Below are 144,179 nucleotides of genomic sequence, written 5' to 3'. Positions count from 1 at the left end.
AGAACCCTATGGAAAAATTACACTTTTCAGAAATGATCCCAAATCTGGTTTCGAGACAGTTTACAATCAGAGAGGTAGAGGAGACTATAAAACAGCCGTCAATCCTACCATTTACTGCGTCATTTACGTAGAGTACCAAAACTACCGAACCGTAGTTTTAGTAGAGCTTAATTCTGCTGAAACGTTATACTACGCCGGAGAATTCTTTCATCCCTTCCAGTACTGTATCGTTCCCAACTCATTGTTCACCTTCTAACTTGTCTTCAAACAATTTGTCTTCGAAAATTCCTGACGGTTTAAAACTATGTGCGGGACCGAGACGCCAACTCGGGACGTTTGCCTTTGTTTTGTTCATCTTCTAACATTCTGCGTGGTGTCTGTTGTTCTATATCGTGTCTCCCTACCACTTTCGCGCAACGACGCTCTGAGGGTGTTTTTTAGGGAATTGACTAGTTTGAACCTGGGACCTGTTGCTGGTAAGGAGAAGCAAGACCACACATGACATGTGGAGTTCAGAAGAGTTCAGTGAGACTAACGATGATATAACCAAATACTTAATGATTTCAGCGTCAGCTCCACTGCACTCCCTGGAAAAGAATCTTAATACTAACTAAATTTAGTGGAAGGGGTTCAAGGCTTTCCTATTTTTAGTTAGCTGGTAAAATAACGTCGAAAAAGCAGTTAAGTTTACCAATGGAAATTTTATTCTACTCACAAAACATTGTTTGTAAGTTGCACTATTGATAAAAGGAAATATTTTAATACAGGATGATAAAAACCAACAGCGTTCAACAAAAATGTGAACGAATATTCCCTGAGTGGGTTTCCAAGTTCTACGATGGATCAAAGGATGACCTATGCCATATCACATCTATAATCTAGGTTTAAATTAAGTTTCACAAAAGAGAAAACTATCAAAATGGTCTACAGTGACCCTCAATTATCTTTAATTACTTATCTAACTTGTCGTAAATTACAGTGGCTGATGTGGCTTCTCAATAATTATATAACAGAAAAATCATGGCGTTACAGATTTTAAATTACGTAGCAAATGTGAATACCATGAGATTTAATTGACGATCGACACTAGTATTACGTAAAAAGGGGATGTAACAGATGAGACTTCTGCAGTTCTGAGTGAAGCCTTATGCGCTCAAAAATGCGGCATCGCGTGCGTTCATTACCTTGTCGGTGTTCGTCAGGGGGCGGCAGCCGGCGCAGCTCCATACAGCTCGCCGTCTCGGAAGCAACTCTCTCCTAACGTCTCCTTACTACAATTTACCGAAGTTGGTTTAAAAAAAAAGAACTATCAGGCTGTGTTTTCATCTGACCAATCAGAGTCTCAATGTTAACCTTCAGCTCCGCCTACAAAAATTATGTCTATCCAATGAGAAACGTTATACTTTTCGTGGTGGGGCAATGTTTTTAACGTTTGCAACGCAACAGAGACGCGAAAAAGTCTCACGCTAAAACTTGCAGCTGGTGTGGCCCTTTTAGTGTTATCGTAAGATCTATACTGTTCTTCTGGAGGGCTCCATCTTTTAACATGGGCTGGGGGGTGGTCCTGGTGGTTACTTTTCGTGGTGGGGCAATGTTTTTAACGTTTGCAACGTAAGAGAGACGCGAAAAAGTCTCACGCTAAAACTTGCGGCTGGTGTGGCTCTTTTAGTGTTATTGTAAGATCTATACTGTTCTTCTGGAGGGCTCTAGCTTTTAACATGGGCTGCTGGGTGGTCCTGGTGGTTAGCTGGCGACGTGGGTGTCCGTCCCTTACCGTAGGGCCTTCTGGCTTAACATGGTTCTGCTCTCGGCTTCTGTTCTCGTTTCTCCCCGCGGAACTGCGTCTGTCTCACGGTGGGAAGGTATGACATGCATTTAGGCATTCTTGTGTTAGTCTGTGGTATTCCATTTGCTCACTCGTTACTCGTATTACTTTGGTTAATTTAATGTCACGATTTATTCGGAGCTATGTGACATACTACTGGATTTGCTTATCATGTCAGGGTTTTCATGGAAGGTGTTGGATTTGCCTGACACCTTACAATCTTTAAGCCATATTCTGTACAAAGTATGATGTCCATTCGTTTCAACATGTTTTCAAAGTTTCACCTACGTCCAAAAAGTAGGAATATGTCGTCATGTCGTCTGCCACCAACAGCACGTCGGTTCCCCTTGCACCTGATTCCGAAATCAGACACAGTATTATTTGAACACTGGAACAAATAATACATCTCTAAAGTAAATAATACACTATCAAAAAAACTTAGTGCACCCTTTTAGAGGTATACAACTCACTCAAGAATTATTGCTACAACAGTGCATGTGGAGGACGTGAAATGATTACATTAACAGATCAGTAGCACGAGCGTTTCCGAGGTACCAGGTATTCACTTATGCTGAAATGCTCCTATTAATAAGTAGTGTAGCCTCCAAAGGTGGCAGTGCAGGTACTGAATCTGGCGTCCAGTTGATCCCACAGATGGCTCGCATTCGGGAGGACGACGGTTCAATCCCGTCTCCGGCCATCCTGATTTGGGTTTTCCGTGATTTCCCTAAATCGCTTCAGGCAAATGTCGGGATGGTTCCTTTGAAAGGGCACGGTCGATTTCCTTCCCCACCCTTCCCTCACTCGAGCTTGCGTTCCGTCTCTAATGACCTCGTTGTCGACGGGACGTTAAACACTAATCTCCTCCACCTCCTCCCACAGATGGTTGGTTCAAATGGCTCTGAGCACTATGGGACTTAACATCAGTGGTCATCAGTCCCCTAGAACTTAGAAATACTTAAACCTAACTAACCTAAGGACATCACACACACCCATGCCCGTGGCAGGATTCGAACCTGCGACCGTAGCGGTCACGCAGCCCACCGATGGCGAATACTGTCTTCGGATACGTTATGCCATGCCTGCTCGAGTTGTTTACATAGTTATGTTAGAGCTGCAGGTTTATGAGTTTCACTAGTGACGATTTCGAACCATCATATCCCATTCTTGCTCAATTGGAGCCAAATCCAGAGATCGTGCTGCATGTCCTGTAGAGCATTTTGACCTGCAAGAACAGCATCCCCTCCAGAAACACCAAAGGTGAAGGAGAGTTGTGGGTTATATTATCCCAGCCCATAAGACCTGCGTTGAGGCCAGTGTGTCTTGGACAGATGCATTCTACGAGACAGGTCTCATCAGGTCTACATCGTACTCGCAAATGGCCATCACTAGCGTGCAAGCAGAATCTGCTTTCATCGCTAAAGACCACAGCTCGTCATTCCATCATCAAACTGATCCTCTGAGAGCAGCAGTCGAGACGTGCACATTGATGCTGTAGCGTGAACGGATACGGGCTGGAGATGTGCGTGCCCTTAGTCCCACCGCTGATAACTGGTTTGGAACAGTTCTTGTTGACATGTCTGGGTTCACAAGCACTCTTATCTGTGCTGTGGTAGGTGTATGGTCTGCCACTGCTGCCCTTACAATAAGATGATGCTGGCTGGCATCTGTGACACGTGCATGTCCAGAATCTCGTCTACAGGTGTGAGAATGTTCACGTGATCACTGATACCAGCATCATTGCACAAATGATACCGCACGTCCAAGTTGTGTGGCCATTCTGTGAGAGGGCCAACCGGTAACTCGGAAGGCCACAATTTGACCTCTTTCAAACTCGCTCATTTGGTTGTTAGAGACACGAGTTTGCCTCTGTGGCATGCCTACCTGCTTGCTCCATACATCTGCACCACGCTGAGCCATTTGGCTGTGAGCATCCCCCGTTAAAGGGTAGTCGCAGATGGCGCTCTGGTAGCTATGCCACTACACTATCTGTTAGTGGACGATGTAGAAACCATTATCAATACATCTACTATTCCACAGGTTGCATATACCGCCATTGGATGAACATCGATGTCGTCTTTCCAGATGTACTAATTTCTTATCTGACAGTGTATTTTTCATAACAAATAAATTGGCAGCTGACAACCCTAGTTCTGTCGACTAGTAGTTGTCCTTCCTTCTGTCTCCTGGATTTCTACCTTACCATTTATGGTCGCCCCGTTAACCTCACCCCCACCCTCAAGTACCTTGGCATCACCCTCGACAGCCGCCTTTCCTGGACCCCCCCCCCCCCCAATCTCTGGACAGTCCAAGCCAAGGCATGAACCCGTCACTGTCTTCTCAAACTCGTCTCCGGCCGAACATGGGGTCTGGACCCCTCCACAATCCTCCACACTTATACATCCTTCATCTGCCCCATCCTTTGTTATTCCCACCCCACCTGGATATCCGCCCCTCCCACTTGCTAGAAGTCCCTCCAAATGCACTCTGCCTCGCCTATCGCATCTGTCTCACTGGCCAGAGTGGTCGTGCGGTTCTGGGCACTACAGTCTGGAACCGAGCAACCGCTATGGTCGCAGCTTCGAATCCTGCCTTGGGCATGGATGTGTGTGATGTCCTTAGGTTAGTTAGGTTCAATTCATTCTAAGTTATAGGTGACTCATGACCTCAGACATTATGTCACATAGTGCTCAGAGCCATTTTTGAGCATCTGTCTCCCATCCCTCACGTGGATTCTTTATGACTTGATCCATTTCCCACACTTTCTCCTTTTCCTCAAACAGATACGGATCCGCTACACTTCCTGCTAGCTCGATCCTCCCCACCTACTTGTATCTCCCATCCTCTCCCACCCCATCCTACTGGCGCACCTATACTCTTGCGTCCCACCTGCTCTCCATCTTCACCACACACTTGCCCAAGATGGCTTCTGCCAACTCCCCTTTCCTGAAGATATACTCGTTCCATCCATATACACCTCCTATCAGCTCTAATCCTCCCCTTTCTTTCCTACCTTCCCCCTTTTCCTACGGGGCTCCCTCTCTCCTTCCCACCTTCCTTTCTCTCTCCCCCCTACTTTCTTCCAGTTCTCCCACTTCCTCCGCCCCTACCCGGTGTTCTACACCTGACCCTGCCCTATCCCTTCCCCTCACCCTTCCTTTCTCCCATTGGCTTCTTCACCTCCTCCTTCCCCCCCCCCCTGCCCGTCTCCTGCACCCAGTGTCAGTCCCCCCCCTCCCCCCCCCCCCCCATCTCCACAGCGTGTTCAGTGCGCTGAATATCATCACCAATGTGCTACAGTGTTCTCTTTGTCAGTGCGTCAGCGTTTTTCTTCAGTGTGCTCCTTCGTTCGTGTGAAACTGTTTGTCTACATTTGTGTGCACTGCTGAACTTATTGTATAACCAGTGCCTTCCTCGAACGCCTTCATGTCATTTCTTATGTATGTCACCTGTTTTTACCATTCATGTATGACTGTGTTTCTGTCTCCATGTTTACCGTCTGTTTTCCTGTGGCCGAAGAACGGCGTAGATAGGCCGGTACCGGCTTACCTTTTGTAAGGTACTAAAAGAAAAATAAAGAAAAAAACTATTAGTTTTATAGTGCCACCGGTATTTGTGGATCTAGAGAAGAGGTTTGTCTTTCCCGTAACGAGCTGTCGCGCCGGCGTCACTTTAGGAAAAGCGGCGACGGCTCTCGGTGCTTTGCCGTGGGGTTCGCGCGCAGTTAACTACGGCCATCGGGGAAGTGCACCGTGGCGTGCCGCGATGAGCGCTTATGATACACGCTTGTTAACACGTCCTTAATTAGATTAAAACGGCGAGAGGGCCCCGCCAGCCAGCGCTCGCCGGCCCCGGGGTCCTGAGCGCGCATGCGCGAGCCGGAATTACGGCGCACCTTATCTGCGCAGCCGGCGCTTAATTTCTAGCACGTTCTGCCGGTCGCGGGACGCGCCGGCTCCGTTATTAAACGCGTCCGCGGCTCGGCAAAACAACAACGGCACGAATAAACAGTAATTACTGGCGGCGGGCAATTTTCTGCCCTTTAATTGCTAGCTAGGGTTTCCTGCGGACCTGCCTAATTGCCTTCATTAACGCCGTATCGTTAGAGATAAGGCCGGCCGGTGGGAGGAGCCGACCATCCTCGTAATTTTTAAGTGCGTTAACAAACAAAGGAGCGAACCAAGCAGACGTGTCGAATCGCACCGCCAGCCGAATAGAAATGTGGGAGCCCCGGCCTGGGGCCGGCTTTTGGTTGGTTGGTTGGTTGTCGGCTGGCCTCTGCCGGATGCGCCCACGCCGTTACTGCCGGCACTCTACGGCGTTGTTGGCGATACCTGTTGCTCCCAACAACGCCGCATTACGGCTCCTAATGAGCCACCAGTCGGATCGGAAGTGCTTCAGACCGGTGATTACGTGTGCGAGGCGTCACGAATGTTAGCTTAATATGAGGTTGTGGAGCAGTCTCTAGCTTTGTGGAGGCCGTCTGCATCCTCCTCCAAAGGCCGCCAATATTCTGTATTTCCGGCCTGATTCTATTTGTCCGTCGCGCACGATGTGTGAACTTCAGCTCACATTGTCCTAATTATAGCAAAATATTAATAAAACATTTTTGTTTTACAAAGTAATTTTTTTTTAATACGGCAAAAGTATATAGATGGTGATTCAAAAGCCATGCCCCTTAGAAGGTAGTATTCATTAGTGATTTATTTATCTTGGCACAAAGGACGTAGCTGTATTCAGACATATGACAGGAACGACCATTCCAAGCAAATCGGTGTGGTAAACCTGGGCTCGGAAACGCATACCTTAAGAGCTATGAGCACTTCTTCATCTTCGAAACTGTGAAACAAATCTCTTCTACTACAAACTCTTTAGTTTTCATGTTTTGAGAAGTGATAATATGGATCAAAACAAGAAAATGTCCAGTAAACATGGGCTTGAAAGTGAACGCCTTAAAAGCTATGAGCGCTTATCCATGTTTGAAACACATCTCTTCTAGCGAAAAAGTGCTTGTACGTCTTAACGTGTCCATTTTAGAGTCCATGTTTGCCAGACAATTTCATATTACTGTAGTTAAAATCATCTGAGTTATTCGCGTCATGTTTCTTCTAAAGTGATCGATGTTTCGACCGCTCTGCTGGGATCTTCCTCAGGATCTTCTGGTGTCCACTACTGCTATAACACTACAATGTTCTAGCAGTAGTGGACACCAGAAGATCCTGAGGAAGATCCCAGCAGAGGGGTCGAAACGTCGATCACTTTAGAAGAAACATGACGTGGTCTAATAACCCAGAGGTTTTTAACTTCAATGACAACGGCCACTAAAGCCTGCAGACTCACATAATTTTAGATTAGTCAGACAGTGCGTTCGTTTCCGCATAGTGTTGCAGGCCTGAGGTACTTGAATTCTGTATGTTGTGAGTTCAAAAGGTTCAAATGGCTGTGAGCACTATGAGACTTAACTTCTGAGGTCATCAGTACCCTAGAACTTAGAACTACTTAAACCTAACTAACCTAAGGACATCACACACATCCATGCCCGAGGCAGGATTCGAACCTGCGACCGTAGCAGCCGTGTGGTTCCAGAATGTAGCGCCTAGAACCGCTCGGCCACCCCGCCCGGCTATTGTGAGTAATGGAAATAATTACAACGAATGGAAAGCCATGTCTTCTCAAGGATGGTTATCGCTGGCGCGTGCACAGAAATTCGATGAGTATACGCACTCGTTGTGCGGAAATTCCAAAAGGAGTAAGTGCTGAAACATTTTAAAATACGCAAATGGCTGAGTCATGGCTCAGCTGACGAATCAGATGTACAGATTAAGAAAAAAATGCACAACGGCAGGAAAAGAATCCGTAAAGAAAAGACAGTGCCTGCTTTCCAAATTTTTAAAGAGGAATTTTAAAGACGAATTTAAAGAGATGAATTTTTAGGGATGTACAAAATTTTAAAGCTCAGGGTTTAATTTTCATCGTAAATATGCCACATTATGAAAATCCAAGAGTGCATTGTGCAAGAACTGTTGCTATTGGGATTGTGGTGTCACCGCCAGACACCACACATGCTAGGTGGTAGCCTTTAAATCGGCCGCGGCCCGTTAGTATGCGTCGGACCCGCGTGTCGCCACTAGCAGTGATCGCAGACCGAACGCCGGCACGCGGCAGGTCTAGTCTAGAGAGACTCCCTAGCACTCGCCCCAGTTGTACAGCCGACTTTGCTAGCGATGGTTCACTGTCTACATGCGCTCTCATTTGCAGAGACGACAGTTTAGCATAGCCTTCAGCTACGTCATTTGCTACGACTTAGCAAGGCGCCATATTCAGTTACTATAATCTGAACAGATAATATTGTGAATCATGTACCGTCAAGAGCGACGTTCCTCATTAATGGATTAAAGTTAAGTATCAAACTAATTATGTCCGCTTTCTGAATTCCCATTCCTTGTCATGTTCCAGACCTCACGCCAGTACAGTTCTGCCCTCCTCACGCCAGCCTGCGTGAGCTAAAACGCGTGCATTTCGGCCTCCAGTTGTAACACGGTGTTGGCTCTTCCACCAACACAACAGGGATGACACAGAATCATGGCACTAATTCGAATTTTTAACTGAGTGAAGACATTTCAAAATTAATTGAAGGGAAAATCTTTTTGAAAATTGACGTTGCGACTTTTGGTGTCAAAAGAATTCTTGTGTTCGATTGTGAAGAAGTGGTAAAAAAAGGAAATGGTCTTATGTGCGGGATATTTGTCAGTTGTCCGAAACAATTCAAATAACTATACACCAAGCACGCTGAAAACGAAAGCAGTGAAGGTATTTCTTGTTTTATTTCCTTTGCTGCCATACAGATGTCAAAGTACGTATGAAAGACTTTCACCGCTCTGAAAAAGGAGTACTCTGGATGGTCACCGAAAACTGCAGTGCTATACCTTGAAATGCCTACAGTTAAAACTACGGTAATAGTAGTTCTAGAAATATCCATTTCCGGTCGCAATTTTTAGTCACTGTGGAAGAAAAGACAAGAACTGGGATTGACGGAGGAAGAAAGGGCCACAGAAGAAGTCCGACTCTTTTGCCGTATGTGCCCCACAGCGACACATCTTCTACGAAACAGAGTTGATGAAGCATGATGCGTAATAATAGAGGAAATGTCCAGTGGAGAAATGGTCATGAAATTTGCAGACTATATTGTCAATCAACGGATACTAAATCCTAGTACACCAATTGAAATACAGAATTTTTTTAACAAGTAGCACGCGAACGCTTTCGAAGGTTGCCATAAGGAACTGAACTCCTCAATAGATCAAAAACATTCGAATGTATACTTTCCGATAGATCTTCTGAAAGAGGAAGCAGTAAATGCTATATCTGAAATTAAAACAGGTTTCTTTGGCGCGCCTCTCCAAAAAGGAAAGAACGGTACATCGACCTTGACAAAAGGTTAAAAAAATAAGAATTTAAATCGACTAGGTGGGTTTAAGAAGATGTTTAAAATCTCTAGCCTTCATACAAAAAAATGACTAAGAAATCTATAAAATAAAACAAGAAATTTATTCATTCGTAGCAGAAATATTGTAGAAACAAAAGCAGGTAAGAATTAAAAAAATACAAATGAAATGGTTAAATAAAAAACTAAAAATGGACATTCAAAAATGCCTGTGCGCTATGTACGAGGGTGAGTCAAATGAAAAACTTAAATTTGAAATAACAAATCGAAATTTCGCGCCGTTATCCTGTAAGTTGGTAAGCGTGCTACGAACAGCGTGCAGAATGACCTGTAGGTGGCAGCATAGTGCAGATGCACACATACCGTCGCTGTATCAGTATAAAGATGGCCGCCCCATTTGCGACTTGCACCAGGGAAGAACAGCGTTCTGTTATTCGGTTTTTGGGTAGTGAAGGTGTGAAATCTATTGAAATGCATCGACGAATGAAGGTCCAGTACGGTGATGCATGTTTGTCAAAGCATCAAGTCTACGATTGGAGTAGGAAGTTCGCAAATGGTGTGACTTCAGTGGAAGATGCTCCTCGTCCAGGTCAGGCACAACGAGTTGTGACTCCACAGAACACTGCAGCAGTTGAAGCCACAGTGCAGGAAAACCGCCAAGTGGCACTGAATTACATTGCAGCATGTTTGCAGATTAGTCAAGGGTCAACACACCACATTGTGCGTGATGTGCTCCAGTTTCATAAAGTATCTGCAAGATGGGTGCCACAGCAGCTGACTCCTGAAATGAGAGAACGACGTGTTGATGCCTGTGAAGAACTTCTTCGGCGCTTTGAACGAGAAGATGATGGCTTACTTGCAAGAATCGTTACTGGGGACGAAACCTGGGATCACTTCCACCAACTGGAAGCGAAGAGAGCGAGCAAGGAATGGCGCCGTTCCTCATCACCAAGTGATTTCCATGTGTTTGGACGACTCAAAGACGCAATGGGAGGAAAGAAGTTCCGTTCTGATGAAGAGGTACGCCACGCGGTGCGTAAGTGGTTGCGCGGACTACCAAAATAATTTTTTTCTAAAGGAATTTATGTACTTTGTAAGCGCTGGAAGACTTGTATTGAGTGTGGGTGGATTATGTTGAAAAGTGATACAGCTTTGTACCACTTCTGCATCATAAATAATATTTAAAAAAATTATTTAAGGTTTTCATTTGACTCACCCTCGTAGGTAGCCAATCGTAAGTCTCGATAAAATGTGAAGTGGAGTTCTTATTAAAGAATGCTCGGGAGAGGCTCCCCCACTGGCGTTGCTTCGTTTCAAGGTCGGAAGGCTAAAATATTCATGGTTGGAAATACACTCCTGGAAATTGAAATAAGAACACCGTGAATTCATTGTCCCAGGAAGGGGAAACTTTATTGACACATTCCTGGGGTCAGATACATCACATGATCACACTGACAGAACCACAGGCACATAGACACAGGCAACAGAGCATGCACAATGTCGGCACTAGTACAGTGTATATCCACCTTTCGCAGCAATGCAGGCTGCTATTCTCCCATGGAGACGATCGTAGAGATGCTGGATGTAGTCCTGTGGAACGGCTTGCCATGCCATTTCCACCTGGCGCCTCAGTTGGACCAGCGTTCGTTCTGGACGTGCAGACCGCGTGAGACGACGCTTCATCCAGTCCCAAACATGCTCAATGGGGGACAGATCCGGAGATCTTGCTGGCCAGGGTAGTTGACTTACACCTTCTAGAGCACGTTGGGTGGCACGGGATACATGCGGACGTGCATTGTCCTGTTGGAACAGCAAGTTCCCTTGCCGGTCTAGGAATGGTAGAACGATGGGTTCGATGACGGTTTGGATGTACCGTGCACTATTCAGTGTCCCCTCGACGATCACCAGTGGTGTACGGCCAGTGTAGGAGATCGCTCCCCACACCATGATGCCGGGTGTTGGCCCTGTGTGCCTCGGTCGTATGCAGTCCTGATTGTGGCGCTCACCTGCACGGCGCCAAACACGCATACGACCATCATTGGCACCAAGGCAGAAGCGACTCTCATCGCTGAAGACGACACGTCTCCATTCGTCCCTCCATTCACGCCTGTCGCGACACCACTGGAGGCGGGCTGCACGATGTTGGGGCGTGAGCGGAAGACGGCCTAACGGTGTGCGGGACCGTAGCCCAGCTTCATGGAGACGGTTGCGAATGGTCCTCGCCGATACCCCAGGAGCAACAGTGTCCTTAATTTGCTGGGAAGTGGCGGTGCGGTCCCCTACGGCACTGCGTAGGATCCTACGGTCTTGGCGTGCATCCGTGCGTCGCTGCGGTCCGGTCCCAGGTCGACGGGCACGTGCACCTTCCGCCGACCACTGGCGACAACATCGATGTACTGTGGAGACCTCACGCCCCACGTGTTGAGCAATTCGGCGGTACGTCCACCCGGCCTCCCGCATGCCCACTATACGCCCTCGCTCAAAGTCCGTCAACTGCACATACGGTTCACGTCCACGCTGTCGCGGCATGCTACCAGTGTTAAAGACTGCGATGGAGCTCCGTATGCCACGGCAAACTGGCTGACACTGACGGCGGCGGTGCACAAATGCTGCGCAGCTAGCGCCATTCGACGGCCAACACCGCGGTTCCTGGTGTGTCCGCTGTGCCGCGCGTGTGATCATTGCTTGTACAGCCCTCTCGCAGTGTCCGGAGCAAGTATGGTGGGTCTGACACACCGGTGTCAATGTGTTCTTTTTTCCATTTCCAGGAGTGTACCACGTCGACGTCACGTCACGCGCTGCATAGGTCCGTGGAAAAGTACATGATGCCTCTGGGACGCAAAATGCGGGCCTCGTCTGGGCCGAGTGATTTCGACAGGGTCGCCCATATTTACCAATACACTTTCGTAATGAGTCTTCGGAATGTCGTGGAAGCAGCAACACCTTACAGCTAGCACCATGAGTGTTGGTAGGGAATAGCCAACTCAATACCTACATGCTGCTGCATAAGCTGACTGGCCGAAAGCCCTGAATGTAACATTAGTTTCATGAAATGGTTTTTGACATCGCAAAATCGGGCAAGACAGTGATTCTGTTTGATTTATGAAAGAAATTATAGTTTCAACACCTACATGCTGCTGCATAAGCTGACTGGCCGAAAGGCCTGAATGTAACATTACTTTCATGAAATGGTTTTTGACATCGCAAAATCGGGCAAGACAGTGATTCTGTTTGATTTATGAAAGAAATTATAGTTTCAATACCTACATGCTGCTGCATAAGCTGACTGGCCGAAAGGCCTGAATGTAACATTAGTTTCATGAAATGGTTTTTGACATCGCAAAATCGGGCAGGACAGTGATTCTGTCTGATTTATGAAAGAAATTACAGGCGAGTGAGATTAAAGATTAGTTTGACGCTATGTTCTGACTGATGGTGGTGCACGTTTTGCAATCCAGTGGTAGGATCTGTGAGTTTGTTTGAAGGTAGTTGGATTGCTGCAGACCACTGATTAGTAATACGAGGGGCGTTTGAAAAGTCAGTGCAAAAATAAAAACTACTTACATGTTTGGGGTAAACATTTTTTATTTTCGACATAGTCTCCTTTCAGACTTGTACACTTCGTCCAACGCTGTTCTAATTTGTTGATCCCTTCCGAATAATAGGAATTGTGCAAATCTGAAAAATAGTTATTAGTTGCTGCAATCACCTCCTCGTTTGAATAAAAACTTTGCGCCGCAGCCATTTCTTCAAATTGGGGAACAAATAGTAGTTCGAGGGAGCCAAGTCTGGAGAATAGGGGGGACGTGAAACGAGTTGGAATCCTATTTCCATTAATTTTGCGAACACAACTGATGAGGTGTGTGCTGGTGCATTGTCGTGATAGAAAAAGGACATTTTTGCGGTTCAATCGCCGGTGTTTTTCTTGCAAACCGGTTTTTAAACGGTCCAGTAACGATGAATAATATGCACCTGTAATTGTTTTACCCTTTTCCAGATAGTCGATGAGGATTATCCCTTGCGAATCCCAAAATACAGTCGCCATAACCTTTCCGGCCGAAGGAATGGCCTTCGCCTTTTTTGGTGCAGATTCTCCCTTGGTAACCCATTGTTTAGATAGTTGTTTGGTCTCAGGAGTATAGTATTGTATCCATGTTTCATCCACAGTGACGAAACGACGCTTAAAGTTCTGCGGATTCTTCCTGAACAGCTGCAAACCATTCTTGCCACCCTTCACACGGTTCCGTTTTTGGTCACTCGGAACCCATTTTGCGGATAGCTTTCGCATGTCCAAATATTTATGCAATATATTATGTACCCGTTCATTCGAGATGCCCACAGCACTAGCAATCTCACGCACCTTTACTCTTCTGTCATCTATCACCATATCATTTTATCAATGATTTCTGGATTCGTAACCTCCACAGGGCGTCCAGACCGTTCAGCATCACTTGTGCCCGTATGGCCACTCCGAAAATTTTGAAACTTCGTATAAACTGTTATCATCGAAGGTGCAGAGTCGTCGTAATGCTTATAAAGCTTCTCTTTAGTCTCCTGAGGCGTTCTGCCTTTCATAAAGTAATGTTTAATCACCACACGAAATTCTTTTTCGTCCATTTTTTAACAGTCACTCGACTTCCTTGATTCACACGAATGTCAAACACAAAGAAACAGACCAATATGGCTGAAACTTGGTATGCGTTCTTTCCAAAGATGCTAGTAACAAAAACAGGACCTCGATACGCGCCGGTGGTGCCATCTCTCGGACTTCGCACGGACTTTTCAAACGCCCCTTGTATAATAGTAGCGTCATATCTAATCCTATCTCACGGATACAAAGCGTGACTGGCAACCCTTATTTACACTGATGGTATTTGTGTAGCACTGCAGAAAATTAAACCGAGTCTGCCAACACACGTTTTGGGAGAGAGTCTACGAAGCAAGCACCGTTACGTGATTTGCCTTCCGCGCGGCGCGGCGCCATAGTACGTTGATTCTGGCTTCAGCCGCAAGAGTCATTTCGCGCGAAGCGACGGGAACTGCGATGGCTGACGAGGACGAATTTTTCAAGTCTGCTGTTTAAAATATGCCATTATAAACGACTAGCACATTGTGCTAAGTGATTACAGGAACTTTTACGCTAATGTGGCTGTTAGTAAAACTTTATCAGTAATGTTCACAGGAACTTAAAATTAACCAGAAGGCGGGATCAACAGGTTGACCGTTACGCTAGTACAAAATCACGAAGGACGAATGGCTGCGTATCGCCATGAGAAGGCGATATTTTCAAAGTAGCCATCTATTAAACTGAGATGAATCCGTGATTGTTTGAAGAAAGCACAGCAGGTTATCCGAGTAGTATACAGGGTGGTCCATTGATAGTGAACGGGCAAAACATGTCACGAAATAAGCATCAAACGAAAAAACTACAAAGAACGAAACTCGTCTAGCTTGAAGGGGGAAACCAGATGGCGCTATGGTTGGCCCGCTAGATGGCGCTGCCATAGGTCAAACGGATAGGAACTGCGTTTCTTTAAATAGGAACCCCCATTTTTTATTACATATTCGTGTAGTACGTAAAAAAATATGAATGTTTGCGTTGGACCACTTTTTTCTCTTTGTGACAGATGGGGCTGTAATAGTCACAAACGTATAAGTAAGTGGTATTACGTAACATTCCTCCAGTGCGGACGGTATTTGCTTCGTGATACATTACCCGTGTTAAAATGAACCGTTTACGAATTGCGGAAAAGGTGGATATCGTGTTGATGTATGGCTATTGTGATCAAAATGTCAAAGTGGCGTGTGCTATGTATGCTGCTCGGTATCGTGGACGACATCATCCAAGTGTCCGGACCGTTCGCCGCATAGTTACGTTATTTAAGGAAACAGGAAGTGTTCAGCCACATGTGAAACGTCAACCACTACCTGCAACAAATGTTGATTACCAAGTAGGTTTTTTAGCTGCTGTCGCGGCTAATCCGCACATCAGTAGCAGACAAATTGCGCGAGAACTGGGAATCTCAAAAACGTCGGTGTTGAGAATGCTACATCAATATCGATTGCATCCGTGTGCCATATTTCTATGCACCTGGAATTGCATGGCGACGACTTTGAACGTCGTGTACAGTTCTGCCACTGGGCACAAGACAAATTACGGGACGATGACAGATTTTTTCCACGCGTTCTATTTAGCGATGAAGCGTCAGTCACCAATAGCGGTAACGTAAACCGACATAATATGCACTATTGGGCAACGGAAAATCCACGACGGCTGCGACAAGTGGAACATCAGCGACCTTGGCGGGTTATGTATGGTGCGGCATTATGGGAGGAAGGATAATTGGCCCCCATTTTATCGATGGCAATCTAAATGGTGCAATGTACTCTGATTTCCTACGTAACGTTCTACCGATGTTTCTACAAGATGTTTCACTGCATGACAGAATGGCGATGTACTTCCAACATGATGGATGTCCGGCACATAGCTCGCGTGCTATTGAAGCGGTATTGAATAGCATATTTCATGACAGGTGGGTTGGTCATCGAAGCACCATACCATGGCTCGTACGTTCACCGGATCTGACGTCCCAGGATTTCTTTCTGTGGGGAAAGTTGAAGGATGTTTGCTATCGTGATCTACCGGCAACGCCTGACAACATGCGTCAGCGCATTGTCAATCCATGTGCGAACATTACGCATGGCGAACTACTCGCTGTTGAGAGGAATGTCGTTACACGTACTTCCAAATGCATTGAGGATGACGGACGTCATTTTGAGCATGTATTACATTAATGTGGTATTTACAGGTAATCACGCTGTAAGAGCATGCGTTCTCAGAAATGATAAGTTCACAATGGTACATGTATCACACTGGAACAACCGAAATAAAATGTTCAAACGTCTGTATTTTGATTTAAGAAACCTACCTGTTACCAACTGCCGGCCGAAATGGCCGAGCGGTTCTAGGCGCTACAGTCTGGAACCGCGCGGCCGCTACGGTCGCAGGTTCGAATCCTGCCTCGACATGGATGTGTGTGATGTCCTTAGGTTAGTTAGGTTTAAGTAGTTCTAAGTTCTAGGGGACTGATGACCTTAGAAGTTAAGTCCCATAGTGCTCAGAGCCATTTAAACCATTTTTTTGTTATCAACTGTTCGTCTAAAATTGTGAGCCATAGGTTTGTGACTATTACAGCGCCAGCTATCACAAAGCTAAAACAGTGGTCCAACTAAAACATTCATATTTCTTTACGCATTACACGAATATGTAAAAATATTGGGGGTTCCTATTTAAAGACACGCAGTTGATATCCGTTTCACCTATGGCAGCGCCTTCTAGCGGGCCAACCATAGCGCGATCTGGTTTCCCCCTTCAAGCTAGACGACTTTCGTTCTTTGTAGTTTTTTCGTTTGACACTTATTTCGTGAGATATTTGGCCCGGTCACGGTAAATGGACCATCCTGTATATAAGGAATAGAAGAAGTAAAAGAATAAAAGAAACGCTGATGATGGCGATTTTTCGCTGAAACTACAGGTCGCTAACACACGTCTGTGGGGCGGTGCTCGTCTCGGATGTAGCCAGATAGAATGCTGATGGTGTCGACAGCTTTCTGTGCAGTCCTAAAGCATCGACTACACACCGACCAGCGCAGCGCCGCGAAACGGCATCAGGAAGGCGCTGACCCGCGCGCCATTGCAAAGAGCGGGCACCGCCACACCTCCAGGAAGACAGAGTTCAGCGCCCCCTGTCGGCGGTGATTTAACAACCCGCCCATCGCTGGTCGGCCCCAGTTCGGTCGCAGACTTCGAGAGAATCAGTACCGAAGCTGATACTTAGCCTACGTTCTGCGAGCAGTAATAGTGACAAGTACTTCTAAGTATGAGACACAGGATGCACGACAATAAGACAACTTAAGTTTCTCTTCTTTTCATAAATAAAATTCTCTATTAAACAGAAAGTGCTTTGTACATGATTTTGAATTTCTGCCAGCGGCCATCGCCACTTCTCTCCTTCTTTGTTTGTGTCAGTCCTGACTGCCACGGTAGCCGACACAACATTTTCACCTTCAGTGTATGATCGACAGGAGCAGGATAGGTGTCGACCGACATTCTGCTGTTACATAACCTCTTGTTGACTCGTTCCACTGGCGTAATGTTTTCGAATATCTCCTAACCTTCTGTATTCTGAGAGGCGGGCAACAGGAACCATCCATAAAATTGCATAAATTGTTATGTGTACAGAGAAAAAAATTTTTGAGACATTATTCATTATCTATACGAATGTTTTTGGATGGGGTCCGCCTTTAGCAAAACACAGTTTTTTTTTTAATGCGAACATGTTTCACTACAGTTGCAGCATCTTCAGTGGGCTTTTTATTTTTCATCTGTTAAAGATAAGGAATGTTCTTTACTGTTTGTATACATATAACTATTAGTTTTTAAATCGTAATGACAGATATTTGAAAAACGCATGAATTCATACCTTTACCACATGGTGTGGTTTTTCTGTTGTGTTGTGTTTCTACACTGACTGTTTTGTTCCACAGTTTGTCATCTACAGCCACTTTCCCCTTAAAGTAGATAAATTGTTTAAGCCATAATTACGATTTGAAATTGTTATTTCTATACACGAAATTAATTAATTCTGTGTGTGTGTGTGTGTGTGTGTGTGTGTGTGTGTGTTTGTGTGCGTGTCTATTTACATAATGTTTCACGTTTTCTATTTCCTCATCTTCATCACTGTCAAACACTATATACTGGGTTGCCACTGTCACTGTTTCACTGTTTACCAGCTCTACAAACAAACATGGACGGCAGTGGAACAGTTGAAGGTGTAAAAACAAGATGGCTGACAGTGGAATAGTTGAAGGTGTTCCTGGCGGTTGTTCTGAATCGTTCAGCGGTGTCTGTGAATTTTGTGTGTGTGTGTGTGGGGAGGGGGGGGGGGGAGCTGGGGTGGTAGGAGGGATGTGAGAGTTCTATAGGTTGGTCTTGCCTAACAATTAAAAAAACAAAATTATATTTTATAAAGCCAGACCCAATCCAAAAACACACATATTGTTAAAGCAAACACGGAAAAAAGAGCTTCAACCCCAAGATTATTATACATTATCTACTAACAGTGTAAAAGATGTAAGTATATGAATGATTTCATGCTTTGCATTTCTTTGACCGGACCTCGGTCGTTAGTAATATTCCCTATCTGAGACAATTTGTCTTTCTAGTTCTTCCTCCGCTTTCTTTCTTCTTGTAGCCTCCCCATCCTGTGCTCTTTAGGGTTCCACACCACGCTAAGGCGGGCCTGGTGTTAGTGTGCGTACCTCCTGAAACCTGTATGTAGGGGTAAGTTCCTACGGGACCAAACTGCTAAGGTCATCGTTCCCTAGCCTTACACACTACTTAATCTAATTCACACTAACTCACGCTAAGGACAAAAAACACACCCACGCCTAAGGGAGGGCTCGAACCTCCGACGGGGGAGCGCACCGTTGCAAGGCGCCTGAGACCGCACGGCTACCCAGCGCGGCTGAAACCTGTCGGGATCAAGTGCTTGCTCGTCTCCTTCGTGCTGGACCCTGTACGGCACATCGCGTCATCACGTCGTTCACGTCATCTAAATCGGTAGTGGCCTTGTTGAAGAAACCATTAGACAAGGCAAGAACGCTGAAAATATAAATCATTATGGCCTGACAGGAATTTTGACAACGGCCTTGCCGCAGTAGCACGGGTTCCCGTCAGGTCACCGTAGTTAAACGCTGTTCGAGCTTGTCTAGCACTTGGGCGGGTGACCGTCCGAACTGCCGAGTGGTGTTGGCAAGAGATGTGCACTAAGAGGCCAAATGAGGAGCTACTTTATTGAGAAGTAGCGGCTCCGTTCTCGTTAACTGACAGCGGCCGGGAGAGCAGTGTGTCCCTCCATATCCGCATCCGGTGATGCCTATTGGCTGAGGATGACACGGCGGTCGGTCGGAACCGTTGGGTATTCAAGGCCTTTTCGGTTTAGTTCTTTTGATGCGAATTTTAACAGTACTGCTGAATACTACTGCGGCTACGACTGCGCTGATTCGCTTTTGTAGGTGTCTCTCTCTTCGGGCCACAGTTTAACACATATCAAACTTTTTGAATTACAGTTATGAACAGGGATTTTCATAAAATTTTCCCATTTTTGGAAGCAGTGCTGGAAGTCTACTGGCTGAATAGCTATCAAAAGTAGTTTGAATCCAATACAAAGCAAGAACAGCATGCAGGCAATCCGTGGTTTGATTCCCTTTGGGTCTCATGTATGGAGTCAAAATGCCATTTTTCCAACAACAACTTCAGTTTTGGTAAGACAAAGAAACAGAAAAACCAGGCGATCAGGGTGGGAGGACGACAGCTGTCATGTTCTTTTGCCAGTATTTTCGTCACAATGAACGAGGCGAGTGCAGACGCATTGTCATATTGCAGTTACCAGTCCTTTTTCTCCCATTCTCCCGCCGTAAGCGACTAACATGACGCACATGTATACAGCGCAGCTGCCCATAAGTTGGTGAAACATGGTTAAACTAACGAACCTCACAGATATACAGGGTGTTTCAGAGGCTTTGCATGAAATGTCTGGTGGTGACAGATCACGTCGTGACAGGCAATTTTTGCTACAGCAGAATGTTCGCTGATGCTTCCTGGCGACCAGGTGTCGTTTGGTATTCGCTGGCCTTGAGATAATGAGATTTCACTGAACTAGGTCTACTAGCGAGGTGCGTTGCGTACGACCTACCCAGTGAGACGAGAGGGGGATGTTCAACAAGAAAACCTTAAGACTGAGTATCTCTAAGCAAATAGAGAACCGAATCAGGAGCTTTAATTTTGCTGGGCCTGCCCCCTTTCAATACGGAGCAGATGACCGAATAATCGGCAACACACGTGGCTTATCCTGTATGAACACTGCAGAGTGCTCACGCACTGCCCCCTTTCAGGGGCATAACTGATACAAAAGGACACCTAGCGTCTCCCAGAAAGTATAAGAGAAAATTTTGTCTCTAAGAAAGTTTGTTCCACTTGATGTCATCTGTCACCCCTAGACGTCTGTAGCAAAGACTTTGAAACGCCCAGTTTAGCACACAGGCCTTTATCACTACCTTCAAATTGGTTCAAATGGCTCTGAGCACTATGGGACTTAACATCTGAGGTCATCAGTCCCCTAGAACGTAGAACTACTTAAACCTAACTAACCTAAGAACATCACACACATCCATGCCCGAGACAGGATTCGAACCTGCGACCGTAGCAGTCGCGCGGTTCCAGACTGTAGCATCTAGAACCGCTCGGCCACTCAGGCCGGCTATCACTATCTTTCGTCGTCGACATTTTGTCTTAGTTGTTGCAATATTAGCAATGCTGCACTCAACAATTGGAAGTGTAAATGTTTGTAGAAGTTACTTTTTCGTGTCAAAACAGATGATACTTTTAGTTTCGGTGAGTGTGAAGGTACGCTGATCTACATCTACATAGATATTTCGAGCGCTTACCGTACGGTGCGTGACGGAGGGTTTCCTGTGCCACCACTACTCATTTCCTTTTCTCTTCCACCCACAGATAAGGCGAGGGAAAAACGACTGTCTATATGCTTGTAAGAGCCCTAACTTCTCGTATCTTATGTTTGTGGTATTTAAGTGTGTTGGCGGCAACAGAATCGTTCGGCTGTTAGCTTCAAATGCCGGATCTCTAAATTTTCTCAATAGTGTTTCTCGAAAATAACGTCGCCTTCCCTCTAGGGATTTCCATTTGAGTTCCTGAAGTACCTCGGTGACACTGTGATCAAAAGTATCCTGACACCCCTAAAAACAAACGTGTTTCATGTTAGGTGCATTGTGCTCCTACCTACTGCCAGGTATGCCATATCAGTGACCTCAGTCGTCATTAGACATAGTGAGAGAACAGAATGGGGCGCTCCGCGCAACTCACGGACTTCGAACATGGTCAGGTGATTGGGGTCACTTCAGTCATACGTCTGTACGTGAGATTTCCACACTTCTAAACATCCCTACGTCCACTGTTTCCGATATGATAGTGAAGTACAGCACAAAAGCGTACAGACCGACCTCGTCTGTTGACTGACAGAGACCGCCGACAGTTGAAGAGGGTCGTAATGTGTAATAGGCAGACATCTATCGAGAACATCACACAGGAATTCAAAAGTGTATCAGGATCCGCTGGAAATACTATGACAGTTAGACGGGAGGTGAGAAAACTTGGATTTCATGGTCGAACGGCTGCTCATAAGCCACACATCACGCCGGTAAATGGCAACCGACTCCTCGCTTTGTGTAAGGAGAGTAAACCTTGGACGACTGAACAGTGGAAAAACGTTTTGTGGAGTGACGAATCACGGTACACAACGTGGCGATCCGATGGCAGGGTGTGGTTATGGCGAGTGCCCGGTGAACGTCATCTGCCAGCGTGTGTAGTGCCAACAGTAAAATTCTGAGGCGGTTGTATTATGGTGCGGTCTGTTTTTCATGGAGGGGGCTTGCACCCCTTGTTTTGCGTGGCACTATCCCGATAATGGCGTACATTGATGTTTTAAGCACCTTCTTGCTTTCCACTGTTGAAGAGCAGTTCGGGGATGGCGACTGCATCTTTCAACACGACCGAGCACCTGTTCATAATGCACGGCCTGTGGCGGAGTGGTTACACGACAACAACATCCCTGTAATGGATTGGCCTGCGCAGAGTCCTGACCTGAATCCTATAGAACACCTTTGCGATGTTTTGGACGCCAACTTCGTGCCAAGCCTCGCCCAGCTACATCGATACCTCAGTGCAGCACTCCGTGAAGTATGGGCTGCCATTCCCCAAGAAACTTTCCAGCACCTGCTTCAACGTATGTCTGGGAGAGTGGAAGCTGTCATCAAGGCTAAGGATGGACCAACACTATACTGAATTCCAGCATTACCGATGGAGGGCGCCACGAACTTTTAAGTCATTTTCCGGTAGGTGTCCGGATACTTTTGATCACATAGTGTACGTGTTGTTTTAACCCACCGGTAACATATCTTGCAGCCCGCCTCTGAATTGATTCGATGTCTTCCTTCAATCCGATCTGGTACGGATCCCAAACACTGGAGCAGTACTCAAGAACAGGTCGACCCAGCGTCCTACACTGACGCGCCGAAGAAACTGGTATAGGCATGTGTATTCAAATAAAGAGATATGCAAACAGGCATAATACGGCGTTACTGTCGGCAACACCTATATAAGATAACAAGTGTCTGGGGCAGGTGTTAGATCGGTTACTGCTGCTAGAATTGCAGGTTATCAGGATTTAAGTGAGTTTCAACGTGGTGTTATGGTCGGCGCACGAGCGATGGGACACAGCATCTCCGAGGTAGCGATGAAGTGGGAATTTCCCGTACGACCATTTCACGAGTGTAACGTGAATATCATAAATCCGGTGAAATATCAAATCTCCAACATTGGAGCAGCCAGAAACAGATCCTGCAAGAACGGGACCAACAACGACTGAAGAGAATCGTTGAACGTGACAGAAGTGCAACCCTCCCGCAGATTGCTGCAGATTTCAATGCTGGGCCATCAACAAGTGTCAGTGTGGGAACCATTCAACGAAACATCATCGATATGGACTTTCGGAGTCGAAGGCCCTCTCGTGTACCCTTGATGACTGCACGATACAAAGCCTTATGTAAGCCTCGCCTGGGCCTGTCAACACCGACATTGGACTGTTGATTACTGGAAACATGTTGCCTGTTCGGACGAGTTTCGTTTCAGAGCGGATGGACGTGTACGGGTATGGACACAACCTCATGAATCCATGGACCCTGCATGTGAGCAGGTTACTGTTGAAGCTCTTGGAGGCTCTGCAATGGTGTGGGGTGTGTGCGGTTAGAGCGATATGGGACCCCTGATACATCTAGATACGAATCTGTCAGGTGACACGTACGTAAGCATCCTGTCTGATCACCTGCATCCATTCATGTACGTTGTGCATTCCGACGGACTTGGGAAATTCCAGCAGGACAATGCGACACCCCACACGTCCAGATCTTCTACAGTGTGTCTCCAGGAACACTCGTCTGAGTTTAAACACTTCCGCTGGCCACCAAATTCGCCAGGATTGAAGATTATTGAGCATATCTGGGATGCCTTCAAACGTGCTTTTCAGAGGAGATCTCCACCCCCTCGTACACTTACGGATTTCCGGACAGCCCTGCAGGATTCATGGTGTCAGTTTCCTCCATCACTACTTCAGACATTATCGGAGTCCATGCACGTCGTGTTGCCGCACTTCTGCGTGCTCGCTGGAGCTCTACACGGTTATTATGCAGATGTACCAGTTTCTTAGGCTCTTTAGTATATAGCCGGCCGTTGTGACCGAGCGGTTCCAGGCGCTTTAGTCTGGAACCGCGTGACCGCTACGGTCGCAGGTTCGAATCCGGCCTCGTGCATGGATGTGTGTGATGTCCTTAGGTTAGTTAGGTTTAATTAGTTCTAAGTTCTAGGGGACTGATGACCTCAGAAGTTAAGTCCCATAGTGCTCAGAGCCATTTGAGCCATTTGAACTATGGGACTTAACTTCTGAGGTCATCAGTCCCCTAGAACTTAGAACTACTTAAACCTAACTAACCTAAGGACATCACACACATCCATGCCCGAGGCAGGATTCGAACCTGCGATCGCAGCGGTCGCGCGGTTCCAGACTGCAGCGCCTAGAACCACTCGGCCACTCTGGCCGGCTGTAACGTTACTCCCAGATATTTTAACGATGTGTCTGTGTTAAGCAGGACGCTAGTAATACTACATCAGAACATTACAGGTTTGATCTTCCTACAGATCCACATCAACTTACATTTTTTCACATGCCCCTTTGAGAGTTTGTACATCCCCGTTTAGTTTTTTGACTAGTATTTGTCACAAACTATTCGCTGAGGGAAAAATTTAAACATTTAGGACTAATGAAGGATAGTCGAAATTTATAGGTAAGGAGACTAGAGTAAATGACGAGGACCTCTTTGGTTTTGGATGGAATGAGTTTCGACACTACTACGTGTTCATTTTGATAATACACACACTTTTGTATTGACATCCTTGTTAGCCTTTCTCTAGTTAATCGGTTTTGCATCTGAATACATAGCGGAAAAGAGATTCCGCTAACAGTGCTTGCCTTTTACTGATTTTAACAACTCAGCTTTCCCAGAAGTTGCGCGTAAACGGCAAAGGAATAAACAGTTTCAAAACGATTCCAGCGGTATCAGCCCGCTCCGGCAAGCCGTGTTTCCACTCTTATTTAATGACGTCGACGCCAGCGGATCGAAGCACCGCACGGAGATCCGCCTCGATAAAGCCGCAAAAGGCGTCGACGCTAATACGCTCCGGGTGGTATGTAAACGGCAGCAGTGGCCGCCGGAGCGGAACGCTCGTCAAGATTGCCGCTGCTAGTTACGGCGAAACAGTTGACTGCCTCGTTGCCGGCGTCTCGCGCCGACAATACGTACCTCACTCAGCTTGCGCCACCGAACAACAGTGCTTTCCAGGACGCGGCCGATCCGTTTGTACGAGTCGGCGAGCTTATCAGCAGCTCGTGTGGCTCGGCGCTAATTTGGTTAGCAGCGGAGCGTTGCTAATACGCGGATCGTGGGGCTTATCGGGCAGAATGCCACCCGGCGGCCGAAATCGGCACCGCTCTCCGGTAATTGTCTTCCTGGTAGTTCTCGGCGCGCACAAACAGGTGAATAATGCAGGCGGGCCGCGGCCGCGTAATGAGCCAGCTGACCGGCGGGATTAGAAGGCCGCCGTCTTACGCGCCGCGCTCACGCACCCCTAATGGCGGGCAAATTACTCACAAATTGATAAGTGAGCCGGCGCGAGTGCGGGCGCCACTTGATTTATTCAGCGGTTTTAGTTAGAGGGCCTCGCCCTGGCCGCCTATTAAAGTTGCAAACCGGCGCCCGACATGCGACCGGCCGCGCTCCGGGCTAATCGCTCTGTTTGCGCTCGCTGCCCCCCCGCTGCGCCGGATGGAGACCCTGGCAGGGTCGCCAACGCCGCCCACGCATCCGCGACGGGCCCGTGCGGGGGCGTCCGTGGGACGGGAGAACAGCTGCGGATTCCCACGCTGGTGTTCAGTGTGGCTGCACAACCTGAGAAGCGTCAGCTGAAAATTGAAGAAAAGAAGGAAAGTTTTGCGTAAATTATACCGTGCCCTAACAAACAGTATACGAATGACTCTGTCTCATTGCTATCCCGATTACTCAAAATACGTCAGAGTCGAGATTGAATGTTGTATCACTTCAGAACCGAAACCACTACAGTTGGCTTCTGCACGATACGCCACTCAGTAACGCATACCAGATTATATTCCTGGCTTGATCAGTCTGGGAGCGATCTGCAGTGTATGATAACTGAAGAAAACTTCACGAGCCAAGATCGCTTTGTTATTGGGTTTTATGCTTTTGAATTTTTACAACATTTTGTCCATGAGTGGTAAAAGTCACTTCACACTATCATGAAGATCACTTCGCATCGGCATGTGGAGCTTTCAGTTGGCAGTGAACATGAACACTTGCATTCTCTGCATTGTACACTGAAGAGCTAAAGAAAATGACACAATGCCCTAATATCGTGTAGGGCCCACTCGAGCATGCATTAGTGCCACAACACGACGTGGTATGGACTCCAATAATCTCTGAAATAGTGCTGGAAGCAACTGACACCATGAATGCTGCAGGACTGTCCATAAATCCGTAAGAATACGATGGGGTGGAGATATCTTCTGAACAGGACGTTGCAAGGCATCCCAGACATGCTCAATGAAGTTCATGTCTGGGGAGTTTGGTGGCATGCGGGAGTATTTAAACTCAGAAGAGTGTTCCTGGAGCCACTCTGTAGCAATCATGGACATGTGAGATGTCGCATTGTCCTGCTGGAATTACCCAAGTCCGTCGAAATGCACAGTAGTCATGAATGGATGCAGGTGATCAGACAGGATGCTTACGTACGTGTCACCTGTCAGAGTCGTATCTAGACATATCAGCAGTTCCATATCACTCCAACTCCACACTCCCCTCACCATTACAGAGCCGCCACCAACTTGAACATTCCCCTGCTGACATGCAGGGTCCATAGATTCACGAAGTTGTTTCCATATCCGTACACGTCCATCCGCTCGATACAATTTGAAACGAGACTCGTCCGACCAGGCAACATGTTTCCAGTCATCAACAGTCCAATGTCGGTGTTGATGGTCCCAGACTAGGCGTAAAACTTTGTGTCGTGCAGGAGCGGGCCTTCGGCTCCGAAAGCCCATATCGATGATGTTTCGTTGAATGATTCGCACGCTGATTCTTGTTGATGGCCCAGCATTGAAATCTACAGCAATTTGGGTAAGGTTTGCACTTCTGTCACGATTCTCTACAGTCGTCGTTGGTCTCTTTCCTGCAGGATCTCTTTCCGGAGTTTTGATGTTTCACCGGATTCCTTATATTCACGGTGCACTCGTGAAATGATCGCACGGCGAAATCCCCACTTCATCGCTACCTCGGGGATGCTTTGTCCCAACGCTCGTGCGCCGACTATAGCATCACGTTCAAACTCAATGATATCTTGATAATCTGCCATTGTAGCAGCAGTAAGTTATGTAACAACTGCGCCAAACACTTATTGTCTTATATAAGCGTTGCCGACCGCAGCGCCGTATTCTGCCTCTTTACATATCTCTGTATTTGAATATGCATGCTTATATCAATTTTTTGGCGCGTCAATGTAGTTTATGTTTGTACATAATACTTTTACATCTGACATGCCGATGTGTAGTGATTGTCATGGTAGTTGGGTGTAACTACGCAATGTGAAGCGACTTGTAATACAGATGGATAATATGTTACAAAAATTCAAAAGCATAAGATCCGATGATGACAGCATCGCCCTTTCGAAGCCGTTGATCCAATAAAATATTGTTTTTAGGGATCTTGGCTTGTGAAGTTTTCTTCAATTAGAATACCAGATTATAGTCACCTCATTAACGTCTAATTCATATCTTCATTTACGCTTTTACCCTGCAAGCCACTGTACAGGGTTATTACAAATGATTGAAGCGATTGCATAGCTCTACAATAACTTTATTATTTGAGATATTTTCACAATGCTTTGCACACACACACAAAAACTCAAAAAGATTTTTTAGGCATTCACAAATGTTCGATATGTGCCCCTTTAGTGATTCGGCAGACATCAAGCCGATAATCAAGTTCTTCCCACACTCGGCGCAGCATGTCCCCATCAATGAGTTCGAAAGCATCGTTGATGCGAGCTCGCAGTTCTGGCACGTTTCTTGGTAGAGGAGGTTTACACACTGAATCTTTCACATAACCCCACAGAAAGAAATCGCATGGGGTTAATTCGGGAGAGCGTGGAGGCCATGACATGAATTGCTGATCATGATCTCCACCACGACCGATCCATCGGTTTTCCAATCTCCTGTTTAAGAAATGCCGAACATCGTGATGGAGGTGCGGTGGAGCACCATTCTGTTGAAAGATGAAGTCGGCGCTGTCGGTCTCCAGTTGTGCCATGAGCCAATTTTCCAGCATGTCCAGATACAGCTGTCCTGTAACGTTTTTTTCGCAGAAGAAAAAGGGTCCGTAAACTTTAAACCGTGAGATTGCATAAAACACGTTAACTTTTGGTGAATTGTGAATTTGCTGCACGAATGCGTGAGGATTCTCTACCGCCCAGATTCGCACATTGTGTCTGTTCACTTCACCATTAAGAAAAAATGTTGCTTCATCACTGAAAACAAGTTTCGCACTGAATGCATCCTCTTCCATGAGCTGTTGCAACCGCGCCGAAAATTCAAAGCGTTTGACTTTGTCATCGGGTGTCAGGGCTTGTAGCAATTGTAAACGGTAAGGCTTCTGCTTTAGCCTTTTCCGTAAGATTTTCCAAACCGTCGGCTGTGGTACGTTTAGCTCCCTGCTTGCTTTATTCGTCGACTTCCGCGGGGTACGCGTGGAACTTGCCCGCACGCGTTCAACCGTTTCTTCGCTCACTGCAGGCCGACCCGTTGATTTCCCCTTACAGAGGCATCCAGAAATTTTAAACTGCGCATACCATCGCCGAATGGAGTTAGCAGTTGGTGGATCTTTGTTGAACTTCGTCCTGAAGTGTCGTTGCACTGTTATGACTGACTGATGTGAGTGCATTTCAAGCACGACATACGCTTTCTCGGCTCCTGTCGCCATTTTGTCTCACTGCGTTCTCGAGCGCTCTGGCGGCAGAAACCTGAAGTGCGGCTTCAGCCGAACAAAACTTTATGAGTTTTTCTACGTATCTGTAGTGTGTCGTGACCATATGTCAATGAATGGAGCTACAGTGAATTTACGAAATCGCTTCAATCATTTGTAATAGCCCTGTATAGAGCCTGACATACGGTATGTCATGCAGGTGTTTCCGATTTTCTAAGTTCCATTCGCCTATTGAGCGACGGAAATAGACTGCATACTTCTTATCAGTTCTAATGATCTCTACGTGAGATAACGTGAGGTATACAATGGAGGCAGCGTAATGCTCACATAGTCTTCTTCGAATATAGGTTCTCTCAATTTGCGAAACAGGCTGCTGCTTGTCGTTATTCGTGTAAAGAGGCTAAACATCTAAGACCATCAGTCTCCTATTCAAACCCAGACGACGGAATAAGTGTTCCACATCTGTCTGCATGTAGAATAAATTCTATATCGAAGTGTGAGATAGTTTTCAAAAAGTTCGTGTTCATACACTCCTGGAAATGGAAAAAAGAACACATTGACACCGGTGTGTCAGACCCACCATACTTGCTCCGGACACTGCGAGAGGGCTGTACAAGCAATGATCACACGCACGGCACAGCGGACACACCAGGAACCGCGGTGTTGGCCGTCGAATGGCGCTAGCTGCGCAGCATTTGTGCACCGCCACCGTCAGTGTCAGCCAGTTTGCCGTGGCATACGGAGCTCCATCGCAGTCTTTAACACTGGTAGCATGCCGCGACAGCGTGGACGTGAACCGTATGTGCAGTTGACGGACTTTGAGCGAGGGCGTATAGTGGGTATGCGGGAGGCCGGGTGGACGTACCGCCGAATTGCTCAACACGTGGGGCGTGAGGTCTCCACAGTACATCGATGTTGTCGCCAGTGGTCGGCGGAAGGTGCACGTGCCCGTCGACCTGGGACCGGACCGCAGCGACGCACGGATGCACGCCAAGACCGTAGGATCCTACGCAGTGCTGTAGGGGACCGCACCGCCACTTCCCAGCAAATTAGGGGCACTGTTGCTCCTGGGGTATCGGCGAGGACCATTCGCAACCGTCTCCATGAAGCTGGGCTACGGTCCCGCACACCGTTAGGCCGTCTTCCGCTCACGCCCCAACATCGTGCAGCCCGCCTCCAGTGGTGTCGCGACAGGCGTGAATGGAGGGACGAATGGAGTCGCTTCTGCCTTGGTGCCAATGATGGTCGTATGCGTGTTTGGCGCCGTGCAGGTGAGCGCCACAATCAGGACTGCATACGACCGAGGCACACAGGGCCAACACCCGGCATCATGGTGTGGGGAGCGATCTCCTACACTGGCCGTACACCACTGGTGATCGTCGAGGGGACACTGAATAGTGCACGGTACATCCAAACCGTCATCGAACCCATCGTTCTACCATTCCTAGACCGGCAAGGGAACTTGCTGTTCCAACAGGACAATGCACGTCCGCATGTATCCCGTGCCACCCAACGTGCTCTAGAAGGTGTAAGTCAACTACCCTGGCCAGCAAGATCTCCGGATCTGTCCCCCATTGAGCATGTTTGGGACTGGATGAAGCGTCGTCTCACGCGGTCTGCACGTCCAGCACGAACGCTGGTCCAACTGAGGCGCCAGGTGGAAATGGCATGGCAAGCCGTTCCACAGGACTACATCCAGCATCTCTACGATCGTCTCCATGGGAGAATAGCAGCCTGCATCGCTGCGAAAGGTGGATATACACTGTACTAGTGCCGACATTGTGCATGCTCTGTTGCCTGTGTCTATGTGCCTGTGGTTCTGTCAGTGTGATCATGTGATGTATCTGACCCCAGGAATGTGTCAATAAAGTTTCCCCTTCCTGGGACAATGAATTCACGGTGTTCTTATTTCAATTTCCAGGAGTGTATATCTGAGGCGGAACGGTGGTAGCAACTCGGTGTTCATCTAGTGAGAAGCGGGAAGCCGCCTAAAAACCAATCCACATTGACGGGCACATCGGCCCTCGTCGTTAATACGCCGGTCGGAATCGAACAGGGTCTGCTCGACTACCCGTCCGGAAGCGGGCGCTTTAATGCGCACGGCTATCCATACGGCAGATCTCGAACAAAAATTCAGAAAACACGACAACAGGATTCATGTGAGGACACAAACACAGACACGGACAAAAACGCTGATGTAGAAGTAGATGCAGAAAATGACACAAACACAGCAATAATAGCAATACAAACAGGCCCGTAACATACGGAGCATAGGACCTAAAATAAATAAGTAAGGTAATTATAAGAAAAGCAGAGATAGCAGTGATTCGTCCACGTATCTAAACTGCACTACAAATATGATGATTAATAATGCAAAGGAGAATGACTAACATAATCAATAAGACAGTCACATCTAAGGAATACTCCATACCGGGATGTAGGGTTCGAAAGTTTAAGTTATGAGGCTCCCCTACCCCGAATGGAATCAGTCAAGGAAAATACTATCTTGCACATACACAAAAACATAACAGCACACATGCAACACGTAGAACTAAGTGTAGTAGCAACATAACTAGTACAAAGGATATACCCTACACAAGCACTTAAAACATTTAACAAGTAGTACTAGTTCTTAGACAGTAGAAACAGGCACACACAGAATCACTCATGATGTATTTCATTTAATAATATAAGAAGACATAATTTTGTATGCTACTTCTGGTGAGATAGCTCGATGTTTCTGCCGAGACCCCCCAATCTGGAACAGTAATAACACAAACCATAATTCATACGTTAATTTTGGTTTAAAAGTAAAATAAAATCTGGGGATCGCGCTTTCCTATTTTTCTATTTTTCTTCTGAATCACTAATATTTATTACTTCACATCCTCCGCTTCCTTCAACTAATTTAATTTTCTGTGTAACATTGTTATTACTCACGTTTTTATTGCTCTAAACATTTTTTTCGTTTAGAAATGGACTGATTCATTCTTACATGTAGAATTGTAAAATGTACGACCTGCTTCAAAAATATTAAGTAGCAATGCTTTAAATGTGTTGAAAGGGTACAGTACCGCCCGACATTGAAAATAGGTACAACATACATCATTATTCTTGTCAGAACAACACATTTTTTGTAAAAATAATTCAATTTCAATTAATACAGCGAAGCCGGATACCAGTGTGGGAAACAATGACAATTTCTTTATTTGATTGATCACATGTGCATTCCCACAAAATAAATCCCTACATCCAGTTTGGTGAGATCTGTGAAATGAATGAATGTATGGTCATCTGCTAACCGCAGATAGTGAATGTGAATATATGATCATCTTTGAGACGACCCTTTGGTCACCTTTGGTAGAACCAAAGAGATAAAATTTACTGGAGCTTTGAGCGCCTAAAATGTGGCTGAACAATACGGTAGCGAGGTGCTCCCCCACTTTGGCAGAGGTGCGAGAGGACCTGAAGAACGGCCATGTTTCAGCACTCTGCCGCTGGATCTAGTGTTGGTAAGACCTGTCTTAGGCGTGCTCCGAAAGGACAAATGAGTGGAGACATGGTATGCATGTGAAATACTTAAGAGTAGTTTAGAATAATAATTTCTCTATTTCAGGAACTTTTGTGGGGAGAATTAAATGTCAGGCAGGTAATATTAATGGGATCGTAGTAATCTTCGAAAATGACCAACGGTCACAATGAAACCACATGTAGCAATAAGTTGAAATACTTCCGAGTGCTTAAGTTAAGTTGAATTACTAGCGTGTGTACTATAAGTTGGAAATATTTAAGAAATGGCGTGTGCAGGACTTGAAATTAGAGACGATTACTTCCACGCGGTGAATACTGTGTGAGTCTCAATCTGTGTATGGGACAAAGGATAAAGAGAAGTACTCGTCCATGGTATCAGTTGAGGACTCGCGTGAGCGATGAATATGTTCTTAATATTACTTTGCGTGTTATGCTTCCGTGTGACGCTAGATTCAAACTATAATACTCTGAGAGAGAAGCAAGGTGAGTCAGCCATCTATCCAGCAACGCCACTTGGCTTGCACAGGAAGACATGCATATATCGTCCAGAGTTCGTAGTAGGAAAGAAAAGTTACGAAGTGGGGCAGTGTCGTGTGAAACTGGGATGAATTTTAATTGAAGTGGGAAAGCTGAAGGTGATGGGATTGTAACGTTGTGACTATTCCTTGTTTTGTATTGTATGTTGCCGGTGTGATGTATTTCATGAAAAGTATGTGTGGTTTGCGTGGGAGAGTAGCAAGGTAGTTTCAGAGGTAGTGGGTTATGCATGTTCCTTTTGTACCACTCGGTCTCGAGGAAAGTTTTGTGATGTTGGTTGTGAGAGTTTAAGTGTGAGATATAGCAAAAGATCCACCATCCTATCCAGAAAGTGCACTGTAGCGTTAAATAATTCAAAATGGTTCAAATGGCTCTGAGCACTATGGGACTTAACATCTGTGGTCATCAGTCCCCTAGGACTTAGAACTACTTAAACCTAACCAACCTAAGGACATCACACACATCCATGCCCAAGGCAGGATTCGAACCTGCAACTGCAGCAGTCGTGCGGTTCCAGACTGAAGCGCCTAGAACCGCTCGGCCACCAGCGGCCGGAGTTAAATAATTACGAGACCATAAGATAGAGAATCACCAATGTAAAGCCATGCCCACTGGGCGGAATTTCTCATGTGTTATTGTTGTAGGTTATAGAATTTGTGTGTTTAGGTTATAGAATTTATCGGAATAAATAAGATAGTGAAAAGAAAAAGATTGGTGGCTTTTCCTTCGAATTGTATGTTGCCATGATATCCAGAATTTATAATGTGTGCGCCATTCATATTCATTGCAATGGCCACGTGTCGATCAAAGCCGTTAAATAAAAAAGAAAATGTGGTACTGCCAGTGCGTAGTGAACAGTCAGAGTTGTGTAAATTACTAATAGCCAGATGTGCGTTTCCGTTGCGTAATATTCATACAGACAAATAATTTGTAACTTAATTGTGGGTACTAGAGTTCATGTTACTCGATAAATATGAATGAACCCACTCGCTTGGCAGACCATTCATCTTGCAGGCCTGACTGCTTGATACCACAGTATGAGCAAGGCATGTGGGTGGTTCTCATAATTTCGACCCTGCCAGGATTTTGCTGTTAGGGTTTGCTGTTAAGTCTTTTTTTTTTTTTTTTTGAATATATTATGATAGCGCTAAGAAGTGAATTTTTTTTTTGTTTGCAATTTCTTTCTGGATTGGTGAGGATCTTTAATTTTTCTTTATGTAATCGCTTGCTACGTAGTCCAAGGTTGGAAGATCGTTGTATAAATTTTTTTTTTGCATAATGTCCGTAGTAACTAGGTCGCAGTCGAAAAGTGTAGTCACCATGGAGAATAGTGATTCTGGGGTGAATGTAGCAAGGTAGCAGTAAGTAGGTGTCGACCTTGGGTTAATGAGCGAGAACGCCAAACACTCGGAAGGGGCTGAATTGTTCAGCGGACCGCGGGTTGGTGATCCTTTAAGTGGCGGGCTTTGTCCACAATCGGGGGGTTTTCCCGACGACGCGGGCGAGCCAGGACTAGGTCAGGTACGCAGTGAAAGTGTAGCTACCCTTAGCGAAGCTACGGTTTCTCAGGCGAACGAGGTGAGCTCACCGAAAGTAGCAAATGACAATGTGCTACTGCAGCTTTTACAGAGGATGGATAGAGATAATAAGGAAAGATTGGAAGCGATGGATAGAGATAATAAGGAGAGAGATAGGGAGACTAAGGAAAGATTGGAAGCAAATAAGGAAAGATTGGAGGCAAATAAGGAAACATTGGAGGCAATGGATAAGGGATATAAAGAGGCAATGAGGAAGCTACACACAGTTATCGATGAGCGTCTGTCTGCAGTTAATAATCGGTTAGATGAGGGGGAGAAGAATCTGGATGCGTTGAAGCAAGTATGTGATGCCGTGAAAGAAAAAGCCAATAATTTGGAGGTACGAATAAGTGCAATAGAGAGTGATATTACAGAACGTTGGGACGTGTTGCCGGATGAGCGAATCAAAGAGATAGTGGAGGACTTACTTGCAGATAAACAAGGGGCATTAGACAGCGTGGAAGCTCAAGTCACCCGACAGGAAGTGGTGCTAAATAAACACAGGGATGAAGTTGCGGAGGTAGTGGTCAGAATGAATACGATTAGCGCAGATGTAGAAAAGATCAGTATAAGAGGCGAAACAAGCTCTGACAGTATGCAGCGAGAGGTTTATGCCGACCAGGAGGAGATACAATCACTATTACAGTTTAAAGAGGCACAATTAGAAACAAATAGGAAACATAGGGAAGAACTAGCACAGTCGCAATTAGCGTACAGAAGCGAAGGTGAAACACCACCAGGTAGACTGCAGAGGGAGAGTGAGATAAATTCAAAAAACGAAAATAGGCAGAAAGAGGAAGACGAACTCAGAGAGTTAGAAGAACGGTTGTGTCGGATAAAACAGGTGGCAAACCCAACTGGGTATAGTCCAAGGTCGGAAAACGTAAATGCGGAAGAAGAATGTAGGAGGCACTTCGTGTCGGTACAAACGTACACTTGTTTTCCGGTTCCTGATAATTACCAACATCCATGCCTATGGCTGTCTCAATTTCAAGATTCATTACCTTCATCGTGGGGACCGCTCCTCAAAATGAAGTTTGTGTGTAACCGTTTGAGGGACGAGGCTAGAGCGAGAATGCAGGAAGTTATTAAAGACTGTAGTAGCTACAAGATATTTTATGACAAGTTTTTAAATGAATTCTGGTCGAAAAGTAAGCAGGACCAGGTTAAGCAAAGCATACTGATGATGCCGAATTGTAACGAAGGTGGTATAAGAGATCCAGTGGTGTGCTATCAGGAAATGCTGAGACGAAATAGGTATTTGGATGTGCCATGCGAAACTGGGTAGCTCATTAGGATCTGTATAACGAAGTTGCCAGTGAGATTGCGCAGAGATATAGTGATAGCAGGCAGAGGCTTAGACGATTCCGCGTCATTTCAGCACTTGTTACAGGAACTGGGTAATGAGAGCAACATTGTGAACGGAGACACGACTCATAGGTCAGACAGAGTCGAGGATAGGAACGGCAGAAACTATCAGAATGACAGGAGAGCATGGAAGCAGAGGAATGACGGAAATGGAAGATGGCGAGGAAATAGGGGGCAGAATTCATGGGGATATCGACCTGCGAACCGGTAAAATAGAAGATGGGACAGAGATGGAAGAAGAAGGGAAAATGAAAATGATGGGCGAAGAGAGGATAGGCAGTCATTGGGTTCACGACAGGACAATCACTGTCACAATGACGGAGGGACAAGAAGGTGACTACATGATAGACGGGTACAAACCAGGACTATTAATGATGTAAATATGAGGTATATCGATTACGGAAAATAAGGAAGAACCTGTTAGAGGAGGTAGGAGATGTGGGGAGTAAAGTCCACCCAATAATTAGCGTAGAAATAAATAATATAATCGTACCTTGTGTCATCGACACAGGCAGTGTAATGAGTGTTTTGAGGGAAGATGTGTTTAAGTGTTGTAGTCTTACAAAACCATGGCCAACGTTGCCATTGCAAAGGACAACAGTGAGAGGGGCAGTTACAGGAAAGGGAATTGAGGTGAAGTTACAAGCGCAGGTAGACTTTGTGTGCCAGGCGAAGAGGTTTAGTACAGTGTTCATGATTGTCTCATCTCTAACTGCTGAAGGGATATTAAGCGTTAATTTTTTGAACCAATATAAAGCAGTCGTTAACATGAGAAATGGTTCGATGGAGTTGAAACGATATTCGGAGGAAATTACATTAAGATTCGACAATTGCTTATGTGCTAAAGATAACGCACACTTAGCATTATGTCTGGCGGTAAAGTCCGGTAGACAGGCACAGAATACGGGGTTCGAACAAGAGAAGAAGGAAATTCATAAATGTTTGGAGGAGGAGATCAGGGAGAAAATCTGGCATTTACGAGGGACCACGGTCTACAGGGAATTGCAGAAAATTTTATACGAGAATAGAAAGGTATTTAAACATGCTGCGGGTACAATAAGAAATTTCATGTATAGATTCAAGGTCAAGCCTCATAAACAGTTTAGGGCCCAAGTGTAACCGATACCTGTTGTGTACAAAGAAAGAGTGGAAGCTGAGATCGAAAGCATGCTACAACAAGGGATTATCGAACCAGCATCCAGTCCATACAACAGCCCTTTAGTTTGTGTTGAAAAAAAGGATGGGTCAATTAGATTAGTTTTGGACGTAAGAAGGATTAATAAGATAATAGAGCCAGAGACAGATCGGCCGCTGACACTTGACGAATTGCTACAAAAGTTCCACGGGATCTAAGTTCTCAGCTCAGTTGATTTGAGAATGAGTTTCTGGCAGGTGGAGTTAGATAGGGGGTGTGAAAAATACACTGCTTTCTTGTGCTACGGGAAATCGTATCAATTCCGGAAACTACCATTTGGGTTAAATGTATCATCCGCGGCATTTATCAGAGCGCTAAATACTGTCATTCCTAATGAAATAAAAGATAAGGTAACACAGTACGTGGATGATGTCCTGATAGCCGAAAGAAACTGGGAAGACCACAATAGAACGTTACGCATGTTGCTCGGTGCACTGGAGAGACATGGGGTAACCGTGAATTTGGGAAAGTCAGAATTTGGACGAAAAGAAATCGAGTTTCTAGGTCACATTGTGACACCTGAGGGAATAAGACCAAATCCAGACAAACTCGAAGCAATCAGAGATTTTCCGGTGCCAAGAACAAAACGTCAGCTACGGGGTTATTTAGGATTAATCAATTTTTACAGGAGTTTCATTAAGATTGGGGGCGCAGCGACACCCAGACTATGTCAGCTGACTGGAAAGAAAACGGTATGGAATTGGGATCCTGTCGCGCAGGAAGAATATGAGGCGTTAAAGAAGGCACTGCTATCGGCACCTCTTCTCGGGCATCCAGACCTAGGGAAAGAGTTTTGTATGGCCACGGACAGTTCCCGTAGTGGACTTGGGGTAACGTTGTTCCAAGAGCAAGAGCAAGGAGGAGAAGTAATACAACAACCTATTGCATTTGCGAGCCGAGTGCTTAGCAAAGCTGAGAGAAATTACACGGTAACTGAGCTTGAAGCTTTGGCAATAGTATGGGGTTTTAGTAAGTTTAGATACTATTTGTGTGGGAGGCATACTAAAATCTATACTGACCACAAGTCACTACAGTTTCTGATGTCGGCCAAACTTAACCATAGACGACTCGCTAGGTGGGCACCCTATTTACAGGAGTTTCGGTTTACGGTCATGTATATTCCTGGGCCACAGAATATAGTGGCAGATGCGTTGTCAAGGAACCCAGTAGGTCATGGGCAATGCTTTGATGAGGATGTAAACGAGAACAGATATGACATATTGTATATGCAGGCGTGCCGTTCGAGAAATACATAGGGGTGGTACTCACAAATATCGCGAAAGAGCAGGATAAAGACGCGTCATGGAGAATGGTGAAGGACAGAGTTAGAGCGAACTTAGATGCCAATATAGCGCGCTTTTATACAATTCAGAACGGGGTCCTTTTCTACCGTAGAAATCCGAACACACAGGACTGGGTGTTGTGTATACCAAATGAAATAGTCAACAAGCTTATCTGGTACACGCACCTAAGTTACGGGCATTATGGGGCAAGGAAATGCTGTAAGAAGTTAAGGGAGGGAATCTGTTTATTTCATTAGTATGGAGAGGAGGATCAAGAACGTGCTTGGTAGTTGCAAATTGTGCCAGAAGGCAAAATCGTTAACTATCTCATGCAAAGCACCGCTTTTTCCGATAGTGCCAGGTAGATTGAGGGAATTCGGAGCAACAGATTTGTTTGGCCCGCTACCTAAGTCAGTGCAGGGATATAGATTTGTTTTAGTAGCAGTGGAATTGGTGTCAAAATATGTGACTTTTACTGCATTGAAACGTGCGACGGGAAGGACAGTAGCAGCGGCGATCGTTAAAAAATTTTTGCGAGAAGTAGGAACTGTAGAAAAGTTCATAGCTGACAATGGACCACAATATAGATCCAGACAATGGCTAACCACACTGAAGAGAAGAAGGATAAAACCGGTGTTCATATCCCGATACCATGCTGCAAGTAACCCCAGTGAAAGAGTGGTAAAAGAACTGGGAAAGTTGTGTAAGCTCTATTGCCATAGGCAACATAGAAGTTGGAGTATTTTTCTCAAAGATTTTCAGGACATCCTCAATGAGCTACCACATGGAGCAACTGGTTTATCATCAATTACGGTACTAAAGAATGAACCACCACCAGACCGAGTCAGGGAGCTGGTAGATTTTCCGCGATCAGGAAAGCAGAGGCACACAGAAATTGTCAAGGTTGTGATAGAGTGTATTAAGAAAGCAGCTAAGGGTAGGCAGGAGAAGCAGAAAGGAAAGCTCTGTAAGATCGAATTGGCAGTAGAAGACAAGGTTCTAATTATAACTCATCGATTATCAAAGAAGCACAGATTCCTAACTAGCAAATTCTTTACGGTGTATAGTGTACCATTCAGAGTGAGGCGGATTGTCCATGAAAATGCTGTACTTATTGAGACGATCAAAGAGAAACAATCTCGTGGGCTTCATCACATTTCTAACATCAAATTATGGAAAAGTTAAGGATAGATCGAAAGTAGGCAACTTATGGTAGATAGTCAGTGTATTTATTTGTGTTGTGTAACGTTGTGCAGGGTCAAATCGAACATAACAATTTTCAGGCGGGATGTCAGGAAGTATGACGGAATAGACTGGTCGAATGAGTCATGAACTGGAGTCGACAGAGTGGTGTATGTACGTATTTTTTGTCATATGAATAAGGATCAAGCAGAAACGACGTGATGTTTAATGAGTGGATAAAGATGGTAGATAGAGAAGCGACGTCATAAATAGTAGTGGATAAAGGTGATATTTAAGGAGAGAAGCGACGTGAAGCAGTGTGATTAATAAAGAGAGATTCGACGTGATGAAACAGTGGTAAATAAAGGTGAGTAGAATTAATAATGTCTTTGATGTATGTTACAGAGAGGCCTGTGTATGCTGCAATCGAGATTGATGCCAATGGCGAAGGAAGACCAGAAAATGATGGAGTAATGGACGGACGGAGAGCCGAAATACGAATGAAGAGAGGACAACTGCACAACGTGAAAGGACATAAAGGGAGTATGAGATCCAGATGGTGAACGTTGTGGAATACTGACGTAAAACGTAATATAAGTGTAAATCTAATTCTTACCATAACATTTGCAACATGAAAAAAAGTAATTTTTGTTGTTGTTGTTGAAGCCTGGTGCCAGTATAACTATTCAAAACGGTACCAAGAATGTGTACAGTTATTTTGCAGGATGAATAATTTGTGTATTTTTTGTTCTTAGATGAAATGTCGCAATTCTAAGTTGATATTTAGCAGGATGAATAATCGGTAAAGTGAATGCAGAGGTAAGCCGATGGAGAGAGGTGGCAGAGTGAAAGGACGAATTCGGAGACTGGAATGCTATCTCCGAAACAACTTCATGTGTTATGTGGTTGAGTATAAGGGAGCAAAGGTATGGTATGTTGTCGTGAGTGTGGTGGTGTTATGAGCATAAGGGAGCAAAGGTATGGTATGTTGTCGTGAGTGTGGTGGTGTTAAGGTTAGCTGACTTCTAGACCTATTCTGTTAGTGTATTAATGGATTGAATGAGAAGGAAAATGTGATGTTTGGTGAGTGAGAGTCGTAGAGTAGGGTGATCAATGCTCACACTCCTGTAAAGGGGATGCTACCGATCTATAACTAAAACATTATTGTGCGTTATTGTTTGATTTGGATGAACCTCGATGGCAGGTCAGGATCTGACATCATGTGGCTGGTACATACATGTCCTAGAAATGTTGTTATATGTAATAAAAAGGTAAAATATATAAAGAGATACTAATTTCAGTCTGTCACAAGCACAAAAGTGCATTGTATATTGTAGATTTAGAGTCATCAGTTTCTAAAATGTTTATTGTGTTAGGATGTTAAAGTAGTTTACTATTTAACAACATGTGGTAGGTAATTGTTAGCTGTGTAGATTATTTCTTATTTTTTTGTTAGAACACTTTCAAGGGGTATTAATTTGAGTCTGTCACAAGCACAAAGGTGCATTGTATATTGTAGTTTTAGAATCAACAGTTTCTAATATTTTCACTGTGATAGGATGTTAGAGTAGTCTACTATTTGATATTGTAATTATGAGCTGTATAGATTGTTTCTTATTACTTTTTTTTTTTTTTTTTTTACACTTTCTAGTTTTGTATGAGGGACGACAGGTACAATCAATAACACAAGTGTGGGCTGTATATAGAAAAGGGATAAATGTTGATGTTGTATGTATAGAAAACTAGGGTGTATGATTTTATGTTTTTTAGAACAAAGATTCTTTTATTACCAATGTATCTTATAGATGATACATGTAATCAATGAGTATTTAAATACAGTAAAAACATCCTTTTGCCTGTAATGTTGCGAGATGCACGGAAGGGTCTGACTGATTGGGTGTCATAGCGCTGAGGTGCCCACGCAGAACGCGCCTGTACCTAAGTAAAAATGAAGGAGGCCAAGCTGACGTCGCCATGGGAGAGGCAACAGAGCCGCGGCACTCCCCACTCCACTGTTGGTCGGGGTACACTCCACGCGTCCCCTACAACAGGTCAACGGCCTGGGGCGACACGCACCTACCACTGGCTGCCATTCGTAAGTTCCGCCACCCTTACGACTGGGGACAGTATCCCACAGAGGCAACAGCGGGTGGTTTTTTCTGCTTAACAGCTCGCGCGGCGGCGCGACGGTAGAATGAACGACGCGCGGCAGAGTCCGGCGGGCATTGTTTAACAGCAACTATTAACTAGTACTGGACTGTGGAGCCGTGAAACAAGATGACTGCTCGTGTGTCTCAATAAGTTGGAAAGTGAAGGACTGGTGTTTCCACGGTGTGAGTGGTGGAAAAGATTTTGTCTTTAGCAGACAGGCCGATTGTTTTGTTTTGTCTTGACCACTGAACGGTGGGATCCGTAAACTTTTGGCAGTGACTTATTAAGTGTGCTTTGTGAACTGCACGTGGGATGCTTGGTATACTTAAAGAGGACAGTTGTCGTTTGGTGACTAATTATTGTCTGAACGCAAAAAAACTAAAGTGGAACATTGACATTTGCATTTGTAGTAGGAGACATTTCTTTAATTGGTGCAGGAATAAGTGCTGTTTGTTGGAACTTACGACTTTTTATTACACCGTGAACTGAAAGGACAGAACAGTGGGTAATAGTAGTTGTAGGGCCATTTCTGGACGACCAGATTTGTGTGGATGGTACTCTGAGAGTGACTATGACATTTGTGCTTCATATATGTTCAAAATGCCGATTTGAGTGACTTAAAGACTTTCGTTCGGGTAACCATGGGAGAGCTTTGACACCGAGAAAGTGTTTCCAGGAAAACTATCAGAAACTTTTTGACCCCAAGAAAATCACAGAATGAAATGATTCTGTATGACTCGCAAGATAGGAAATAATGTATTTGTACTTGTAATTGTGTAAATTTTTTTTATGTGTTTCATTCCTGAAGGGACAGCAAGTGTAATTGTATTTCATTAACATTTGTGTTTAGAATAGTTAGTGTTTTTTTTTTTTTTGTTCTGGGTTATCAAGTTCACGTAGCATGTTTATTAGAATATTTGGTACAATGATGCTTTAATCATTAGCCAGTGGCATAAAACTAATGTAGCAGCTCTTGTTGCATTGGTCAGTAAGGTTGTCACATGGGACAAGAGTTTGCATTGCACAACAAATACCGGAATTAACTGATGCAATTGATGTCGTGGACAGTAATGATCTTGTTGGTGTGTTGACTGAAGCCAATTATTTTCATTATCAGAGTGGTGATATTTCACATTAAAGTGTAACGAAGGCTAGTCGAAATGCAAGTTCTTGTTGTCTAAATGTGTAACAACAGAGAAATGAGCAGTAGTGTAAGATACGAGAGCTACTGGTGGATTCAAGCACTTATTACTAACTGTTTACTGCGTGTATTTATCAAAGTTGATGGACTGACTAGCTCAGCAGCAGGTATTTGTACTGGTGGACAAGGATAAGGTTAAACTCACAGTCGAGTAGTGGTGGCAATTGCTTAAGTGATGATAGTTAATGAGATATGACATGATCTCTTAGATTGACTATATTACGTAACCAGTATGTAACTTGTGGTATATTTCATTGTTTTTTTCTCAGTTTAATTTCTCTGTAGTTTTGATGTACATTTTAGAGTAATGGTGTGGAGCCTGATATTCTACATGTAACTAGTGTACGCAAATTTTTTTTTCCTTTTGTTGATTTTGTTTTGTATTTAGACATTGCCGTGTAAAGATTATTACAACGCAATTTATGAATGTCTGATTACTTGTTCTGTGTTTGGACGGTGAGCTATTTAAAATTTTATGAGTACAATTAGTATTTATTTTATTTGTTTCAGAATTATTGAAGTTTGGATTACTCCTAAAAATAATGGAGATCCCGGTAACTAAGCAAATTTTTATCTCACCATTATTTTTTATTTGTATGATGTAATGTTTTATTTGTCATTAGGATTCATGTAAATTTGTATGTGCACGTTACTCCGGATTGTGGAGAGTACAATACTGCAACAACTGTGTCAATAATTTCGTAAATTAACAGCATTTGGTCGTCTATTTGAGGTCACCAGGGGCTAAGGTCTCCTCCTGGTCATTATGATGACTTGCTACGTTTGTTCTAATACAGCTTTCTTAAAAAAAATGTTCGGAACTCCCCTCGCATTGCAAGGATAGTACCGTGCCATTTTTTTTCTGCATGGGTAGCCGGTGGTGAAAGGGTACAGTACCGCCCGACATTGAAAATAGGTACAACATACTTCATTATTCTTGTCAGAACAACACATTTTTTGTAAAAATAACTCAATTTCAATTAATACAGCGAAGCCGGATACCAATGTGGGAAAGAATGACAATTTATTTATTTAATTGATCACATGTGCACTCCCACAAAATAAATCCCTATATCCAGTTTGGTGAGATCTGTGAAATGAATGAATGTATGGTCGTCTGATAACTGCAGATAGTGAATGTGAATATATGATCATCTTTGAGACGACCCTTTGGTCACCTTTGGTAGAACCAAAGAGATAAAATTTACCGGAGCTTTGAGCGCCTGAAATGTGGCTGACCAATACGGTAGCAAGGTGCTCCCCCACTTCGACAGAGGTGCGAGAGGACCTGAAAAACGGCCATGTTTCGGCACTCTGCCGCTGGATCTAGTGTTGGTAAGACCTGTCTTAGGCGTGCTCCGTAGGAACAAATGAGTGAAGACATGGTATGCATGTGAAATACTTAAGAGTAGTTTAGAATAATAATTTCTCTATTTCAGGAACTTTTGTGGGGAGAATTAAATGTCAGGCAGGTAATATTAATGGGATCGTAGTAATCTTCAGAAGTGACCAACGGTCACAATGAAACCACATGTAGCAATAAGTTGAAACACTTCCGAGTGCTTAAGTTAAGCTGAATTACTAGCGTGTGTACTATAAGTTGGAAATATTTAAGAAATGGCGTGTGCAGGACTTGAAATTAGAGACGAGTACTTCCACGTGGTGAGTACTGTGTGAGTCTCAATCTGTGTATGGGACAAAGGATAAAGAGAAGTACTCGTCCATGGTATCAGTTGAGGACTCGCGTGAGCGATGAATATGTTCTTAATATTACTTGGCGTGTTATGCTTCCATGTGACGCTAGATTCAAACTATAATACTCTGAGAGAGAAGCAAGGTGAGTCAGCCATCTATCCAGCAAGGCCACTTGGCTTGCATTGCACAGGAAGACGTGCATATATCGTCCAGAGTTCGTAGTAGGAAAGAAAAGTTACGAAGTGGGGCAGTGTCGTGTGAAACTGGGATGAATTTTAATTGAAGTGGGAAAGCTGCAGGTGATGGGATTATAACGTTGTGACTATTCCTTGTTTTGTATTGTATGTTGCCGGTGTGATGTATTTCATGAAATTTAAGTATGTGTGGTTTGCATGGGAGAGTAGCAAGGTAGTTTCAGAGGTAGTGGGTTATGCGTGTTCCTTTTGTACCGCTCGGTCTTGAGGAAAGTTTCGTGATGATGGTTGTGAGAGTCGAAGTGTGAGATATAGCAAAAGATCCACCATCCTATCCAGAAAGTACACTGTAGCGTTAAATAATTACGAGACCATAAGATAGAGAATCACCAATGTAAAGCCATGCCCACTGGGCGAAATTTCTCATATGTTACTGTTGTAGGTTATAGAATTTGTGTGTTTAGGTTATAGAATTTATCGGAATAAATAAGATAGTGAAAAGAAAAAGATTGGTGGCTTTTCCTTCGAATTGTATGTTGCCATGATATCCAGAATTTATAATGTGTGCGCCATTCATATTCAGTGCGATGGCCACGTGTTGATCAAAGCCGTTAAATAAAAAAGAAAATGTGGTATTGTCTGTGCGTAGTGAACAGTCAGAGTTGTGTAAATTACTAATAGTCAGAGATGCGTTTCCGTTGCGTAGTATTCATACAGAAGAATAATTTGTAACTTAATTGTGAGTACTAGAGTTCATGTTACTCGATAAATAAGAATGAACCCACTCGCTTGGCAGACCACTCATCTTGCAGGCCTGACTGCTTGATGCCACAGTATGAGCAAGGCATGTGGGTGTCTCTCAGTGTAATAAATTGAATGAAAAATTGAAGAAAATGTGTGAACGGGTTGCAGAACAGCGTTTCGCGAGGATTTTCTTTCAAGAATTTCCACTTAAGCTCCCCGAGTAATTCTGTTACACTTTCGTAAGAACCATACCGACCTGTTACTGTCCTAGCAGCGTGACCCTTAATTCGTTCGGTGTTCGTTGTGATACCTACTTGACATCAACCTCAAGCGGTGGGACAATAAACGTAGCCTTTGTGATGTACACCGTCCGCCCAAAAAGTTCCAATAATGATAGCGCAGTTACTAAGCTGGCAGCTTGAACTAACTCCTTCAAACAGTGGATGTGTATTCGACCAGTCAGTTTGAGCAGGCAGTGGTAAGTGTGGACGTGCTGCCGTAGTGTTGTCTCACAGTTCTCAGTGAAGCAACATCTCTAAATCTAGTGGTCAAGGCTTCTGCAGCATGTCATGTATTGAAGAAGAGAAAAATCTGTGCAAAGTTTGTTCCGCGCACCTTCACGCCCTAGCAAAATCAAGACGTGTAGGCGCCAGCCATGATTTGATTGAAACGCAAAACATGGACTATTATTTTAGGGAAAAAGTCGTCACGGGGGACGGGACTGGTGTGATCAATATGAACATACCTCAAAACGACGAAGTGCAGAAAATCACATGGAGGATCAACGCTTTGACGACGTAGACCTAATGAGGAGATACTATGTAGAACATCCTAACCATTAAAACCACCAATTTCACTTTTCTCTGGCTTTTATTAATCCAGTCTGGAAATTTTTTGGGCAACGTGGCATGCGAGCGATATGAAGCTGTCCGCATCATCGGCGATACTTGTTTGTAGGATGAATCTTTCAGTCTGTGGGCTATTATGAAAATTAGTGACAAATGATAACTTTATACCGGACCTGGATAGGAGCCTGTGGTCTTACCAACTGAACTGAGGGACGACTCATGACACGCCCTCACAGCATCAGTTCTGCCAGTAGGCGTATCTTTTCCACCGACTCTAGTCCAGCAATATATGCAGAAGAATTTCTGTGAATTCTGGAAACAGGCGAGGGGTCCTGGCAGAAGCGAAACTATGTAGACAGGTCGTTTTATAGTTCTGTTGGTAAGAACATTGCCCTTGGAAGGCAAGGGTACGGGCTCGAGTCCAGATTTTAATCTGCCAGGTAGATTCATATTAACAATAACTGCGAGACAAATCATCTGAGGATGGTGTTGAGATGAGATTGGTACGCCACCACATCATTCGTCATTTCTCTTGTGTCATGATGTGGTTTGGGCATAAAAATGGAAGCCTCGTCAGTTTCCGACAGCCCGACAACCTCTGACGACCAAAGAGGTGATAAATTCGTTGGGGATTGTTTTTCAATTTTGACCCATCCTTGAGCAGCATGTCTGAAAAATGCAACTTCCAGTAAAAGTGGCCTGAATACAACAAAACACGGACGCCACGCACGATATTGCGCGGATAATGAGCTACTAAGACTGCTGAATGGCAGCGCTTACTAGAACCAGCAGCGTCTGACAGATCACGGTAGTACGCCAAAACCGAGCTCTCAATCGAAGCGGAAACGTGAACGTAAGAGCCTGTGAACCCCGTTAACGGCACGTTCGAGGAGGCACTGGGTAATCGATCTCCTGGAAATGGGTATGTCGTACAGTGACATTTCTGTATGTACAAAACATGTTTGGACGTTACCAGTTTATAAAAGAGTGTCACAGGTTGTGATAAGCCTGCAAGGACAAGGAATGAAAAAAGCCCGCAAACTTAGTGAACAAAATTTGAGCTTGGTAACTAATTTTTTCTCTGTTTCAGTAAATCTGTGCAATGATACGGAACTCTATGTAAGCGAATGATTTAACTGTGTGTTAACGGTTCATCTCTGAAAAGCAATGACATGTAATCAATTGGTGCTCTCTACGGGAAAAGAGAGCGCTCTTCCTTCTCTTGTCTTGATTAAAAAGTGAACGTTACTCACTCTTTTTCTTCCTAGCCGTCGCAGCAGATGTATTTCCTAAGTGTTGCTCATGTTCTCGTATTTTAATTGTATAATTACGGCGGAATTATGTTAAGTGGCCGTGTCACTATTTCGATGCCTCTTCCTAGTCCATCCTCGTCATACTGGATTTTTACTACATATTTTTTAAAATAATGATACAGGCCTCAATGTAGAGAACTTTAGGGCACATTGTTGGGAGGCCACGAAAGAACACTGATAGTGTTCATGCGTCTCTTATTCCATCGTTTCAAATCCATACGTCCCTGAGATCGTCTTACCGATTTTTTCTATTCTCGATCCGGGCTACTGTTTCAGATCAGTCATTAATCACCTATCCATGTCGTCAGGGAACAGTCTCATTGGACTGATGCAGCTGGAGTGGGAAATGATCACAGTTATACAAGGGAGTAAAACAATTACGAAAATTTATCTCTTTCATGTTTCATTCTGCAAAAGTAGAGCCTCCATGCGGATAATTACATTAAATTATGGTGTTTCATGTTCAACCAGTTCAAATTAATACTAATATTTTCAAAAAAATATAAATTAGTAAAAAAAACACTATAAAGCGGGCAGTCAGCCTTATAATATGAACACAGCACCGTATGTCCCCCATCTCCCTCACAATGCCATAACACATCGTACATCAATATCTAAGAACAGAAGGCCATCTTTTAGTGAGTGGCGGAGGGTACTACTATCATTTTGTATTAGACATGACTGATATGACAGTGAGTTGGCGTAGAGGTAAGGCAGTTGAATAGTATTCGGTAAGACGACAGTCCGAAATCCCGAAAGACTACCCAAAAGTACATTTCACTTGATTTCCATGAATACCTCATGGCGAATGCCAGGGTGCACCTGTTGAAAAGAACGCTGCCGATTCCCTTCCTTATTCTTCAAATGGCTCTGAGCACTATGCGACTTAACTTATGAGGTCATCAGTCGCCTAGAACTTAGAACTAATTAAACCTAACTAACCTAAGGACATCACACACATCCATTCCCGAGGCAGGATTCGAACCTACGACCGTAGCGGTCGCTCGGCGCCAGACTGTAGCGCCTAGAACCGCACGGCCACTACGGCTGGCCCTTATTCTTCCCCTGCCCGAGCTTGTACTCCGTCGGTAATGACTTCGTCATCGACTGAACATTTAACCCTAACCTTACTTACTTCATAAGTCAGACATAGAACGCGCGATGCTGAAATAGATGTAATAATGATAGGGAATTCTTGGCCCGCACTTGCGGATATCTGTGCCATAACCTGCCTGCCATTCACAGTTGGTGTACTGAGAGCATGAGCCTCTTGATTAACCAGCAGTTGTCCACTCACTGTGTTCGTTTGGGCTTAACGAATTTTCAGGGCAAAATACAATTTTATGTTTTTCGTTAGAAGGGCTTAGGTACCTCGTTAGGGAAAGTTAGGGAAAGTAAATCATTCAAAATCTAGTAATTAAAATTATATGGTTTGAGTTAATAAATCACTCAGCAATCTTGACTAATCTGTTCATTTTTTCTATGTTTATTGAATAAATTATTGTGTTCAATGAAAGACTTTTTCCGTTGGACACCTTCCATTCAAATTAAAATAAAGTTTTCTGTAAATTTTCACTTTAGGATCTATAGTTAGGATCTTAGAAATTGCATTATCCATTAAAATTACGTAAATTAAGATTGTTAACGTAGATCTTAAAGGTATGCCTGGCTCGCACCTAGTTTTCTGGGAACGGCTAGCTTTTCGCACGCAGGGGGTTTCAAACATTATAGCCACTGCCAACCACAGAAATGAATGTGCCCTGATAGTGTTGTGGTCATGTGCCAAAGTAAGGAATGTGTGTAATCGGAGCAGAAGTGAAGGGGGAGTATTCTAGCGACGATACGTAAATGGGGAAATCCCTCGATATAAGCGACTTTGACGAAGGGCAGATTGTTTTGGCTCGGCGCCTGGGGAAAGCTCCCCGGATGCTGGTCGGCTATTCGTGCCCTACTGTTGTGAGTATCTATGGAAAGTGATCGAAGGGCGGTGAAGTCGCAAGCAGGCGACATGTTGTTGGATGTCCACGCCGCATCACAGGGATCGGAGGTCGAAGGGTTGTCGCTTTGTAAAGCAAGATAGGAGGCGATATGTGACGTATCTGACCATAGAGTACAGTGCTGTTGCAGCCACGTTTCGGAGCACACAGTTCAATAACATCGCCAGTCGGAATTGTTGTGGGCACGGGCTCATCGAAATTTGACCGTGGATCAATCGAAAAGTGTTGCTTCGTCGGGTGAATCACGGTTCCTGTTACACTGGGTCGACGGTTGCGCCTGAGTTTGCCGTCATCCAAGCGAACGGCTGCTAGAAACGTTCACTGCGACAGGATCTTAGGCTGATGGGGGCAATGTTACGCTATGGTGACCATTCTCCGGAGCTCCAATGGGACACGTTGTTGTATCCGGAGGCACCATGATAACTGTGGACCATGTGAACGTTATTGTGGACCACCAGGAGCCGTTCATGTTTTTTCATGTCTGCCTACACGGCGACGGCACATACCAGAAGGATAACTGTCTAAGTCACAAGGCCACAATTGGGCTACAGTGATTTCAGGAGCATGACAGTGGTTTCTGGCCAAAACTCGCCTGACCTGAGACCGATGAAAAACATCTCTGACATTACCGGGCGCCTGCTCCTCTCCGGCAAACCACTGACACGTAATTTACAGGTGCGTATGCATTTGGTGCCACATGCCTCTGGGAATCATCCAAAGTCTTTCGAAACTGTGCTACGAAAAATCGTTGCTATATTGTGTGTTTTATTATTGTATTTGCTGTTTTATTGTATGTTTCTAAATTTTTATATAATGGCCATTCTTGGCGCTACAGCAGGTTTAAATGACTGTGCTACCAAGTTTACCATCATTTTGTCTCACCTCTTTGGTGATCAGTTGCTGCTGTTGTATTTGCTGTTTTACTGTATGTTTTTTTAAATTTTTTATATAATTGCAATTATTGGCGTTACAGCAGGTTTAATTGGTTGTGCTATCAAGTTTATCATCTTTTGTTTCACCCTTTTGGTGGTCAGTTGCCTGTCTTTTTAAATTAACCTTTGATATTGCATTGCTGTTTTAAAGCATGTTTGTTAAAATCATTTTGTAATTGCCGTTCTTGGCGTTAAAGGCCTTCATCCGTGACTGTGGTTACTTGCCTGAAAATTCTAACTGGGATCACATTAGCTTGTTTTTAAAACATTATTTGCTGTGTCTGTATTTTATGCTCATTTGGTAAATTGTAACACACTGAAAGCACTATTAATTAGACAGTTATTTATTCCTTCATTAATAACGTGTGATATCTTATTTATTGCTGAGTCTGGAATTACCGTTTTAAAATAAATGTGTGTAATTGCAAAAGGGAACCAATAGTAACTGATTAAGTCCACGCCCACAATCGTAACAGAATCCTGCCTTCCTTGACTTCCAGGTTACACTGAAGAAAATGAAACATTATGAAAACGTTAGTTTGTACGATGAAATTGAAATTTCTTGGCGTGCTCCTCTTCCCACAAGCCTAAGTCGTTTGCGCCGGCACGGGTAACGCACTGAAGTGGCACTAGAGGGTGCAGGTCATGGAGCCAACGACACACCGAGTCCGGAACCGTGGGACTGCTACGGTCGCAGGTTCGAATCCTGCCTCGGGCATGGATGTGTGTGATGTCCTTAGGTTAGTTAGGTTCAAGTAGTTCTAAGTTCTAGGGGACTGATGACCACAGATGTTAAGTCCCATAGTGCTCAGAGCCATTTGAACCATTTGAACACACCGAAGCACAGTATGGCAGGACGACAGGTAGAAAAGGAGTAGACTGATGACCTCAGATGTTGAGTCCCATAGTGCTCAGAGCCATTTGAAGAGAAAAGGAGTTTGGAGTGTCAGTGTCAACTTCCACTTATCTTCACATTCAGTGTAGCTGGCCAAGCCGTGGCCACAGTCATCAACTCGTGATAACTGAGTTCGTTAACAGTCTCCGAACAAAACAGATGAGACAGGAGAGTGCCGTGTCACCGAGCAGTGTGATACAGCAGCAGTTTGGAAAGGTCAATATATGGCATTACCAGCTGCACATGAAGATTTTTGATCTGGGTTACGGATAGTGTCTTCTTCTTGGCGTCCAGGAGAAGATGACAGCTTAAGCCAGTAGGGTGGAACAGTGGAGAAGTTGATAACGGAAAGACAGCGTAGAACACAAAATGGCATGTGTTTTTGAGAGCCTATCTGTTAGTGGCAAGCACTGAGAACATTTAGAGGATTAGTGTTCAGTGCAGCGGCGTGTACCAAGATAGGTAAAGTCAGCCATGAAGAGTATCATCGAGTAAATTCCAGAACTAGGCAGCAGGGCTGTGGTGTGAGGAAGTGTAATACACTCTAAGACCAAAAAACTACGCACAACGAAGATGTGATAAACGAGGGGCGTTTGAAAAGTCCGTGCAAAGATAAAAACTACTTATGTGTTTGGGGTAAACCTTTTTTATTTTTAGACATAGCCTCTTCGTCCAACGCTGTCCTAATTTTTTGATCCTTTCCAAATAATAGGAATTGTGTAAGTCTGCAAAATACCTATTAGTTGCTGCAATCACCTCCTCGTTTGAATAACATCTTTGTTCCATCAGCCACGTCTTCAAATTGGGGAGCAAATAGTAGTCCGAGGGAGCCACGTCTGGGGAATAGGAGGGATGTGAAACGAGTTGGAATCCTATTTCCATTAATTTTGCGACCACAACTGCTGAGGTGTGTGCTGGTGCATTGTCGTGATGGAAAAGGAGTCCTTTGCGGTCCAATCGCCGGTGTTTTCTTGCAGCTCTGTTTTCAAACCGTCCAATACTGATGAATAATATGCACCTGTATTAGTTTTAACCTTTTCCAGATTGTCGATGAGGATTATCCATTGCGAATCCCAAAAGACAGTCGAAATAACCTTACCGGCCGAAGGGATGGTCTTCGCCTTTTTTTGATGCAGATTCTCCCTTAGTAACCCATTGTTTAGATTGTTGTTTGGTCTCAGGAGTATAGTAATGTAACCATGTTTCATCCAGAGTGACGAAACGACGGTTAAAGTCTTCCTGAACAGCTGCAACACTTCACACGATTCCGTTTCTGGTCAAGAGTGAGCACTCGCGGAACCCATCTTGCTGATAGCTTTTTAATGTCCAAATGTTTATGCAAAATATTATGTACTCGTTCACTGGAGATGCCCACAGCACTAGCAATCTCACGCACCATAACTCTTCTGCCATCCATCACCATATCATGGATTTTATCAATGATTTCTGGAGTCGCAACCTCCACAGGGTGTCCAGAACGTTCAGCATCATTTGTGCCCATATGGCTACTCCGAAAATTTTGAAACCACTTATAAACTGTTCTAATCGACGGTGCAATCAACGTAATGTTTATCAAGCTTCTCTTTAGTCTCCTTAGCCGTTTAGCCTTTCATAAAGTAATGTTTAATCACCACACGATATTCTTTTTCGTCCATTTTTTGACAATCACTAGACCTCCTTGATTCACACCAATACGAAACATAAAGAAATAGACCAGTATGGCTGAAGCTTGGTGTGCGTTCTTTCCAAAGATGCTACTAAGTAAACATGACCTCCATACGCGCTGGTGGTGCCATCTCTCGGACTTTGCACGGACTTTTCAAATGCCCCTCGTACATGTACTTTCAGAGAAAGAGCTTCACAAACTGTGCAAATCAGTAATACGCTGGTCCACCTCTGGCCTTCATGCAAGTAGTTATTCGTTTTGGCATTAATTGATAACGTTGTTGGATATCTTCCTGATATCGTGCCAAATTCAACTGGCGCTTTTGATCGTCACAATCGGGAGATTGTAGGAGAGTGCTTCCTATAATGCTCCAAACGTTCTCAATTGGAGAGAGGTTGGGCGACCTTGATGACCAAGGTAGGTTTCGGTAACCGCGACGACAAGCAGTAGAAACTCTAGCTGTGTGCGGAGGGAATTCTATCTTAAAGAAATGTAAGCACAGGTTGGTTTGTCTAAAGGGCAACAAAATGAGGCGAAGGATATCGTCGACGTACTGCTGCGCTCTAAGGGGTCCTCTGATCACAACAAAAGGGGTCCTGCTTTGAAATGAAATGACACTCTTTGTAGTCGGGCCGTATGGCGGGCTACAGTCAAATTGGTACCTCACCGCTACCCAGGGCGTCTCCAGACACGCCTTCGTCGGTGATCACGTCTCAGATCGAAGCGGGACTCATCACTCAAGATAGCTTATTCCACTATTCCAGTCAATGGGATTCCTGACCGAATATGCCCGACATCGCTGCAAATGTGCTTGTTCGTGTGTAGTGGTCAATGGTAGTTGGCGCAAGGGGCGTCGTGAACTCAACCGCCTTTCTAGGAACGTCCTGTTAATGGTCACTGAAGCACCAATTGGATCGGTGATAATGATGAATCCGGAGCTCTGAGAGCCTCTCTGACGATTACTGGGCCCTCACGTTCTGTCACGTCTCTAGGTCGACCGCTTCCTTCTCGACGTTGTGTTCCTCCATAGTTCACCCATTCCTAACAACATCGTCCTCTTCAGATGTCGAGCGATTCGCTGATTACTCCAACTCTCTTCTTTCATTCCAATTACACGTCTCCTCTCAAATGCTGACATCGGAATATATATTTCGCACGCTTATCTACGAGGCATAATTACTGTCCAACTGTGTACACGGAATGATATTCGCAGAGACTTTATGCCCTGGTATTGGCATGTCCTCTGTTTACTATCCTTGCCATATGTGTGGTGAAATTGCGCTGCAGCTTCACACATTCCTCCATCCGCCTCCACAGTTCACAATGTTACACTTTCTGTCGATACCTGTATGGATATAAATTTGAGACCAATTTGCGTAATTCCTTCGTGGTGCGTCGTTTTTCGTGGTGCGCCGTTTTTTAGTGCGTAATTTGTTTAAGAAACAATATATACGGCGATTCGTGGTTCCATGATTGTGTACTAATGATAATTTATCGTGTACTGTACTGCGTTTTCTTACGGGCTATATAATAGTTAGTACTATGTACTTGTCTTTTGCAGACGATGTGCCAGTTGATGCAGGTTGATAGTAGTGGACTGTAGATATTACAATCGGTTGTTTTAGAGAATCATTGTGCCAGCTTGTAAAGCTAAGGACTTCAACAGTTTGTTATTTTTGGTTGATGTCTACTTTTACAGATTAACTAGCCCAGGTAAAATTACTTTGTCTAAGAAACACAGTGTTGGCCCGTTTGAGTTAAGAACTGTTGTATTTCTATGTAAGTGAAATATTGTTTTATTCTGGTCTCGTCAGTTTGTATATTCATTATTTATATTAATGAATTCCAAGATTTTAGTTTCCTTATGTGCTTGCTTGCTGTAGTTTATTGTTTAGTAAAGATGATATTTTCTATAAGCCCACGTTGAGAAAAAACAGGACAAACTCCACTCCATCCAAAAGCGGCGCCAAAACCTGCAAGGATGAGTGTAGGGAAAATCCCACGCCAGGGCATGCTCAGTCGGTCAAGGAGAAGACTGGACGTAGGATGACCCAGAACGAGGTGGCGGTGAAAAATGAAGACGCAACAGGCACAAGTTCAAAAGGAGGAAAGAAGACACTCTTCCATAATTACTTGAAAGAAGTTGAACTTCTTAGCTAAGATCACTTGTAAACAACCTTTATTCTCCATTCCCGGTTTCAGTACGCATTGTTTCCATCTTGAGATCTGTGAATGCATTCATACAGTGTGAAATTAATACAGAGATGAAATTATGAATAGTAGTGGGAGCATTGTAATAACAAAACCCGACACCTCGATAGAAGGTCATTACATGTCTCCTATACCAGCTGTACAAGAAATCTTTCTAAGACATCGGCAGGTATGCGAGGGACGAAATGAACGATGCATCACCAAGTCAATATGTAAGGTAGTTAGCAAATGCTCGCGTCCCATACCAAACACTACTGTGTATTTCATCGCAGCCAAGGCACCACTACACTGGCAGGTGACAGATTCTGGCCGGAATACTGACAATCACACCAAGTTGTAAACCAGCTACTATACTGGCGCACTTGTGCAAGTGAATGTAATAACAATAATTTTTTGTATCTGTTTGGTAACTATCTTACAATAATTTTTATCGACACATAACAAGAATCGTGTTATGATTGAAATACATAAATAACTAAAAAATAAGAAGTACGTGGATATACTAGCGCCACCTGTCGGTGCTAGTTGTCAGTTTTCCGGCCAGTATCGACCACCACCTGGTAGTCATGCGGTGCCCTGGCTGCAACGAAGTAACGGTGGTGCGTAGTACGGGACACGACCATTTATCGAATTACCCTGTGTGTTTTTGTCTTAACTCTGACTTGCTGATGCGTCGTTCATCTCGTCACTTTTATCGAGGTACGTTGTAACACGCCTTTCTTATTACAATTCTTCTGCTATTATACATAATTTTATTTCCGTATAATTTTAGACTGTACGAAGGGGACCCAAAAAACTAAATTATTTTTTAAAGGCTACATATTGTCAAATTTTTTACAAAACAAGCTCATCCCACTCAAAAAACTCTCCTTTATAGCTAATACATTTGCCCGACCGGTGCTGCCATTGTTCGAAATATTTTTTGTAGTCATCTTTAGAAATTACTGACAGCTCCTCCCTTTTTTTTTTCTTGACTTCTTTAATGTTGTCAAATCGGAGTTCTTTGATTCCCCTTTTCATGTGTGGAAGTAAGAAAAAGTCGCACGGAGCATTGGAGCGAGTAAGGCTCGTGGGGCTGTGGAACCATGATATTTTTAGCCAGAAACAGAGATGGCTGTTAGTGTACGTGCGTTGTCGTGGTTGAGGAACTAGTTTAATGTCTGCCACAAATCGGGTCTTTTATGGAGAACACTAACCCACTAATATCTGACAGCTGATCAGTAATTGTCTGTCGACGGTCTGTGAGCACATCGTCTCGATTTTTTTCAATATTTTCGTCGATTCGTACAGTTAATGGAAATCCAGAACGAGGTATGTCATCAGTCGACATGTCGCCATTTTTAAATCGATGATGATGATGATGATGATGGTGTTTGGTTTGTGGGGCGATCAATTGCGCGGTCATCAGCGTCCGAGCAAAGTCTCAATGTATACACAGTCCAATTTTTTACACGGTCCAACCTAGCCATTGTCACATACGATCATGATGATGATGATGAGGATGATGAAATGATGAGGGCAACTCAGACACCGAGTCCCCGGGCAGAAAGAATGGCCAACCCGGCCAGGAATCGAACGCGGGACCCCGTGATCCAGAGGCAGCAACGTTAGCCACTAGACCACGAGCTGCGAACGTTTTTAAATCGAGCAAACCACTCGTACACTTGAGTTTTTTTCCATAGAGCCATCCTGGTAAGCTGTTTTCAACACTGAAACAGCTTCAGCAGCCATTTTTCCCGAGCTGAAAACAAAATCAGCTGCACTTTGATCACTTAAACTTGCCATCATGAAAAACGATACAAGAACAAAACAGCGCTAGCAAAAACAATCACTGCATATGAAAAGAAAAAGCCAGGTCGACAACACTGGCTGCGCTGAACTGGCGCTGAGCAGGGAGCCTATACGTGTGAAGGGAGAGAGTGGCCAATGGTGATAGCGTCGCTGATTGGCTGAGAGCCGAAGACGCCATGTTTTTGCCAAACTGACGCTGACTTGGTACGAGTATAAATAGATACCGTGTGTGATTCTGTACTATTGGTTCTCTTCAACGCTTCTAACGCCAATTCCACTGTACAGTTAAGTACAAATTGTAATACGGTATGTATAGAAGGACTTTCGCATGTTCTCTGTCGATTCTATTCACGTAAATTACCTTACAGTCACTCTGTTGCTCGGATCTATGACGTTACTTTTAGAAATTCACACCAATTTTAGAGGCAAAATTTTTATTTAAAGTGATTTATTAATAATATGAATTACAAAATCATTAAGGAAAGTCAAGAGGAATGCCTGGTTGCTCCTCTGTTGGGTGCAAAAACCGAAGTGAAGATGGATGTATGATGCTCGTTGTAATCCGAAGGTCGTGAGTTGGAATCCTGCTAAATGCAGGTTTTCTTTAAACGTTATTTTCTAGGCTTTTAATGGTTCTTGAGTGACACGATGTGTTTTAACAAGTATACGGCACCCTAAGTATACGTACTTGCGACTGGCGACTCGTACTTGGACTCTGTCGTCTTGGCTATTCACATTCCTGTAAATTATAATTATCGTGTGGTTATTCAGTTACCTATTTTGAATTACTTCCTGCTGTTTCAGTAGAGTACCTAAGTATTGATATTTTTCCCATTTTTTGTGGTACAGAGTTTCTAAAAGTGTGTACAGAATGACGTGTTTTGCCAGCGTAAGAAAATGTTGTAAGATCGACACACACTTAAAATGCGTTATGTTGGGGCGGAAAGAGACAAGAGTTTACCAATTTCAGCCATGAATATCCTCACGGAAAAATCTGAAATAGCATCACGTACGCTGAGATATATTAAATGAAACTTGTTTTTCTTATTAATCAGTTGTCAATGTTCATATAGCATCATAAAATACAGCTGTTGAAATTCGGCAGACACACACACTGCTTCACGATACTTCCATTTACTCACAGATTTATTAGGTCTATATAAACATAGACGAATTGCATTTGTTTTAATCATGTACCGAGTATTAAGCTAGAACATCTGCTTTGGTCTCATGCGTCGAACACATGCATTATTTTACTCGTGAAGTGGCTAGCTTTCTGCTTGCGTTGCTACCTAATTGCACGTCCCGCGCACAATCTGGTAAAAACATGGCTGCCACGGGCCGATTGGCCACTCACTCCCTATACAGGGTGTTACAAAAAGGTACGGCCAAACTTTCAGGAAACATTCCTCACACACAAATAAAGAAAAGATGTTACGTGGACATGTGTCCGGAAACGCTTAATTTCCATTTAGAGCTCATTTTAGTTTCGTCAGTATGCACTGTACTTCCTCGATCTATTTGTAAATTTTCACAATCAACATGTGTGGGCTGACGAGAATACGCACGCAATTGCGCAATCACGTTATCAACAGATTTTATGTGAACGTTTGGGCCGTCATTGTTGGTGATGTCTTGATTGGGCCGCATCTTCCACCTACGCTCAATGGAGCACGTTATCATGATTTCATACGGGATACTCTACCTGTACTGCTAGAACATGTGCCTTTACAAGTACGACACAACATGTGGTTCATGCACGATGGAGCTCCTGCACATTTCAGTCGAAGTGTTCGTACGCTTCTCAACAACAGATTCGGTGACCGATGGACTGGTAGAGGCGGACCAATTCCATGGCCTCCACGCTCTCCTGACCTCAACGCTCTTGACTTTCATTTATGGGGGCATTTGAAAGCTCTTGTCTACGCAACCCCGGTACCAAATGTAGAGACTCTTCGTGCTCGTATTGTGGACGGCTGTGATACAATACGCCATTCTCCAGGGCTGCATCAGCGCATCAGGGATTCCATGCGACGGAGGGTGGATGCATGTATCCTCGCTAACGGAGGACATTCTGTTGCTGTGTGTTTCCATTCCATGATTAATGTGATTTGAAGAGAAGTAATAAAATGAGCTCTAACATGGAAAGTAAGCGTTTCCGGACACATGTCCACATAACATATTTTCTTTCTTTGTGTGTGAGGAATGTTTCCTAAAAGTTTGGCCATACCTTTTTGTAACCCCGTATAGGTTCTCTAGCGATGAGTTGCGCTATACATGCCTAGCTGCTTTTTTTTTTTTTTTTTTTTTTTTTTTTTGTCAAGTAATCACTACAGATCGCTCTCGCTCCTTACACTTAAGGTGACTAAGCTAATTATTCCATTAGATTGTGTCACTGTTTGAACACCTTGTGTTTTGCATTGTGCCAATAGGAGGAAACCGCCAAGACGTCGACTCTCAGGTCGCGCCGAACCCTGCAGACGACGTGCTGGCGCAGCTCGTGACGTCCGGAGCAGATGGCCGGTGGGCGGGTATTTACTGCGGCCTGCCTCATTACGGGGAATTAAAAGAACTGTCCGTCTCCGGGCAGCGCGTCAATCGGAGCAGAACGCCGTCAATTAGAGGCCGAGACCTGCGGCCCGCGAGTGCGAACCGCCGCCAATTACTGCTGCGGGCGTTGTCCGGCCGCGGCTCCGTAATGGCGCCGCATTATTTGTGATTTATGCGGCTGTCCGCTCAAGTAATGGCTCGCCTGCGCTGTCGATATCTGTGACGATAGGCCGCGCTGCGTGCGTCGGCGTGGCGTGGCGCGGCGCGGGGGCGTCAAGCAGAGAGCTGTCAGCGGCCGCCTCGTTATGCCGCTGTTTGCTGGGCCTCTTCCCTCACCAGGGGGAAAAGACGCATCCCTCGTCGTGTCGGAATCGCGTACTGAGCTCTCGTTCCCATCACCTTCCAATACACGTATGACCAGCCATCGTCCTCAGGGTGTAACGGGTATAACTGCAGACATATATTTACGTATTTTTTCCCTGTGTCAGGCAGTCTTCCCACAAACACGGCACAAATTTTATGATCTGATATTTCCTGAACGGTCGTAACTGCACCACTAAGTGGATTACGCTTGTCAGTGTAGACTAACCGTGCTGAAAAGTAATTTGTGTGTGCAATAACGAAGATCGACCCTAGATACTATTGGTCACGGGGATTCGAAGTCTTGTGTAATCTCTGATACGCAATGAGCCTTGCTTCTTGCACCGGTTATCATCCCACTTTCAAAGTCAGTGAAATTTCGACGTGCTGCCATGTTCACTATTCAGCTGCTTTTAGCTCTGCTCAGGTATCGTGTCTACACGGTGATTACATGACCATGTTCTAAACTTTCAGGGATGATGCAGAGGGGCAAATGAATCATTTTGAGCTAAGGTAACCTGGTTTGGAAACGAACTAGTTGAAAGATATAAGGGAAAATCGTTGTGGTAACTCGGACAGTGGAATACATGTACCGTTGCGGTTGTTGCTAAGACAGTAGATTAGGTAGTGTTCAGAGGTAGTAGTATGGACAAAAACAAGGAAAAAAGTCTAGGAAACATGAGCTCCAAAATGCGCAACGTAACACCAATGTGCACTTGTTCATCTCTGAAATATTGTCACACTGGTCTCTTCTACTGCAAGCTCTCTGCTTTGGAGTCTTTTGGAAGAGGCAGTATGGAAAAAGAAAAAATTGTCTAGTGAACACGGGCTCTAAATTGCATATCTTGATAGGTAAGATGCACTTGCTCAGTAAAAGAGGTGCGTTCCACAGTAGTGAAAATGAACAAGTGCTCATAGCTCTTGAGGTAATGTTTAATAGATTTTTGTTGTTTTGGTCCATACTATCACCCCTGAAAGCTGCCTAACCTACAATCTAAGCAACAACAGTACCGATACACGTATTCCACTGTCAGAGGTATTAGAGCGATTTTTGCTTATAAATTTCGACTCAGTAGTTTCCGCACCAGGTTTCCTTACCTCAAATACACTGATGAGGCAAAGAAACTGGTACACCAGCATAATATCGTGTAGGGCCCCCACTAGCACGCAGAAGTTCCCCAGCAAGACGTGGCATGGACTCGACTGATGTCTGAAGTAGTGATGGATGACTCTAACACCATGAATCCTGCAGGGCTGTCCATAAATCCCTAAGAGCTCGAGAAGGTGGACATCTCTCTTGAACAGATAAGCTCAATAATGTTCATGTCCGGGACGTGTGATGGCTAGTGGAAATGTTTAAACGCAGAAGAGTGTTCCCGGGGCCCCTCTGTAGCAATTCTGGAAGTGTGGGATTTCGCATAGTCGTGCTGGAATTGCCCAAGTGCGTCGTAATGGCCGGCAGGTGTGACCGCGCGTTTCTAGGCACTTCAGTCTGGAACTGCGAGACCGCTACGGTCGCAGGTTCGAATCCTGCCTCGGGCATGGATGTGTGTGATGGCCTTAGGTTAGTTAGGTTTAGGTAGTCTTAAGTTCTAGGGGACTGATGACCTCAGATGTTAAGTCCCATAGTGCTCAGAGCCATTTGAACCGTCGTAATGCACAATGGACATGAATGGATGCATGTGATCAGACATAATGCTTACATACCTGTCACCTGTCAGAGTCGTATCTAGACGTATGAAGGATTCCATATCATTCCAACTGCAAACGTGCCCCCACCCCCCCTCTTGGTAGAGCCTCCAACAGTCCCCTGCTGACATGTAGGTTCCATGGATTCATGAGGTTGTATCCATACCCGTACGCGTCCATCCCCTCGATACAATTTGAAACGAGACTCGTCCGACCAGTCAACATGTTTTCAGTCATCAACAGTCCAATATTGGTGTTGACGGGCTCAGGCGTAAGGCTTTGTGTCGTGCAGTCATCAAAGGTACACGAGTGGGCCTTCGGTACCGAAAGCCCAAATCGATGATGTTTAGTTGAGTGCTTTCAGACTGACACTTGTTGATGGCCCAGTACAGAAATCTGCAGGAATTTGCGGAAGGGTTGCGCTTCTGTTACGTTGAACGATTCTCTTCGGTCGTCGTTGGTCCCATTCTTGCAGGGTCTTTTTTCGGTCGCAGCAAAGTCGGAAATCTGATGTGTTACCGGATTCCTTTTATGCACGGTACATTCGTGAAATGCTCACACGGGAAAATCCCTTCATCGCTACCTCGGAGATACTGTGTTCCGTCGCTCGTGCACCGACTATAGCACCACGTTGTAACTCACTTAAATCTTGATAACCTTCCATTGTAGCAGCAATAACCGATCTAACAATTACGCCAGACACTTGTCTTATAAAGGCGTTGCCGACAACAGCGCCGTATTCAGCCTGTTTACATATCTCTGTATTTGAATACGGATGCCCATATCAGTTTCTTTGGTTCAAAATGGTTCAAATGGCTCTGAGTACTATGGGACTTAATATCTGAGGTCATCAGTCCCCCAGAACTTAGAACTACTAAAACCTAACTAACCTAAGGACATCACACACATCCATGCACGAGGCAGGATTCGAACCTGCGACCGTATCAGCAGCACGGTTCCGGACTGAAGCGCCTAGAACCGCTCGTCCAAAACGGCCGCCATAAAAGTTTGCAACATCATCACAGAATCTTCCTGTATCCTCACATAACAGTAGAACAGCATTTGGCCAATCACTTTATATTCATCTGAATAGTGACCCCGGCCGCGCAGGATTAGCCGAGCGGTCTAGGCGCTGCAGCCATGGATTGTGCGGCTGATCCCGGCGGAGGTTCGAGTCTCCCTCGGGCATGGGTGTGTGTGTTTTTCCTTAGGATAATTTAGGTTAAGTAGTGTGTAAGCTTAGGGACTGATGACCTTAGCAGTTAAGTCCCATTAGATTTCACACACATTTGAACATTTGAACAATTGTGACCCGGTTACTTCGAGGTCCGTGTCATTCTTGTCTAACTGAAGTTGTATTCCGTCTTGAATAACTCCACTGTGACGACTAGACTGCAATCCTTAACCTACCTGACTTCATTATACGGTTACTGAGAACCGCTAATTAAAAGGCCAAGTTTCGCATTATTGATGCATTTATTTTGCGCTAACGGTGTAACGTTGGACGAGCGAACTAAACCGCTATTAACTGCTTGAGTTTAGTTCCTAGACCGTTACCTCCTGCCGCTCAACTCTTTGTGATGTTTGTGCTGCCAGCTCGATCAGCTCTCGAATTAATTATTTATACTCGACATAATTTATTCTCGGAGAAATATTTTTCCTCTCGCAAAGAAAAAAGAGACGCCGGCTGGCTGTCGCGGACTTAATTACTGCGCGTTCCTGCCTATGATTAGCGGCGACCTGGCCGCGCCCGATGTCTTTATCTGACTGAGAATCGGCCAAGTCGAGCGGCGATTCATCAGCGTCTGACAGCGACGGCGTCGACCACCGCCGAAACCGTGGACGGCGCGTCGTCTGCAAAAAGGGGGACCCGACCTCCATCCGAGCGGCACCGAGGCTCTCGCGAACTCCCTGAGGATAGTCATTTGAAACAGTGGCCGAAACGTTGGAGAATTTTTCATATTGACTATGCCTCCACATACTCTGAATAATTTTATTGACAGTAAGTTATCTGGTGTGGCCAAGATAAATTGGACCCACTCTATACATATGATTATTCAGCTGCCACTACTGATGTCGTTTTATGCAACCCGCAATGCTGTATGTGGGGTTCAAAAATCTCGCGCGAGATTTGCATATTCTCTCGCTCTTTACGCGCAGACCATTAGTCATACACAAAAAACGAACAGGATCTTTATGTAGGAAATTTAATGCAGTTACATTTTCTACTGGGACGCGTTTTCACTGGAGGCCACTGGAATGAGGAGGTTCTACGCAGAATCGGAGAGGAAAGGAATATGTGGTAAACACTGATAAGGAGAAGGGACAGGGTGATAGGACATCTGCTAAGACATGAGGGAATGACTTCCATGGTAGTAGAGGGAGCTGTAGAGGGCAAAAACTGTAGAAGAAGACAGATTGGAATATGTCAAGCAAATAATGGAGGACGTAGGTTGCAAGTGCTACTCTGAGATGAAGAGGTTAGCACAGGAAAGGAATTCGTGGCGGGCCGCATCAAACCAGTCAGTAGACTGATGACCAAAAAAAAAAAAAACTACAAACGCACGTCAGGAGGACATACTTGGTTCAGTCTTGTAGAAGGGCCTGGGAAAGGCTTAACGTGCGCGCTCGAGATAAGCTCCCTCAGACCCAGGCGTAAAGCACATGTTTAGATGTTAGACGCTGAAACAGTGGAAAATTTTGAGCAAAGACGTCAGGTGATGTTACTTCTGTTTTTGATTCGAAGAGACACACTGTACGATCCGAAAAATTCACCCTGTCGATTGGTCAGTTCCCTTCCACCCCACCACCCCCCGCCATCACTACCACCACCACCATCGAGGCAGGATGGATTTTGCGCAGAGTTGGGTACTCGCTGTGCTGTTGTCTGATTAGCGTGACTCGTCGTCTCTATGCGCACTTGCAACGTACGTTGGGAAATTAGTCAAGGTTTTCATGCTAGGAACTTTCTATAATTTTAAAATTTATTTGCTAGAAGAGTTGTGGGGTTCTCGCTAATTTTGCTATCGTTTAATGAGATGCCGACGGTACCGTCTTTGTTCTGTCAAAAATGATTCAAATGGCTCTGAGCACTATGGGACTTAACTGCTGAGGTCATCAGTCCCCTAAAACTCAGAACTACTTAAACCTAAGTAACCTAAGGACATCACACACATCCATCCCCGAGGCAGGGTTCGAACCTGCGACCGTAGCGGTCGCGCGGTTCCAGACTGTAGCGCCTAGAACCGCTCGGCCACCGGCCGGCCTTTGTTCTTCATCTGGTCACGATTATTCTTGTGCCTCCTGATCCCGACAAAATTTCGTGCTCCTTTTCGCCGAAAGTCACAAGCCAACTTCGTCGACTCGACGTTTACGAGAAAATGGTGAATTACGACCTTACGTTGTTCTGTGAATTTTTGAATCTTTGTGTCTGAGCACATGAGCGTTCATGTTGAGTTCCTTAGTCAACCTAATCGTCGCCGAAGAAAGCCGATTAATACAAGGCCAAACGGTTTCCTGTTATAGAGCAACCGTGTCAGGATATTTTGCGTTGTACGTGTTTACTGATGTTACGGAGTACGCTCCATTTTTGTAAATAATTGCCCACTTGGAACGAGTATAGTTCTTTAAACTTTTTCCCAGAGTGTATGCTATCCCATCTCCTCTAGAATTAATATCATGTATCCTCCAAGAGCAAGATGCTAAGAACCATTTAGTAACGTTCATTTTCTTGTAAGACAACGTGGGGCTACGTTCAAGTAATGTTTATATGACTTCGGGTGTGTTGTTATTAAGAGAAAGTTAGAGAATGATGTGGACTGATTTGCTCAGCAGGAAGCTTGCGACCATTTAAAAGTCCTTAAAAGTGCTTTCAGTATACGCTGATGCAATGGCGCCATGCTTAACATTCATATACAACCGTTTGCTCTGCGAAAGATCCATATTCAAAGACTTGAAAGACGCACAGGTCACACCAACATTCAAGATAGGTAGTTGGAGTAATACACTAAATTACAGGCCCATATCATTAACGGCGATATGCAGTAGGATTTTGGAACATATATTGTGTTCGAACATTATGAATTACTTCGAAGAAAACGGTCTATTGACACACAGTCGACACGGATTTAGATAACATCGTTCTTGTAAAACAGATCTAGGTCTTTAATCGCATGAAGTGTTGAGTGATTTTGACAAGGGATTTCAAATTGATTCTGTATTTCTGGATTTTCGGAAGGCTTTTGACACTGTACCACACAGGTGGCTTGTAGTGAAATTGCGTGCTTATGGAATATCGTCACAGTTATGTGACTGGTTGGTTCAAATGGCTCTGAGCACTATGGGACTTAACATCTATGGCCATCAGTCCCCTAGAACTTAGAACTACTTAAACCTAACTAACCTAAGGACATCACACAACACCCAGCCATCACGAGGCAGAGAAAATCACTGACCCCGCCGGGAATCGAACCCGGGAACCCGGGCGTTATGTGACTGGATTCGTGATTTCCTCTACGAGACGTCCCAGTTCGTAGTAATTAACGGAAAGTCTTCGAGTAAGACAGAAGTGATTTCTGGCGTTCCCGAAGGTAGTGTTATAGGCCCTTTGCTGTTCCTTATCTATATAAACGATTTAGGAGACAATTCGACATGCGGACGCGTTGTGCGTCTAGCATAGGATGATTCTTCAGTTAATGTATCCTTCTACCAGAGGTTGGTTGAGCCACCGAGTGAGCGAGGTGCTTGCAGACCAAAGAGTGTTACGTGATTTAAGGGAGAAAATCATACGGGACAAGATAAGACCGCGAGTTAAAGGCGATCTAATGAATAAATATTTTTTTCGCTTTCAGGCCCAAGGTGAGTCTCTCCAGAGGTATATTCAGGAGATCCGAATGGCGGTTGCTGCCCTGTGATTATTGTTAACTGAAGGCGAAGTTATTGACAATATTTTAGAAGGCGTTAAACCTGAAGATAGGTCAAGATTAATGTTTGCGCGGAGACCCACTACCTTTTCCGAATTGGATGAGCTGGTGTTTACTATTGAGAGGGTAATTTTGCTGATGAGAAGCGGGATTGTAAAGGAGGTGCCATGCGGGAGCGTACTGAGAGAACTCTTCCAGAGGAGGGTAAGCAACTGGTTCGCCCTAAGGGGAGGGGTTGTTTCCGTTGTGGTGACGTTAACAATTTTGTGCGCCAGTGTCCTCTGCAACGCAGGGAGCGTCCGAAGAGCTGATGCCAGAAGCGTGGGCGTCTTACGGCCCCCTCTCGTTCCAAGCAGTGTAATCGTATTAGGGCGGTGACTAACCCCTTTTTACCATTCGTTTGCGCCTGCGTCAATCATGAAGCTGTTTATGCCTTGATAGATTTGGGCAATAGTGTGTGTCTCATGGATTGCGGCTGGTATGTCAATAGGCAAGCCGTTTGTAAATTCGCCCCCTTGCAAGAGGCCGGAGAGAAATGTCGTACTGTCAATGGGCAGGTGTTACCTTTGGTCGGTTCCTTGCGGGGAAGTGTGGCGATCCAGGGATTTTCATGGCCAGTAAAAATTTTTAGTAGTCAAAGGCTTGTCTGTTAATATCCTCCTGGGCTGCAATTTTGTGCAGCGAACCGGTTTGCTTCTCAATTTTGTCGATAGGAGTTTATCTTTTAAATTTTGTCCGGGTAAAGACATCAGATTGTGTATTTGCCGGATCCTTCAGGGCGTTAATAGTGTTGTGGAGCATAGTTCTCAGTTTCATCTTAGTCATTTGGGGGAGGACGAAGCTAAAGCATTGTCAGAGGTATTAGGGCGATACTCTGACGTTTTGACAAACAGACTCGGAGTGACGAAGACAATCCAATATAAAATCCGATTGACGGATTACATCCTGGTGCGCCAGCCTCCGTATCGCCTGTCACCTCCCAAAATGAAAATTTTGCGAGAACTAATTGACGGTATGCTTCGGGATGGTGTTATTCAACCTTCTACCTCAGCCTATGCCTCTCCCATGTTCCTAGTACCGAAGGGTCAGGCAGGCACTTATCGTCCTGTGGTTGACTACAGAATGCTCAATCAGAAGGTCATCTTAGAATCTGTACCACTCCCCGACTTGCATAACTATTTCACCTGGTTTGCTAATTCGCGCTATTTCACCGTGTTGGACCTGAATCAGGCCTACCATCAGATACCCCTTGCCGAGGACTCTAGGTCCGTTACTGCGTTCTGTACTGATTGGAATTTATATGAATTTAAACGCGTTCCTTTCGGCTTATCCACCGACGCCGCTGTGTTATCACGTCTTTTAGATTCCCTTCTAGGGGGTCTTTAAATCAGTGTGTAATTACTTAGACGATGTGGTTGTCTATAGTGCTACATTTTCCGAACATCATAGACACATCGAGGAGGTCCTCGTTCGTTTTCGCGAGGCCGGTTTGACGGTGAAGCCGTCAAAGATAATCTTGGCCTAGAGCGAAATCTCGTTTTTGGGACATTTAGTTTCCAAAAACGGGGTTAAGATTGATCAGAAGAGGACCCGTGATCTCCAAAAATTTCCTCCTCCGAAGAATAAAAAGGAAGCAGCCCGTTTTACCAGGATGACCAACTTTTTTAGAAAATTTGTGCCCAATTTCGCCCAATTGGCAGCCCCTTGAACCAGTTAAGGAAGAAAGGGGCGAGTTTTCAATGGGGTGCAACACAGCAGGCCTCCTTTGACGCCATTAAGAGAGTGTTAAGTAATCCACCTTTATTGGCTATTCCTGATTTTGAACAAGCCTTTATCGTGCAGACCGATGCGTCGAATTCAGAGGTAGCTGCCGTACTTTTACAAGAACCCAATGGCGAATGTCGCCCTGTGGCCTATGTTTCAAGATTCTTGTCCCCTGCGGAACTTAAGTACTCTGTTTACGAATGGGAGGCTCTCGCGGTAATGTTCGCTCTCGAAAGGTTTAAATTTGACTTGGAGCACCGTCATTTTCAAGTCGAGACCGACAATCAGGCCTTGAGTTGGGTGCTCGCTAGGCCCAGGAAGACGGGACGTATCGCTGGGTGGGCCGTGAGAATTTCTGCTTTTCGCTTTTCGGTGAAGCACATTCGCGGAGTGGATAATCAAGTCGCTGATGCCCTCAGTCGGATGATTCAGGAACGGCAGATTGAGCGGGAACCATGTCCGGGGTTTCCGGAATTCGAAAGGGTTTCCGTCGTGTGGACTGAGGTACCAGAGCTCTTTGGGAATTTGAAGGACAAGCAAAGTCAGAACCCGCGAATTCAGGCAGTGAAGCAAAGACTTGTTTCAGGCGAGCAGGTGCCCGGGTACCAATTAAGTAAAGGCGTGGTGTGTTATCAGATCAAAGGTGATCAGTCTTTGAAAATCTGTTTGCCCGAGGAATTGGTCCCCGGCATTTTAAAATATTTCCATGGTTCCCTGGTGTGTGTGTGTGGGGGGGGGCATTTGGGTATGAACAAGACCTTAAAGAAGATTAAGCAGCATCTCACATGGCCGACGATGCGCAAGGATGTGCGCAGACTAGTGGGGGAATGCGAGGAATGTAAGCGTGTCAAGTCCGGTTCTCATTCTAAACAGGGTTACTGCATTCTAACCGGGAGGATAATCCTATGGATAAAATATTTATTGGCTATATTGGCCCACTGCCACGCACAAAGCAGGGGAACCGTTATGTGCTGGTAGTAGTGGACGCCTCTACTAGGTTCTCGTGGTTAATTCCGAGTAGTGGCGTCTTAATCATCAGACATTTATCTAGGATTTTCGCTAACTTTGGTCCTCCTCGGTCATTGGTTAGTGATAACGTGGCCGCTTTCCTATCGAGGCAATTTAAGTCTTTCTGTTTTAATAACGCTATTATACATCTCACCACCATACCGTATTACCCTCAGCCCTCCTTTGCAAAAAGAGGGAATAGTAATTTGAAAGCGGTCTTGATAATTTGCCACGCGGCTTCTCAGCGTAGGTGGGATGAGTCCATTCGCTGCCTAAATTTAGCATTCATTTCCGCTCACCATGAAATTCTGAAGGCGACACCTGCCTCCGTGATGTTGGGTTACCTCCTTAATTCCCCACTTTCCAATTTATGGTCTGTCAATGACCTTTTGACGGACAAGGTAACACCGGAAGTCATTCGACGGAATTGGCTTAGGGCTAGGAGGAACATTCAGCTCGCACACCGGAGACAGATCCAGCGTTATAATAAAGGTCGTCGCTAATTCCGAGTCGAGGTTGGCGATCGCATTTTTGTGATGAATTTTAGCGGCCGGGGTCGCGGCTACGCAGCCATCTCCTGTAAGTTAACCCCTCGATTTCTGGGACCATGTGAGGTCATCCAAGTTTTGAATCCAGTCAGCCTCTTGGTCCGAATCTCATTTCGGGTAAAGTGTCAAGGGTCCATGTATCCCAAGTTAAAAATTCCGATTAGCCGTGAGTATTTATGGGTTTTAGTGGGGGAGGATGATCCGCGCCGGCTCGTATCGATTGATCGATCGGGTCAGCATGGTGTGATCTTTGGGCTCGGCCGTTTGACGTGGCTGTTGGCCGCGATGGGCGTGGGGGCGAGAAAGGGGGCAGCCGGAGAGCCGCGCGTGGCGTGAAACTCGGAGGCGAGTGTGATTGAACAGGCCGGGCACGACGCAGAGGTTGTGGTGTGTTTGACACATTCGCAAGACCGAACCTGGCTTGTAGTGTGGGAACTGGACTCGGCCACATTACCCGAATCGACTCGTACGGCCCTGATTTGGATCTGTAAAGGATTTTATAAAAGATTTGGTGAGAATTGCTTGTCATGTTTTTGGTGCGCATATTATACTGATCCTTGCTTCGCAAGTATCGGCACCATGACTGGAAACTGTTGTCTTGCCAACCAAAAGGTCCCCTCTATTTAGTGCTGTTTAAGTAAACACGCGTTATTGTGTTTGGTTAAAGGTTTATCTGAATTTTGTGATGTGATACAGTCCGAGTAAGCGAGGTGTATTAATTGGTACTATTGCTGTTCGAAGTGACGGATGGCATAAGCCAGTATGGTGAAACTGTAATATTTTTCCTGGTACAGTGAGTCGTGTGGACGTTGCTATAGTTGGTTCAAAGCATAGGCTTAACATTGAATCTGTACCTTCTGTGTTATCTAATTGCATTACTTGTTCACTCGCAAACTGTGGAATGGTAGCCTTACTTGACTGTTTAAGTTTGTCAGTATCCTGTTAAGGGGTAATTTAAATGAGCTCCCCAGTTTCAGTGAGCATATGTTAACCTACTAGTGTAGTTTACATTTCTAAGCTGACTTGGTATTATGCTATTCGCCCTCGTCCTTTAAGATTACGTCAAGGACATTAGTTATTGAATCACCCTTGATTATTTTATTTCAATGTTCGTGAAATGGGCTGTTATTTCATACATCGTAGTTATTTTACGTTTGAGGAATTTGCCGTTTTCTCCCCCCCCCCCCCTTTTTCTCTGAAAATGTACAGTAGCACGGTCTCTAAGACCTTTTTTCCAGTGTGTTATAGTGTACTGTGTGTGGCACCCTGTCCAGCTCGCCCGCTGCTGTGGGTTCTGGGTCTAGCCGTCTCTGGTCTGGGTCCAGTGGGGTCCCCCTTCTGCTACGTGAATTTGCCCGTGCCTATGTGACGTCATATGTTATATGTTTTGAAAATGTGTCACGAAGGGGCCTATCTGCTGGTATTTTCTATTGTGTTAAAAAAAATTTGTAATATCCATTATTGGTGAAACTTTATCTCATTATTGTAGTCTCCTTTCGGGAGCTTTACTGTGTATAGAATTCAATTAACTTGCAAGTCACTTAATGCTTGGTTAAAGATTAATGTTGTTGTTTGAATAGGGTGGTTGCCCATGCTTGTAAGGATTTTGAATTTTAAAATTAAATTTTATTTGGCCAAAGAAAAGTTAGTAAAGGTGTTGTTGTTCTAAACTGTGAATGTTGGTTATATGGCCCAGCCCTCCGGCTCAACAGCAATTGGCTGATTAGGGTGGATTATCCACCACAGTGATATCGAGGGAAGAACAAATATTTAAATTCATTGATACAATGATGAACCAAGACAAAAGAGTAAAATTTAAAACTTAATTCTTAAATTTTCTCAACGTTTCTGGTACGCCATCCCAAAAAAGTTACTAAGCAACATCACAGGAGCGTAAATGTTAACCGGTAAAGAGAAACGCAATCCACTTTTTATACAATGAACTCCACTCATTGCAACTAACTTAGGATTTTGCTTTGAAAGGCTCAAATTACCGGTAATATTGGCGTAGAGTATGACTATCAACAAAGCGCAATGGTGGAGGAGAGGAGGAGAGTAGTGTTTAACGTCCCGTCGACAACGAGGTCATTAGAGACGCAGCGCAAGCTCGGGGTAAGGAAGGATGGGGAAGGAAATCGGCCGTGCCCTTTCAAAGGAACCATCCCGGCATTTGCCTGAAACGATTTAGGGAAACCACGGAAAACCTAAATCAGGATGGCCGGAAGCGCAATGGAAAACATGACAGTAGTGCATAGTGAATGCAAAAGAACCGTATTTCTCGCTGGGACAACTGTATATAGCGTGTTCGCGTGTTGAACAACTACAAAACGTGAAAAGAGTTTACTGCGGCATATTTGTATGTCGTACGCGAATATGATTTTATAAACGATGGATGTCTTTGATAAGCTTTATATCGCTGACTGTGTAAGACCGCAGACCCAGAGATCCTGCTTCTGCTCTGTTGTAAGAATGGGGGGAGTAAGTGAGCATTTGGCGCACAGTTGCAGGTAGCTGTCTGTGAGAGAAAGACGAAGAAGTAGGTAGTTTTTGTAGTGTGCTGTGTGAAGCCACCAAGCCTTGTGTCAACGTTGTTGAACTAGGAAGCAGATGTTTTCGTGCAAGCAAGGTAAAGATGTTAAGTAATTATGATTTTTTTTTTTTTTGCCAGCGCGTTAGTATAGATGAGTTGGCTGGTAATTTGTAATTGTTGATTAACCCCAGAATGCACGTAACCTGTTTTGATGAAAAGGCTAGTTAGATATTTCACTTTTGTAATACTTCTAAGATTTGCTAACAGGGCTGTATGTAATTTGATGATCTGCATTTATGTTGGATTAGCGAAGTTAGATAATACTTGCTGTTTAAATCTCGTTGTTTGTGAATCAATTGTGAGTAATGTAACTTCAGTTATCTGATGTTTTTGAAAAGACAAACTTAACTTGCAATATAATTATGCTAAAAAAACTCATTGTTAGCAATTCACCGTAATAAGTAACGCCTCCCTGTTCAGGTTATGTTTTTTAATGAAGTTGGATTTTCTTAAATGTTTTCGTTTATCAGCCAAAAGAATTTCATGTGAATTTCAAGTATTACGGCCAGCATTGCACACTGCTGAGCCTGTGGCTAGCGTAACTTTGTTTTTCACGAGAGACCAGAATATATAGCGTTACTCTGTTGCTACTTTAGAGCTAAGACAATTCAGTTTATTTATTATGTGCACAGGGACCAAAGTCATCAGTTTTGAACAGGGCCAGAGGATTCAGTGCCTAAGGGGATGAATGTATTTTGCAGTGACTGTATTTCTTTATTGGTATAGGGACTTGCATTGCCCAATCAATTCGTATAAAGTTTTGCTAACAATAACACAGTGTAAGTACACCACTTGCAGTTACAACACAAAGCAAAAAAAAGCACTCCGTCTTCAGGCCACAAGTGGCCCATCGGGACCATCCGACCGCCGTGTCATCCTGAGTTGAAGATGCAGATAGGAGGGGCGTATGGTCAGCACACCGCTCTCCCGGTCGTTATGATGGTTTTCTTTGAACGGAGACGCTACTATTCGGTCGAGTAGCTCCTCAATTGGTATCACGAGGCTGAGTGCACCCCGAAAAATGGCAACAGCGCATGCCGGCCCGGATGGTCACCCATCCAAGTGCCTGCCACGCTCGACAACGCTTAACTTAGGTGTTCTGACGGGAATCAGTGTATCCACTGCGATAATGCGATAATGCTGTAGTTACAACACACGCCACCATAATTCGAGTTTTGTGTCCATTCTACAGTTCACACATTCATTCAACATAATTATAAGCTTTTTATTATTTAAAAGAACGTTGCAAACGTATTTGTGTTTTCACCCGAAAGCAAAGTACCAAATGTTGTTTAAATCAATATACACGTATTTTCAGAAAAAGAAAACAGAACACCTTGAACACTAGAGATAGGACGTTCATATTTACAGGTCATGTACATTAGTATGTTCTGCAGAAACGATTGGCGTTTGAACCATGTCGGCCCTCTGGCTCAAAGAACATCGATATCGCGGCGAAACACCACCTAATGGTAAAACGTGCCTGCGGCTGTCGTTATTGCTACAAACGGAGTAACGAATCAGTGTGACTTCAGCAGACATGCAGTATCCCCCGCAGACATATGCGTCAACAGTTCAAAAGAGGGCACATTAGTGGCATGAGAAAGTGTGATGCATCCACCTGGGAAACTGCTGCTCGTGTGGGACGATGTGCTTCGGCAATGCATGGGTCAGGTTGCACCACCCACACCACTTCCCGAGAAGATCGACAACTCACCCGAATGGGATTGCAGGACAAATCTGCGCCGTCCTTGGTTCTGGCGCAACAGTGGAAGAGAGTAACACATCGTTCACTATCAGGGGTACCAGTCCGTCGCCGTTTATTACAGTACGTTTGACGAATGTGCCGAAACATGTTAGACGGCAATGGGTGTGGAACAACATCACTGGGGACAGGAGTGTTTTCGAACGAATATAGGTTCTGCCTGTTTGAAAATGATCGTAGCATTTTGGTTCGCCGCAGACAGGGGGAACAGCATCATATTGATTGTATTCGCACAAGACATGCTCGTACAGCGCCAACTCAAGACCTTCTGGTGCGGGGTGCTAGTGGGTACAACCGCAAGTCGCAGTTGGTGCGTGACCAGGGCACTGTGACCAGTACGACCTTCGTGAATGACATCCTGCGACCCGTAGCCATACCCTTTCTTCACAACACCCCAGACGTCAATTTTCAGCAAGACAATGCACGACTACATGTTGCTACACGAACATGCGTCACGGGATGTCAGCCCTTTGCCCTGGCCCCTAGATCACCGGACTTATCGCCAACCGAAAATATGAAGGATAGGGTAAAACGACGGGTGCTGCGCTGTGGCCCAGTGCCAACCACGACACATGAACTTCGGAACCAGGTGAATGCAGCACGGATGGACAGTGCGGATTGGCCGGCGGTCAGAGGCGCCATGTCGCGGATTGCGAGGTCCCTCCCGCCGGAGGTACGAGTCCTCCCTCGTGCATGGGCTTGTGAGTTGTTCTTAGTATGCTAGTTTAAGTAGTGTGTAAGTCTAGGGACCGATGCCCTTCAGCTGTTTGGTCCCTTTGAAACACGCACACAGCATGGATGGCTGTACCACAGGACCCCATTCGTACCTTAACCACAAGCGTTCATGCTATCACGCATAGAGCAAGTCAGGGCCCATGGCGGACCCTATGCCTACTAGGTGTTAAGTTACAATCGGACCACACTGCAAAGGTCATCGGTCTTGTGCCTACTAGGCAACAGGACACATGCTGAACCCAGGGGAATGAAATGCCAATCATTTCTGCCAGACATACTAATGTACATGTCCAGTGAATGCGAACGTCCTATCTCCAATCGTTCAAGGTCTTGTGTTTTTTTCTGAACATGAGAGTACTTCGGAGAAGGCAGATGCTATACAAATATAATGATTGAGTGCACATTTTTTTCCAATTCAGAAAAGAGACAGGGAAAGAGACAAAGCGGTGTGAGTCCTTTTTAACTAGTAACGAACAAATCATACCCCTAAATGCACAACATACTTATATAGCAAATTTCTGGTGCATATTCTTCGTGTGGAGGCCACATACAGTATGGTTCAAACAGGGTTGGAAGCCAAACATAATGAGTAGCGACCGGTTTTAAGAACGACAAAAGGCCTACTTTCTCTGAAATTCTGAAGGTAGCAATGGTAAAATACAGGGAACAAAGGACTATTTACAACTTGTACAGAAACCAGACGGCCGTTATAAGAGAGGAGGGGCATGGAAGAGAAGCAGTGGTTGAGAAGAGAGTGAGGTAGGGTTGTAGTCTGTCCCCGATGTTGTACACTCCGTACATAGAGGAAGCAATAAAGTAAACCAAACAAAAATCTAGAGTAACAGTTTCACCCCATGGGAGAGAAATAAAAACTTACAGGTTTTCTAATGACATTGTAATCCCGTCAGGGATAGCAAAGGACTTGGAAGAGCAGTAGAACGGAATAGACACTGTCTTGAATGGAGAATATAAGATGAACATCAACAAAAGTAAAACGAGGATAATGGAATGAAGTCGAATTAAATCAGGTGATACTGAGGGGTTTGGATTAGGAAATGAGACACTTAAAGCAGTAGATGGGTTTTGTTATTTGGGCCGCAAAAGAATTTATGTAGACCGAAGTAGAGAGGATATGAAATGAAGACTGGCAATGACAAGAAAAGTAGAACTTTTATCGATTCTGGATTTGGAACACTGCGACTATCTTGTTAGAGGTTGTTTTTCTTTTTGGAAAGTATGTGGGAGTCGCCATCGGTGGAAAAGTGCCTGTTTCACTTGATATTTAACGATACTGGTAAACATATATTATGTTTTCCAGAGCAATGCCTGCCACAAGAGTAAAAATCAATGTACGACCCCCACAATACTCCAAACTAAATTGTATCATCTGATGATGAATCTCCAGGTGATTCGAAACCGGTCATGAATAAATAAAAATTGAAGAAAAACGGCGATTGGTTCCAGTAATTCCTGAAACCTTTGACAAGAAAAGTGTTTCTGTAGAAGAGAAATTTGTTAACATCGAATACAGAGTTAAGTGTTAGGAAGTCTTTCCTGAAAGTTTTTGTATGGAATGTAGCCATGTATTGGAGTGGAACACGAAGGATAAACACTCTAGACAAGAAGAGAACAAAAGGGTTCTGAATGTGGTTTTTCAGAATAATTCTAAGTATTAGGTGGGTAGATTACGTAGCTATTGAGGAGGTTCTGAATAGAGAAGAAGGAATCACTTGATAGGACACATTCTTATACTTCAAGAGATCGCCATTTCAGTACTGGAGGGAAGTGTGGAGGACACAGATCGTAGAGGGAGACCAAGAAATGAATACAGTAAACAGATTCGGAAGGAGGTAGGTTCCAGTACTTATTTGGAGATGAAGAAGCTTGCACAAGATAGAGTAGTATGGAGACCTGCATCAAACCAGTCTTTGGACTGAAGACCTGATCAACAACAACTACACATTGCAAGAAAATAGTGACGCGCAATTTCGACCACTGACCTCACGGATGATAATGTTGTTGTTATTGTTGTGGTCTTCAGTCCTGAGACTGGCTTGATGCAGCTCTCCATGCTACTCTATCCTGTGCAAGCTTCTTCGTCTCCCAGTACCTACTGCAGTTTACGTCCTTCTGAATCTGATCAGTGTATTCATCTCTTGGTCTCCCTCTACGATTTGTACCCTCCACGCTGCCCTCCAATACTAAATTGATGATCCTTTCATGCCTCAGAACATGTCCTACCAACCGATCCCTTCTTCTAATCAAGTTGTGCCACAAACTCCTCCTTCTCCCCAATTCTATTCAATACCTCCTCATGAGTTATGTGATCTACCCATCTAATCTTCAGCATTCTCCTGTAGCACCACATTTCGAAAGCTTCTATTCTCTTCTTGTCCAAACTATTTATCGTCCACGTTTCACTTCCATACATGGCTACATTCCATACAAATACTTTCAGAAACGACTTCCTGACATTTAAATCTATACTCGACGTTAACAAATTTTTCTTCTTCAGAAACGCTTTCCTTGCCATTGCCAGTCTACATTTTATATCCTCTCTACTTCGACCATCATCAGTTATTTCGCTCCCCAAATAGCAAAACTCCTTTACTACTTTAAGTCTCATTTCCTAATCTAATTCCCTCAGCATCACCCGACTTAATTCGACTACATTCTATTATCCTCGTTTTGCTTTTGTTGATGTTCATCTTATATCCTCCTTTCAAGACACTGTCCATTCCGTTCAGCTGCTCTTCCAAGCCCTTTGCTGTCTCTGACAGAATTACAATGTCGCGGATGATGTACACCATGAAATGGAGAAAGTTTTTCCGCTACAGTTTTGGAACAAAAGAACTCGAAAAGTTTAAATTTTACACAAGAAATCTACTAACAACCCGGATCACAGATCCTGTCATGATAAGTAAAGTAAAGATGTTGCTTATGCCATTCTGCTAGTGAACCGTGTTATAACTTGATCATTCTCAACAATGGAAAGGCATCTAACTAAAGATAAAACGGAATCAATACACATAAGAAAAATATTTGGTGGTTTGCTGCAAACTGAAACTCCAAACCCATCGCCGGTAATTCCGAGCCGATTCGTTGAGTAATAACTTCCAGAGGCAAGTAAATCGCCACCAATTAGCCCACCTAATTATGCGATCAAGAAGTAGAACAAATATAAAAAGTCAAGAACTATCAGAAATAGAAATAATCAGTTTTTTGATTGGTTTGTCGCGGCTGCTGGGCACTTCTCTCATGTGTCAGCTGCAAGAGTTATATACGAGTGTATACATCGTAAAGGAGCACAATGTCAAAAGCATTACATTTATAGGCGATACTTAGCCATGCGGGGCAAAGTCAGGACATGCGGGGACCAAGCAGCAATCGGTATTGTAATTGTAAACTGTCGAAGCTGCGTTGGTAAAGTACCGGAACTTCAAGCGCTGATAGAAAGCACCGAAGCTGAAATCGTTATAGGTACAGAAAGCTGGCTGAAGCCAGAGATAAATTCTGCCGGAATTTTTACACAGGTACAGACGGTGTTTAGAAAGGATAGATTGCATGCAACCGGTGGTGGAGTGTTCGTCGCTGTTAGTAGTAGTTTATCCTGTAGTGAAGTAGGATGGTTCCTGTGAATTATTATGGGTGGAGGCTACACTCAACAACCGAGCTAGGTTAATAATTGGTTCCTTTTACCGACCTCCCGACTCAGCAGCATTAGTGGCAGAACAACTGAGAGAAAATTTCGAATAGATTTCACATAAATTTTCTCAAGTTATAGTCTTAGGTGGAGATTTCAATTTACCAGATATAGACTGGGACACTCAGATGTTTAGGACAGGTGGCAGGGACAGAGCATCGAGTGACATTATACTGAGTGCACTATCTGAAAATTACCTCGAGCAATTAAACAGAGAACCGACTCGTGGAGATAACATCTTGGACCTACTGATAACAAACAGACCCGAACTTTTCGACTCTGTATGTGCAGAACAGGGAATCAGTGATCATAAGGCCGTTGCAGCATCCCTGAATATGGAAGTTAATAGGAATATAAAAAAAGGGAGGAAGGTTTATCTGTTTAGCAAGAGTAATAAGAGGCAGATTTCAGACTACCTAACAGATCAAAGCGAAAATTTCTGTTCCGACACTGAGAATGTTGAGTGTTTATGGAAAAAGTTCAAGGCAATCGTAAAATGCGTTTTAGACAGGTACGTGCCGAGTAAAACTGTGAGGGACGGGAAAAACCCAACGTGGTACAACAACAAAGTTAGGAAACTATTGCGAAAGCAAAGAGAGCTTCACTCTAAGTTTAAACGCAGCCAAAACCTCTCAGACAAACAGAAGCTAAACGATGTCAAAGTTAGCGTAAGGAGGGCTATGCGTGAAGCGTTCAGCGAATTCGAAAGTAAAATTCTATGTCCCGACTTGACAGAAAATCCTCGGAAGTTCTGGTCTTACGTTAAATCAGTAAGTGGCTCGAAACAGCATATCCAGACACTCCGGGATGATGATGGCATTGAAACAGAGGATGACACGCGTAAAGCTGAAAGACTAAACACCTTTTTCCAAAGCTGTTTCACAGAGGAAGACCGCACTGCAGTTCCTTCTCTAAATCCTCGCACAAACGAAAAAATGGCTGACATCGAAATAAGTGTCCAAGGAATAGAAAAGCAACTGGAATCTCTCAACAGAGGAAAGTCCACTGGACCTGACGGGATACCAATTTGACTCTACACAGAGTACGCGAAAGAACTTGCCCCCCTTCTAACAGCCGTGTACCGCAAGCCTCTAGAGGAACGGAAGGTTCCAAATGATTGGAAAAGAGCACAGGTAGTCCCAGTCTTCAAGAAGGGTCGTCGAGCAGATGCGCAAAACTATAGACCTATATCTCTGGCGTCGATCTGTTGTAGAATTTTAGAACATGTTTTTTGCTCGAGTATCATGTCGTTTTTGGAAACCCAGAAACTACTATGTAGGAATCAACATGGATTCCGGAAACAGCGATCGTGTGAGACCCAACTCGCTTTATTTGTTCATGAGACCCAGAAAATATTAGATGCAGGCTCCCAGGTAGATGCTATTTTTCTTGACTTGCGGAAGGCGTTCGATACAGTTCCGCACTGTCGCCTGATAAACAAAGTAAGAGCCTACGGAATATCAGACCAGCTGTGTGGCTGGATTGAAGAGTTTTTAGCAAACAGAACACAGCATGTTGTTATCAATGGAGAGACGTCTACAGACGTTAAAGTAACCTCTGGCGTGCCACAGGGGAGTGTTATGGGACCATTGCTTTTCACAATATATATAAATGACCTAGTAGATAGTGTCGGAAGTTCCATGCGGCTTTTCGCGGATGATGCTGTAGTATACACAGAAGTTGCAGCATTAGAAAATTGTAGCGAAATGCAGGAAGATCTGCAGCGGATAGGCACTTGGTGCAGGGAGTGGCAACTGACCCTTAACATAGACAAATGTAATGTATTGCGAATACATAGAAAGAAGGATCCTTTATTGTATGATTATATGATAGCGGAACAAACACTGGTAGCAGTTACTTCTGTAAAATATCTGGGAGTATGCGTGCGGAACGATTTCAAGTGGAATGATCATATAAAATTAATTGATGGTAAGGCGGATACCAGGTTGAGATTCATTGGGAGAGTCCTTAGAAAATGTAGTCCATCAACAATGGAGGTGGCTTACAAAACACTCGTTCGACCTATACTTGAGTATTGCTCATCATTGTGCGATCCGTACCAGATCGGGTTGACGGAGGAGATAGAGAAGATCCAAAGAAGAGAGCCGCGTTTCGTCACAGGGTTATTTGGTAACCGTGATAACGTTACGGAGATGTTTAACAAACTCAAGTGGCAGACTCTGCAAGAGAGGCGCTCTGCATCGCGGTGTAGCTTGCTCGCCAGGTTTCGAGAGGGTGCGTTTCTGGATGAGGTATCGAATATATTGCTTCCCCCTACTTATACCTCCCGAGGAGATCACGAATGTAAAATTAGAGAGATTAGAGCGCGCACGGAGGCTTTCAGACAGTCGTTCTTCCCGCGAACCATACGCGACTGGAACAGGAATGGGAGGTAATGACAGTGGCACGTAAAGTGCCCTCCGCCACACACCGTTGGGTGGCTTGCGGAATATAAATGTAGATGTAGATGTAGATGCAGAAGTATATGCATAACGTCTTTTCGTAACTCTCGCCGTTAATCCGAGTTGTAAGAATTGTTGGAATTGTTGTTATATCCGTTCTACCAGAAAGTTTCCTGTATTCATGGCGTCTGTGCAACATGTGCTGGATGATGATCTTTGACCAAAACTAGACAACAATTTAAACAGTATCTTACAGGCCCTAGAGCTGTATAATGTCATTTCCAGTTCAAATAAAGCTGCTCTGAGAGCACTACTAAACATTTTTTTGACACTATACAAATATACTTTCGAAGCGATTGAGGTACCTCATTCGAAGCATCAGGTCAAAAAACCTCAATTCAGATACTTAATTTCGTCTAATAAGTGATATTTAAATTAGTATTAATTATTTAAAAAGTAAATAATGCCTTGACACAATAAGAGTTTAGACTTTTACTCCCATAATGAAAGACAATTATTTCATATACATAGCAACACTCTACACAACCTCGGCCGGGCCACCCCTCCGCCTCTTTGGCAAGCAAGGAGAGCCTTTAGGCGTGGACTGCGTGTACATATGCTCTCAGATGGAGGGGATGTAAGTCGGCCGTGCACCCCACCTGGAGGTCAGTTAGCCAACGCAACTGACGATGGCCACATGTCTGATCGTCGAAATTCTGTATCTGTTGGACGATTTAGACTGGAAATACACACTTGGAGTGTCCGATCAAAATATTCTGTTCAATTTATATTTAGGCATTTTTAGTGATTTTTGTTTTTCTATGTTTTATCCCTTCTACCCTCACCTCACCCATTACGCAGTGTATATTGTAATCTAGATCTGCGTATGAACAGAACTAGCAAATGATCAGGGACTCCAAGTTTTATTTCAATGAGCTGAATCCTCGATAAAATGTTCGTTCGGCGTAATTTTAAATTATATAGAAGACAATTAGAATTTTAAAAAAATGTTCAAATGTGTGTGAAATCTTATGGGACTCAACTGCTAAGGTCATCAGTCCCTAAGCTTACACACTAATTAACCTAAATTATCCTAAGGACAAACACACACACACACCCATGTCCGAGGGAGGACTCGAACCTCCGCCGGGACCAGCCGCACAGTGTATGACTGCAGCGCCCTAGACCGTGCGGCTAATCCCGCGTGGCGACAATTAGAATTAAGGGGGATTTTCTAATCATGACGTATATATTGTGTAACGCTATAAGAATGATATCACAAGCCGCCACCACGAAAGGAGCTGCCTCGGCAGTGATGAGGAGTGACATTGACTGTAGTTTCGTTTTAAAAAATGGGGTAGTGGCAACCTTGATGGTTGCCATATTAAAGCGATTCAGAGTTATGTGTTTGTTTCTGCTTCTGGAAATTAAAAATGAAAAACGTTCTGCAAACCATTTATATGTCATTAAAACCTCAATATCGCCTCAGAAATCTAATGAAACTGTGGAACTGTAGCTCTGGAGAAAACGACATCATCCTTAGATATGTTTTTGTGGATTTGGGTATCTCGTAATTGGCTCCTCTACTAAATGCAAAAAAAAAAAAAGCACGGATAGATATCTATATGCAATGGCGTTGCCTTAGATTGAGTCATACGGACAGTTCTGTAATCTTTTCCGGATTTCTTGGAGTGAGTGTAAACTTGAAGAACAAATTTCTGAATGTAAGGTTTGACGACTAGAAATTTTCATTTTTATGGACACGTACGACTTCTCATACGGGCTTAAACTGCCCACGACTGCGGATGACATCATCACAGTCATCTGGCAGCCTCTTAAATGTTCTTACCCGGATACACACAGCATAACTGCGGCCGCTATTCTGGTTGCGCTGTGTACGCCCGTAGACTGTTGGAGGTTGTCAGTGTCTTTAGAATTACTCTTTTATTAGAAAATGAACGGATAATGAGAGATAAGGAAGACTCATTGTCTGTGTCTGGAACCTGCTTGCTCTCCTGGAAGTATTCCGTTGCCAAATAGAGAGATTAAGAGAATTCGATCGTAAAATCTCTCGTGTAGTCATAAACAAACCTTTCACGTATTCTGACAGTACATGCATGAAAACTTAATAACGTATTTTCTTTCTATCCATTACACAAAGTTAAATTAATATAAGCATCCTTTTTTATAGTCTTAGACATTGAACTCAGTATGGACAAGTCAGAAACTTAGCTACGCAAACATACGAGTGAATCGCTGGTGTACTTTTTCTTTTGGGGGGGAGGGGGGGCACTGTAACACTACTGGCCATTAAAATTGTTACATACACAAAGAATAAATGCAGATGATAAACGCGTATTCATTGGACAAATATATTATACTAGAAATGACATGTGATAACATTTTCACGCAATTTGGGTGCGTAGATCCTGAGAAATCAGTACTCACAACAAACACCACTGACCGTAATAACGGCCTTGATACGCCTGGGCATTGAGCCAAATAGAGCTTGGATCGCGAGTACAGGTACAGCTGCCCATGCAGCTTCAACACGATACCACAGTTCATCAAGAGTAGTGACTGGCGCATTGTGACGAGCCAGTTGCTCGGCCACCATTGACCAGGCGTTTTGAATTGGTGAGAGATCTGGAGAATGTTCTGGCCAGGGCAGCAGTCGAATATTTTCTGTATCCAGAAAGGCCCTACAGCACCCGCAACATGCGCTCGCGCATTATCCTGCTGAAATGTAGGGTTTCGCAGTGATCGAATGAAGGGTAGAGCCACGGGTCGTAACACATCTGTAATGTAACTTCCACTGTTCAAAGTGCCGTCAATGCGAACAATAGGTGACCGAGACGTGTAACCAATGGCACCCCATACCATCACGCCGGGTGATACGCCAGTATGCCGATGACGAATACACGTTTCCAATGTTCGTTCACCGCGATGTCGCCAAACACGAATGCGACCATCATGATGCTGTAAACAGAAGCTGGATTCATCTGAAAAATGACGTTTTGCCATTCTTCAACACAGGTTCGTCGTTGAGTACACCATCGCAGGCGCTCCTGTCTGTGATGCAACGTCAACGGGGAACCGCAGCTATGGTCTCCGAGCTGATAGTCCATGCTGCTGCAAACGTCGACGAACTGTTCTTGCTGATAGTTGTTGTTTTGCAAACGCCCCCATCTGTTTACCTAGGGATCGAGATGTTGCTGCACGATCCTGTACAGCCATGCGGATAAGATGCCTGTCATCTTTACTGCTAGTGATACAAGGCCGTTGGGATCTAGCACGGCGTTCCGTAGTACCCTCCTGAACCCACCGATTATATATTCCATATTCTGCTAACAGTCATTGGATATCGACCAACGCGAGCGACAATGTCGCGATAGGCTACAATCCGACGTTTATCAAAGTCGGAAACGTGATGGTACCAATTTCTCCTCCTTACACGAGGCATCACAACAACGTTTCATCAGGCAACGCCGATCAAATGCTGTTTGTGTATGAGAAATCGGTTGGAAACTTTCCTCATGTCAGCACCTTGGTTGAATGCTCTGAAAAGCTAATCATTTGCATATCACAGCATCTTCTTCCTGTCGGCTAAATTGAGCGTCTGTAGCACGTCATCTTCGTGGTGTAGCAATTTTAATGGCTAGTAGTGTAGAATTATTTTACAGAAATAACGAGAAATTCAAAACATAAATGTTAGTGAGAAGTTAAAGGCAGTTTTTGTTTTAAACTGAATCATTCATTTCAAACTTTTACGATATTTAATGTTTTTATAGTAATATAAATAGTAATTATGCATTACGGGTTCCGCTCTAAGAAATGGCTATGATTTAAATTGTCTGTCGTATCTGAAGCACTGAAAAGTGCGGCTTCGACAGTCCTTTTTTTATCTCTTGTATAAATTGCCTCGACTTACTTCCGCGGCCCCAGAAGATTAGAGCTCCTGTTGAACCGAACCGCGACGATTTACTTAATGGATAAAAGATCTGCGTTATGTAAAGCCTAACTGCTGGTTCGCAATCAGCGTCGGTCTCAGTCCAAATTATTCAATGCAACTGCCACGCATCTCGGGGGAATTAATACAATACAGCGGCTTTCATTCCCGGAAAAGTAACAATAGGCGTCTCCCTAGCGCGACAACAAGAGCTGGTCGCTTTTAAAAGAGTCGCAGCAGATTTCCACAACACCTATTATAGCTTGAATCCCCTGTTATTAGCTACAAATTCGTAGTGTGAGGAATGTTCAAATGAAACCCATTTTAAAGAGGTCATCCGAAGCAGTATCGATTGTTGTGTAAGTGTTATTTGAGTGTGTTAATTGCAAGAATGATGCAGGTGCTACGGTTAGAAATTTCTCATTAAGATCATTTAAGGGGTGTAGGACGTCAAACTGGCCGACTTGGAGCAGTAGAGGCACCACACGACATTTTAATTTCACCTGTCTATACTTTTACAAATACATTCATAAAACTTTGTGAGCATGACCAGGAAGGGTTCAGGATTCACGCTCACAGCAGTGGAAGTTCAAAAATATAACAAAACATATTTTTTTACATGTGAAATGTTATCATTTTTTCACTTACTATTGGCTGTATTCGTTGCTGTAGGTACACTTTTCTTCATAAGTAAGGGAGATTCTTCGATGAATTTTGCACTGCATACAAACCTTACTTACAGGTGTATGAAACTCTAGAATTTTCCAAATCTATTAAAAACTGTGCTAAAAATTGAGATAATTAACCATAAAATTTGAGTTTTTTTCTAAACATGAAGTTTAAAATGTAACAGCTCACTCATTTTTTCATTAATTAAATAAACTCTAGAGTTTCATACACCTGTAAGTATGGTTTGTATGCTGTGCAAAATTCATCGAAGAATGTCTCTTACTTGTGAAGAAAAGTGTACCTATAGCAACAAATGCAGCCAATAGTAAGTGAAAAAATGATAACATTTCACACGTAAAAAAATTTATTTTGTTATACTTTTGAACTTACATTGCTATGAGTTTGAATCCTGAATCCTTCCTGGTCGTGTTGACAAGGTTTTATGAATTTATTTGTAAAAGTATAGACAGTGGAAATTAAAACGTCGTGTGGTGCCTCTCCTGCTCCAAGTCGGCCCGTTTGACGTCCTATCCCCCTTAAAGTTCTGTGACGAGGTGGTGAAGATGACAGCATAAAGCACGTCCATAGGCTGGCAACGAAAAGAAGAAGTGTTTAATGATTACGCTGAAGTGACAAAAGACATGGGGTATCGAATGCACACATACAGATGGTGCAGATAATGTACACAAGATATAAAAGGGCAGTCCATTGGCGGAGCTATCATTTGTACTCAGATGATTCGTGTGAAAAGGTTTCCGGCGTGATTGAGGCCCTATCACGAGAGTTAACAGACTCTGAACGCCGTATGGTAGATGGAGCTTAATATTTCGAGATCCACAGTGTTAAGAGTGTGTCTTGAATACTAGTTTTCAGGCATTAGCCCTCGCCACGGACATGCAGTGGCCGGCGACCGTCACTTAACGACCGAAAGCAGCGTCGTTTGCGTAGAATTGTCAGTGCTAACAGATAAGCAACACTGCGTGAAATAACCCTATAAATCAATGTGGAACATACGATGAACGTAACTGTTAAGGACAGTGCGGCGAAATTTGGCGTTAATGGGCTATGGCTGCAGACGACCGACGCGAGTGCCTTTGTTAACATCGCGACATGCCTGCAGCACCTCTCCTGGGCTCCTGACCATACTGATTGGGCAGTCGACGACTGGAAAACCGTGGCCTGGTCAGATGAGACCTGATTTCAGTTGATAAGAGCTGATGGTTCGACTGAGATGCAGAGCCCACTATGCCACGGGCCCAAGTTGTCAACAAGGGTCTGTGGAAGTTGGTGGTGGCTCCGCAATGGTGTTAGCTGTGTTGGCATGGAATGGACTGTATTCTCCGGTCCAGCTGAACCAACTGACATCAATTTCAGCCATTCAAGGACTTCATCTTCCCAAACAGCGATGGAATATTGGGTCAAATGGCTCTGGCCACTATGGGACTAAACTTCTGAGGCCATCAGTCCCCTAGAACTTAGAACTACTTAAAACTAACTAACCTAAGGACATCACACACATCCATACCCGAGGCAGGATTCGAACCTGCGACCGTAGAGGTCGCGCGGTTCCAGACGATGGAATATTGATGGATTACAAAGGGCCATGTCACCGGGCTATAATTCTTCGCGATTGGTTTGAAGAACATTCTGGACAATTCGAGCGAATGATTTGACCACCCAGATCGCCAGACAAGAATCCCATAGAACATATGGGACTGATAGACAAGTTAGTTCGTGAACAAAATCCTGCACTAGTAGCAGTTTCGAGATTCATAAATTTAGGCAACACTGTCCATGGAACGCAGCTTTCGAAATTATGGACGGCTATAGAGGCAGCATGGCTCAATATTTCTGCAGGGGACTTCCAACGATTTGTTGAGCCCATGCCACGTCGAGTTTCTGCATTATGCTGGGTAAAAGGAGGTCCGGCATGATACTGGGAGGTACCCCATTACTTTTATCACCAGAGTGAACTTAGGGGTAGAGGAAAACGTTGAAGACGGTTGTTAGTAATGGTCGAACTTCCTCTAACACCACTAAATAACATCAGACTTACGACGCTTCCGTCGAGTACATAAAGTTGTCTGACAGTCTGGTCGGCGATACTGACAGTGCGATCATATCTGACAGTAGAATTCGAAGGAATCCAAAGACTCTCTTCTGTAGGATCGTATCAAGATATATAGCACATAGGAAAGTCTAAAAGAAACATTCAGAGAACTTTGTGTTGTGTTAACAGTCTCCTCAGTGGTTTGATGCGTCCCGCAGCGGTTTGCTGTTCTATGCCAACTGCCACATCACTTCCACACAACGTCCTAAGTTATTTCTAAGATGTATAACAATCTTCCTATACAGTTCTTGCCTTCCAAGGATTCGTCTAGTACCACGTCTCCTTATCGTTTCTGTGCAGAACTTCCGCATTCCTTTCTCATCAGCCTGCTTAATATTCAGCATTATTTTGTGACACCACATCTCAAACGCTTTTTTTGTTTCCCCGTAATCCAAGACCCACTTCCATACGATGCTCTACTCCAGACACACATGCTGGGAATTGTTTTCCTCAGATAAGTTTCTCGTTTGCCACTGACGGGTAACTTCTTTACCTGTGCTAATCTGATTATTATATCCTCCTTAGTTATATCCGGCATGTATGGTACTCAATTTTGTTGTTAATCTTATCGCTAATCACATTTCCTTTTTGATGTAAATGAAAGGCACATAATTCTGTATGTTCTTCATTTCAGTGAAAAAGAAAAGCTTCTATCCACAAAGCAACGCAGATTCAGAAAATATGACGTATGAAGAAGTTGGCTTACGCTCTTTTCACTCGGTATTCTGTGAACCATGGATGAAGAGCAGGCAGATTCCATATTCTCAGAAAGCAGGTGACATAGAGCCGCTCTGCAGGCTGTTAATAACAGTCCGAACAAACAGAACTGATTCTCTGATGTGTGAGCGGTTCGATGGCTCTTTAAATATTTTTAAATCCAATATGTTGTCCTGGACGTTTAGAGTTTATCTGAGACAATGGTACCATCAAGAGTGCCCCTGGAAAGTGTGACAGTAACGCTGTTGTCCTCAGTATACATAAATGATCTAAAAGATAGTCTGAGCAGCAATCTGCGACTGTTTGCTGCTGATGCTGTAATGCGCAAGACGTCTTTTAGTGACTGTAAGAGGGTGCTGGATATTTTAGACAGAATTTCTACTTGGTGTGATAATTAGCAATTGCTTTAAACGTAGAAAAATCTAAATTAATGCAGATGAGTAAAAACACCATCCTACAATGTTCAAATACAGGACTGGTGGTGTGCTGACTGACACATTCATGTTGACTGAACGTCTTGGCGTAACGTTGCACGACAACATGAAATGCCAGGAACACAAAAGTTTATTTGTCGTTAAGGCGAATGGTCGCCTTTGGTGTGTACTTGTGCGACCGATTCTTGAGTACTGCTAGAGTGTTGGGGATCTCCAACAGGTCAGATTAAAGGGAGACATCGAAGCAATTCTGAAACGTGGTGCTAGATTCATTACCAATAGGTTCGATCAACACTGAGTATCAAGAAAATGCTTCGGGAAAAATGAAACCCCTGGAGGGAAAAAAGACGTTCTTTCTGCGAAACGATAACGAGAAAGTTTACAGAACCGGTATCTGTGAATGACTGCAGAACAATCCTACTGCCATTACACATTTTGTGTAAGGATGGCACAGACAAGATAAGAGAAATTAGGGCTCACACGGAATCATGTAGATAGTCCTTTTTCGTTCGCTCTAGTTGCGAGTGGAACAGGAAAGAAAATGACTGGCAATAGTACAAGGTACCGTCTACCACGCAGTGTAAGCTGGCTTGCGAAGTATGTTGTAGATGCAGATACAGATGTGCATATGCACAGACAAAAAAAGTGAAGCACCCAAAAGACATGGTAGTATGTCAATGTAACTTCGTACGAGAGTTGCCCAGCAAGAAATGCAACGCATTTTTTTTCCTCAGCCGAAAACAATGCTACGAATGCGAAACGTTACGTATGTATTATCAGAGGTCTCCTGAGTGAGCGCGCCGAGTTTCCGTCACTTCCGACAGATAACGTAACTGCAGGACAGTTCCAAAATGTCGATGGCGTCGGTAGGAGATGTACGTTACAGGCTACGTGCCGCCATTGAATATATCACTGCAGTGAAAGGAACTGTGGGGAATATTCACAAACGCCTGTGCAAAGTCTATGGAGCTTCTGCTGTCGACAGAAGAGCAGTTAGTCGCTGAGCACGGAAGCTGAGGTCATCAGAAGGCGGTTCCGCGGAGCTCCACGATTTGCGGCAGTCGGGTTAGACCACGCACGGCTGTCACACCTGACATGTTGCAGGGACCTGATGTTGTCATCCGCGAAGACGGACGCGTTACGACTCGGCAGTTGGCGCTGCCTCTGTCAATCAGCAAAGGAAGTGTTGCTGCAAGTATCAGCTCTCTTGGATGGGTCCTGCAGTGTCTAACAGTGGATCACAAATCGCACAGAAAAACATTTGTCTTGATTTGTTGCAACGTTTTGAAGCAGAGGGAAGGCCTTCATATCCCGAACTGTGATAGGTGATGACACCTGGGTTCACCATTTAAGCCCGAAACAAAACGACAGTCGATGGGATGGTGCCATTCCCACTCCCCACGGAAGAAAAAATTCAAAGAAACTCTTTCCGCAGGTAAAGCCACGATCACCATGTTATGGGATTGTAATGTGCGATTCTCATTGACGTGATGCCAATAGTCGGCACCAAAAAACTCAGAAGCATATGTAAATACATTAAGAAAACTCAAGATGCGCTTCCGTCGATTTCGGTACCACAGCAACCCAGGAGATGTTCTGCTGCAACACGATAATACTCGACCGCATACAAGTCAAAAGACTGCTGAGCATATCGCAAAACAGTGTTGAAGAGTGTTACCCCATCCACCGTACAGCCCCGACTTAGCCCTCTCGTTTGGGCCATTAAAGGATGCGATTCGTGGAAGACATTTTGAGGACGATGAGGTGGTGATTCAGACAGCGAAACCCTGGCTCCGCTACCAGTACAAGGGTTGGTACCGACAGGGCATACACACCCTTGTTTCGCGCTGGAGAAAGGCCATCGAACGGGATGGAGATTATGTGGAAAAATATGCTGTATGCATAAAACACCATTCTTTCGTGTTACTAATTATGTTCAATAACGAATTGTTGAAGAAAAAAATGCGGTACATTACTTTCTGGGCAACCCTCGTACATGGACACACCATCGGCAGTTATTCAACTGATCAGATTTACGGCTCTCTGCGACAGACAGGTGGCTGACAGAGTACACTGATGTCGTTGGTGTTTAGTCTGGTTACCAGTCTTGGCAGGGCATATAATAGATCGACGTCAGTTGTGCAGTGGTCATTCTGAAGGACTCGGAGATGCCGTGTCGTCGTCTGAGTTTGAAAGGGGCCTCATCGTGGTCCTCCATTTGGCCAGCTAGACGAATCATGCAATATCCAGATATGTGGGGCATTTGGACGTGCTAGTGGCACAGTGTTGGACCGCATGGGAACGTGAGGATGGGCGCTCGTTGTCAAGGTTTCTGTCGACGACGTCTGACCTCGACATAGGAGGGCCCCCCAATGTTGTCCACCATGCGCCTCACAGGTCCGCAACTGTGTCTGCCCTCGGAGAACAAATAATGTCATTCCATACCATTGGTTGGAGTCTAGTAACAGCTGGACGGGGGAGCTGTCGTCCCATGTGTAGGCTGTCCCTAAACCACAGCGCAGATAGCTGCATTTGGAGTGGTAATGTGACAGGGAAGCGTGGGGTGCTGACGAATGGGGTCTCATTGTGTTCAGTGACGAATCTTCGTTCTGCACTTCCTCGGACGACCATTGTAGGAGAATATGTCGGTCTTTTTCTTGCAATGGAGTGCCACATCGCGTCATAATGTGTGAAGCCAACAGGTATGGCTTTAAGCGGCTATTACACGATGATCCGCAGCATACGGTACTGGTCTAGCGCGACAGCCATCTAGCGGTAGGTGAAACTACGAAAGTTAGCTGGCACATTATCCGCGCGCCAGGCTAGACAGCAGTACTGAACGCCCGTTAATCCGCGCATGCACAATAGGCAGTGATAACTCGCGAATCCGCTGGAAGGGGTACCACAGTGCTTTCTGCTTGTTATTTGCTTATTATTAGTTGGCTAGTAGCTAATATATGATTTTCTGTTGGGGATCTTCCGCATTTTGTTTCAGTTAGCAGATTTCATAAATGCGGAAAATATGGTTTTTTTTTTTTTTTTTTTTTTTTTTTTGGCCACATCTAGAGGGTTGGATCCCCTCCTTCGAAAGCGTCAGATTGCAAAGCCTGGGCTACTCTCAGGGTGGAATCTCCGTCTTCGAAGATTGTGTGTGTCTGTCTGTCTGTCTGTCTGCCCGCTGCTGTCGCTGTTCGTTCGTTCGTTCGTCCGTCCGTCCGTCCGCCTGCTGGCTGTCCATCGCCGTCGTCGCAACCGCTGCCGCCGCCGCCGCCGCCGCCGCCGCCGCCGCCGCCGCCGCCTGCTGTTCGTCCGTCTGTTCGCCGCCGCCGACGCAGCCGACGCCGCCTGCTGTTCGCCGCTGCCCATCGCCGACGCCGACGCCGCCTGCTGCACGTCCGTCTGTCCGTCGCCGTTCGTCTGCAATGAGTACTCCCACCTCCACCGTCATCTACACCTCCCCCTCCCCCTCTCCCACAGTCACTTCCTGGATTGCCGCCTCTGGCCTCCCTCCTTCCACCTCCCCTTCCCTTCCTCCACTTACCCACCCCCCTATCTCCTCCCCTGCTGTATACCCACACCTCTACACCCTTCCTCCAGCCTCCACACCCTCAACAGCTTCCACTACTACCCCCGCCCTCACGTACGCCTCTGTTGCCGCCTCTGCTGCCGCCCCTCAGGTGGTTGGCTTCCCCTCTCTCACCGACCCCGTCGCGTCGTCTTCTGCATCTCCCGCACGCATCACGTTGCGCCGAGCCACCATCGCCACCACTGAACCAGCTGCTTCTCCCGGTGCCTCCACTACGCCACAGGTATCTGCCACCCGCCACCTCCCTCTCCTCCCCGTCCCTCTCCCCTCCTCCCAGCCTCCAGTCTCCAAAAAAACCCCAAAAGCGCGTCCTTACCGACTCTGCTCCCGCCACTTCCCACAAAAAATCAACGCCACCTCCCCCTCCCCCTGCCGTCACCATGGACACCACCCCTCCTCCTGCCACCCCTACCTTGGCCCCCACCCTCCACACCTTTGTCCTGTCAACTCCCGATCCTAAGTTCCTCGACGCTCGTACCCTCACCAAGGAAATACGAAAGTACTTACCTGGTGCTCCCATTTCCCAACCCATTCCCCGCAGGGACTCAGTCCTTATCAAGTCCCCGTCCCCATCATTTCACACAGACCTCCTGCGAAAACTCCCACGAGTTATGTTTGGCCCCCACGCCTTTCTGACACCCTTCCTTTCCGCTTCCACTCCTCGTCAGCCCCAGCCTCCCCGTCGCCCCCACCCCCACCTACACCGCTGTGATCACCAAGCTCAGCCCGGTGATCACAGAGGATGAAGTGTTGGTAGAACTGAACTCCCACCCGGACTTGGAAATCCGCTCTGCCCGCCGTATCCACAATGCCTCTGGTCCCACCTACCTCATGCGGGTATTCTTAGAGTCCGCCCCGTCCATAGACCATCTCCTCACCCAGGGTGCCCTGATATACCACCGTCGCCACCCTGTTGAATCCTCCAAATCCCCTCCCCAATCCTACCATTGCCAACGGTGCCTGATGTACAATGACCACCTGACTCCCAACTGCAAAAACCCCCCCACCTGTCCCCATTGCAAGGCCTCCCACTTTCTCAAGAACTGCCCCAACCTCGCTGCTCCTCCTTCCTGTAATACCTGCAATGGCCCCCATCCCACATACTCCCACAAGTGTAAAGCTAAACCCCCTCCAGCCACCCCTGAACTTACAGTCCCAGTTCGTCCTGTCGATCCTCCTGTCCATCCTAACAATTCCCTCCGTCCACCCCCCATGGCCGAGGACATCATCCGGTTCATTACCGTTGTACTCCAAAACATTCACCCTTTTCAGCGCCCGCACACCTTCCAACAAATATCCCTTGCTGCTCGCTCTGTTTTCCACCTGAACACCTTCGCCACTTACTCCCACAACCAAGCCCACTTCACCTTCACCCGCCTCGACACCCTCGTTTAAGTCTCTTCCCTTCCCTCTCTTCCCCCCCTCCTTCCCGTCATGGCGCGGCACGAGTCTCGCATCCTCTTCCAGAACATTCGCTCCTTCTGCTCCAACAAATACCTCCTCATGCACACCCTCTCCCACCACCAGGTCGACACCTTCCTCTTGAACGAAACCTTTCTCCAGCCCCACCATTCTATCCGCACCTCCCCCTATATCCTCCACCGCACTGATGCTCCTGGTCCTCGTGCGCAGGGTGGAGTCGCGATTGGTCACCTTAAGCATATCCCCGTCCGGCCACAACCTCTCCTCAATGACCCCATTGAACACCTTATCCTTAGCGTCTTCTTCCCCTCCCTCACCATTACCTGTGCCACCATCTATGTACGCTCCACTGCTCCTCTTCCTTATGACTTCATCTCACACATTGACCACACCTTCTCCACCTATGTGATTGCCGCCGACCTCAACATCCATAGCCGCACTCCTGCTGCCCTTCGGCGGTGGCATCAGTTCCTCTCCACAATCCAGGGTGACCTTGTTCCCATTCCCCAGCACACCCGACCCGAAAGTAACACCACCCCCGATGTTGTCATTGCCTCCGCCAACCTCCTTGGGCGTATCACTGTCGCCGTCCTTGACCCCACAGGTAGCGATCACCTCCCTGTCCTTCTCACCATAACGTCTGCAAACCGCCCCCCTCCAGCTCCGCAACCTGCACCCCCTCCCAAGGTCGTCCATGACTATCGCCGTGCCAACTGGGATGCCTACCAGGACTCCATCTCCACCCAGGTCGAAAGCCACCCTCTTACCTATCGCCATCCTGACGACATCATCCGCGCCTCGTCCTTCCTTCAGACGGTAATTACTGACGCCGTGGAGGCCCATGTTCCTACTAAAACCATCCACCCACACCGTCCCACTCTCCCTCCGCGGGCTGTCCTCCTCCTCCGTGAATCCCGCCGCCTCTATCGCTCCTTCCTCCGCACTCGTGACAGGGATACACTCCAACGCCACCGGCAAATACAGCGACACGTACGGAACCTTATTACAGCAACGAAACGCCGGGACTGGCGCCAGACCTGCACACGACTCAATGCCACCCTCCCTATCAACTCCTCCAAGTACTGGTCTGCCTTCCATCATCTTACTGGTTCCCTTTCCGCTCCCCACTACCCCCTTCTCCATAACGATCGCCCCCTTCCAGACAACCTCAGTAAGGCCAACCACTTCGCTTCCCACCTTTCCGAGGTCTTCTCCATCCCCGATGATCCCCACTTTGATTATTCTCTTTTCCCCACCGTCAGGGAACGTGCTGATACCTCAGTCGCTCCACTTGCTCCTAGTCTCCAGTACTTGGGGCAGTTGCCCCCCTCCGACGTCAACATTCCCATCACAGCACAAGACATTAAACTTCTCCTCCAGTCCAAACGCAACACGGCCCCTGGTCACGACTGTGTCACCTACCGTCACCTTCGAGAAAGCCCCTATTCCTTCCTAACTGTCCTCGCCCATCTCTATAATGTCATCCTCTCTACTGGCTTCTACCCTGACCTGTGGAAGACCTCCCGCGTCCTCCTCTTCCTCAAACCCAACAAACCCCCTTCTGCCGCCTCTTCCTATCGTCCCATCTGCCTCACCTCCGTCTTCAGTAAGGTCCTTGAATCCATCCTCTCCCACCGTATCCATCGGCACCTTGCTCAACACCACCTCCTCCCCCTTACCCAGTGTGGCTTCCGACCCTCCTTCTCTGCTGACGACCAACTCCTCAACCTTGTTCACCTTCTGTCCCTCCAGCTCAACTCCCGTCGCTCCGCCATTTTTGTTTCCCTTGACCTCCAAAATGCCTATGACCGTGTATGGCATCCCGGTCTCCTCTTTAAACTCCAAACCTACGCCCTGCCTATCAATTTTGTCCGTCTGGTCGCTTCCTTCCTCTCGCACCGTCCTTCCTATGTCACCCTCCACAACACCAACTCCCGTATCTTTTATCCCACGGCTGGCGTCCCCCAGGGTTCTGTCCTCTCCCCTCTCCTTTATCTCTTGTATACAGCTGATATGCCCAAGCCACCCCCACCAGTTCACCTTCTCCAATATGCTGATGACACCGCCTTCCTGGCTCTCTATCCTACCCTTCAACGGTCTCAACGTACCCTCCAAACCCACCTTAACCAGTTCACCACTTGGTGTAACCAGTGGCTCCTCCGTCTCAACCCCTCCAAAACCCAGGCAATCATCATAGGCCGTACCACTCGCTCCTTTCGCCTCCAAGATTTCTACCTCACCCTTTATGGTCGTCCTATCCAACTCACCCCCACCCTGAAATACCTTGGCCTCACCCTTGACCGACACCTCACCTGGACCCCTCATCTCCTGACCATCCAGCAGAAAGCCCATTCCCGCCTCCGCCTGCTGAAACTCCTGTCCGGCCGGACATGGGGATTGCATCCTTCTACCATCCTCCACACCTACAAATCCCTCATCCATCCTATCCTCTGTTATGCCAGCGTCGCCTGGATCTCCGCCCCCACCCGCTTTTACAAGGCTCTCCAAATCCTTGAACGCCATGCGCTCCGCCTTGCCTTCCGTATCCGCCTTCCTTCCCCCACACGGCTCCTGTATGAACTGATCCCCTTCCCCCACCTCCTCTTGTTCCTCCAACATCTCCGCATCCTTTACATTGTTCGCAGGGTTGATCCCCCCCACCCTCTGGTTTCCTCCTTCCTCTCCACCCCTCGCCCATTGCCGCGCCTCTATCGCTGTATCCCTCCCTCTCTCCACCTCCACACCCTCCATCTCCTTCATCAGGGCAATTTCCAACGCCTCCCCCTCCCGGATGACGAACTTCGCCGTGACATATACCCTTCCTTCCAACTATAACCCGGCCTTGTTCCCCCCCCCCTCCCCAGGGCCCCCTTCTCCTCTTTCCTCCTTCTTCCAGAGCGGATTTTCCTCCATCCCCCCCTCCCCTGCGACCCTGCACCCCATACTTGCCTCTCTCCTTCCCACATCCCTCCCTACCTGGCCCTCTTCCGATCGCCCCCCATTCCCCTCCCCCATCTCTTCCCCTCCCTCCCTCCCTTCTTCAGGTCTCCCTCATCTCCTTGAACCTGGCAGATCCTCTGTATTGCTCATCATCAGTGTGCCACGTCAGTGTTGTGTTTCGTGCTGTTTCTCGTGTGCGTCCAGAGGTGTGGTTTTAATTGTGTACTGCCTTGAGGTTCGCCGTCAGTGTTACGTTGTGTGCTATGCCATCCGTCAACACCTTTATGCTCCAGTCATATTGTGCCTTGTGTTCTTTTAATCGTCGCAGTGTGTGGCTTTTTGTGTGTGCTACTTTTAAACAGTTTTTTTTTATCTCCATTTTACAGTCACCCCGTTTTTTGTATATTGCCTTCCATGATGTTCTCCCTTTTTTATATCTATGTTCGCCTTCTTCTCTCCTTTGCTGTTTTTAAATGTCTTCTATTGTTTTGTTCTATGTCTTTCGGCTGAAGAGCAGCGCATATGCTGCTGCCAGCCCGCCCCGATGGGGAATTGAAATACAATAAAGAAAAAAAAAAAATTTTTTTTGGCCAGTAGACTCTTTTATACAAGCTGTTTGTGAAAGCAATTTTCCTTCGTATTCTAGAAATGAAAGAGAACAACGAGGCGTTAAGCGTCTTAATTCAGGTATACAGCGAGGAAAAGTGTATCTATGACCCGCTGTATCATAATAAGATACGTCGGCAATCGTTTCTTTCTAAGTAACACGAATATAGTTTTATACTGTGATTTTCTATTTGTATCGTAATGTCTCAGTTTACGAAAGTTCATGTTTGATTGTATCTCTTGCTTTATTCAGCATGAAAAGAGAAACTAGCTGTGATGGCGAGAAAGTCCGTGCAGTTAGGCCCAGTGAGGCAGACGAGGCCTGCAAAACTCTGAGTAACACATATATATACACTCCGTACATGGAAAAATAACACAACTGCATCTTTAAGTATTGGTCCTTTAAAGTGTTGCAAATTGTAGTGCATACTCCCACAACAACTTTTGAAATGGTCGACTGTTCTATACTGTGGCTAGAAGCCATACTTAAAAGATTCCCCAGTCTCCATGAGACGTAATGTTACAATCAGCCTGCAACGTAACATGGCATTTTCCGGTAATTTATTCGTGTCCAGGCTGGTATGGTCACAAAACGTGTAAAAGTATGGTATAATTCTTGCTTTCGAGAATGTGAGACAGACGGTGTCACACTTGCTGATTCCATCTTCTATCATGGACAGCAGCTTCTCGAAACAGGCCATGTCCATCCTCACGAAGTTCCGAAATTCTTGCGGATCTTTCGGCCTCAGTTCTTTGACGAGCAGTGAATATAATCCCCCGAGTTCGTCCCATCTTTTCAGCCACGGTCGAACTCAACAACACCTGGCTTTTCGTTTTCGTCGTCGTTCTGCCCTAATCCAAAGATTAACTGTTACTACCAGGACAATAGCTCCAAAAACAAGTGGGTCCTCCATGTGCAAAATGCTGTATAAAGACATATATTTGTGTAACCAAGTGTCGTAATACGAAACTAAATGTTGCGTCTGTAATTCAGAACAGTAGTAACCAAGATAAGAGAATAATAATCACCTAATAAATAATGATAAAACACAATTTCTTATTAAATAGGAGCCTTGAGCTCACATAAATAATTTGAACGAATGGAGTTCCAATATATATCACACGGCCCAATTTGTGTTTCGAGTCGCAGAACGAATGACTTTACAAGAGGTCGGACAGTTCTAATCGCGTTTCGCGCGTTATCACCGTCTACTGCGCATGCGCGCCAGATATGTCCCGCGTGGAGGGCATAATTGGTCTATGTGAATCATCCTGTAGTTACAGATATGCACGCTTGGAGAACTGGTGTATAGCTATATGGTTTAAGGGCATCGTATAATAGGAGCTTTAAGTCACGGTTGGTAGTGGTTGAGTAACTCTAATGGCACAACGCTACGTCACGAACATCCTGCTTCCAGATGTGTTATCTCTCATGCCATAGTATCCTGGTGGCACTTTTATACAGGACAACGCTCGTCCACATATGGTACGGGTCTCTGAACTGTCTGCGCAGCCTGCAAGACCCTCAGATCTGTCGCCGACAGCACATGTGTCGGACCAGTTCGGACGTTACTTCTATCAAAGTATTCATGATATCGAGAACCAGTTGCAGCATTTGAGGATCAGCTTTCATCAGGACAGCACACAACAGCTATATGACATCCTTTCGAACCCTATCAGAGGAGGCGTCCAGGCCAGAGGGGGTGTAACGTCGTAACGATAAGTGGGCTCATATTACCAAATTAAAATACATTTGACTCGATTTTGTAATATCTGTAATACACTACTGGCCATTAAAATTGCTACACCACAAAGATGACGTGTTACAGACTCGAAATTTAACTGACAGGAAGAAGATGCTGTGTTATGCAAATGATTAGCTTTTCAGAGCATTCACACAAGGTTGGCGCCGGTGGTGACACCTACAACGTGCAGACATGAGGAAAGTTTTCAACCGATTTCTCATACACAAATAGCAGTTGACCGGCGTTGCCTAGTGAAACGTTGTCGTGATGCCTCGTGTAAGGAGGAGAAATGCGTACCATCACGTTTCCGACTTCGATAAAGGTCGGATTGTAGCCTATCGCGATTGCAGTTTATCGTATCGCGACATTGCTGCTCGCGTTGATCGAGATCCAATGACTGTTGGGAGAATATGGAATCGGTGGGTTCAGGAGAGTAATACGGTAGGCCGTGCTGGATCCCAACGGCCTCGTATCACTAGCAGTCGAGATGACAGGCATCTTATCTGCATGGATGTATCGGATCGTGCAGCCACGTCTCGATCCCTGAGTCAACAGATGGGGACGTTTGCAAGACAACAACCATCTGCACGAACAGTTCGACGACGTTTGCAGCAGCATGGACTATCAGCTCGGAGACCATGGCTGCAGTTACCCTTGACGCTGCATCACAGACAGGAGCGCCTGCGATGGTGTACTCAACGACGAACCTGGGTGCACGATTGGCAAAATGTCATTTTTTCGGATGAATCCAGGTTCTGTTTACAGCATCATGATGGTCGCATCCGTGTTTGACGACGTCGCGTTGAACGCACATTGGAAGCGTGTATTCGTCATCGCCATACTGGTATATCACCCAGAGTGATAGTATAGGGTGCTATTGGTTACACGTCTCGGTCACCTCTTGTTCGCATTGACGGCACTTTGAACAGTGGACGTTATATTTCAGATGTGTAACGACCCGTGGCTCTACCATTCAAAAATGGCTCAAATGGCTCTGAGCACTATGGGACTTAACATCTGTGGTCATCAGTCCCCTAGAACTTAGAACTACTTAAACCTAACTAACCTAATGACATCACACACATCCATGCCCGAGGCAGGATTCGAACCTGCGACCGTAGCAGTCGCGCGGTTCCGGACTGCGCGCCTAGAACCGCTAGACCACCGCGGCCGGCCTCTACCCTTCATTCGATCCCTGCGAAACCCTACATTTCAGCAGGACAATGCACGACCGCATGTTGCAGGCCCTGTACGGGCCTTTCTGGATACAGAAAGTGTTCGACTGCTGCCCTGGCCAGCACATTCTCCAAATCTCTCACCAATTGAAAACGTCTGGTCAATGGAGGACGAGCAACTGGCTCGTCACAATACGCCAGTCACTACTCTAGATGAACTGCGGTATCGTGTTGAAGCTGCATGGGCAGCTGTAGCTGTCCACGCCATTCAAGCTCTGTTTGACTCAATGCCCAGGCGTATCAAGGCCGTTATTACGGCTAGAGGTGGTTGTTCTGGGTACTGATTTCTCACGATCCATGCACCCAAATTGCGTGAAAATGTAATCACATGTCAGTTCTAGTATAATATATCTGTCCAATGAATACCCGTTTATCATCTGCATTTCTTCTTGGTGTAGCAATTTTAATGGTCAGTAGTGTAACATCGCTTACGCTCTGAACCCATGAAGTTTCATTTATTTTTATTTATTTTTTTGCTTCTCTCCTCCTTAGCGCTTCCTATTTTGTACCAGGCATTGTGTTACAGTTACTCGGTCTCGACTCTATTAGAGTCATTGTGAGAGTAAAAGATCCACTGTTTTGTTGCGAAAGTAACCCGTTGTCATAAAACACTCATTGTGCTCACTTATCAAGTGGCTACAATGAGCGCCTAATTACGCCTTGGCACGTTACTTTCGCAAAGAGGCACTTGTGAATAAAAGAGTGAATTGTAGTTTCTGTAAAGGGTCACCGGAGGCATACTTGCCCTTATATGCAGGTGCTCAGAAAATAGCCCCGGACGACGTCCGAAATGTTTTCTTCGGATTTCGGCTCCACCCTGCAGAAATCGTGCATCCAGGTACAGAATGAGACAGTGTGCGGCGAGGGAGAGGGTTTGCTGACCTTGTTTGGGGACCGGCGCAGCTGCGGCGGGACTTGAGTGGGACAATGACGGCGGCTGGACCAGCTGCCCCCGCGCCGGGTGCAGGGGTGCGGCCACCGGCGGCCCCTGGACGGCGAGCGGCGAGCAACAAGTGGCGGCCGGCCGGCAAACAGCGCCTGGCTGGCTGGCAGGGGAGCCGGCGTTTGCTGTTCCCGCTGACCGCACCCCTCGCTCCCCCAACCCACTGCCAACAGGTCACCACCGCTTCACTCCGAGCTGCCTCCAGGTACGGTACGTGCAGATGACGCATCTTGTGTGAGCGAGACAGGCACGGGGAAATTACAGCGCCTGTCCTAAACCTGTTCTAACGCGTGTAATGAATCCATGGGCGCTAAGTGTCCACACTTTGTCACAGTGTTCTTGCAGCCCGTATGGATTCCCTACTTTCCACGTCATTGTTTCTGTATTTATTGTTGTTGTGGTCTTCAGTCCTGAGACTGGTTTGATGCAGCTCTCCATGCTACTCTATCCTGTGCAAACTTCTCCATCTCCCAGTACCTACTGCATCCTACATCCTTCTGAATCCGCTTAGTGGATTCATCTCTTGCTCTCCCTCTACGATTTTTACCCTCCACGCTGCACTCCAGTACTAAATTGGCGATCCCTTGATGCCTCAGAACATGTCCTACCAACCGATCCCTTCTTCTGGTCAAGTTATGCCACAAACTACTCCCCAATTCTATTCAGTATTTCCTCATGAGTTATGTGATCTACCCATCTAGTCTTCAGCATTTTTCTGTAGCACCACATTTCGAAAGCTTCTATTCTCTTCTCGTCCGAACTATTTATGGTCCATGTTTCACTTCCACACATGGCTACCCTCCATACAAATACTTTCAGAAACGACTTCCTGACATTTAAATCTATACTCGATGTTAACAAATTTCTTTTCTTCAGAAACGCTTTCCTTGCCATTACCAGTCTACATTTTATATCCTCTCTAATTCGACCATCATCAGTTATTTTGCTCCCCAAATAGCAAAACTGCTTTACTACTTTAAGTGTCTCATTCCCTAATCTAATTCCCTCAGCATCACCCGACTTAATTCGACTACATTCCATTACCCTCGTTTTGGTTTTGTTGATGTTCATCTTATACCCTCCTTTCAAGACATTGTACATTCCGTTCAACTGCTCTTCCAGGTCCTTTGCTGTCTCTGACAGAATTACAATGTCATCGGCGAACCTCAAAGTTTTTATTTCTTCTCCCTGGACTTTAATTCCTACTCCAAATTTTTCTTTTGTTTCCTTTACTGCTTGCTCAATATACAGATTGAATAACATCGGGGAGAAGGTACAACCCTTTCTCACTCCCTTCCCAACCACTGTTTCTCTTTCATGTCCCTCGACTCTTATAACTGCATAAAGTTCTTTACTGCTTGCTCAATATACAGATTGAATAACATCGGGGAGAAGCTACAACCCTTTCTCACTCCCTTCCCAACCACTGCTTCCCTTTCATGTCCCTCGACTCTTATAACTGCCCTCTGCATTCTGTACAAATTGTACATAGCCTTTCGTTCCTTGTATTTTACCTCTGCCACCTTCAGAATTTGAAAGAGAGTATTCCAATCAACATTGTCAAAAGCTTTCTGTGTTTATATTAAGTACTAATGTACGTGGTAATTCGATTTTTTCCTTACGTCTGAGTCCACTACCTTAAAAGGTCGATTAAAAGAAAAAGACTTGGTCCTACTGACCCTGTTTATTATTAGCATAAAGTTCTTTATTCACCACTATTGGACAATTTGAAACTAAATGTCATTTTCAAGTGGGCACTTATAAATGATGATCCGCTGAAAGCAGTCTAACATTGACATCGTTGGTTCAAATGGCTCTGAGCACTATCGGACTTACAACTACTTAAACCTAACTAACCTAAGGACATCACACATATCCATACCCGAGGCAGGATTCGAAACTGCGACCGTAGTGGTGGCGCGGTTCCAGACTGAAGCGCCCAGAACCGCTCGGCCACCACGGCCGGCATTTTGACATCATTCATACTTTGTGTTCATCGTAGAGATTAAATATCTATGGAGTGATTATTCGGATGCGCGGAACGAGAATCCTGTGCTAAACATGTGCTGTTGCTCAAATCACCTGATTCTGGGACCTTCCATTTTAGACCGTATAGCGCCTAGCGTATTTTGAGTGTTACTACTTCGCTGCTACAGATATATCACCTTCAGAAGTACCGTGAAACTTTGTATACGCATTTCACAGACTTGTTGACAGTTTGATACCAGGAACTGAAGCTGGCTTAAAGATGTGAATAACAACGATACTGTGTTTTTCCGCCACAGTATCATATATCAGATTCCACTTTATTTGCGTTTCTTCGGTAACGGGATAAGAAGTGACATCAACAAAATTTTTTACGTTTTCTAATGCACTTTTTCATATTGTCGAATCACTATTCGAATTAATTAGGTTACAATGACTCTGCAGACGGCGCCAAGTAAGAAATTAGAGACCAATGCTCGAATTTTGGAGTAATAAAAGAACATTTTTTAGGTTTTCTATTGTACTGACTCATATTTTAGTATCTGTTCTAATTAATTATGCTACAGTGTCATTGCATAGGAAACTGTCTCATCCATAAATACTTAGATACACTCGATTGTTTGAGAATCTGCATAAATTGGAGGAAATTACTCATACTGTCATGTATAAATTTTATCTACTCGTCAATGTAGCACCAGTATGCATACACTGACTGGGAGTTTATTCACTCAAACTTGCAAATTTATCTACCTCTTGTCTCGCAAACATATGGCCATAAAATAGCAGAAATTATCTCCACAGTACAAGACACTTATAATTATTCATTGGTTGTATATAGTTATGGAAAGTAACTCGTTCTCCTTTCACATACTTCTCTTTACATCCGTAGTATCGTCAATACTGCACCATAGCTGTTATTAAAACTGAAAGTGCAGAGCATAAATAAAAAAAGGCGAATAACTGTGATATTCACTTTCGCCATTAACTCAAATTGTAGACGAGCAGCGTCGTCCTAAAATAACGTCACTAGACCGTTTTTATGTTGAGAATATGAGCAGTAGGCCATGCTCATTCCACGGATATAAATATTCTACGGTACTCATATGCGTATCGATAAGCACCTGCTTGTCTCAAACAACATAATGTGACAAATATTTTCTCTGCTAGAGAAGCTTCATCTTTGATAGATAACCCCAAACGCATGTTTTAAGCTACCTGATCAAACCACGAGATCAGCCAGCTTCTAGTATCTCTTGGCGTGGCAAATCAGCGAGACCTCGCATGGCTGCTACCGCCAGCTACCGTGTACATGCTCTGCTTTTCTGCTGAGACGTGCTAAACTATTTGGTATAGACGCTTGTCTTGCGATACAGAAATAGTCACACTGTAATAACATCGTCCAGGACTATGGTAAGATTGTTCCTTGCTTGCACAGCCTTTGCGTAGTTATACTTTTCTTAGTTTTCCAGATTTATTCACGAGAGGTACATTGCAATTGCATTTCGTGTGAGCAAGGTTAATTTCATCGTTCGGTTTGACAACTTGGTTGGGGCACCTGGGAATCAGTATCAATTTTCTGCTCAGTCATCCAAGACTGCAAGTAGTTTATCCCACTGCTTTCCCACTCATTAAGTAATATTACGGCCGTTGATATGAATAAGGAATTATTTTTCTGGCTTTTGTAACTGTAAGGTCACGTAAAGTTTCTTGGTACGTGGAATGACTCGTTTATGTAAGATACGAGACTGTATTGGTTTTCTGTGCAAGTTATACGATTTTTTCATTATTCTCACAATGTGAGACTCCTGTGAAATTATTTTCCATTCCTCTGATGTTTGAGTACATCCCCACGTGTGCCCACTTAAGGCGGTAGCCCTCTTTGAAAGTTAAAAAAAAAAAAAAAAAAAAAAAAAAAAAACATTTTTACTGTTTTACTGTAGAGTTCATCCCAAGTACGCCAGAAACTCCGTTATCGAGTCATAAGGCGATTTGTGAAAAACTGTCTCCGAAAACATTTCACTGCGGGAAAAAAATAGTCAACATCGCTGCCAGTGTGGCAGCATGTAATTTCAACGACGATCTAATAAATCCGTCCCAACTGGTATCGGAAGGCGCAACGGTACCGGTCGGCCGCCGTGTCGTCCCCAGACAACAGGAGTCACTGATTGCGGATATGGTGGGGCTTGGGGTCAGCACACCACTCTCTCGGCCGTTGTCACTTTTCGTGACGGAAGCCGCTACTTCTCAATCAAGTAGCTCCTCAGCCGGATTCACAAGGGCTGAGTGCACCCCGCTTACACAAAGCACACGGCAGGTCCAGAATTAGATTTTCACTCTGCAGCGGAGTGTGCGCTGATATGAAACTTCCTGGCAGAATGAATTGTCTGCCGGACCGAGACTCGAACTACAGAATTGAAGCTGTGGGGACGGGTCGTCAGTCGTGCTTGGGTAGCTCAGTTGGTAGAGCGCTTGCCCGCGAAATGCAAAGGTCCCGAGTTCGAGTCTCGGTCTGGCACACAGTTTTAATCTGCAAGGAAGTTTCAAGGCGGGTGTTTGCAGCGAGGGACCGGTCGATATTTAGCTACCAAACGAGCTCATTTTCAATTTATGAGGTGTTGTAGGATACAGCGATCAAGTCCGCTTGCAGTAAAAGAAATAATCCTTCAAGGAGTAATTCGACAGCACAGTTAGGGATCATCAAGATGAGAACTGTTGGAAATGATACGGTTTAGTTTGGGTCATATCTCGCTTTCAATATTTCCTTGGTCTCTTTAAAGACTGAATAACGTCGTTGGAGGGCTACAACGCTGTCCCACTCCTTTCTTAACTATAAATACGGCTCTGGCTTCAACTTACACAGGCTGTTTCAAAACTCGACGACAGAACTCCAGGAATGGATTCCTCATACCAAAAGATAACGAAAAGTACAGTAAACATGCGGTCTAAAATGCATATCTTAAGTGCTATGAGCACTGCTTCATCTTCAATACAGTGAAACAAATATCTTTTACTGAAGCCTCTTTGCTTTCCATGTTTTGGGAGGAGATAATATGGACCAAAAGAAAAAGAACAATCACAACAGATACAAAATAGGAAGAAAGTGCAAAGTCAACAGGGAAATAGTTTGCATGTACAAATGAAATGTCTTGTCGTCATTGAACCCTAATCGTCACTTTTATCGAATACCATCTCCAGTTAGCTGGTGGCTCCACACTCTGCTCTGAGCTCTCTGACTTTGACGAATAAATTTACGCTCAAAAATCCGCAGCACTCGCCAACAAAAACAAGAAAGTACGGAAGCAGAATTTCACGTCCGTGCCCAGGAACGAACATCGCATCCTCTCTGTCTTCCATTCTACGCTAGGCCTAAATAACTTGGTCACCTACTGTCGACCTCGCACAATGAAAGCACTACCTGTGCCGCAGAGGCCACACGACGTCTACAGTCAACGAGGCTAGTAGCTGACACAACGATGTCACCAAGCTTCAGACAGCTACACAAAATCGTTTAACATACACACATCAAAAAAGGTTTTGCTTCACCTCGGTTCCGAGAGTTCCGGACCCTGTACAGAGAATTGGAATAGAGAGTAACGTAAACATCATTTCCGCCCTCTTTATTGCTAATGAAAACCACACATTGCATGTTGAACCACAATAGAGAGAGACCTTCAGAGGTGGTGGTCCAGATTGCTATACACACCGGTACCTTTAATACCCAGTGCCACGTCCTCTTGCATTGATGCATGCCTGTATTCGTCGTGGCATACCATCCACTTCAAGGCACTGTTGGTCCAGATTGTCCCAATCTTCAACGGCGATTCGGCGTAGATACCTCAGAGTGGTTGGTGGGTCACGTCGCCCATGACTAGCCCTTTTCAATCTACCCCAGGCATGTTCGATTGGGGTTCACCTCTGGAGGACATGCTGGCAACTCTGGTCGAGCGATGTTTTTGTCCTTAAGGAAGTGATTCACAAGATGTGCACGATAGGGACGCGAATTGTCGTCCACGAAGACAAATGCCTAGCCAATATGCTGCCGATATGGTTGCACTATCGGTCTGAGGTTCAGGAATCGTACAGCCGTTACCTCGCCTTCCATGACCACCAGCGGCGTATATCGGCCCCCCGTAGTGCCAACCCAAAACAGCAGGGAACCTCCACCTCGCTCCACTTGCTGGACAGTGTTTCTAAGGTGTTCAGCCTGGAAGGGTTGCGTCCAAACACGTCTCCGACGATTGTCTGGTTGAAGGAATATGCGAAATCATCGATGAAGAAACGTGATGCCAGTCCTGTCCGGTCCATTCGCCATCTTGTTGGGCCCATTTGTACGTGTCGTGGTTGCAAAGATGGACCTTGCCATGAACGTCGGGAGTGAAGTTGCGCATCATGCAGCCTATTGCGCACAGTTTGAGTTGTAACACGACGTCCTGTGGCTGGACGAAGAGCATTATTCAACATGATGGCGTTGCTGTCAGGGTTCCTCCGAGCCATAGCCCGTAGGTAGCGGTTATCCACTGCAGTAGTAGGCCTAGGGCGGCCTGAGCGAGGCATTTCGTCGACGGTTCCTCAGTATCTCCTCCATGTCCGACCAACGTCACTTTGGTTCACTGCGCGACGCTTGGACACTTGCCTTGTTGAGAGCCCTTCCTAGCATAAATTAACAATGCGGACGCCATCGAACTGCGGTATTGACCGTCAAGGCATGGTTGAACTACAGACAGCAAGAGCCGTCTACCTCCTTCCTGGTGGAATGGCTGGAACTGATCGGCTGTCGGACCCTCTCCGTCTAATAGGCGCTGCTCATGCGTGGTTGTTTACATCTTTAGTGACATCTCTGAATAGTCAAAGGAACTGTGTCTGTGATACAATATCCACAGTCAACGTCTATGTTCAGGAGTTCTGGAAACTGGAGTGATGCAAAACTTTTTTTGATGTGCGTACACCCTTCCAACCAGTCAGAAACAGTAGAGCATTCTCACTGGTCATTTTCTGCTGCTGTTTACAGCGCTTCTGTAAGGTCTAAAACCTTTTTGTGCAACAGACGTCGGAAACATCGGCCGCAACGGGGAAATTGCTCGTTCTGCACGTCACCCATGTAGGCTCCGGCTACAAACCATTTACGAGGACTGGAGGAAACATGGCGCAGTATCTTCACACTGAAGAAAAACCCCCTTCTCGCTGTAAGTGGAAACTAGCCAAAGTGACTACATTAGCTGTCAGGGCTAGCGTCATACGTGGCCAGAAAATGATGTGCAGCGTACAGCGGCAATGTGATGTCTCCAAGCACGTTTCCGAGGTACCCGTATCTTATGTGCTGCCTGTAATACACGGAACACGATAGTACGCTGTGGTAAGAGTATCCCCCGTTGCCCTGTGGCCAGTCGTTACGTGTCTGGATGCACCAGACACTTGATCAACGAGGCTACGAGTCTAATGAGCTCGGCCCGTGCGGAACACGGAGCGGCGGCGTGCTGCCAGGACGGCGACCGGGGCGCCCACCCCCATTCCCGCCCCCGCAGCCGCCCCCGCCCCCCAAGGATAACGTTTCTGGGCTGGCGCGCGCTGCCACTCGTGATGGCCACACTTCAAAGCGCAGACACGCCGGCCCCGCTGATGCCATCTGCAGCCCCAGCCCCGCGGCGGCCGACAAATAAAGCAGGCGCTGACCTTGCGGTAATTAGCGAGCCATCTCGTAATTGGCGCATCGTAGCTCACGACCGCGCGCCGGCCTTCTCCTCAAAACGGCGCAGCTCGGCCGCGGAAAATTCTGCGCAACATTAAGCAGCAGATAACGGAATGAATGGATTGTTTCGTGGCCTGCTCGCGGCCGTAATGGAAACTATTACCGCCGCTCCAGATGCCCGATAGCGCCGGCCGCGGCTGCGGCTGCGGCCGAGGCGGAATATTGAACCCAGCCGTGACCCCCTGGAGCGCCGGGCGCAATCCAGGCTAGTCCAGCACAGGGTAACCGCCGCTGGGGCATAGCGGCGTACCACTAGGTACACAGAGACAGAGCAAGAAATGGGCGCAAGAAACACTGGATGCATTGAAACTGGATGAAAAGTTCGAGAGGAAGAGACGACAGAAACAAACAACTTCAAAGTTTAAAGTCTGCATCGAGATTTCGTAATATTTTTCTTTTCGGACAGTAGTATTATTTACAAATTGTCGATAGTCTATAGCAGCAACCAGTCACCAGTTGGGTTTAGTGTGCTTGCCCAGTAACGGATCTTAAAATTTGATTAGCCAATTCCCTAGACCAAACAAATAAAATAATAACATAGAAAAAGGAAATAGGGAAAATTATTTCGGACCGCTCTCGAAAGCCAGTTACTACTTGATATGACCTTTAGCTACGCATTAAGTACAGCTTCATGTCTATTTGTGCGTAGCTAGCACTCTCTTAAATGCCGTCAACATATCAGGAGGCCAGACCAAATACAGTGACAAGTAACTGAAACAATCAAGATAGTTTTGAGTGCACTCGGGTATTCAGAAAATGTCAAATGTGTGTGAAATCTTATGGGACTTAACTGCTAAGGTCATCAGTTCCTAAGCTTACACGCTACATAATCTAAATTATCCTCAGGACAAACACACACACCCATGCCCAAGGGAGGACTCGAACCTCCGCCGGGACCAGCTGCACAGTCCATGACTGCGACTCGGGTATTCAGTTAACATGAATAAAACCCACCAAGGAACAATTCGACGACTCCATATCATTCACTTTAAGTAACATGTAGTAGACGCGAAGGAAATCTGTTCCTCAAATCTCAAGGAAGTCTCAGTCACCATCGGCAGCGGTGGACCTCCATTCCAACGGCTAAACACGCCGCAGCAGCTGCCCACGCTCCTCCGTCGTACCGACTCGGCCACTCGCCACGCTGCATACATCCACAGCGACACACGTCACAGTCGCTCACACAGCTGATACCCGAACTCAAGCCCCAGCAGAGCGCGCGCGCCGCAGTTAAATAGCCATCCGCCAAAGATGCGAATAAGACTAGCAGGCATCGAAAATCGACTCAGAACGATCGGGATGACAATCGATGGAGACTGGCGCCAGCAGCGCACCAGCTCAATTTTGCTTTTCAGACAATAGTATTATGTACAAATTGTCGATGGTCTACAGCAGCAACCAGTCACCAATTGGGTTTAGTGTGTTTCATTGTAAAAGTACCGTTACCAGTTCAAAATTCACACTGCTGGAAAAAAATTTGTACACGCTTGCAGAGGGTACCAGTTGTTGCAACAGTGCATATGGAATACACCAAATGATTACATTTATAGATCAATAGCACAAGTGTTCTGAGGTACCATGTTGAAATCCCCAAATCAGAATGTGCTGTACCCTCCAAGGGTGACAACGTAGGCGCTAACTCTGACGTCCAGTCGATCGTACAGATGGCTAATATTGGGCTGTGATACGTTATTCCACTCCTGCTCCACCTGTTCACGTAGTTCTGTAAGAGTTGTTGGCCGACGAGTCGGTTCTCGTCCCATCATATCCTGCATGTACTCGATTGAAGGCAAGTCTAGAGATCGTGCTGGCCATGGAAGTTGGTGCACGTCTTGCAGAGAACGTAGAGTTTCACGGGCAATGTGTTCGCGAGCATTATCCTGTGGGGACACCATATTACCTTTCTATTGCAAAAACGACAAGAGAGCAGGTCTAACAACAATCTGCACGTACCGAGCTCTGTTTAGGTCCCCTCCAGAGACACCAAAGGTGGGGCCAGGGCGCCTTGGACGAATGCATTTAACGAGACAACTCTCACCAGGTCTACGTCCTAAGCGCAAACGAATCATCAATTTGCGTGCAGGCAGAATCTGCGTTCATCGCTTAAGACCACGAGGCACCATTCCATGTTCCAAGTGATCCTCTTACGGCACCAGTCGAGCGTGCACGACGGTGCTGTCGCGTAAGATGGGCTAGAGCCGTGCGTGCCCGTAGTCCCACTGCTAGTAACAGCTTCGCAACAGTTGATACATCTGGGCTCGCACGCCTTATCTGTGCTGTAGTAACTGTACGATCTGCCACTGCTGGCGATGCAATACGATGATCCTGGCGGGCGTCTGTGGTGTGTGCACGTCCAGTATCTACGAGTGTGAGAGTGGTCACGTCGCCCTTGCGCACCTTTGTACAACTGGTGCAGCACTTCCAACTTACATGGCAATTCTCCGAAAGAAACATCCTGCCGCTCGAAAGGCCACAATCTGATCCCTTTCAAACTCAGTCATTTGCGTGTAGAAAGCACGAGTGCATCTCTGTCAGAGGGTTGCCTGCCTGCTTCACACATTTTCACTATACGGAACCTTCTGGCTGTCAACATCCCTATTAAAGGACAGACGCAGATGGCACTCTGGTACCTGTACCACTAAGCAATCTGTTGGCGGACGACGTTGAAACCATTATGAGAACATCTACTTTCCCCCAGGTTGCAAATGCCGTCTTTGGATCAAAATCGACACCGACTTTCGAGGTGTACAATTTTTTTCCAGCGAAATATATAACTGATACATGACAAACACAGTTACAAAAAGTAATGATGATGGTTGTGTTACAGTGCTTCTTACCTGAAATGTTCGCCTGGAACACTTGTTTTTACTGTTTTTCTGTAGTGAATCATATTCATGTGGTTCATCGAACTCTTCGTACGTTTAGACACACACACACACACACACACACACACACACACAGACATAAACACACGCACACAAATGGTTCAAATGGCTGTAAGTGCTGTGGGACTTAACATCTGAGGTCATCAGTCACCTAGACTTAGAAATACGTAAACCTAACTAACCTAAGGACATCACACGCATCCATGCCCGAGGCACGATTCGAACCTGCAATCGTAGCAGCAGCGCGGCTATGTCTAGGACAAAAGTAGGACGTTTACTGATTGCACACGACGTCCTGCTAGCAGTGAACCTAAAATGATCACTTGGGTGATTTGTGTTCAGCCCGCTTGCGCATTTCCCGGCATCACTCATCTCTTATATATACAAAGATGATGTGACTTACCAAACGAAAGTGCTGGCAGGTCGATAGACACACAAACAAACACAAACATACACACAAAATTCTAGCTTTCGCAACCAACGGTTGCTTCATCAGGAAAGAGGGAAAGACAAAAGGCTGTGGGTTTTAAGGGAGAGGGTAAGGAGTCATTCCAATCCCGGGAGCGGAAAGACTTACCTTAAGGGGAAAAAAGGACAGGTATACACTCGCACACACACACATATCCATCCGCACATACACAGACACAAGCAGACATCTGGCTAAACATGAAGGATATATATATATATATATATATATATATATATATATATATATATATATATATACGTGAGTTTTGAAGGTAGATCAGTTGCTCAAAATGGTTCAAATGGCTCTAAGCACTATGGGACTTACCATCTGAGGTCACCAGTCCCTAGCCTTAAAACTACTTAAACCTAACTAACCTAGGGACATCACACACACCCATGACCGAGGCAGGATTCGAACCCGCGACCGTAGCAGCAGCGTGGTGCCGGACTGAAGCGCCTAGAACAGCTTGGCCACCGCGGCCCGCAAACAGGTGTCAAGCGACGCCAACAAAAATCAGCACACATTCGCTTGTTCGTCTTTGCTGGCCCATTACCGTGTGGCTTGCCTTAGGCACAAGCCACTTTTTAGAAACTGTGTTACAGGTGTTGATAAATGCTGCGGTTTATGAAAACTTAAAGAGCAGTAAAGAAGGACACATCCTTCTGACAAAAGGAACATACCGTGCAAAGGATGTTGCACAGCATCAAAAAATTATGCTGTGCATTTGATGGAACCAAACGGTCATTCTTCATCAGGAATGGAAATATTCATCACAAAATGAAACAATAAAAGCTGCTACGTATACTGAAGGTCTAAGACGATTTGCTGTTGCTACTGGAAACAAAACAACTAGTAAAGTTGTGTCATTACTCCAAGATAATGCACACCCACGTACGCCAAGTATCACCACAGATGCGATTGCTGAACTTGGTTGAGAATCACTTCCTGATTTTCCAAATGACTTAGCCCCTTTCTGTTATCATCTGTTTATCTCTGTCTCTAACAACATCGAGGGACTTGTATTTCACGAAACTACTTCACTTAGCAACTGGTTAGTAGATTTCTTCAAGTTGAAACCACAACACATCTGCGGGAGAGATATTTAACGCGTACCTGAACTCTAGCAGGCTGTCATTAACAAACGTGATATGAGAGGTGTATCAGATTTGTTATTCAAATGGCTCAAATGGCTCTGAGTACTATGGGACTTAACATCTTCCGGCCGCTGTGGCCGAGTGGTTCTAGGCGCTTCAGTCTGGAACCACGCGGCCGCTACGGTCGCAGGTTCGAATCCTGCCTCGGGCATGGATGTGTGTGATGTCCTTAGCTTAGTTAGGTTTAAGTAGTTCTAGGAGACTGATGACCTTAGATGTTAAGTCCCATAGTGCTCAGAGCCATTTGAACTTAACATCTGAGGTCATCAGTCCCCTAGACTTAGGACTACTTAAACCTAACTAACCTAAGGACATCACACACATCCATGCCCGAATCAGGATTCGAACCTGCGACCGTAGCAGCCGCGTGGTTCCGGACTGAAGCGCCTAGATGCTCTCGGTCACAGCGGCCGGCAGTCTTGTTATTGTCTAATGTATTGTAATGTAATGTATTTTACACTAATAAAAATTGTAAAAAGTCATAAATCCAGTAGGAGAAATGAGTGGGGTTGTGGGGGGGGGGGGGGGGGAGGATATGTCCTGCGTCGTCCCCGGGTACGGCAGTCGGCAAGAACATTTCCCGCTAAAGGCTTAGTTCCGGATTTGAGTTCTACTCTGACACCAGTTTTAATCTCCCTGCGGATTCAAAAACAACACACATTTGTAATGTTAACTTGTATATGAGTAAGTTGTTCGGCCACCTAGGCCCAGTATTGAGGATACATGAATTTTCTGCATGGATGAACGCTAGCAGGCGCAGGGCACAGACTGGCTAGTTGACTGTTTCCGACTAGCCAAGTGCGGAGACGCGTAGCATTACCGGAAACGGGTAAATCCCAATGCTGGGAATCTGGACAGCTGTGTCTCGTATGGACTTTGTGCAACAGATAATACTCCAGGAAATGGCGGAGTGTCAGGCAATCTTAAAGATCGCTGAGACACAGTTCTCCGAACATATTAAAGCGAATCTAAACGTATTCGCGAACCCAGAAAAATTAGGCACGTCCAATAACACAACAACATTTCAATATCTTTGAATCTATGTAAGTTAATATTTCACAGTAAATAACCATTTAATCAATGAACCTCTGAATTAACAACTTTTAATCACTCCATGCGATTTCAACAAACGATATCTCAGATGATAGCATTACACTATAGCTATTATCCCTGAAAGCGATGTATCTGTATCTACTTTATTTATTGATTTACATCTTTCTCGTTGTTCATGTGTTCGCCAGAACATCGTATTCGCCACGTTTACATAGCAAATGGACAGAGCACCAATATTAAATATTTTGTCATACCTGTGTTTTGGCATTTTGTCACCATCGAGTGGCGTCTTATTGCTCCCCCAGTTACTACCTGAACGAGTTGCTCACTTGCTTCCGTCAGTGGCAGCAGCACTGTTTATCGATACGAGTACTGCTGTACGTTCTTTGGTGTGGCCGCTATATTTCCGTGTCGTGGTGTGTGTGAGGCAGTTGGTCGGTTGCGACGGAACAGTGAGGAAGTTTCCATGGCGTGAGGTCAGACGGGGGCCGGTGCCACTAGCTGCGAGAGCTGCAGAGTTCGTCGCCCACCGAACCTGCATACTGGAGTAGAGTAATCAGTGAACCTGTTATGAAACCTCAACTGCTGTGACATCTCTTTATTGATTGCTGGTTGTTGCTTCCAGGGCAGTTACCGCAAGCAGCAACGTGATGGTGTGCTGGAGTCAGCAAAATTCTGCAGCCGTCTTCCCGTTTGGTGTTTAACTTTTGAAATGATTATAATTTATTAGTGAAGTGCACCAGCAGTATCTTCTGCCCACCGAGCGAGGTGGCGCAGTGGTTAGCACACTGGACTCGCATTCGGGAGGACGACGGTTCAATCCCGTCTCCAACCATCCTGATTTAGGTTTTCCGTGATTTCCCTAAATCGTTTCAGGCAAATGCCGGGATGGTTCCTTTGAAAGGGCACGGCCGATTTCCTTCCCAATCCTTCCCTAACCCGAGCTTGCGCTCCGTCTCTAATGACTTCGTTGTCGACGGGACGTTAAACACTAACCACCACCACCACCACCACCACCATCTTCTGCCTTGTGGCCGTTAACGTTCCAATAATCTGCCCTGGTCGTTAGCGTAGTCTTCCGCCAGTGTGTTTTCCTTGCAGTCTTGATGCTGTTAGGCGCGGCGTGTAGTTCGACAACTTGATGTTCTTCTCCCTTTTTCTTTGAGTGGTTAATGTGCCTTGACTGTGTTTAGACGCCAATTATTAAGACATAGTCCTGCTACGATCCTCGTCCCCGCTGATATTTCTCGTTGTCGTCCCATTGGTCGGGTTGAAGGGAATTGATTAGGTTTTTAGTTGGTTCTTCAGCTGTCCCTAGGTCTTGCTCCCACCCAATTATTTAGTGTGGGCTAGGCGCAAATTGAGACGCGTATAGCGCGTGTGGCGCGACGCAGAGCAGCGCGCACTTTTGTAACTCCACAGGTTCCAGTGGGGCCGCGCAAATTGCGACGCGACGCGACTGGGACGCGACACGCGCCTGCGCCAGGTCGCGCGGCGTTGTTGTGGTTGTGGCACAGTTTCTCGCGCGGCGCGTCGCGCGTGCCTCGCTAGCACCGTGGGAAATTTGAGGTGGGGAGCGGAAAAGTAGCCCGACCATAAGCTCACATCGGAACGGCGCATATGAGCAGTGGTAGTATTGCCCATACGATAAATTTTGCCTTACTGTGTACTAAATTGTATTGCCTTTGGGTAGTGTTTCGTGTTTCGCCATTTAAACACTCCAGCTTTCTTCGTTAGTACATTATAATTTTCTGTTATTTATATCTGTATAGTTCTGTTTTTTTTTCTTCTGTCAAGAGAAATGCATACTTCAGTAACTGATGAACCATTGGCCGCTGGAATTGTATCATATGCCTCTGCGAAGTTTTCAGATCGCAAGAAGGGACAGAGGGTAGTGAATAAGGAAGCAAGGAATATTATAAAATCATGTGATTAAGAAGCAAGGCAGGAAAGAAAATCAAAGTTATCTTCTCGCTGCCTGGTATGCTGGCGTATCTGTACGATCTGTTACAAAAATTCAGAAAATGATAATCTCCACAGGTGTGATCCCTTTGTGCTCCTGGTAAAAAGCGTCCAAGATCTGAAGTATAGAAGTCTCACTGTGATTATTTGGATATATATGTAATAATGTAATACGACACACTGTACTACATGCATGTGAACATCACATTTCCACTGCAAGCAAGAAACAGTCGAAAAGCAGTCACAAATAACAATGTTGTAATTGGTTTGCCGTGATGAGAAAAAGCATTTTAATTGTTACATGCACATTATCAGCATTAATAAACTAATTATGCAACAGTCTACACAAATGAAGAAAATGGTCGGTATTATTACGAAAATAGGAATATCCTAAAAGAGTGTTATGATTAGATATATTTAATTTGTTGAAATGTACTGCTGAGAAAGGCAGATCTACTTTCATGACAATATTTTTCGAACTCCAACTCGCAAGTCACACATGGCTAGCTTGTGCATTCCTGTCGTGCGCATTATCCTCCGTTGCTGACAATACATTGACCATTGTGTTGTGTGACAGATCAATTGTTTATTTTTCTCAAGAACAACTATTTTATTCGCGATCACACATTGTCAGTTTGGTAAGCCGTAGGTGAGTAACCAGTATCTGGCATGTGCCTGCCATTCCGCCAGAAGGAATGCTCGTCATTATTTTAATACTGCTCGGATCAAGAGAAGGAATAAAATCCTTTGATAAGTTTCCATTCCAGTCGCTCAGTGTTAAAAATACGATGGGTTACGGGGATTCCACCAAAATTCCAACAGAATTGGCAATCTATTTTTGTGTGAGTTGTTAACCTTTTCTCATTCGAAGAAGCATCACCGTTTGTGATTAACTGTCACATTTCTCTTGGTGACTGGTTTAATCGTACTTCCTTTGTCACAGTGTAATTTGCCAAACTCATCTCATAGCAGCTATTGAGACAGAATTCCGAAACGGAGTGCCTCATTAAACAAGTAATTGGTAATCACAGAGCTCAATGCCTTACGAAAAACCTCATAGTGTCGGTTTGCAGTAACTTAAAAGAAGAAATTTCATGTTTATTTTCATACTAGAAAGCTCTTGTTTCGCTAGCTGTCGATAACTCTTAAAAAATTAGTCACTGGAGTGAAACAAATAAAAAGGGAAGTTGGCTCTGAGCACTATGCGACTTATCTTCTGAGGTCATCAGTCGCCTAGAACTTAGAACTAATTAAACCTAACTAACCTAAGGACATCACACACATCCATGCCCGAGGCAGGATTCGATCCTGCGACCGTAGCGGTCACGCGGTTCCAGACTGAAGCGCCTTTAACCGCACGGCCACACCGGCCGGCAAGGGAAGTATAAGTACTGATATGTCGCCATAGATAAGAAAGTTCCGTGTGTTTAAGAATTGGCAAAACACTCTCCTCCTTGTGTGCTATCATTCCCCAAACTTTCGTTTCGATGTCTCGAGCGGTTTAGGAGATATGAGAGATGTTGCGAGTATTTCATTCTCGTGGGCGTGAGATCGGAAGTGAGCGCGGTACATGGGATCAATGTTCTCGAGATCGGAGGCACATAGAGACCTCCTCCCAAGTCTAAACAAAAATTCAGCATGTTAGCTAAACTTCATACGCAGCAACATATGGTGTAGTACGCACCAAACTTAAAATCATAGCGACCCCTAATTTTCGATGTAAAATTTTTGAGCTTTTCGTAGTGTCTTACTAAAATGTGTACATCAAGATAACAATGGTCATTAGCGAGATGATGGGCACTTCACCACGAAGCTGACATATAACGCTACAAGTATGGCAAAAATCAAATATTTTCAGTGAATAATCGTTTGAGGAAGATAACAGGTTTCGCGCGCTTCGGTTCTGTCAGCGCGGAGCGTCGCCAGTCGGTGTGTGCCAAGTATGGTGTACGCGTCGCAATATGCGCTGGACCCGCGCGACTCGTGCGGCACGTGCGTATCGCGCTGTAGTGTCGTGTCCCGTCACACGTGCTATACGCGTCTCAATTTGCGTCTAGGCTTAAGCTTGGCTGCCTATCTCACCTAAGCTGATGTTTCCTCCCCAGGCCGACCCTTGGAACACTTCTGAACACCACTATTCTGTTCTTTGTGGTTTTGATTTTATTTGTCATAAGTACTGTGCCAGGCCTTTAGCCGTGTATTAATTTTGTCTGTTCTACGTTCAGTATATGGCCTTCAGCCAAACCTTATGTGAAGTATTGTAAGATTAGGCCTTCAACCGTGTTTTATTTAAAAATTTTATTTGCTCTGTATTTAGGCCTTCAGCCACGTTTGTTTTAAAATCTGTGGCTTTCAGCCATAATGTGTAAATTCCTGTCTGTAAGGTTTCTCTTTAATTATCTTGAATTCTTAAAATGGCCTTCAGCCATGCAGTTAAATGCTTATCTTAAGGTTTGTCTTTAATTATTTTGAATAATTGTTTGGGTCTTCAACCATCAAGATATTTCAAGTTTTCTCAAGATGATTTTCTGTTGTACTGTGTAAATGCTTGTCTTTAAAGGTTGCCTTTTATTATGTTGAAAAATTATTCGGCTTTCAGCCGAGGAATTTATTTAAATTTTCCTTAATATGGCTTCTAGCCGAGATTTGTAAATGCTTGCCTTTTATAGAATTTTCTTTACTGATCCAAAATATTATTTGGGCCTTCAGCCGAGAAGATATTTTAATTTTACTTAAGTAAGACCTTCAGCCGTTTCTCTAAATCCTTGTGTTTTAAAAGGAATTATTTAAACTTTATTATTGAGAGGTTAGTTGGACCCTCAGCCGTGAATTGATCCTTGTTGTTTTAAAGAGAAAACTGTGCATTGGTTTTCGAGGAATGAAGTTGTGTGTTCTTGTGTAATTAACAGTAACTGATCTTGGCCCCTTTCCACAACCTGATCCACTCTGTCCTGCGAAACCAGATTTCAGTGTTTTTATTCAATAAAAAGTTTACTATTTTGTCAGTAAATTTGTTTAAATGTGGATTGCAACCGCTGTTAAAAGCTGCACTAATTTGTACGTGCTAGTGGACACCACAATTGAAAAGAGAACCAAACGACGCTTCTGTCAAGAAATCATAAATAATTGTTTAAACAAAATTTAACGACAATTCGTTGTCATTGAAAGTGGGAGAGAATGCTCAAGAATACTAGCTTCTTTATTTCTGAACAAACCCTTATTTATAATCATTGTACATGGTCCGAATGTGATCGAATGTTTTCTTTAAATATTGTTGTAAAGTATTGGTTTATTGTGGGAAAGTGGCCAAGATGAGTCAAATCATTTATGTAGCATATAAGAACGACGTATTTTTGGGGGGAATGGCCTTGAGCCAATGGAAAAGCAGACAGTAGTGGAAAACTACGGGAGTCACGTGGAGGCTGGAACTTTTCGAGTGAAGAGCTGAAGGCAGCGATTCTGGACAATTTACGTCGAGTTTTTTGAAGAAGGCAGACTTGCCTGCGGTAATGCGCGCGATTCGATCGTGGAGGTGTATCATTCTGGATGGTGAACGGCCGCTATCATACTTCTGAAGAGAGTTCACAATTCGAGAGGTGCTAGTGTGTTCGAGAGTAGGACTCTGACTTTTCTGCTTTTAATATGGGACTGAAGTTGGTAAGAGTACGAGTTAGTATTATTTGTGTCGCATGTTTTAATTTGTAAATCATCATGTTGAGCTCTGAACTATTTTTGGCCGAGCGGTTCTAGGCGCCTCAGTTCGGAACCGCGCTGCTGCTACGGTCGCAGTTTCGAATCCTGCCTCGGGCATGGATGTGTGTGATGTCCCTAGGTTAGTTATGTTTAAGTAGTTCTAAATCTAGGGGACTGGTGACCTCATATGTTAAGTCCCATAGTGCTCAGAGCCATTTTAACCATTTCTTCTGAACTATTTTGAGCTGGTGAATCTTTTGTGTATCGTGATCACCAAAGTCACTTAGTTTTTCGCGAGTCTTTGATGACTATTTTGTTTGGGGATTTTGCTACCATTCAAGTAACACTCTCAAGATAAGTTTACTGTTTTTTAAGAGTACTTCTGTCTGTGTTATCCCTGATTATCGTAGGACCACTTCCCTTTCATTTAAGATGTCCTTTTTTAAACAAACATTATTCAACATATTCGTTTTCTACATCAATTACGGATGTAGAGAATAGAACCGTTGTTATAAATTCTTGATTTAATTGTTATTTGCTATTTATGTGTATTCTATTAACTCACAATTTTAGCCAATGCATAGACTATTTGACTGAAGGATACAGCTACAGTTTATTATCTGCAGGGAATTAGCTGCTGGACATGAAGACAGGTGTGCGCGGCTCGAGCCTATGACTTCATCTAGGTATTATTTTAAACAGACCAAGGATAGCTCAAGTATCTAAATTACGAGTAACCGCAGATAAAGACGCAACTGGTTAACTCGTATGGGATGCTATTTGGAAGAGCAAGCATGATCGGCAGTAACCGTTAGATACCAAGGCATGCTGTACTGCAGAGTGAAGGAGCCATCTGGCAGTTCAGTCGGTTTTCCAGTAACACCGCTTAACTGCTGCCACACTTGACGAACTGTAGCCGTACGAGCTCATACAGAAAACAGCACATAGAGGGGGGTATGCAACACTAACAACAAGGCTTGGGAGCCGAAGCCTATCTCCAGACTGGACAAGGCTGGCATTAGGATCTGTCTGGCTATTCGCCTAAAGCGATTTAGGAAAACCACGGGAAACCTTAGTGGTGATGGAGCGCGACTTGAACCACGCTTAGAGTCAGCAGTTCCCACACAGAGATGGCCTGTATTCAGCGGATAGCGAGGCCTCGTTCACTTGACACGTTCTGCCTCGAGGCTATAAACGATGGAAGGCAGACTGCTGGTAATCTTTGTTAGATCTACCCGTGATATGCTTTGCGAAGGCGATGGCGAATTCGTTGTAGCCACAGCAACAGCAGATCTTATCCTCGCGAGGGCGCCTGTCTTGCCCGTCACGCTAGGTAACTTGACATACCACTCACTGCTGCTGTCGTTTCTCACGGTTCTTTCAACTGTACCTGGCTACTGTAGAATAACGCTGTGCGACTTACACCGAGATTCCATGAGGCTTTTCGCGGATGATGCTGTACTATACAGAGACGTTGCAGCATTAGAAAATTGCAGCGAAATGCAGGAAGATCTGCAGCGGATGGGCACTTGGTGCAGGGAGTGGAAACTGACCCTTAACATAGACAACTGTAATGTATTGCGAATACATAAAAAGAAGGATCCTTTATTGTATGATTATATGATAGCGGAACAAACACTGGTAGCAGTTACTTCTGTAAAATATCTGGGAGTATGCGTACAGAACGATTTGAAGTGGAATGATAATATAAAATTAATTGTTGGTAAGGCGGGTGTCAGGTTGAGATTCATTGGGAGAGTCCTTAGAAAATGCAGTTCATCAACAAAGGTGGTGGCTTACAAAACACTCGTTCGACCTATACTTGAGTATTGCTCATTAGTGTGGGATCCGTACCAGGTCGGGTTGACAAGATAGAGAAGATCCAAAGAAGACCGGAGCGTTTCGTCACAGGGTTATTTGGTAAGCGTGATAGCGGAGATGTTTAGCAAACTCAAGTGGCAGACTCTGCAAGAGAGGCGCTCTGCATCCCGGTGTAGCTTGCTGTCCAGATTTCGAGAGGGTGCGTTTCTGGATGAGGTAACGAATATATTGCTTCCCCCTACTTATACCTCCCGAGGAGATCACGAATCTAAAATTAGAAAGATTCGAGCGCGCACGGAGGCTTTCCGGAAGACGTTCTTCCTGCGAACCATACGCGACTGGAACAGGAAAGGGAGGTAATGACAGTGGCACGTAAAGTGCCCTCCGCCACACACCGTTGGGTGGCTTGTGGAGTATAAATGTAGATGTAGATTATTAACAACGTTTGTTCCTGTGTTAAATACTAGCTTCGCTCACGTATCAGTAGTTTTGTTAGGATGAGTGATGGTAAGTAAACTAGCAATTTTACGAGGTGTCTGTGTATATAGTGGCGTAGAGATGCATGTATAAAAAATGCGTGCAGTGCCGATATGTAGGTACATAACAAATGTCTTTCTATTATTTTGCTGTATGTCGAATCTGAAAGCATTCATTATATTTTGTAATTATACGGCGTGTTCAAAAAGTCTCTCCGCAGTGCCGTATGGTTGTTAGCCGCGCGTGCCATAAGCTGCAGTGAATATACCGAAATGAAACTCAGTGAAATACAAGTTATTAATTTACTGAATATTCATTTTTACTTACTAAATTTCACATTAAATGTTGAATGTCTGCCCCCTGTTGTTGAATACACAATTCAATTCGTCTAATCATCTTTCCAAACACAAGCTGTAACATTTCTTCTGTAACAGAAGCAGTGAAAGCGGATATTGCAGTTTCCAATTCATCGATGGATTTTGGACGGGTTTTATAGACAGTTGCTTTCGCTGCACCCCAGAACAGAAAGTCAGGTGGTGTTAGGTCAGGCGATCGTGGAGGCCAAAGCCCCTGTGAAATTATTCGATCACCAAAAACATCAGCACGCAGTGACATTGAAACGCGAGCTGCATGCGCGGTTGCAGCATCTTGTTGAAAATAACCGTTCAATATTTCACTTAACACAAGTTGTCCCGTCAATGGGTACACAATATCACTGCAGTATCGTTGTGCGTTTATTGTTTCGTTGAAAAATATGAGACCCACATTCCGATGTCTAGAAATTGCAAACCAAACTCCTATTTCCACGTAATGAAATGGTTCCTCATGAATACGCATTGGATTTGCAGTACTCCACATACGAGAATTTTTCGAGTTCATGTACCCGGATAAATGAAACAACGCTTCATCAGTGAAAAACGCTTCATTAACAATATCCCTTCCATTTTGTTGAATGAAATTTTTGAACATTGACGATAATGCAGTCTCTTCCCATGATCAGTATTTTTCAGTTCTTGCACGACTGTCACTTTTTATGGTAAAAGTTCTGATTTCTTCCTTACAACTGTGTGGGCCGTTCCGACACTAACGTCGATTTCCTGGGCGAGTTTTCTTACTCACTTGTTCCGACTCGTGGACAGTTTATCGGAAACAGCGAGTAGTTTATCTTCAGACAAAATGCTAGGACGACCACTTCTTGGTGCATCAGTCATTGAACCCGTTCTTCGAAATTTGTTAATCAAATCTTGCACAGTATCGCGATGTGGGAGTGTTGTCTCCGGGAAAACTGGATTAAATGTTTGATGAACTGAAACTGTGTATTTACCGCCAGCTTTGAACACTTGTTCGACTAAAAACTCACGTCCTTCAATGCTTAGCATTTTAACAGTGACAAAACGAAACAAACGAACAGAGGAACTAAAAAACTTTCACGTCAACACGTAACGACACACACCAACGACACTACTGACGCTGGCTGAGATGAGGGAAACAGTGGAATATTGGAAGAATCCACTTGAAGGGAAGTAACCCAAGCAGGCGAACAATCATACGGCACTGCGTAGAGATTTTTGGACACCCCGTAATTTAGAAATGCCTCGATTCATTACATTCTTGTAAAACTCTAGTTTTTAGTGGCGTCTCTGGCTCACCTAGTACGGTGTGTGAAATTTTGCCACCAGAGCAACACATAACAACCGTTACTCCCTCCCATTTTAATGCGTTATGGTGCCTACATTTGTGATCCATCTCGTTAGGATGACTAATTTATGTTTAACATAATTAACAAATCATAATCAAATTCAGCCCTCCCAGTAGTCTCCCACGTTCGAGATACAGCCTGCAAATGACGCCGTCGCTGTGAGTCTTCAAGCGTCTTGGAAGCTGTAAGAAGCGGGTGACGTTCAGCGTCTAAAATGCGATGGGTTTGTGACTGTTCTAATGTCTAGCGTCTAAAATGCGATGGGTTTGTGACTGTTCTAATGTCTCTGTAACTCTTAATAACTATTAAGGCAGACTGCCGTTCTGCTTCCAAGTTCTAGTGGACATGAGATTGCTCTGAGCTTTGTTGGATTCGAGTAACTTTAGCAGCTTGAGCTCTCTTGGAGCTATACGCTACATCAGAGATACGTTTGCAAGGCTTATAGTAATAGTTTTAAATGTGATTCTCGGGCTTATTGTTCGATTTTATTCACATGGTTCAAATGGCTCTAAGCACTATGGGACGTAACGCATGAAGTCATCAGACCAAAAGACTTAGAACTACTTAAACCTAACTAACCTAGGACATCACACACATCCATGCCAAGGCAGGATTCGAACCTGCGACTGTAGCAGCAGCGCGGTTCCGGACTGAAGCGCCTAGAGCCGCTCGGGCACAGCGGCCGACTCGATTTTATTTATCTCCACCAAAATTCTCCAGCTATTCCGTGTGGAGTAGCGACTCAATATCATAAAGCACGCGCACGATTAATTGGATTTCCGCTGTCACGGAACTATTTATAGACACTAAGAATCGCCAACCATGGCGCCAGCGTCGGCTGCATGCCACTCACGTGTACCATATATAAAAAATATTAATAACACTCAAAATGATCCATCTTTCTAACGAAGAATACACGCACACACACACATATATATATATATATATATATATATATATATATATATATATATATACATGCACAAGCAAGAAAATCACAGATATCACAAAAATAGGTTAAATAGTTGGCAATGATATTCGATCTTTTGCTTTAACATTCGACAATTGGCAACATCCATGAAAACACAACATCAAACCAAGCGCTCAGTTCCTAGTGCTGTGAAGTCTGTATAGACTAAATTCCAAATGGCAATTATAAGAAGAAGAACAACGCCAGAAATGGAACGAAAACACAATATGTAGAACAACATCCACGAAACATGTAACTAAAACTTTAAAACTATTACTACATCAAAGAAAAGCAAACGGTCAGAGCTATTTACAACTATATATACATCGTCTCAAATGTAAAATAAATAGTGTAAATAAAAATACGTACATATTCCAGGCCACTGAAGATGTTTTTTTAAAGAATAAAGGCGAAACGCACATGGCACAAAACTGTGTTTCATTCAGTTGTAATTAGACGGCTCTAAATTTAAAAAGTATCAATATAATGTAATATTATACGCAACTGAATGCGACAGGACTATAGGGGCTGAAGATGTCGCTTAAGATTTAACGATTCTTGTATGTACACAAATAGGAAAGATTTGTAATGTTGCCACTAGTAACTAGATTCCAGATCAGACAGAGATCTTCAACGTGGGATACGACGAAAGTCATTACCCTAAAAGGTACGGGCCGTGGGAAGAAACTGTAATCTCCGTCTACATTCGGTGCCTGACGGAAAGCATAATAGCGAGAGGCAGTTCCCGTTACGATTAAAGGCTCGGTCGCTTTCTTCCTTTTTCTGCGGTGGACTTCCTGCCTCCGCGCCGGATTGGGTGCGAAGCCCGCGTGCTGACTCAGCGCGCCGAATGAGCGCCGGTTGCCGGCCGCTGCACTGCGTGTCGCGTCGCTCCCCCGTGTGTTCAGCAGGTCTCGGCTCCCGCTTCGTTTCCCAGACGTGGCGACCGTCCGAGCCCACTCGCGCAACAAACCTCTCTGCTGCAAGTTCCGGGGTTAAGTGGCGGCGTAACCTGGTTCTGCCTTGTCCTGTAAGACGCAGATTGCGTGTTTGCGTACCCTACCGTTTGGCACAGATTTTAGTGGAAAGCAGTCGCTAACCTCTGATATTCCTTCTGTAAATACACCTACCTGAACACTGTTGCCTCTAAGTCACTGGGAGCAGTAACAGCCACAAAAAACCTGGGAATAGCAGTATGGAGCGACCTAAAGCGGAATGAACACACAATACTACATAAATGTGCAAAACCTACGAACGAAAGTAACTTCTGCACAATGTGTCACTCGGAAGTCCAAATGGTTCAAATGGCTCTGAGCACTATGTGACCTAACTTCTGGGGTCATCAGTCCCCTAGAACTTAGAACTAATTAAACCTAACTAACCTAAGGACATCACACACATCCATGCCCGAGGCAGGAATCGAACCTGCGACCGTAGCGGTCGCGCGGTTCCAGACTGAAGCGCCTAGAACCTCCAGCCACACCGGCCGGCCACTCGGAAGTAACACATTTCGATAGGACACGGACCATACAGGGTGGTCGGAAAATGTCTGAAACGCTCGTAGGGGTGTTGCAGGGCAGGTTGCACTGTGACATAAATGTTAAGAAAAAATTCGATACGTTGCACCGTTTCCGAGTCATTAAGCACTGAATGTAGCCAATCGGGGCGTCGCGCGATCACATTCAAGCGGCCTGCCCAGGGGCTGTGTTGCCTAACGAGTGCTTTGTTTGGTTAGCAGAAAATTGAATTCGCGTGCGCAACGACCTTATTGGCTAACTTCAATGCTAAATAACTCGGAAACGGCGCAACGTATCGCATTTTTTTCTGAACATTTATGTCTCAGTACAATCTGCCCTACAACATCACGACAAGCGTTTCAGACATTTTCTGACCACCTTTTATATAGAAAGAATAGCATACACTAAGTCATGGGATACCGATATGCACACATCCATATGGTGGTAGTATCGCGTACCCAAGGTGTAAAAGTGCAGTCACTGGTGGAGCTGTTATTTGTACTCAGGTTCTTCGTGTGAAAAGGTTTTCGACGTGATTATGGCCCCACGAGGGGAATTAAAAGGCTTTAAACGCCCACTACGGTCGCAGGTTCGAATCCTGCCTCGGGAATGGATGTGTGTGATGTCCTGTCAAGAGTGTGACGAGAGTGCAAGATTTCAAGCACTACCTCTCTATGTGGAGAACACAGTGGCCGATGGCCTTCACTTAACGACCTAGAGGAGCGGCATTGGTGCAGAGACAAGCAACGCTGGGTGAAATAACAGCAGAAATCAATGTGGAATGTACGACGAACGTATCCTTAGGACAGCGTGGCGAAATTCGGCGTTAATGGGGTATGGCAGCAGACGACCGACGTGTGTTCATTTGCTAATAGCACTACATCGCCTGCAGCGCCTCTACTGGCCTCGTGTCCACATCGGTTGACACTAGACGAGTGGAAAACCGTAGCCTGGTGAGATGAGTCCCGATTTAAGTTGATAAGAGCTTATGGTAGGGTTCGATTGTGGCGCAGACCCCACGAAGACATTGACCCCATTTGTCAACAAAGCACTGTGTATGCTGGTGGTGGCGCTATAATGGTGTGGGCTGTGTTTACAATGGAATGAGTTAGGTCCTCTGGTCCAACTATACAGATCACTGCATGGAAGCGGCTAGGTTCGACTAATTGGACATCATCTGCAGCCATTCAGGGACTTCACGTTCCCAAACAAAGATGGAAGTTTTGTGGATGACAATGCGCCATGTCACAGGGCCCCAGTTGTTCGCTATTGGTTTGAAGAACGTTCTGCTCAGTTCGAGCGAATGATTTGGCCACCCATCGAACATTTATGGGGCATAATCGAGAGGTCAGGTAGCACTTCCGAGGTTACGGACAATTGTGGATGGCTAAACAGGGAGTATGACTCAGTACCACTACAGGGAACTTCCAACGATTTGTTGAGTCCATGCCACGTTGATGTGCTGCACTACGCCGGGCTAAAGGTGGTCCGACACGATATTAGATGTCCCAGAAGTTTTAACGCCTCAGTGTAATACAGAAGGTAACTGAAAGAAATACGCAATGATACGAACAGAAACGACAATAATTACGCTGAAGACACCACGCTCCATGACGGTGCCTTAGACAGTACAAGAGGCGGGACATTATTCTTAATAGGGCATCTAATCATCATGTACGGCAGTGCGTGCCCTGCAACATGCTCCCTTGCTGGCCACAACGTTGGTGAAGAGTTTTTGTGGTAGGGCGTTCCATTCCTCCACCAGCATGGTTGATAACTGCTGGATTGTCGTTGGTGCATGAGGACGTGATGAAGCACGTGTCCCCAACGTAACCCACACGTGCCGTATAACATTTAAGTCAGGGGAACGGGCAGGCCAGTCCGTTCGACGAATGTCTTCTCGTTCCAAAAGTCTCTCCATCATACGCTGTTCTATGCTGTTGCGTATTGTGGTCTATAAAATCAGGGGCTAAAGTACCCCCGAAAAGACGCACATGGGGAAGAAGCAGTGTCTTAACAACATTGACTGGTGAGCGCACTGTGTTCAAATATTTTGGGTATCAGTATGCCTATGCAATGTTATCCCTCCTGCCAGACAATAAAGTGAGAAAAAAGTGAAAAAAATAACACAGGCCAGAGACGGAAAACCTTTTTTGCTGAAATACTTTATTCTTAGACAAATGTTGATGGTGTTGAGACAGCAACCAGCCACACATTTATTTTCAGTTCCTTTATTCAAAAGGTACCGTTACCTGTTTAGAATCATTGCGATTCATCTCCAGACGATTTTCATGCTTTCGTTAAAACATGTGGTGCGTTTTTTTTTTACAGATTAATTGTCCTAAAATATAAATAATACATAATTATAAGCACGCCACACAGATGGTTCTGTTACAGATTTGCATTGGATGTGACTCACGTGAAACGTCGATTTGGAGTGTTCGTTTTCACAGTTTTCGTCCAACAGATGTTAATATATTCCCATTACATTCTTATCGTTGCACACGTAAAGTTTTCTCACTGAACACTTTAGATTTGTCACAGACTAGATTTTTAACATGCACCACATGTTTTCATACAGACAAAGTGCTTACAAACATATGAGTGCCAAAGATTCTATGACGTATCATAATACAGGGTGATTCAAAAAGAATACCACAACTTTAAAAATATGTATTTAATGAAAGAAACATAATATAACCTTCTGATATACATCATTAGAAAGAGTATTTAAAAAGTTTTTTTTTCACTCAGAAACAAGTTCAGAGATGATCAATATGGCCCCCTCCAGACACTCGAGCAATATCAACCCGATACTCCAACTCGTTCCACACTCTCTGTAGCATATCAGGCGTAGCAGTTTGGATAGCTGCTGTTATTTCTCGTTTCAAATCATCAATGGTGGCTGGGAGAGGTGGCCGAAACACCATATCCTTAACATACCCCCACAAGAAAAAATCGCAGGGGGTAAGTTCAGGGCTTCTTGGAGGCCAGTGATGAAGTGCTCTGTCACGGGCTGCCTGGCGGCCGATCCATCGCCTCGGGTAGTTGACGTTCAGGTAGTTACGGACAGATAAGTGCGAATGTGGTGGCGCTCCATCCTGCTGAAATATGAATTGTTGTGCTTCTTGTTCGAGCTGAGGGAACAGCCAATTCTCTAACATCTCCAGATACTGTAGTCCAGTTACAGTAGCACCTTCGAAGAAAAAGGGACCAAAAACTTTATTGGCTGAAATGGCACAGAAAACGTTCACCTTAGGCGAGTCACGTTCATACTGAGTTGTTTCCCGCGGATTCTCAGTGCCCCATATACAGACATTGTGACGGTTGACTTTCCCGTTAGTGTGGAAAGTTGCTTCATCACTAAACACAATCTTCGAAACGAAAGATTCATCTGTTGCCATTTGAGCAAGGATAAAATCACAGAAATCGATTCTTTTAATCTTATCAGCTGCAGACAGTGCTTGAACCAATTTCAGACGATAAGGTTTCATAACTAACATTTTTCGTAGGACTCTCCATACAGTTGATTGTGGAATTTGCAGCTCTCTGCTAGCTCTGCGAGTCGATTTTCCTGGGCTGCGAACAAATGCTTGCTGGATGCGTGCTACATTTTCATCACTCGTTCTCGGCCGTCCAGAACTTTTCCCTTTGCACAAACACCCATTCTCTGTAAACTGTTTATACCAACGTTTAATACACCACCTATCAGGAGGTTTAACACCATACTTCGTTCGAAATGCACGCTGAACAACTGTCGTCGATTCACTTCTGCCGTACTCAATAACACAAAAAGCTTTCTGTTGAGCGGTCGCCATCTTAGCATCAACTGACGCTGACGCCTAGTCAACAGCGCCTCAAGCGAACAAATGTACAACTAAATGAAACTTTATAGCTCCCTTAATTCGCCGACAGATAGTGCTTAGCTCTGCCTTTTGTCATTGCAGAGTTTTAAATTCCTAAAGTTGTGGTATTCTTTTTGAATCACCCTGTATTATAAAGATGTCCCATGTTTGGAAAAAGGATCATATATTCACTTATGCAACTGAAACGCCTATTACACTAGTACAGAGAGACATTGATTTTTTGCGTTTTAGAGCGAATACTGTTACATTAATTAAAAGATGTTCCATGTCAAAGATGGATTTTTTCTTTTTTTTTTGAGTACTGTATAGGTATTATTTATTTACATTTAGCATCATAAGAATTGTAGTAACGTATAAATTTGCTACTGGATCTTCAGATAGGTGTAGGAATATTATTTGCTTTGGAGGGTGGAAAATAATTTTTGGAAATTTTCCAGGAAAGGGGTGTTAGCTAACTGGGTTTGTTCATTAAGCATACAGTCTGGGGTGCTGTTTTAGTGTGTGTGTATTTCTATTTCTTCTAATAAATTCATAGTGGCTCCTTTTTCTGCTAGACGTAAACTTTTTTAGCTGTTCTCATTGTTTCTCACTGAATGGTTTTCTTCAGCAATATGGGCTGCGAATGCAGAATTGTTCAAGTTTCCAAGCCTTAAAGCATCAATGTGTTCTTTGTATCTAACATCAAAACTTCTGCCTGTCTGTCCAAGTAGCATTTTGGGCATGTGTCGCATTTGAGTTTGTAAATTCCTGATTGACCATAGGGACTCTTCGAGGTATTTACATCATGGATTACTTTTTGTTGTAATTTATTATTTGTGGAAAAGCTGGTTGCGATAGCCGCGCGGGATTTGCCGAGCGGTCTAGGGGCTGCAGTCATGGACTGTGCGGCTGGTCCCGGCGGAGGTTCGAGTCCTCCTTCGGGCAAGGGTGTGTGTGTTTGTCCATAGGATAATTTAGGTTAAGTAGTGTGCAATCTTAGGGACTGATGACCTTAGCAGTTAAGTCCTAAGATTTCACACACATTTGAACATGTTTTGATTGTGATAGTTTTCTTTTTAAATAAGCTTGCTATTTGGTATGATAGTGGACCTATGTATGGGAGAGCTACCTATTTGGGTTTTCCTTCTGTGGCACACTGATTTGGTTGGGAATGCATGTTGTGTAGATTGCTTTTAAGCCGAACCGTGGTTTTTGTTTGCATTTTGTTGTGAAGTTTTTCTATTATTATGGGTTTACATCCATTTATATGGGTTTATATCCACCTCTGGCAGCAATACAGGCCTGACAACGACGGGGAATGCTGTAAATTATGTATTCAGTGTCATGTTGAGGCAATAACGCCCGTTCTTCCTGCAGAGCTGCTCGCAGTCGTGGAGAATGTTTGGTGGTTGCTGATGTGATGCAAGCGGTCTCCATAGTTCATCCCAGACAGGCTCTATGGAATTCAAATCGGGAAAGGAAGCAGGCCACGCCATGTGTGCAGTATCTTTCGTTTCCAAGAAAACATCTATTAGGTGGAGCATTATCATGCACCAATACGAACTCTGGGCCCACAGCAACTCGCAACAACCGCAAATGAGGACCCGAGATCTGATCTCGTGATGATACCTGACAGCAGTTAAACCTTTCCGATTCACCCGTGAAGAGCGGTTTGAGTGGTCAACACAATCACTGCCCACACCATTAAGGACGCTCCTCGATATCGGTCTCTTCCCACATTGTTGGGGTCCCGAAATCGTGTTCCACGTTCCCTCCAGATGCGAATCCGCCGAGAGTCACTCTCCAGACTAAATCAGGACTCATCTGTGAAAACAACATTGGCCCACTGTTCAACCGTCCACTCTAGACATTTGCTTTTATGAAGACGCATCAGAGGTAGACATACACCAGGTCTCCGACAATAAAGGCCACTCTGCCGAAGCCTTCCGCACGCTGTTTGCCTCGATACAACACGCCCAGTTGATGCTGCGAGCTCACACGCCAGTTGCCCTGCACTACTAAAGCGGTACTGTCGAGCTCTTACAGCCGAATAACGGTCATCTCTTCTGAAGTCGCAAGTGCTCGCCCCTGCCCTGGTCTTCTGGATACAGTTTCGGTCTCTCTAAACTGTCGCCACATCCGAGAATATAGAACGAGTCCCATTAAGCCATCGAGTCAAATCAGTTTGCGGCTGCCCTGCTTCCTCTCTTTCTACGGCCGTCCACCGCAAACAGCCTGGTAGGCGTCTTCTCTGTATCATACTGCACCGTCTGTGCTTGTGTACACAGCTATTGTGCGCCCCATAACTTTTGAGAAATTCGAATTGTCAATCTATTGTAATTAGTAAACAAACAGGTTATTTAATTAAATACAGATTTTCGGAAATACAAAAATAGGGGATACAAAACGATCGTAATGAGTGTTAGAAGAAATATCATTTATAGCTTGAGCTTTCTGGAGCACGAAAATTTTGAATACAAATAACTTTAGAAATATTAAGTGTTCAGAAGAAGAAAAACGTTTACTTGAAAGACGAGTATTAGGGCTTTCAAATAAGCTATGTCAGTCTTGATACAAACAGATTTTAGCAATACTGAAATTTGGCGTGAACATATTTTGCTGGTATCGTAAATTAAGAGAATTTCTTGAAATGCAGTGTTTCCATTTGAACAACCGTTTTATTTACAGATTGATGATAGTCATCATCAATCGGTAAATTATGCTGTGCGTATCGGATTTTAATGGAATACTACAACTACGTTCCTTTCAGAGTATGCTGTTGCAATAGCTCCATACTTAACAATCATACACAACAGCTCGCACGACAGATAATCCCTAATCAAAAGCCGGCCGGTGTCGCCGTGCGGTTCTAGGCGCTTCAGTCTGGAACCGCGTGATAGCAACGGTCGCAGGTTCGAATCCTGCCTGGGGCATGGATGTGTGTGATGTCCTTAGGTTTAAGTAGTTCTAAGTTCTAGGGGACAGATGACCTCAGATGTTAAGTCCCATAGTGCTCAGAGCCATTTGAACCCTAATCAAAGACTGGGAAGTTGCTGAGGTAACACCAATATTCAAGAAATGCAGTAGGAGAAATCCACTAAATCATAGGCCCATATCATTAACGTCGATATGCAGCAAGAATTTGAGACATATATTTTCTTGCAACATTATGAATTATCTGGAAGAGAACGGTATATTGACACACAGTCAACAAGAATTTAGAAAACATTGTTCTTGTGAAACCCAACTGGTTCTTTACTGACACGAAGTGTTGAGTGCTATTGACAAGGGATTTCAAGCTGATTCCGTATTTCTGGATTTCCGGAAGGCTTTTGACACTGTACCTCACAAGCGGTTTCTAATCAAAATGCGTGCTTATGGAATGTCATCTCAGTTAAGTGACTGGATTCGTGACTTCCTTCCCGCGTTCGATTCCCAGCAGGGTCGGGGATTTTCTCCACTCGGTAACTGGGAGTTTGTGTTAACCTCATTTCATCATCATTCGGGAAAGTGGCGAGACTGGACAGTGAGAAGATCGGGAATTTGCATGGACGCTGATAACCACGCAGTTGAGCGCTCCACAAAACATGTATCTTCTTCTTCATCATCATCGTGACTTCCTGTCAGAGAGGTCAGAGTTCGTAGTAACTAACCGAAAGTCATCGAGTAAAATAGAAGTGATTTATGGCGTTCCCCAAGGTAGTGTCACAGGCCCTCTGCCATTCCTTATCTATATAAACGATTTAGGAGACAATCTGAGCAGCCGCCTTAGCTTGTCTGCAAATGATGGTGTCATTTATCGTCTAGTAAAGTCATCAGAAGATCGAAACAAATTTCAAAAAAATTTAGAAAAGATATCTGTATGGTGGGAAGATTGGCAATTAACCCGAAATGTCCGCCCCTAGTAGCTGAATGGTCAGCGCGACGGAATGTCATACCTAACGACCCGGGTTCGATTCCCTGCTGGGTCGGAGATTTTCTCTGCTCAGGGACTGGGTGTTGTGTTGTCCTTATCATCATCATTTCATCCCCATCGACACGCAAATCGCCGAAGTGGCGTCAAATCGAAACACTTGCACCAGGCGAACGGTCTACCCGCCGGGAGGCCCTAGCCACACGGCATTTCCATTTCCAACCCAAAATAATGAAAAGTGTGAGGTCATCCACATGAGTGCTGAAAGGAATCCGTTAAACTTCAGTTACGCGGTAACTCAGTCAAATTTAAAGGCCATAAATTGTACTAAGTTCCCATGAATTGCAAATACGAACAACTTAAATTGGGAAGAACACTTAGAAAATGTTATGGGGAAGGCGAACCAAAGACTGCGTTTTATTGGCAGAACACTAAGAAAATACAACAGATCTACTAGAGAGACTGCCTACACTACGCCTGTCCTTCCTCTTTTGGAGTACTGCTGTGCGGCGTAGTATCCTTGCCGGATAGGGTTAACAGAGTACAGCTGCGCGGGGTAGCCGCACGGTCTCAGGCGTCTCGTCACGGTTCGCGCGGCTCCCCCCGTCGAAGGTTCGAGTTCCCCCTCGGGCATGGGTGTGTGTGTTGTCCATAGCGTAAGTTAGTTTAAGTACTGTGTAAGCTTAGGGACCGATGACCTAAGCGCCGGCCGCTGGTGGCCGAGCGGTTCTAGGCGCTTCAGTCTGGAACTACGGGACCGCTACGCTCGCAGATTCGAATCCTGCCTCGGGCATGGATGTGTGTGATGTCCTTAGGTTAGTTAGGTTTAAGTAGTTCTAAGTTCTAGGGGACTGATGACTTCAGATGTTAAGTCCCATAGTGCTCAGAGCCATTTGAACCATTTTTTTTATGACCTAAGCAGTTTGTTACCATAAGAATTTACGACAAATTTACAAAAAAACAAAGTACATCCAGAAAGTTCAAATAAGAGCAGCACGTTTTGCTTTATCGAAAATCAGGGGAGAGAGTGTCTCTGACATGATACAGGATTTCACGTGGGCATCATCAAAACAAATGTGTATTTCGTTGCGGCTGAATCTTCTCACCAAACCTCAATCACAAAGTTTCTTCTCGGAATACGGAAGTATTTTGTTGACACCGACCTGTGTAGGGAGAAACGATCATAATAATAAACTCAGGGAAATCAGAGCTCGCACGGAAAGATAGAAGTGTTTGTTTTTTCCGCGCGCTGTTTGAGATTACAATAACAGACAATTATTGTGAAGGTGGTTCGATGAACCCTATGCCAGTCTCTTACGTATGATTCGCAGTATATCCATGTAGCTGTAGATGCAGAAGAAGAATAATCAGGTAGTTTCGAATATACGCGCTTGTAATGAAATGGGGCCAGAAAAGAAAAAAAAGTTATATTAGTAACACAAGTGGTGTAAGAACAGGATTTCCACAGGGTTGCCATCCCAAGAGCTATGTGGAGGAACGCTCAGCTCTCACTGTAAGACAGGAACAACAGAAAAACCTGCTCTGCTAAATCTACTGGTACAGTCGAATTCTGGTCACAGCCTGTAAGTTATATCGTCTTTGTGATCTGGCAGACTTGGAACGTTATGTCAGTGTCCTCACTTCCCGTCCCAAAAGGAGGCCATTGCAAAAAAATTGTCACCCTTACCATCCACCCCTCATATGTCGACAAATTCGTATGATTCAGATTCTAGCACAAGATATTTTCACCTTGCTCTACTGCTTTCTGTCACGCTCACTTCGATGACTCTATTAAAACATCAGTATTGCATGTGTAATTAAACAGTAATATGTATATACACCCAAAGTCACTATACCGAGCTAGGTGGCTATTTGCACAAAAAGTGGCAGTCTAGCGATTTATCGCCACAGCCCTTTAAAATGAATGGGAATGATAGAAGAGAGAAATGAGAATTCTCAATTCGCATCAGCGAGAGGCACTGTGTACTTGTTATGTAACTACATTACAGTACCATGCAGAAAGAATTTAATGATTTAGTTCACAATGAAAGAGCAACAAATTACAACGGTCGACATATGCGATTCATTTATCTGTACATCAACAAGAATTTTGTGCTGAATTTGCAGAATGAAACGCGTGAAGAAACTGGTGGTGCGAATAGCAAATTTTCGGAAGTCGCACGGATTTTTCCATTGTTAGTTGCAAATAATTTTCAATTGAACTGAACGAAGACTTTGGAGACTTCGTATATTACTGCAAAATATGTTGGTTAATATTCAAGGGACATGTATGGAACGATTTTTCGATTTAAAACTAGTTATTTTTGTATTTATGAAGGAAAAAGATGTGCAGCAATGGACTGCAGACTTCGCATTTTGAGTATACTTGATTACACACTGCCTACAGTAAGATATTGTAAGGTATTCATTTCTTATTTAATAGGGATGCATTTTAAAAAGAAAACCGCGTTGTAGAAGGGACACATTCTGACAAAACAAGCCAGTTCGCTAAGCTTAGTGACGCAAGGTTTGAAGAGTTCATTGTGGTCTTGCAAGAATTACGATAGTTTTATAAAGGTTTCGAGGACACTGACAATCTTATATCTATCTTTGAGCTGCTTTCGACACCATTTGCCATTTCAGTTGAAATCGCCTCTATGGTTCAAATGGCTCTGAGCACTATGGGACTCAACTGCTGAGGTCATTAGTCCCCTAGAACTTAGAACTAGTTAAACCTAACTAACCTAAGGACATCACACACATCCATGCCCGAGGCAGGATTCGAACCTGCGACTGTAGCGGTCTCGCGGTTCCAGACTGCAGCGCCAGAACCGCGCGGCCACTTCCGCCGGCTGCCTCTATGCATGTGCAGATTTAACTGATTGATCTGCAAATTTCAATTTTAATGACAACCTTTCTTGCTTTAATACTGTCCAGGATGTCTACATTACTCTCCTTACGTGTAGATTCCAAGTCTCCATAATGTGGTTGCAAAAGTGCTAAAATATTTCGATCCACATAGTTGTGTGAAAGGCGATTTTAGGGTATGAATCTAAATAAGACACGATTATGTGACAACTTCAGTGCAAAACTCTGTGAAATTCTCTGCCCCGTCTGTATGCTGACAATTTGTACCAGATAAAAATTATATTCTGTCTTCAGCGCCCCAAAAATAATTTAAAAGCACTAAAACTCTTTTGTTGGTGATCTATGTTGTTGAGAAATGTGAAATATAAAACCAAGTCGTATACAGTGCGACTGCACTGCCATTTAAATGCGGGGGGTCCGCAGTTTTCCCCTCTTCTGCTTCCTCGCGCTCAGACAGCGTGGCGTGGAGTAGGGGGAAAATGTGCAGTGAGGCTTGGCACTCGTATCTGGGCACGACCCGCCAGCCGAAATCTTGGTTGGTCCTGCTCTAAGGGATTTAGCTACCACGTTAGTACCAAATGTCTCGATACTGTATTAATACAAATAGAGAAAATTAAGACGGTGGTTTTAATGCCTTAAATGTTTTATATAACCTCACCACCTCACTTAATGACAATCCATAGAATGTTCATATAACCGTGTGAAACTCTCAGAAAATTATGTTGTTCAACTCATATGGCACATTAACTTGAAGTCAGTTCGTATTTATAACACTAAGAATTGTCCGCGACTTCATTTCAATCATTCTAGGCGCTCAGTCCGGAACCGCGTGACTGCTACGGTCGCAGGTTCGAATCCTGCCTCGGGCATGGATGTGTGTGGTGTCCTTACGTTAGTTAGGTTTAAGTAGTTCTAAGTTCTAGGGGACTGATGACCACAGATGTTTAGTCCCATAGTGCTCAGAGCCATTTGAACCATTTCAATCAAATTACAGAAGTTGTAATCTTGTCATTGCCTTTGTTCAGGAAAGGCATACGGGACAAACTTTCCACACATTATTCTCTTCTTTAAAACATTTTGGACAGTATATTGAAGAGATGATTTAGAGTGTTTAGTTCGTTGCTCCACTGCGATTTGTGACATAAAACGTTGGCACACAATGGCTGGACGGCAGCTGCTCAACACTGACTGCTCACAAATGTCTGGTCCACTGCACGTCTGTTGTTTACAGTTTTTAGTCCAGGCTGCCACTATTGTAACTGTGCTGACATTGTTTGTACTATAGGAATAAAATCAGTCTCGGAGCTTTTTGGACAGAAGTTGTGTAAAAGTGTAATGTTACCATATTACCAAAAGTCTGGCTGGAATCAATATTCTAGGGGCGTTCAATAATAAATGCAACAAATTTTTTTCTCGGTCCGTTTCTGTTTAAAAAATATGGAATTTGTTATGGGATATCGTGGAATATTCCCACTTGAGTCCCTATAGTAGCACCATGAAGTTCCGATTGGTGGCAGCGCAGTACGTAGTTTTCAAAATGGCGTCTGTAACAGAGGTACGTTGCAGGTAGAGAATTGTCAGTGAGTTACTTTTGACGGAAAACCCGAGCATTGCAGATATTAATTGGCGCTTGCAGAGTGGTTACGGATATCTGGCATCGAACAAAAGAATGGTAAATCGTTGAGCGAGACGTCTGTCATCATTGCAACAATGTCGCGCAAACCAGTATGATGTTTCGCGTACCAGCCGCCCCAACATAGCTGTGATTTCTGGAGCGTTGGAACGTGCAGACACTCTCACTATGTAACAGGAGTTCGACTCCGATGTCGACCACTAGAGTGGCACCATGAAGGCGTACAGTCCCTCCGAGTAAGGTAACGCATTGAAAGCAGATTAGGTTAAAAAAATAGGGTTTTGTAGCCAAAAGAGTGGCGAATATGGTGTATTGGAATCCTGTATAAAACCAACTTGCTTTCGGAAAGAAGTGTTGCATTACTTAGTGAACACCCCTCGTGTTAGTGGTTCAAATGGCTCTGAGCACTATGCGACTTAACTTCTGAGGTCATCAGTCGCCTAGAACTTAGAACTAATTAAACCTAACTAACCTAAGGACATCACACACATCCATGCCCGAGGCAGGATTCGAACCTGCGACCGTAGCGGTCACGCGGTTCCAGACTGAAGCGCCTTTAACCGCACGGCCACATCGACCGGCCCTCGTGTTAGTTTCGCCACGTAGTTTCCTGCAGAACTTGGACCATCCTTCGAAAGTAATGATGAATGTTCTATCTCAGGTACGCTGTATGTCAAAAGCGATACGGAAACATACCTAAGAAAAAAACGAAAATAGTGTAACTTTGAAATAACTACCTCAAACCTGAGACTCTATAGTGCACACCCATTACGTAGAAGTAAGAAGACACTTCCAAATGAGCAATAATTTTAATAAAGGGCGAGAAAACGACGGTAATAGAAAAAATCTAACAATGGAAACTCCAGGTTGGAATATCAACAAGATTAGGAAAAGGATATGCATTCCGTTCCAAGCTGCCGGAGATGGTGGTCGTGTGAACGTGATGTATGATTGCTTGGATGAAAGTGTATGTGTTTTCCTTCCTGAAGATGGCACTGGCCGAAAGTTAAATCTGTAATATGCTTTTCGTTGTACCTGTTTACAACTCAGTGTGTCATCTTTGCATTGAGTAGCAACCTATCCTTTTCCTATTATTGTAATAGAAAAATTGGGTTCCAGTCTAACACTCTGCTAAACCAATGCTTTTTTCCTCAGGATTAAAATGGTTTTGGTGCTAGTACAGACTGAATAGTCATAATTATTTACAACCCCAGCATGTCACGTCACTGCAGGTTTTTATCCCTTAACCAGTTTGAGCGCCCATTGTCGCATTTTAAATGTGATTTGCAATAACGGGTCCTTCCACCGTCCATGATCTTTATCAGGTGCACCCAGGTCCAGTAAACATTCCATGAAATTGTGTTACCGTATAGCAACACGTACAGTCCCTACACGTTTTACCCTGCTGTGGTATAGTCACGACAGGGTATTCGCTGGTTGCATTGAATTGCTCGAAGAACTTTCTGTGCTTCATTTATCCGAGCGATTTTAGGCGTTGCAGTCTGGAACCGCGTGGCCGCTACGGTCGCAGGTTCGAATCCTGCCTCGGGCATGGATGTGTGTGATGTCCTTAGGTTAGTTAGGTTTAAGTAGTTCTAAGTTATAGGGGACTGATGATCTCAGATGTTAAGTACCATAGTCCTAAGAGCCATTTGAACCATTTCAGCCTCATTTATGCCTCGTTATGTTTACCATCTGGTACAAAATAGACTCTGGGGAAGAACACAATCTGTCGAGGACCCTCGAAATCCATATTACTAAATGACTAGCTGACTGTGTGTTTGAGGTGAACACAAGGAATTTTTTAGATTATGCGACTCTCCATTCAGTCCAGATAATAACAGCTGTTGGAGACATGGAAGTATCATAGTAAGATTCAAAGATACGCTTCTAAAGAGCGAGAGTATTAAAATCCTAATGGTTAACTGGCGAAGCATATGCAACCAAGTAACAGAATTTGAAGTGCTCCTAAAAAACAATGAAGCTCACTTAACATTCTGTACAGGAAGGTGGTTATAATACGAAGCTGACAGCAATGCGATTTTTGTGGGAGGTTCAGACGCTTGAAGACAGGCGTAAGCTATGTCGTGAAAGCCTGCTTAGAAAGTCGCTAGAACCAACTTTCAGTGAACACTAGAAATATATTACAGCCCCATATGCATCGCTCCAATACTAACTACAGCACCCACTGATGCGTTTAAGCTATCATTCTTCTCACAATCAATGCGTGAATGGAACCAGAAAGACTGCTTTATAACTGGTAGAGAGATATCCTCTGCTATTCACTTCACAGTGGTTTGCAGAGTACAGATATAGCTCTAGCTGCAGATGTAGAGAATGAAGCAGTCACAAAACCCCAGTAGTAGGAGTTTTGTTTCATTTCGATCCCTTTTCACATTTCAGAGCAACGGGGAAAACGTCATTAGCTTTTGATCAGCTTGAAAAACGAGGCAGTAACATTCAGGTGAAATAAAGATTTAAATGCATAATAAACCAAATGAATCATGTTGAACTGACTACATTGCTATCGGGAGAATAAATTAGAGCGGCAAGAGCAGTTTCAGAGTTGGTACCAACAGAAGTCATCAGATCGCGGGCGGAACGAATGGAAGCTCGAGAATGGCGTGAAACGTTAATGCGATCTATTATTTACACTATTTGATCAAAAGTATCCAGACACCCTATTAGTGGACATCAATATGGAATGTATCATCCTTTATGACGGCTCAAACTCTGCTGGGTACACTTTCGATGTGGTTTCTCATGTCTGAGATGGAATGCCAACCCTTTATTCTGCAAGGTTCGGAACCAGAGAAGGTGGTGACGTTGGGCGTTGTGTCTGGAGCGAAGTCGACGTTCTAACTCATCTAAAAGGTGTTCCATTGGTAGCTCGGGACTGGCCAGACCAGTATCTTTCTGGATGTCGTTCACAAACAGCTACTTCAAAGATGCTGCTATATGACTCAGTGCATTGTCATGTTGAGACAAAGAATCATCGCCTCCATACTTTCCCCCTACCGTACGCAGCACACAAAGCTGTAAAATGTAGTCATATCCATCTGTTCTTAGGGATTTCTTAAGCACAGTAAGGGGTCTACACCAAACTTCGAAAAATGTTCCTGTGCTATGGCATTACATTTTCCGTACTTCATTGTTGGCACTACAAACGATGAGAACTGTGGCCAACCTCAAACCCTTGTGTCAGATTTCCACAGGTTATAGGGTGAATCATCACTCCAAATCATGAGGTATGCCTCGTCTTGGCTTAGCTGTCGTTGTTCCTTCGCGTTTCCACTTCACTATCACATAACCAGCAGCCGACTTGGCAGATTTATAAGGACTGAAATATCCGATTTGTTACTCTGCTGACATCTAGCGACTAGTGCGCGTTCGAAGCCACTGGACTCTCCCGGCCGACCCATTGTGCTGTTACTACCTCAATAGTGATAACAGATTCCTCCACGCCTTCTTTTATCCCGGAGGGTCCGCCTGACGTGACATCTAGTGGCCACTTCCGCATTACATAGAGTGTCCGTACACTTTTTATAAAATGCACTACTGGCCATTAAAATTGCTACATCAGGTAGATGACGTGCTACAGACGCGAAATTTAACCGACAGGAAGAAGATGCTGTGATTTGCAAATGATTAGCTTTTCAGAAGATTCAAACAGGGTTGGCGCCGGTGGCGACACCTAAAACGTGCTGACATGAGGAAAGTTTCCAACCGATTTCTCATACAAAAACAGCAGTTGACAGGCGTTACCTGGTGAAACGTTGTTGTGATGCCTCGTGTAAGGAGGAGAAATGCGTAACATCACGTTTCCGACTTCGATAAAGGTCGGATTGTAGCCTATCGCGACTGCGGTTTATCGTATTGCGACATTGCTGCTCGCGTTGGTCGAGATCCAATGTCTGTTAGCAGAATATGGAATCGGTGGGTTCAGGAGGGTAATACGGAACGCCGTGCTGGATGCCAACGGCCTCGTCACCAGTCGAGATGACAGGCATCTTATCCGCATGGCTGTAACGGATCGTGCAGCCACGCCTCGATCCCTGAGTCAACGGATGGGGACGTTTACAAGACAAAAACCATCTGCACGAACAGTTCGATGACTTTTGCAGCAGCATGAACTCGGAGACCGTGGCTGCGGTTACCCTTGACGCTGCATCACATGCAGGAGCGCCTGCAGTGGTGTACTCAACGACGAACCTGGGAGCACGAATCGCAAAACGTCATTTTTTCGGATGAATACAGGTTATGTTTACAGCATCGTAATGGTCGCATCCGTGTTTGGCGACATCGCGGAGAACGCACACTGGAAGCGTGTATTCGTCATCGCCATACTGGCGTATCACCCGGCGGGATGGTATGGGGTGCCATTGGTTACACGTCTCGGCCACCTCTTGTTCGCACTGAAGGCACTTTGAACAGTGAAGTTACATTTCAGATGTGTTACGACCCGTGGCTCTACCCTTCATTCGATCCCTGCGAAACCCTACATTTCAGCAGGATAATGCACGACCGCATGTTGCAGGTCCTGTACGGGCCTTTCTGGATACAGAAAATGTACGACTGCTGTCCTGGCCAGCACATTCTCCAGATCTCTCACCAATTGAAAACGTCTGGTCAATGGTGGCCGAGCAACTGGCTCGCCAAAATACGCCAGTCACTACTCTTGATGAACTGTGGTATCGTGTTGAAGCTGCATGGGCAACTGTACCTGTACGGGCCATCCAATGTCTGTTTGACTCAATGCCCAGCCGTATCAAGGCCGTTATTACGGCCAGAGGTGTTTGTTCTGGGTACTGATATCTCAGGATTGCGTGAAAATGTAATCACATGTCAGTTCTAGTATAATATATTTGTCCAATGAATACCCGTTTATCATCTGCATTCCTTCTTGGTGTAGCAATTTTAATGGCCAGTAGTGAATGTAGTTTTAGTTTGTATTGTTAGGTATGATCTGCACCCTAGAAGACATTATAGACCTCATTTCACAGTTATTTTTATTATTAACGTCCATAGTTTATTAAAAAAGATAACACATATGTTGGCGACAGTACGAACAGAAGTCGCTGCATCCGAGCGATCGAAAGATACAGGAGAGTCCGTGATCTCCCGAACTATGACGCAAATAGCTCTAACGGTTTGAGTCGTGCTTAATCTAGCGACAATGGTTATCGCAGAAACAACTTGTTTTCGGTTATACCGACTTCTTCAGTTCCAGTTTAAACTGACAGTTAAAGCAGTTCAAAATAACCGGATTCCGAAATA

The sequence above is a fragment of the Schistocerca americana genome, chromosome 3, assembly GCF_021461395.2.
Source record: "Schistocerca americana isolate TAMUIC-IGC-003095 chromosome 3, iqSchAmer2.1, whole genome shotgun sequence".
In the NCBI taxonomy this organism is placed as follows: Eukaryota; Metazoa; Arthropoda; class Insecta; order Orthoptera; family Acrididae; genus Schistocerca; species Schistocerca americana.
The sequence above is the reverse complement of the archived record's forward strand: the minus strand, read 5'-3'. Positions refer to the sequence as shown.